Raw genomic sequence first — 144,179 nt, 5'->3', positions numbered from 1 at the left:
CATTATCATAATGTAACTCTACGTCATAATTCTTAGCGCCTTGGTACAAATATTTATACTACTCAAACGAGATTACAAAATAATGTGGGCGCGATGGCTGTCAAGTCGTCTATCTTTTCGCAACGGCGCCCTTGTATGGAATATTCGCATAATATGCTCTGCATTTATAAGAACAACTCCGCCCAAACATACTGTTATAAAGTAATATAGGTAGTTCTTAATACTTATTCTTTATAATCTGAAATTCTGAACACATCTGTGTCACTTGGGTATAAAGCTGGAAATACATGGTCACATCGCTTAGGTAGGTGGAGTTGGAGTGTGTGACAAATTAATTTCATTTGCATAATGCTGACTGTTAATTAGCTATTATAGGGTAGCATTCTAAACCTACTGTGTGGGTATTGCTAATTTTGCAATCGAGTCAATCAAGTCACTCATGCATACACGTGTTAAACATACCTACGAGAATTACGTCAATCGTCTATATTCGGGAAAATAATCAACGACGCGGGAACTACCAGTATTTTTATAATGGAGAGTTCTATAGGTAAACCTTCAGATCGTTTTAGTATAATAACAGAACACTATTAACATTATTTTACATTGTATAGGTAGGTACAGTCACCGGATTTAGCATTTTGGTTATATAATGAAACGTTTTTATTTTATGCTTGTATGAGAGATCATATCAATTCAATTATGCGACCGAGTATGTTAGAGGGGTATAATATGCAGCCTTTTGTCTAAAATAATAATCAACGTTTTTACTTCAAGAAAGGTAACTAACTTCCAAGGAACAAATTAGCTTTACTCAAATGTCATATGACCTGTAGTGACTACTAATATGACGAAATAACTAACTTCCAAAGAACAAATTAGCTTTACCCAAATGTCATATGACCTGAAGTGACTAATATTATGATAAAATAATTGTAAACATTTATTTGTATTCTCCATTTAAGCGATCCTAATTAAATTTGTTTTTGGGATAAATTTAAATATGTAATTCAATTGGCAAATATGGGACATAATAAAACTGCGTTGGTTATAAATCAATGACACCAATTATATATTTACTCGTTAGAAACACATCAAATATTCAACAAGGGAGTAAAATCATAAACATGGTTACTATTAAGTTACGTATAATGAAATAGTAAAATATGCTTATTTTTAATTACAATTTCATTAGTCAGTTTCATCAATTTATTCAGGTAGTTGTCATTAATTAATTTTCATAGTTAAATACGGGTAATTATTATTAAATAATCAGACATAAACAGGGTTGTAGAGTTGTTTATAACGAAACACTAAAACATTAACTTTTTAATTACATTTTCATTAATCCATTTCATAAATTAATTCAGACAATTTTCATTGAATAAATTTATAAATTAATTCAGGTATTTATTAAATAATCAGATCAAGGTACTTCAAATAATTTCATAAACTAATTCAGACAATTATTATTATTATATAATCAGATTAAGGTACTTATCTCTGTTCGTGGCGCTGGTAGAACTAAAAGTGACTGCTCGCCGACGAGCAGTCCCTTTTATAACCAGTCCAGGTAAACTTGCCAGACCGACCCGGTTTCTTTGTCTACCGACATTATTGCCATAAATTTAAATGTTTGAGAGAAACGTACCTTAAAATGTTACAATTATTAAACATTATAATGGCAAATCCAACACGGCCATACTGACAAGTACTTCGATCTCGAAGTACAAAAGTATTTACATAGTTATACATCTTAATATTACTCTTATATTAAGTAGCCACAAGCCTTGTCATGTAAGCCCCATCACCTGCTGCCCGTGAAGCCAGGCAAACATCAGACTTGTGACCGACCAGCATTTTTTTGTAGCTGTGGGCCCTGGCATGAAAGCTCCGTCACCTGTTGCGACATGACGTCGAGCAATCATCAGACACACAACCGACCAACAGTATTTTTGTAGCTATGGGCCCTGGCATGAAAGCTCCGTCACCTGTTGCGACATGACGTCGAGCAATCATCAGACACACAACCGACCAACAGTATTTTTGTAGCTGTGGGCCTTGGCATGAAAGCTCCGTCACCTGTTGCGACATGACGTCGAGCAATCATCAGACACACAACCGACCAACAGTATTTTTGTAGCTGTGGGCCCTGGCATGAAAGCTCCGTCACCTGTTGCGACATGACGTCGAGCAATCATCAGACACACAACCGACCAACAGTATTTTTGTAGCTGTGGGCCCTGGCATGAAAGCTCCGTCACCTGTTGCGACATGACGTCGAGCAATCATCAGACACACAACCGACCAACAGTATTTTTGTAGCTGTGGGCCCTGGCATGAAAGCTCCGTCACCTGTTGCGACATGACGTCGAGCAATCATCAGACACACAACCGACCAACAGTATTTTTGTAGCTATGTGCCCTGGCATGAAAGCTCCGTCACCTGCTGCACCATGACGTCAAGCAATCATCAGACACATAACCGACCAGCAGTATATATACAATTGACAACATTTCATATTTTTGAGTACTACTTTTTATTGTTTGGTTTGAAAGAACTCGATACTAAAAGATACACGTATTTTTTTTATTTTTCCAAAAACTGCTATTTTAATGAGAAAGTCCCTTATTACTACTTCGAGTAGAAAGAGCTTAAGAAGACACAGCTTTATGACTTCACATGTATGAACACTTAAGAAAACGACAAAATAATTTCCAAAAAAAAATGTTTTAACATTCAGCTTAAACAGTCCGGTATGTCTGACTGTCAAGTGTCACTGTCAAACTCAAGTGACTTCCTAACTGGAAGTTTCTTTTGTTATAGTGACAGCTCTAAATCAGCTAAGTCACTTCCCCATTAAACTATTTTTTAAGATTTTTTTGTTATCATAAAAATACGGGAAAAAAAAAATTATATTAATATTATATCTCGAAATGGTTTTCGACTTAGGGACACTGAAAATTTTGAAACGTTGTCAATTATACATAGTATATAATATATATTACACATTTTATTACATATGTATATATCCAACACGGCTAATCCGGACTTAAAGCAATCGGCAAAAAAGCTACCTTTTTTTCAGTTATTTATTGTAACCTTAAATTAATGTAACAGTATAGCAAGTACACAATAAATATAGCCAGTTTTTTTTTGCGGAATGCTTTAAGATAATCAGCACTTAATATGGCCATTTACCATTTTGTATACTATTTTACATTTTCTTTACAGATATAGCATCATCGATAGGTATATCTTTCATCAAGTTTTATCACAAAATGTTTTTATCTTTGTACTGTACTGTAAAAAGATACAATATCCTAGGACTTCAATTAATCGAGCTATATATTTATTTCTGATTACTTCACGATCAATCAACAAGTGTGAATATTATTATATCTTCCAAACAGCTCGGCCAGTCTGACCTAACGACATAATATTTTATGAAGGGCATGTCATGTAAGATGCAAATGCCGTACAAACTGAAAACTCATCTTCCCTTATTCTTAGCTTATTACATGGTAAATATCGCTTTATCAGCAACAGTTTTCAGTAAATAGTATACCTAATATATTTATTAAACATTACAGTATCACATATTAACTATGTAATGAGCTATCTTGAGAAGTAAAGCATAAACGTGACGAATAATCAGGAAAAGAAGCATATAGAATCGCCCACTTATTTATACAGTTATATTTTGAAAATGGTCCCTTTTCCCAAAGAATCTTATTTATTTGAATCTATTCACACTATTTTCCGTAGGTACTCTACTCAGCATGAAAGATGAATAAGTACCTACCTAGTGACCCTTTTTTTTGCAGAATCTTGTTCTGTGAGATTTGTATTATTGTTCATAATTTAATTTATTAATCTTATTTTTTTTTGCTTTCCTTTTTTTAATAATGACTTTCTTGTTGGGAGATAAACGAACCCGCTGATATGAAAACACTTTTTTTTTGTTAAATTTGACAGTCGCCAGGATCCCTATCAGGAACCACCCGGCAAATCACTTATTAAATTAGAAAAAAGGTTTTTTTTAACCGTTTTCATACATTATAAATTTGTCAATCATGTGAGAGACCCGTAGAAACAATAAAGTCAGTCTCAAGTAAATGACGACACATGTAACAATAAATAATGATAAGGAATTACAAAGGCAGCCTTTATTACTACGCTTACTGAGCCACTAAATTCATTCCCTGAATAACTCGATAACAGTAAGAGAAAAGACAATATTTTCTTACAGAAATTAATTGTAATTTACCTAAAGAACCGTCCCCTAATATTAACGGAAATCAATAAAAATTCTTTGTAGATAATAATCTACCCAAACTCGAAAACCAGCTCAGGCAAGCACAGAGTAAACTCTCTTTATAAAGCAAGTTGCGTAAGCCTTTATTTGCACTAGGTCCATTTATTTATCTACGTATATATTAATATGTATGTAAGTTCATTTATTGTATCTATATATGTTTATTTTATAATAGAATCAACTTGTATTTAATCATTAAAATCTCATACTGGCTTTATAATGGCGTCCACCAGACTATCTCTGTTTTGCCCAATGGTTGACTGATAGAAAATGACTTAAGGCGTTAAGTTCGCCATTTGTACTTGTTATTGTTAATTTATGCAATAAAGTTCAAATAAATAAATAAAACTTTATTCATTTTTGAGCCTAAGATATGCGATAACAGACACACAAACGTGAAAGTAGAATTAAAATCTCAGACACTTTCTTAATCGTTACTTCTCAACGAAAAGAGAAGACAAAATTGTAAACATACTCGCAATGATGATAAATAGATTTATCATTTATCAGATCAGTAATTTGTCCGAAGTAACAGCAACTTGGAAAAAGTTTCAATGTTAATTGAATTCAAACTAATAGGGATGTGTGTGTAACATTACTGTTGGGTACTAAAAGTAAATTTTATTGGTCCGCAATTGGTGAAATAATTTTGAAATACGTTAGTGCGGGATACAAACGTTTAAGCGTTTCTTAGAATAAGCACAGCATTTATAGTAGCAAGTTTTGAATCTATTTTTTTTTATTAATTAGGTAGGTAAGGAAAGTCTACCATATTTATTAAATAATTTGGTTTAAATTTCAATACCTCAAACTGTACCTACATGGTGGGCAGGAACAGGTTAAAATAAGCACAGCATTTTTAGCAGCAAGTTTTGTGTCTATTTTTTTTTATGATGTACGAGGTGCGGTCCAAAAGTTTCCGGCCTAACAAAGAAAGGGCTTACATATCTTTACAATTTTATTTTTATTTTTTAATATAGTCTTCCTCTGTCACAACGCACTTTTCAAATCTCTTTATAAGCTTCTCCATCACCTAATAAAAATAATAAAGATTTTTGTCCTCAAAATCGCCCTAAACCGCACGGGTCACTTCGTCAAACGAAGAATTTTTTTTTCTACTTCAGTCTACCTTAAGTTTTTAGAACAAATAATAATCACTTGGGGTCACGTCTCGAATATAAGGTAGGTGCCGAATATTTTTGAAGACACATTTCGTCATAGCAACCTTGTAAAATGAAGCAGCGTGAACGGGGAAATTGTCGCGGAGATGCCCTTGTGCCTCTGCTAAGTTTTTAAAGACTATTCTGCATAATCTGCTATCGTAATTGGCCAAAAAATATTGCGTAGCATCTGCTATTTACCGTAGTCTACCCTTCTTTTATGTAAATCGTTAGAATTTCGTGACAACCCTAGAATACCGTAGCCTTTATCTTTTTTCGTGCATTTTGTGACAGAGGTTGTTCTAGGCGCCTTTTCACCATGACGTTGTCACTCCATTAATTTTCTTTTGTACAGAGTATCGTCTTACATAACCATGGTTTCATCTACAGTAGCAATTGCATTCAAAAAACTCGCTACGCGGTGTCTATGCTGGTCTCAAGTTTCATAAACTCACGGTTTTTCACTCATCTCGCTGTAAGCACGATAAAAGTTTGGGCACTAACCTAGAACTAAACACCGTAAAAAAACCTACAGCCAACAGACACCTAAAGAAACTATACACCAAAAAGTGGAATAAATGACGAACACAATGATATCCATACTTTTTTTAAACTCTTCCGCCATATTTGTCGGGCCGGAGACATTTGGACCGCACCTCGTAGGTAAGTATGTAACTAAACTACTGTATTTAAATAAACCAATAACTTTCACTTTGAAGCCATGCCACTATCTGAAGAAAACACTAATATACTACTTTTAAATTTGACATTTTTGTAGGTAGGCAGGTTTAATTACTTACTAATTTGTTTGTTTTTGGTATAGTATAGTTAAATAAACAACGAAACCACCTAAAGTAAATCACATATCGATTGCCAATTTTTTTGTATCTCATTATAATGGCAATCCACTTAGGTCTCATTCTGGTCAAAGTGAAGAAAAATCATTATAAAATGTAAGCAAAAACAAATATTGGACAATTGAAAAGCGAGTATTAAAAAAAAAAAAAACTATTTTTGAAACGTACATATTTGCTTGAAAACATCGATCTTGAGTCACTTATTAGTATCAAATTTTTATTTATTAAGTGAAAACTGCCACTTTGCTAAATACATAAACAAAAAAAATATATTAGTGATTTTCAAATTAGTGTTTCTCAAGAGAAATAGCTAAAAATATTTTTTGGAAAATAAAATAAACGTTGGTCAATACAGAGATTTAGACCCTATATCAATACGAAAATCGAAATATTGTTTTGCAGTTATAGGATCACTCCGGATCAGTAATGTCGTAATACAATCTTTACAACAAGAACTTGTTTACCGAATTATGTCATTAACAAAATATAATTTATTCCCAAAGGAAGAAACTAAACCAGTATTGTTCTAAACCTGTATTGTTCAGTTCTGACTTTTATACCCTTTCTTCAGGATTTAACTGTTTTTTCTTTTAACACTTTCGCTACCAAGAACCCGACTGTCGGGTACACCGCTCGTAGAAGCGTAGCCGATTACATGGGTTTCCCCGTATGTAGCGAAAATGTCGTAGCGCCGCGTAGAGCCCGGTTTCGAAAGTGTTAAACAACATGATCTAATAAGAGGTAATTTATTTATTCAAGATGTCATAATCATAACACTAGCTCTTTCAATAACTAGCTCGATTAACTGCAGTTCCGTAATAAGTAAACACAATCAGTTTAAAACACAGTGGGTACAACAATATTTCTTCAAAGCAAGATTTTTTACATGATAATGCAGAGCCCTCAGGGCCTTACCGACTTTAATGATCATAACAACGCCAGTCCATTCAGGTTTTCAGAAGGTCCCGAAATCGGTGCACTATGCGTCGGCCGTGCAGCCCCATCATCGCTGTTAGTAGGACCAAATGTAGGAAGCACAATGTTGTGGTATCGGCAGCCCGAAGAAACTTCACTCCGAATGGTGGTATGAAAGTTGGTCAGCAGATTTCAATCCGTTATCTCTGAAATAATTCACAGTGTTAAAAGATGGCTAGGTAAAACGTATCTCCACTTCTGAATTTAGCATTTTGGTTATATAATGAAACGTTTTTATTTTATGCTTGTATGAGAGATCATATCAATTCAATTATGCGACCGAGTATGTTAGAGGGGTATAATATGCAGCCTTTTGTCTAAAATAATAATCAACGTTTTTACTTCAAGAAAGGTAACTAACTTCCAAGGAACAAATTAGCTTTACTCAAATGTCATATGACCTGTAGTGACTACTAATATGACGAAATAACTAACTTCCAAAGAACAAATTAGCTTTACCCAAATGTCATATGACCTGAAGTGACTAATATTATGATAAAATAATTGTAAACATTTATTTGTATTCTCCATTTAAGCGATCCTAATTAAATTTGTTTTTGGGATAAATTTAAATATGTAATTCAATTGGCAAATATGGGACATAATAAAACTGCGTTGGTTATAAATCAATGACACCAATTATATATTTACTCGTTAGAAACACATCAAATATTCAACAAGGGAGTAAAATCATAAACATGGTTACTATTAAGTTACGTATAATGAAATAGTAAAATATGCTTATTTTTAATTACAATTTCATTAGTCAGTTTCATCAATTTATTCAGGTAGTTGTCATTAATTAATTTTCATAGTTAAATACGGGTAATTATTATTAAATAATCAGACATAAACAGGGTTGTAGAGTTGTTTATAACGAAACACTAAAACATTAACTTTTTAATTACATTTTCATTAATCCATTTCATAAATTAATTCAGACAATTTTCATTGAATAAATTTATAAATTAATTCAGGTATTTATTAAATAATCAGATCAAGGTACTTCAAATAATTTCATAAACTAATTCAGACAATTATTATTATTATATAATCAGATTAAGGTACTTATCTCTGTTCGTGGCGCTGGTAGAACTAAAAGTGACTGCTCGCCGACGAGCAGTCCCTTTTATAACCAGTCCAGGTAAACTTGCCAGACCGACCCGGTTTCTTTGTCTACCGACATTATTGCCATAAATTTAAATGTTTGAGAGAAACGTACCTTAAAATGTTACAATTATTAAACATTATAATGGCAAATCCAACACCGGCATAAATAAGTGACGATTTCTGTACCGTGTCGCATGAAATCGTTTGACAATTTCGTATGACGTTTCAAACAAAACGTTAATGTGACAAAGGTATAGAAATTATCACATATCCGGTGACTGTACTCTACTCGCCGCCTCACATTAGCGTGTCCCGCGCGTCGGCGTCTAGATTTTCGTGGCTGCTACTCAACGTAACGTTAGTAACGTATGGGATTCACGGAGAAAAAAGTCTCGTCCATGATACCTGAATAGTGTAATCTGAACGAGAAAATCTAGTAAATTCTGGGACAATTGTTCACATAGTATAAATAACTAAACTAGTCTGTTTAAATGCGTTGAGCTTAGTGAACTAGTTATCTTGTAATTGCTACACATTAAAATAGCGTGTATTACTAGAATATTTAGTAATCATAACACGTGGACCGTACAAATAAATAATATTTTCTTGCAGAGCTTAATAAATGAAATGTGACCTTGACAATATATTCTTGTAAAGGTAATATATACATTACGTATCATAAAATAAAAATATTGTAAGGGTCACACAGTCAAATTGTGTGTATTACTAGATTATTCAGTATTTATAACAAATGGAGTGTCTAAATAAACAAAATAATGTAAACTCCACAAGAAATTCTTGTAAAGGTTATAAAACTTTAGTTAGGCCAATAATAGGTATCGTTAAGAATACAAGTCATCTGATATATATTACATTCTCTTCATTTATGTAAACTTCATTAAATGGTTAATAGAACAAGAAAGTTAGTTACAGCAACTGCATTTATGGTACTCTCTAATAAATATACAATTGCGTTAACGTGTTATATTTTTATCGGTACCTATGAATTTGTCTGTGCACTGTATAGACAACTAACATTTCTTGTAAATGTAAAAAAAGGTTTGTTGTCTATACAAGGTGGTTCAGTAGGATTAAAGGCCGAGCCACGCCAGATACGTGTACGTAGACGTGTGCGTGGCGTGCGCGCTGTAAAGTACGAATCTTCAAAAGAGATGATACACCGTTAGACACACACGGGAAACACGTCACACAAGCGGTGTAATCTCTAATGAGGATTCGTCATTTACACCGCGTACGCTACGTGCACGTCTACGTACACGTATCTGGCGTGGCTCAGCCTTTAATCCTACTGTACCACCTTGTATAGACAACAAACCTTTTCTTACATTTACAAGAAATGTTAGTTGTCTATACAGTGCACAGACAAATTCATAGGTACCTACCGATAAAAATGCAGGTTGCTAGGACCAGTTCCAAGAGACAGAAGCCTAGAGTTGAAACTGGGATCCGGAAACCTGGGTCACCCAGCATATGGAATGGATGCTATGAGCGGTGAAAATTGGTGAATCTGAAAGTAAATAAAATAATTATATAATTTGTTAAAAAATATATTTCAACGATCCTTAGTGCAAGACTTTATTCATATATTCGTCAGTGTTAATAGAACCGTCCTTCATTTCGTCCAAAATTTATATTTTGCAGAATTTTTCCACTTTTGTTCCACAGTATGGCATGGGTCACAGGAAACTTGCAACCATTGTAAATCATCTGAAAAAGACATTAAAATTTCTATGAATAAATTTTACAATAAGTAATATTCTACGTCCACTTCAGATATATATAAAGACTGTCCACGATAAAAAGTGGTCATATATAACATGGTAAATCTTTTGATACAATGAGAATTTATAAGCAGCATGTTTGTCAAATAATTTGTAGATATCAAACTACATTATAAAAATACAAACAAATTATAAACTTTAGGTGGCCTATGAATTTTAGCAGTATGTATCTCATGATAACAATATTTTTTTGTACAGTGTCTTCTTGCAGTCTTTAAGTACAACAGTTTTAATGACAAAAATATTTTTTTAATGTTTAATTATAATAGCCAAAATATACCCTATTACATACTGATTTTACGATAGTAATCATTTTTCTGATTGTAATCAGATTAAGAAAGTACTGAGATTTTCTAACTTTGCTGAATTCGACTTTTTGACACTTTTTGGCTCTCCATACAAAAACAACTGTCAGTGCTTGGAGTAGAAAGTCTTCCTGACTCCCAAAAGTCGAAATGAGTTTCAAAAAGTATTTTTTGTCTGCTAAGATGTCATTCTAATGTGTGTAAAACAGCTTATAAAAATATAAGTATTTATAAAATTGTGCCAGGAAGCGTGTGAAGTTTGTTAAAAAACACTGTACAAGAAATGAAATGCTTGATGGTATACATTCGGCGAAACCTCAGACACACTAAAGCATTATAAGGAATAGCTTTAATTATTATATAGTTTTATGTATACAGATTTATCAAAATATAATATTGCTTCAAAATGTGCATTCAGGAAGAAAGATTTATCATGTTATGTATGACCACTTTTTATCGTGGATAGTCCTTATTAGTTCAGTATTTAGATTTTGTCCACGTAATGTCGTATGAATTTGTATGCAATGTAAAATGAATACAACATTAAATGCCTTTCTACTAAGTTCTAATTATCTACTAAGTTCTACATGTACGGTACATGACTCACCTGCTTTTGCCAACTCTGCCATCTCCCATCCTTGCAAGAGTTTTTGCACCTCTTCATCCATTTCCTAAAATGGAAACTACCAAACGAATGGATAATACGTAGTGAGTACGTTTAACGATAAATAATATAACCTATTGCGATCCGCGTCCACGCGTGATCTCTCATGACACGTAAATGGCCGCCGACCACGCCGCGAGTGCTTTGACATTGCGTTTCGTTACACAAGCAAAACATTTATTTATGCGGACAATATTTTTGTTATAACAATTATTTTTCGGTGTATATTACGAAAATATCATTGTTATTTATTTACAAGAGGCGCAAAGTAAAATCAACTATACTGCTATAGCATTCACTAAGATATACAATGGTACTTAAACATGGCGTTTCGTTACAAAAACAAAACACAATATTAATACTAACTAAATAATTTTTCAACAGAACTATTTGTTCACCAGTATACATTACGAGAATATTATTGTCATTATTTACAAGAGCTGCAAAGTAATACCAACTTATAAAACAGTCATATCAACTATACTGCGATGGCATTCGCTACGATACAAATAATAGAGTTGACAGCGATGCGTACATATTTATACAAACTTAATATTTTTAAATATAACTCTTCGTTGAGTTTACATTACAAGAATATTCTTTTTATTTCTTTACGAGAACTACAAAGTAATGGCAACGTATAAAAAAGTTACAGGAAGTATACTGTGATAGTAACCGCTAAGATTAAGATTGTAAAGATAATTTTTATTTTTTTGGCATTACAAGAAGCTTCTTGTTAATAGAATTATCGTAACCTTTATTCTATCAGTTGTAAATAAAACTAGAGTTCTCGTATATGTAATTCAAACAGAACTGTTTAGTGCATATTAATGTTTGCTTAGTTCTATTGAATTCAAGATATAGTAAACGTAACAATACAGTTGTTTTTATTACGAGATTGTAGTATCAGTTACGATAAATCTATTTTACTAAACGTTCTGGTAGTATTGTTAAAATATTTTTTTTCCGTGCGATATCCATACTAATAATAAATGGGAAAGTGTGTGTGTCTCTTTGTTTGTCCGTCCTTCACGGCAAAACGGAGCGACGAATTGTCGTGATTTTTTAAGTGAAGATAGTTGAAGGGATGGAGAGTGACATAGGCTACTTTTTGTCTCTTTCTAACGCGAGCGAAGCCGCGGGCAAAAGCTAGTAAAAAGAACAATATTCACACCACAATCATCTCGTAATTCCAGCCGTCCAGACCGCGTCAAAATCTCTAATGGAGGCCATCACCGAAGTGTACGAGAGCGGCTGGTCGGGCCACGACCTGCTGTACGTGCAAGCTCAGAGCATGGAGATGCTCTGGCAGGACTTCTCGCACAAGCTGGGCGACCAGGTGCTCATCCCGCTCAACACCTACACCAATCAGTTCCCTGAAGTCAGGGTGAGTATTCCTTACTACAGACTACAGTCCAACTTTAACAGGATATCATCAAGTTTAAGTCAAAACAGCTCTGTACGTGCGAGCTCAGCAAAGGACAAATCTATACGTGTAAGCGCAGAGCATGGAGAATAAGGTGATGCACTGGAAATACTTTTCGCATAAGCTCATCTCGCTGCTGACTGCCTGGCCGGTGTTAATGTTCACCTACACCAAGCAGTTCCCTAGATTCAGGGTAGGTATACTTTGTTCCATCTAGTCCAGCCAGTTTAACTAGGTTATTTGAGGACAACTCTTGGTCCGAAGCCGAACACGATGTGATGTTACTAATCTTTAAAGATAACAACTGCCGCATCAAAAATGTCTTACTAACATTGGAGTACCATTTTTCTGATGAATATGCCGTAGTTTTTAAATGGTCACACTTCAGGCAACAATTTTGAGATGCATGCATTCCCAACTATAATATTTATATTTTATTTTCAGAAAAAAGTAGAGAAGCGTGGCCGCAAGCTGGTAGATTACGACAGCCAGCGACATAGCTTCCAGAATCTTCAAGCCAATGCTGCTAAGAGAAGGGACGATGTCAAGGTTTGTAACTCTTTTCTATTGGTAAAGGTTCTTTACCTAAAGACTAAATTAGGTACTTTCGTCTTTTTTTAAATATTTCGCGTTTTCTCGGTTGCATCTGAACCTACAAAAATTCGCAATCTCAACCCAAGAATTGACACACACCTACAAGCGTTTCTATTAGATACGGTAATAATTTCCTACCCAAAGAGGAAAAGCCTAATCGAGCATACAACCGGGTTTCCTTTCGATATATCCCTTCACTGAAAAGCGAATTTGTAAATATCAAATTGTATTTAGCTGTATTCTGCTCTTAATTTAAAAGTAGCAGGTGGCAATTTACCAGGATGGTATTGGTGCTACATTTTGCAACTGTCAAAACTGAAATTGGGCTTTATCTGTATGTATGGGTGTTGCTCTGTGGTCTATGACGGATGATTCTGTGTTTGGCATTAGACCTGCAGAGCACTATATATCGCTGGACATGGAGACGGTTAGCGGCTTTTAAGCTGAGTGTGTTGCTGCAGTGGCTATTTCCATTGAAAATTATATTTTTCCCCTCTAATTCCAGATCACAAAGGGCCGCGAACAACTAGAGGAGGCGAAGCGCACATACGAAGTCCTGAACTCTGAGCTGCACGACGAACTGCCGGCGCTATACGACTCACGGGTCCTGTTCTACGTCAACAACTTACAGACGCTCTTCAGCGCGGAGCAGCTCTTCCACAACGAGAGCTCTAAGGTATTTTGGAAACGATATATGAGGTTTCTTTTGGAACACGTATGAAATTAACCTCTGTGATCTCAGTACCCACGCTGTACTCAACATTCCTATTCAATGAACAATTTTTCTAGTACGAGGGCTTTAAGGTAACAACTTTAAGGTTTTGTTGTGCTTAAAGAAGAGAAAGAAACACATGAGGATGAATTTAGTAACGGCGGTACGAGTCGAGAGACTTTCTGGTCCTCGTTCACATCAACAATCTACAGACACTGTACATGTACAGTGAGGTGCAAAATTGCATGGAGAAATTATGCACTTTTGCAGCTCACTGTACTATTGGGTCCTTTTTCATATCATCATAATTATCATCAACAACTACTGACATTGTTCAGCGATGCGCGGCTCCTTTATAGTGAGAGCTCTAAAGGTAACAAGTTGAGGTTGATTTTAGATCGATGAACTATGTATTGGCAGGCACTGTTCTACATCAACAACTAACAGCGAACAGCTATTCTGAAAGCTGCATGTCGTCTTGATAAGGTACACTTTGTTCACTACTAGAGAACTAAATGTTGCCGTCCAAATCGTCCTTGACGACTGCGACTCTTTGAGTCCTCATCTTCGTCGTTCTGTTGAGCGAGAACGACATCGCTATCTACATGGCACTGAGATAGCTTACACATATAACCTTGTAAGGCGACTAATGTCCAATCTTACCATTCCAGGTGTTCGCCGAGCTAGAAGCGATAACCGACAAGCTCGCGAACGAGTGCCAGCGCGGCTCCTACACCAAGAAGTCGATCGCCAACAACATCTCGCCCATTTCCTCGCCCAAGACCAACACGCTCAACTCACACAACGGCAACGCTGCTTCACTCACTGATACCGTGCAAAGTGAGTACCGCTGTCAACTTTCAAAAACGATTACCAAGAAAAGGCCAACGATGACCAGTTAGAAAACTTTATTGTTAAAATTTTGAGTTAGTACTAGTTAGGCGATAGAAGTCTTTAAGAGCTTTTTCTTAGCTCCGATGATCAAAGATTGTTGCTGTCAGTACAGAGAGGTACTAGGGCGACAGAAGTCTATAAGAACTTCAGATTTTTTCAGAAGGCGAGAGCCATAACGCAAGTATTTTTTATCTTTTCTAATCGGTTAGAATATATAGGAATTTGCTATGTTTGCTCTGTCTTCTGAAGCTCCGATGACGTTATCGTCCAATGGAAAAATGTTACTTAACTAAGAGCTAATAGTACTATTTGTAAATTATGAAGGTCAAAGAAGTAATTGTACTACGATGAGAAAGTTGAACAGTTTTAGAATTTCATAAAAAACTTGTGATACATATCTTAGCCGAAGGATTGTATGATAAAGAGATGTACGTGTGTCGTGATGTCTAGAATTGCAATACTAAACCAGAATGGCTTTGGTCGTTTGACAATAATAACGAAGTTGTTTGATAGATCAATTTTTCCTCAACTAATATTGTGCTGTCATTTTTATCATTGAAAACTTCTTTGATGTTATTTCCTATCATTGATTGATTTAAATGTAATGTGAATGTTTAAACCTAATTTCTGTGGAGTAAAGAAGGCATTTGTTATATTATACGTACATATTAGTAATTACAAATTGCATTTATACACAAGTACATACCTATCTAAGTACATATAAATTTCAGACCAATGTTAAATTTGACATTTTATTTGTGATACTGAGTTTACCCGTGTGTATTTTATTCGTCACAAGTGTCACAACGTATTGGGATATTTTCATACGGTTTAAAATCATATGCAGCGCAACATTGTTGTCGCACTCAAGTCAAGAACAAATATGACAAATTCAGAGGATCTTTCACCGAACTATATAGATAGGCTCAACCCAGTATCCATAAACAGCCTTCTTTCCTCTACCGTGTGTTGCATGATTAACCTGTGTGTAGCGCCCCCCTCCCCCGCGCTCAATGGCGACTCTCCGCCGCCCGCGCCCGCGCGCCACGTGAGCGAGGAGCGCGACAAGTCCCCCGTCTCGCTCGCACCCGCTGAGCCCGCGTCGCCTTCCGCCGAGGCCCCGCCCACTAACGACAAGCCCACCAATAACAACGAGGACAAGAAGCTCGAGGACCTGTACGATATACCTGTCGGTGAGTATGCGCGCCTGATGCCCGATGGCGTACCCGTGCCGGTTGTTGGTCGCACAGGGGTTGGACCACGGTAGTTAAAATAAAAGCGCTAGAACAGTGGTTCTTGACTGTTTGTGGTTTTATGTTCCGCGGCCTACTAATAGTCTTAGGGCCGGTTGCATCAAACCGTCTGTCACCGTTGAAGCGTTCGTTAAATTTTATTGTATGGGAAGTTCCATAGACATCTGCTGCGTGACGATGATGTGTCTGTCAAATGTGGTTGATGCAACTGGCCCTGAGTCGACTACGAATATGTAAAGCTAAAGACCCTTTGAAGTCCTTAAATTTAAGTATTTGTGCTGGCAATCTGAAACAAACGTCCCATTATCGGGTACCATAAAGCCAAGATAAGCTTGTATTTCCATACGAAGCCTGCTAAAGCATATTTTTGGCAACCGATCGTGTACACATGTATTCCGGAACTTCCTTAGTATAAAAGATCACTATCGCAACGTTTAAGAACCATTGGTCTTTAAGTGAAGAGTTTATGGTGATTTATATTCACATTCATACTGACTATTACTGTAATTATGGAACGCTCGTTCAATTTAATTACTGGAACGGAAATGGTGATTGTATTATAACTTATAAGTTTAGTTTTTATCTTGTTGACATGGTACGATTTTAAATTCTTAAGTTTACAATCAAAAATGAATCATGATTTATTTCATAATTCTGATTGATACTTATTGTATATTATACTCATATCCCATTTATGTAATCTATAAAAACACCATAAAAAATGAATGTGTTTAATTAATGTACAAATATGATAAATTGGTATTTTTTGCCGCCACGGTTACCTGGCAAAGAACATAATTATCAAAATGTACAAATTTGATAACCTAGAACGTAACCAGCAATTATCCCTAAATGTCAAAAGTAGTTAGATGCATGCTTACTATTTCTTTCCTAATCCATTTGACAAATCATTTTCCAAATTTTACCTAAAAAATTAAAAACCACTTAAACTTTGGACTTAATTTTTCTTATTTTTTTTCATATCCTGTGTAAATTATTTCTTAAGCTAGTAACCTAGGCTAGTTTAGTAGAATTAGTATCGAACACCAACATTCTCAGGGTCGCCGGTACCTCCCGAGAAGTTGAATAATAACGGCGAGGAAAAGAAACAAGTAGACGTAGAACAGAGTGTGAAAGAAAAGGATAAAGAGAATGACAGTCCGAAGACGGACGAAGTCTACGACATACCTGTTGGTAAGTGTAAATATTGTATTCATTGCATTTAGCAGCGATATTTTTTGTAAGTTTCACTTTATCACCCATAGATGGCGCTGTACTATTCAAATTCATATACGCGTTAAAGTGATATACGTGTATCTTGGTACTTATTATCCCAGAGCTGTAAGAACCTCTTTTTGACACATGACAGCGTCCACAAAACGTAAACTCGCGCAACCTAATGAAATTTTAAATAAAATTCTGTAATAATATTTAAAAAAATCAAGTACTTAAAAACAATATTTCGCTTACTTTAAACATAATCTAACACATGTTACATTTTTGCGGATCTTCGTTAGTGAGTATTTTACGATATTAATTTATTACGCAGGATTTACTTATTATTTCATTTATTATTCATTTTTATTTTTAAACTAGTGCTGTGGCAGAATCTGTCATTTCGATTCAAATGACATTTCAGTAAGTTGACAAAAATCGTATATTTGTTTAAGCGCATCCTTGTACATAGGGCCTAATCGATTCAACCAATTCGAAATTAATCGTTAGATTTGACAAACGATACGTCTTAGCCACATCGCAACCTACTTCAAAACAAATGTGTCAAAAAATGTGAACTTACAGATCCGGGACAGTAATAATATATGAGTATATTTATTAATGAATTATTTTCATATTAATATTATTAATCATATTATGTATTATCGCTGGTAGGTGACGAAAATAAAACCTATGCGAGAGTTTGGTAATTGGGTGAATTATATTCTAAATATTCCTTATCAACAAAAACGGTTTGTCTAGATATGTTACAGACGTTACAATATCGCATAGGTTTTAAATATTGGTAACGGTGGGGGATCTTAAAGAAAACTATCATAATCCTATAAAATGGTAAGTTTTGTAGTAAAACACTGTAATTATGTATAATATATAAAATTCAAATTGGTTATTGGGTAACCACTGCAAGTAAATTGTAAATATTTTCTGTTAAACATATTTAATCAATTACAATAATTATATAACTATGTAATTACTATGTAATTGTATCTTTTATTATATTTATATATATTATTCTTCAGGGCAGGCAAGTACTATTCTTTTTGAAGTTATGGCATTATTTAACCACTATGTGTTATGCTTTGCTTTTAGTTGTGTAAATGTGTATTTTTGTGTACATATACTTATCTAGAAACATCAGAAACCCAAATGTTATTTGAGTATATTTCATCCAATATAAAAGTGCCATTTTCTTTTTGCCAAGTGGTCTTGGAGAAGAGCTGATGAACTATTCTTAATTTAGTATTAAGAATAGCTCATCAGCTCTTCTATCTCTAATATCTCTATCTAGAGTGATAGAGATGATGGACGATCGTAACGCTCGAGGAAAATACGTACAGTCCGTACCATAGAATATTGCAGCCAATTAACGTAGTCGAACCAATTTAACTGTACACCGACTTTGAAATAGCAAAATGCGGAAGTGCTACAATAAACGCGATAATTACATCGAAATATTGTTTATTAGTGACACCTTCACATCTTGTCATTAACACATTCAGTTACAGCGCGGGCTACACGCCATGACGGTAGCAAATGTGTATGTACGTAAGTAACTATGTAGCGTAAAGCGCAAGAAAACAGAGGACTCGCGCACTGAAGTTTCGTACGCCTATGTCGAAAAAATGATAGATAGATAAAAGATAGAATACTCTTTATTGGCACACCTTAGCAGAAGATACAGAAAAAATATACAGTGGAGACAAAACAAATGATGTTGAATTAATAACTTTGAAACTGTAAATTACAGTCCAATTTGGTAATAATATGACCTACCTATAGGGGACAAAGCATATGAAAGGTTAACAATAGCGTGCGGCAGCTAGATTGGTCCGACTATACTATTGAGTAACATTCTTATCACTTGTAATGTGTGGTTTCCTTGACCAGGGGCGACGCTGGCGGGGCTGCCGGCGGGCGTGCTGTACCGCGTGCGCGCCACCTACCGCTACACGCGCGAGGACAGCGACGAGCTCAGCTTCGACGTCGGCGACACCATTCGCGTCGTCGAGTACGACGACCCCGAGGAGCAGGTGCGTTCCACAATCTTACCAAGTTACCGACATTACTCCTAGTTCAGATTTTCAGGCTACGTTGGCCGTAGCCCGACGTGAGCTTCTCGGAACACTTTTACCAACGGTCCGTGTTTAAGCTCCAACTTTCCCGGCAGAACATCTCTCGTGTAACGATCGGGCATTCGGCCCTACGCGGAGTTCGGCCTTCGCAAGCCTCGGCGACTCGCTGGCGGGCCAATTCGAGTAGTCGCCCTTTTCGAATGCAAAGTCACAAATACTTGACATTCGACTAAATTACTAATATAGTCCGTACAAAGCTTTACTTCTGTACTTATCGATAACTTCCACTTATAATAAATCATGAATAAACTGTTGACTTCTCGCTTTCAGGAGGAAGGCTGGCTAATGGGCATCAAGGAAGGCACGAACGAGAAAGGCATGTTCCCAGCAAACTTCACGCGGCCCATATGAGGCGTTTTAACGTCGCCTGCAACCAAGTTAGGTTCTTGCGTATAGATTACCCTTTGACCGCCATTCACATGCGCCAAAAAGTTCAAGTTTAATAGTATGGAGTGTGGTAAGAAAAGGAGGGAAATCTGTCAAAGTAAAACTGTTGCAAAATTCCCTAGATAGCCTTATATTATAGTTACAAATACCTCCGATGGCGCTAGGGGAAGTAGGGGACCACGAAGAGAATGACGTGAATTTAGCCATTATTGACGGGGCGAAGTACGCTGTCAGCGATTAGAAATTTTCCCACCTTTGCAGCGACATCTATTGATAGTTTTAAATGTGCACGTCTCATGCATAAAGATGTTCCTCATTTTCTTTGTACAATCCATATTCAATAGGCTTGGCTCAAAGTCATTAAGTAGACCCTGGCTTGGCCTTACTTGCAATACGATACATCCTAATACTATATACCAATAATGTCGAAAATCTCAGTAATCTGAAAGTTCAGCTATCATTCATGTATCAGTAGTGGCACGTTAAAATTAAATTCGTCATGTGGCGGTCAAACGGTCTAAGTGTATTGCGCATTCTAATATTTATTGTTTCCTGTAAGAGATATGTTTTCACAATTAATTTTTCAAAAATAATACAGTGTAAACTCTATATAACGGCACTGAAGGGACTGTGCATATTATGGCGTTATAGAGAGTTGCCGTTAAGTGGAGAGAAGAAAAATCGGAATTAGAAAAAGAAAAAGTTTATTTCAGAATAGTGTTAGTAGTAATATACGTTAGTCATGGTCAAAAACGGCCTACACATGGAAGCAATCCCAATTTGTAAACAAAAGAACCAATTTTTTAGAAAGTTCGGGACGCTTGATGCCGACGTCGAGTTTATTGCCGGCTAGGATAACAAAGCGACAAAAGAACGTACACAGCTGCGCAGTTTTTACTAATTTTAGCAACTTAAAGGTACTTTTTATTACTTAATTGTTGCCGTTATTGCCGTTATTGAGAGTGGGTGTGATGCTATGTAGAGTGTATCATTGTATGGTAGACAAGCTAAACCAACCAAAGTCAATTGGTTTCGACGCTTTAGAGAGTGTGCCGTTAAATCGAGTGACGTTACATGGAGTTTACACTGTAATTTACTGCGATGGAATTGAAACTTCAGTCTTGAGTGTACTCACCCCATTTAAAATTTCCAAGTCTATCTACATTGATTTTACCTGAAGGAAAACTCGATAAATTCTATTAAGAAGTTAACTTTATTTAAACACATTTGAATGCCCATTACACTTTATATATCAATTTAGTTAAAGTTGTTAAATCTTTATAGATATCTATTATTTATTATGTTACAACGAATATTAAAATTGATTTTATTATCCCTTTTTATTGCAGCTTCTATAAGATTTTTTTGTATATAAATTTGATGTAGATCATGATTTTAGTCACTATCAGTATGGTGTAGGGTTAAAACATTTCAATTGTATTATTATGGACAATATTAATTTATTTTAGAGATCCTGTTTGACAATAATTGAAGCTCGAAATGATGAATTTGCTCATTTGTAAAGTAATGGATTCAAAGAAGTGACCTTAAATGTAATATATTCAACATTTTAACTTTTGAACGAACAAATAAATCTTACGCTTTTACTTACGATATAACCTATCCTATAATTTATTATTAAGGTGACATAGTACATCAATCAAAATTCCATAACATGCCCATTGTTTTTTTATTTAAATATATTTACATATTGTACATTTCCATCTACACATTGCATTTCTAAAGTGGCTTGATTGCATTTCAAATAAAACTGTTCGTTACGAAGTCTATAGTGTTAGTGGTCACACCGAAGAGCCCCGAGTCGAGTGAATGTAACTTCATGTAATCATATAAATTCAGTATAAGTGTTAATGTATATAAACCTAATTTAGATTTTTTGTTGACCCGTTTATTTTATTGTTAATAATTATAACATAGTTAGTAATTTATTCGAATATGTCATTTATATATAGACAGAGACTCCATAATGATTTCTAAGTAGGTTTTACTTTTTGTTAAAATTAACATTATTAGTGAACTGAGTACTAACTTGTATGTTAAGGAAGCTTTTCATTAACAGTGTTTAACGTTTTCCAATCAAAAGACTATAAAATCGAACTGTTATTCGCGGTTCGAATGCTGTCACATTCATTACTTGTACCACTACTCTGTCGATAAATCTACTTTCTTGGGTAGTGGTTTACGAGTAATAGTCTTTGAATTGGATATTAATTTAAGTAAAAGTGTTCTATATGTAACTTCCCAGACAGAAAGATATTAAAACACGTGTGTCAAAAACGGTGCTTTATATGCACTAATATTTAATTGTCTACGCCCCCGTTGGGGTATTTAAATATGAGTAAAATTATAGCAATAAAAGTTTTTGTACCAAATCATGCCTTGCAGACCCGTAGGTTTTTATAAATTTTAATCAAGATCAATATTTCTTATACAATTTTATTACAAATTGAATGGATGTTTGCAAACGTTTGTCTGTGTGGACAGGGCTATAAAGGAATATGGAAATTCGAAGTCTTCATTTTAGTGTCTGTTTTGCTCGAATAATGCAGCGAGAGAGACTATCGAATTTTGATGTTCGCGATAAACTAGCCAAGGCCAGATTGTGAAACGCCTTTATGAACCACAGTAAAAATAATTTAAAATAATCCACAGATTTTGAGAAACACTTTTTAGACATTAGTCTATTTTATTGTAATGTAGTCTGTGAAAGTGAGCGGCAAGCATAGAGTACAACCGGTACGACAATGCGAGTTGTGACGTCAGCAGTGCCATGCGAAAGGTCCATATAGGTGTTAATATAAGTTTGTTAGGACTTGTACAGTTTTTACAACTGCAAATAAAATGTTTCTCACACTTTTGTTTAATTATTTATGTGATGGTGATGTCGGCGGACGGCGGACGCATCCGACGGCGGCTATAGTCGGACAATTCAGGCACAGTATAATAAAGAGTACAATCGTTCAGTATGGCCACTCCCGCTCCCCTCTGAAAGCCCGCCCACCCCCTCTCGGTTACCTCACAGTTACCGCCTGTCAAAAACGTGAACAGAACAATATGCTGTACCTGCTACGCGGAAATGGTCTTAGAAAACCTTACCTCGACTTCAAATTAATGAATATTGGCGTTTACAGATTTTAAACAAATCATGTAAACGCCACTTTTTCCCTTGGGCCTTTTTTGTCATAATTTTTTTAATTACTAATCGATACCATTCCTATCCAGAATTAAAAGTTTGTATAAAACCGGCTTACCTAACGGTGCTGTTACACGGGCAACACAATTTCCAGCAATTCGCATACCATTGCCGCGTTTGCTCCATAGTTGGTGCGTATTGACTATTGAACAAACGCGGCAATTGTGTTGCCCGTGTAACAGCACCGTTAAACCCACAAACCCATGAAAACTTTTCCCGTACTCACGTCTCATTTTGCAAAGAGAAATAAGTAAGAACAGTGATCACTCCTATCACAGGCCGATAGTCCACTGTCATATGTTTTTCATATGGCCGCTGTACACACATGGCCAACAGTTCCACCAACCCCCTTGGCCATGTGTGTAGAGGGCTACTTGGCCGTAAGTTGGCAGTTGGCGCTTGCGCTTGCCGGCCAACCGATTCGTGTCGGTTTTTTGTCCACACATCAAAGGATCTTGGCGCCAATGGCCAACTGCGTTTACACGTTGGCGCTTCATTCAGTTGGTCGTCAGCCGTCAGAGAGGACAGTAGTGATATATTTACGAAAATAATAAGTTTATCTATGCCAATAATAGTGTAGATTTTAGGAAATAAAATAACCTTGCAAATGTTTAATGTATTTCCTAAAAAAGATAAATGTTCTTATCAGAATATTCAAAAAATTGTTAATATTGCAAATAATTTAATTTTACTACGGGGTTATTATTTTTTAATATTTTTTTTCTGACAACGTCTATGACCAAGAATTTCCTAGATTTTTTCATTACACGTCCATCTTTCATGAAGAGCCAATGCCAAGTGATTGGTTCGCCAATGTGTAAACAGCGGCTCTTATCTTGGCCAAGGGGTTTCACAAAGGGCTGGTGGAACCGTTGGCCATGTGTGTACAGGGGCCAATAGAAATATGATCATAGGCAACATGCCGTCCTTTTTCTTTCGTCCTACGTTGGAGTAAAAGGGAGGCATACAGACCTAAGATCCAAAGTGAAGAAAAAGGACGGCTTGTTGCCTATAATCATATTTCTATGATAAACATATGATAGTGGACTCGGTCTACGCGCCATGTTGCGGAATTTCATTAGAACTATTTTCTTCATACTATACTGAACTGTCACCGCATAATATATTAGGATTACAGCGCCCTCTTGATAATAGTCATATATTTTCTGGTCAGGTCACGCTTTACATATAGTATTCACATCAAAATTTACATGCTATCGTGTTTGTGAGAGCGAGAAAGAGTATGTTGTTCTCGCTCTCACGTGACAGATCTGTCAGTGTCAGTTTGCATACAATTTTTTTTTAAGATTATGAAAATTAAGACTCGTCTGTGGCCGGCCTAATAACTCGTTACTACGGGCAGCATGCACGAAAAAGATGACGTCATTGTCCCGTTTCGCAATATAGCTTAAGCGCCATCTATTGGCGCGCGTTGGAACTAAGCGGCTGATCGATGCGCTCGGTATGGTTGTAGCGTGTGGCCTGAGTAAAGCACCACAGCTGCGACAGATGGCGCGCCCGTGTTTATTATTTTTGAGTGTTTGTAATTTAAAAACATGAAAGATTGCATTAAAATAAGCATCTTTTATAGAATGAAGTTGTTTGAAAAACCTACTTATTTAGGAGTTAGAGCAGTACGAAGTTGCGAATTTTCCCATAGTATTTACTAAGGCTTAATAAATTTACGATGATTTTTTTTACCAATATAACCTATGTTAATATAATAATTTTACCTTCCAATAAAATTGTTATTATTTTGCCTGGTATATCCGAGGTCTTTATAGAGAGAGTACGTCGTAGACGTCGCATCGGACCGGTAGATGGCGCCATCGTTCGTTGTAAGTCGCTCCGGCGTCACACCGCCGCGATGTTGGTAGTCCCGTTTTTCCCCACCTGCAACACAAGGCCCCCCGCGCCCCGACCCGCCACCAGCCACCCTCATTGTTGAGGAGAAGTGCCGACGGTATATTAAGCCTACCAGGAAGGCATCACTCAGACCTCGGATATACCAGGCAAAATAATAACAATTTTATTGGAAGGTAAAATTATTATATTATTTGTGCCGTTTGTATATCCGAGGTCTTTATAGAGACCTGTTTATTATCTCCTGGTGGCGAGTCAGCTGGCGCGCAAGCCTTTGGTAGCCCTATTGGCATAGCATAGAAGAATAAGTGAATCAGTTGTTGAACCGATTTGACAGATGTATCAGTCGAAATAGCCTTCGATCCGCGAATATCTCGGTGCCAGAAACGCCTAAAGAGATTTTCGTGATGACGTTTAGCTTTAGTCAGCGAATAGTTAGAGAAATGACATTATTATACATCGCAGATCAAAACCAAAAAAGATGTAGGCGAGGCTGACTTGAACAAGATACAAAAACCTTAGATACACTATTATTATTAACAGACACGTTATTTTATCAGGTTATAAACCCAATTTCAAACACAAAGTGTGGAAATTAACTGTAAAAGTAGTGTAACTATCTGTACTGTAGCAGGGTAACGTAATTGATACTGCTTTTGTCAACCCTTCGTAAAAATTATCTAAATCAATATTATATAGCTTTGATATGACTATTTAAAGTCCAACGTCTTACGTCCATATCAAACACAGAAAAAGGTCATCACTCACGCGCCCAAGGGCTATTTGTTACAATACTGGTATTTTCGATCAGACTATTTCGCGTCAAGCGAGCGCGGTTGCAAGCGAGACTCCTGAACTCTGAACTCTTTTTAGTGAGGGCATTTGAGGATACCGATCGCTCGGTAAAACTAGCCTAGAAGATGAAAAGTACGAGCGCTGTCGATTGCTACTACACTGGACGGAGGTATCAGTCGATTTCTTCAAGTCAGTCATTGACTCTTAGGGTAATCCATTACCTAATCCAAAACCCGATGCGACGGATTTCTACTTCGTGCAATGAAGGTCGACAGAGTAGACTGAGAGGTGGAGACGTCCGTGTCGCATCGCTGGTGGTTGCTGAACACGTCGTGGTAGCAGGTCAAGGGGTGAATTAAAACACCGCCACACATGCGCGCTTTAAGAGCGTAGGCGGAGCGCAATAATGGCGGTGCACCGCACAAACGCTGGCGTTGCGCCCAGTGGGCGCTAGCGGGAACTAACGAGCGCTGATTGCGAGCGCAATGCGCGCGGGACGCGAGCGGAATGCACGCGCATTCAGCGCGCTGATAGCGTAGCGTTAGCGCTATGTGTGGCGGAGGCTTAATATGTACCGTTGTACGGCGTAATGCAGGGCTCTCGCAGACGAAGAGGTACGATGACGGGCGAAGCAGAAGGCGAGGTCACCGAAGGTCACTTACTTGGCTCCCAGGGGTGCATACTGACCTCGTACGACAGTCTGTTGGAGTCAGCAGTTACTGTCGTAGTTACTCGTAACAGAAGAGATGTAGTCCTGCCATCGTACAGCATAACATAACATACAACCGAACTGTTCATAGCATATAGTGCTATGCGAACCTTAATCCGGCTGCATGTCACTTCAGTCGCCGGCGCCACCGCCTGTTGAAGATTATTTTCCATCGGAAGAGCTTTACTTCGTACAATGTTCCGATTATTGAAGGTCTTATCGGGCTGCAGATGCAAGCAAAAACAGGGGCGATTGGCCTACAGCTATCGGCAGCTGTACGAGGTAATGCTGGAAACTGCAGCGGTGCAACCTTCCTCTGTAGACTACGAAAGTTGTGAAATTGATGAAATCAGGTTCTACGATCGAATCAAGCACTATATTAATTCAGTATAGTCGAGCCAGATGATAACTACTGAAGTCCTCCTGAGTTCCTGGCCCCTTTCGCTTTGAGCTGGAATCTCAAGTTCACTAAGGCGAAGCGGGTTTATTTTTCCCAATTTGTTTATTAGAGGCTCGGCGAATAAGTTAATCTCTCGAATGGACAGTGGGCGCCACAAGCCTCAAGGAAATCGTCGTGTACTTAGAACCCCCGCGGCCAGATTACCGATCGGTTTTGGTGTCCACCCGGTAAACAGACGCACGCTCAGGATGCAGGACACTGGCTCGAATTCAGATCTGGACATTCTGATTTTTTTTTTTTTAATTCCGCAAACCTTTACGATGTCTTTGACCTACACAATGAGCGATGTACAGGAATCACAGGGTCGTCTCGCGAGGCGCCTCTCCGATTAGATAGCTCGCGAACATCGTCAGGACACCCTCGCAGCAGTGCGGCTCCTCGTCCGGTTATTGACGTCTTACCTCGTTCAACTATGGGTGTCCAAACCACGTTAGGACGTAGCATCTTTAGAATTTATCTGTTCTCACTTCGGCGACGGAGGAGTCCTTGGTCAAAATAGAGTGTAAATACTGTCGTACTTCACGGGAACTGGAAAGAGAAGAGTGGATACCATAGTGTACGGGATGTCAGCTGATAGCGGCGCCCGGCGTCACATTGGAGGGTAGTATCAGCCTGGTCAGCAACAGAGTCTGCAACGATACCGTAGCAGACGGAGCCTGGATAGTCGTGGTCGTGGCACCATTGTATGGGAAGACAGTGTTCGCGGTGAGCGTGACATCTTAGGCGCGACGGGCGTTATCAGCGTGGCGGCTAGCAGCACCAAGGGCCCACATCAGCAATCTTACCAGCTTGTCACTGCAGCAGACGCTGTTATGTTCGGCGGTGAGATTGAGACGGCCGTCGTCAGCTCTAAAGGCGTCTCGATGCCCTGTCGCGTCACGCAGTATCGTGCTCGGTGGCCTTCTCGAGGTCGCCACCGTCAGCGCGGGAGGCACCGGCGCCAGCGTGGCAGTCAGCTACATCGGTGAACAGCATCGACAGAGTTCGCGGCGTCGTCACGGCAAACGCGGCAGGAAAATTAGCGACGCCTTCGCGGCAGCCGCAGTATTGCGCTCGGTGGCGCGATGAAGGTCGCCGCGTCTGCAATCTTACCTCGTGCGATCGAGGCGACATCAAGGCGCCAGCATCAGCGTGTCGGCCGACGACACCGGTGGAAAACTTCAAGTAGCTTAGCTTGCGGCGTTGTCACGGCAGACGCAGCAAAAAAATTGCGACGCCTGTGCAGCGGTTAACAGTATTACGCTCCGCATCACCACTGAAGCGCCAGCATAAGCGTGGCGCCCAGCAATACTGGTGGACAGCTTCAGCAGGATCGCGGCGTTGTCACGGCAGACGAACGCTCTGCATCACCATCGAGGCGCCAGCATAAGCGTGGCGGCCAGCGATACTGGTGGACAGCTTCAGCAGGCTCGCGGCGTTGTGGCGGGGGCAGAAGGTGGCCGCGCTGGTAGCCTGCGTATTGACGACTGATCACTAACGGCACGGCGCTCGCGTCGGGGCAGCAGCAGACATACTTACAGCGTCGCACGCGACGCCTATGCGGCGGCCACAAGTGCCACAACGTTGTTCGGCGGCACCGCAGAGATGGCCATCGTTAACGAGGAGGCAACTTCTACGCAACCTCGGCGGCGCCGACGCAGCGGACAACACTGCCGCGGTCAGCGGCGCTATCGCAGCGCTACAGTAAGTTTCGGCGCCGACACGTGGCTTGGGGTTGGGGCCTCCGCACCGAATCGGAAACCGAACATGTTCTTTCTAAAATAATATGAATCTGCTCACCCATTCGTCGGAGAAATTCAAACCTCCTTGGAGCGCGGTATTCCTCCACCGCGCCCTCCGCCGCCGCCGCCTCCGCAGCCCGCAGGTCGCGCAGCCCGCGGTCGCGAAGCACGTGGTCCCCGGAGCACGTGGTCCCCGGCGGAGCAACTTACCTACGTTACCGCTTATATTCTCGCGCGAAACTTTTAATACGCGGATAACACTTCCTACTTTAGTCTCGGAAATGCGAATAGTTTAAAAAGAAAACTGATTAACGGTAACGATTTTTGCAGCATGGAACTTTCTTACAAAAAACCGGCCAAGAGCGTGTCGGGCCACGCTCAGTGTAGGGTTCCGTAGTTTTCCGTATTTTTCTCAAAAACTACTGAACCTATCAAGTTCAAAACAATTTTCCTAGAAAGTCTTTATAAAGTTCTACTTTTATGATTTTTTTCATATTTTTTAAACTTATGGTTCAAAAGTTAGAGGGGGGGGGACGCACTTTTTTTTCCTTTAGGAGCGATTATTTCCGAAAATATTAATATTATCAAAAAACGATCTTAGTAAACCCTTATTCATTTTTAAATACCTATCCAACAATATATCACACGTTGGGGTTAGAATGAAAAAAAATATCAGCCCCCACTTTACATGTAGGGGGGGTACCCTAATAAAACATTTTTTCCATTTTTTATTTTTGCACTTTGTTGGCGTGATTGATATACATATTGGTACCAAATTTCAGCTTTCTAGTGCTAACGGTTACTGAGATTATCCGCGGACGGACGGACGGACGGACGGACGGACGGACAGACAGACATGGCGAAACTATAAGGGTTCCTAGTTGACTACGGAACCCTAAAAAGTGGGTAGAATCATAAAGCACCGCTCGTTCATTTCTATAGTGAGAACCCCGAAAGACGAATAATGATCGCTAGCGAGGCATAATATATCTCATTATTCAAGACGAACGAGCGTAAATTAAAAGGGAAGAAAGAATTGACGGATGAAATTGAAAAATTTCATAATTCCGAAACGTTATAAGCCACTTTTTTAAATAAAAACACGAATAACTCTGGTTTGACCAGAAATAACAAGGAAATAGAAACTAAAAGATTAATTTCGAGACACCATGCTGTAAAAATGTTCGAACGGAATACGCGACAACCGGTCACTTCGGCGTTCGACGAAACAATGAGGGTGGCTGGTGGCGGGTCGGGGCGCGGGGGGCCTTGTGTTGCAGGTGGGGAAAAACGGGACTACCAACATCGCGGCGGTGTGACGCCGGAGCGACTTACAACGAACGATGGCGCCATCTACCGGTCCGATGCGACGTCTACGACGTACTCTCTTTATAAAGACCTCGGATATACAAACGGCACAAATAATATTGATAAATCATATAGAACACTTTTAAATAAGGATGTTTTGTTATATAAACTTTTTCTTCTCCATTAATATTTACTGAGATATTAGGGTTCTAAGATTAGTAAATGGCACTAGCACTTTAATAAAATTAACGCGTGTCTCGCAAACGGTCTAGGATACAAAATGACGACTTTTATATAGGTCTATAGGTTAGGTTCGTTAGGTATGTCAAACGGCCGAAGGCTCCTATTCTGTGCAGTTTCTGTAATAAGCGGGGCTCCGTCGATATCGCTTTCTGTCTCTGGCGCCTTAGTAATGCTACGGGAAAATTTTGCAACTTTGCACCACTCTAACTCCTAAATTAGTAGGTTTAAAAAAAAACTTTAATTTATAAAAGATGCTTATTTTAATGCATTCTTTCTAATAAGAACAAAACACTATGCTAGAAAGAGTGCAGAGGAAGTTCTGTAGGCACATTTACAAACGACTGTACGGATATACCCATATATGTATCCATCTCTATTCGTAACAGGAATGGTTGGTCTTCAAACTCTAGAAACCAGACGGAAACTGCTGCATATTATGCATTACCGCCAACTGTTTCACCATAGAGTAGATGACGCATCCGTGCTTGAGAGAACGGGGCTGCAAGTGCCAAGAGCGAATGTGGTGGTTGGCATGCCGAGCGCGGTGCCGGCGCGGCGGCGGCGGCGCCTGTTCGCGGCGGCCGGCGCACCGCTCGAGCCCGAGCTGCTCTTAACCGCATCATGTTGGAGACAGACGATATTGACATATTTGCTGATAGTGTTGGTGTGTTTTACAGAAAACTCTTAAGGTTCATAGACTCTACACTCCTTAGGTGATTAATGTAATAACCATAGTTTAACTTTTAAGTGTGTTTGCTTTTATTTATGTCAATTTAACATGTACATAATTATATTACCACATAAGTGCTTTGGTGAAATACTGTTAACTTTTGTGTATTTTTAATAAATAAATAAATAAATAAAAAAACGTGAAAAAAGTCCCAGAGTCGGGCCCCTTTTGCTATACTCTGACCGCCCCTGTCTATACTACTGTAATGTTTGACGTTATCACGTTAAACTACCGTCCGTAAATCGACTTTACAGACAACCAATTTTTTTTTAAGATTATGAATTTTTAAGGCTCCCCACAGACAGTCTTAAAAATTCATAATCTTAAAAAAAACTTGTATGCAATCTGACAGTTCAGATCTGTCAGTGTCTTGTCAGTGTCAGTTTGAACTGTCAGATTGCATACAAGTTTTTTTTAAGATTATGAATTTTTAAGACTGTCTGTGGGGAGCCTAAGACTGTCTGAGGGAAGCCAATGGCCGCTGTACACATATGGCCAACGGTTCCACCAACCCCCTTGGCCAAGCGTGTAGAGGGCTACTTGGCCGTAAGTTGACAGTTGACGCTTGCGCTTGCCGGCCAACCGATTGGTGTCGGTTTTTTATCCACACATCAAAGGATCTTGGCGCCAATGGCCAACTGCGTTTACACGTTGGCGCTTCATTCAGTTGGTCGTCAGCCGTCAGAGAGGACAGTAGTGAAATATTTACGAAAATAATAAGTTTATCTATGCCAATAATAGTGTATATTTTAGGAAATAAAATAACCTTGCAAATGTTTAATGTATTTCCTAAAAAAGATAAATGTTCTTATCATTGTTAATATTTCAAATAATTTAATTTTACTACGGGGTTATTATTTTTTAATCAATTTTTTCTGACAACGTCTATGACCTAGAATTTCCTAGACTTTTCCATTCCACGTCCATCTTTCATGAAGAGCCAATGCCAAGTGATTGGTTCGCCAATGTGTAAACAGTGGCTCTTATCTTGGTCAAGGGGTTTCACAAAGGGTTGGTGGAACCGTTGGCCATATGTGTACAGCGGCCATAATATATAACCTCCTTCTTTATTTTCGATTAATAAGCTAATCTTTGGCTTGTGCTTATTTTATTTCACGCATATGCGTACTCTGACGAAATAGGAGTTACAGAGTATATCGAACTAGTAATTTTATTTTTAGAAAACTGGGAGTTTACCTTCATGTCTTGAATAGCTTTTGGTAGTTATAGAATAATCCTACCACTTTTTGGAGTCAATATGTCAACAACAATCTTTATGATTATTGGCGCTAGTAGTAACGTACTGTGAAGTAGGAGTAAATGAGATAGAATGTCATTTGCACATTTAAATGAACATATTTATAATTTTATAAGCCAATCATTGAATTCAAGAATTTTCTCGAAAAAGCACGTTTTGCGTTCATCTCCAATGTACCGAGGTTTTATTAAAGTGTTCCGCATATTTCACGTCATTTTTGAACTTCGACTGCGTCAGACTGGTGTCAAACGGTGTTCTACAGAACTGAGACAGTGTGTAGTGTGCTCGCTCGTGATTCGTTTTCTGGAAGTTTACACAGTGCAAGTAGCGTATCGTAATTATCTTTGTTAAAATCTACACTTGGAATTGTTAAATTAAGGTATGTTTACTCTCCGCAATATTTTTTGGTATTGGCTAGTTGGAACTTTTTCATCCGTCGTAATGTCGGACTATTTTCTTTTTTCACTGTACCTAATCAATATTCGTAACATAAAGTAGGGACCACGTTTTTGAAACATAGTTACAGTTTTGGCAATTTCATACTATTATGTAGACAAGGTATTTGATGAAGCAGTAATCATAATCTGAGCATTCTGAGCGATTTAACAATAGACGAATATACTTAGGAAAGGTAATTCTAGAATAGTATGCTTACATTACAGATTACTAGTGAATCCGTGTTCTAACGAGATTAAGTTGCACGCGTAATCAGCTGATTGCATAGGTATATAACATCAAAATTTGTGTGCATGCGTCAGCTATGACTTGGATTATGTGATATTTTTTCTTGCCTCCATCTATTATTTTCTCTAAGCTATCATTGAGTGTTTTCATACCTAGTTTAAACACTGATTTACCCTTGCTTGTATAATGCAAGTCCTCTGGGTTGTTACTAGGCTTGTGTCGTTCACGAACTATGAACTGTTAGGAATAAAATCCCATCAATGACCGAAATGAACTGAATCTTACCGTGGTCTGAGAATCGGTCTTTGCTCATTTAGTTCAGTATAGGATCGGCGAGCGCGAGCGGTTGGGATCGAGAACGAATGTGTGACTGCGCCGACCGAGAGCGAGAGCTACTTAGCAGAGCAACAAAAAAAGTCAAATTTTCATATTAAACTTCGGTTACTTACAACCTTTCGGCCCGGAATGTTACTATCTGTGGACTATTCGTATCATTTTGACACTATTCGGTCCCATTCGTTCTGATCTTTTCGACCGCAGTGGTCGCTGGTCTGGCTGAACCAAATGAGCAAAAGACCTAAAAGAGCGAACTAGTTCGTGGGAGCGATTGAACGAGATCGGAGCGCTCCGATCAACGAACGAAACGGCACAAGCCTAGTTGTTACAACACAGGTATGCATGTTGGTGATGTAGGTTTTCTTTATAATAACCTAGCAATATTGAAACTATTGAAAGCCATTAGTAGCTACCTTACAGAATTACTGTAAAACATGTCCTTCTACTTAGCATTATGACCTTTGCCAGGGACCACATTCCTTCTTTGTTTCTCCACTTATTTTTTTAACTACATATTTTATTATTTATAAAACAATTAGGACTTTAAGCAACCTGGTATGCATATTTATCACTGTATAGTAAAATCTATTTAACAAATTCGGTTTCAGATTAAAAAATGGTTAAGGAAACAACATTTTATGACATCTTGGGAGTGAAACCCAGTTGTACAACAGATGAGCTTAAGAAGGCATATAGAAAATTAGCACTCAAATACCATCCTGACAAGAATCCCAATGAAGGGGAGAGGTTCAAGCAGATCTCCCAGGCTTATGAGGTGCTCTCTAACCCAGACAAGAGGAGAATATATGACCAAGGTATGTGATCTAAGCAATCGGTTACGAGTTGTGTTGTCTCATTGGCATTTAAATAATTCAGACATTGGAATTATTTAAATTCTCAATAGTTTTTTCCCATTTTTAGTGTAATTTTTGATTCCTTTTTTTATGTAATATTTGTTTATTCTCATAAATTATGTGTGTATTTATTTAATTATTTGATTTCTGGTACCTTGTACATGTTGCTGCATTTGTTACCCTCATCTCTTTATCCTCTCATTCACTTAAAGGTTAACGAAGAAATCCCTCAAAGGGATAAGTTCGCCTTTGTACTGTTCTTTACTGTAATTGCCATGTTTTTTGTTATTCATTGTACAATAAAGAGTTTACTACTACTACTACTAATATTGTATATTGTGATTATTACTAGTTCTTTCACCTTTAGAACTAAATGGACACAACTTAATTGCAAGCAATTTGTTTACGCATTATATCACTTTCGTTCTAAAGGTGCAATCTACTTAATAGTTTATGGTTTACTTGTATTTTTTCCCTGAGAGACTTTCCACACAGGCTCAATCATATATTTTTATATCTTAGATAAAACTTATTACACTTATAACATTTAGATGTGTTTCCAAAAGTATTAGACACACTTATTTTGCATAATGTTAAGTCAAGTTACATATCATAATGTTTGGCATTCTTTATGAGGAAAGAGCCTACCTTTCAATCAGAATTTGACATGGCAAGGACCTGGAAGCATGTAGCAACATATTAACCCTTTCAAGTGAGCAATGTCTATGGACGTCGCCACATAATCATTAACTACACTTTAATTGTCATTGATTGCTTGAAAGCGTTAAGAAAATATCCTACCACAGCATAATTTTTCTTATAATAACTAACACTTGATTCATCAATGTCCAGGTGGCGAGCAAGCGCTTAAAGAGGGTGGTGGCGGCGGCGGCGGTTTCTCCTCGCCCATGGACCTGTTCGACATGTTCTTCGGCGGGGGCTTCAGCGGCGGCCGCGGCCGCGGCCGCGGGCGCGAGCGCAAGGGCAAGGACGTCATCCACCAGCTCTCCGTCACGCTGGAGGAGCTCTACCGGGTGCGGTTAGGAAGCTGGCGCTGCAGAAGAATGTTATCTGCGAGAAGTGCGAGGGCCGTGGTGGAAAGAAGGTAAGAATTAATCTACTAATACTACCTATGGATTGCACCTACACAGTGATAAGAGGATGGGTGAGGAAGTCATCCATTAGCTCTTTGTTATGGTGCACATCAAGCTATATTGGGATTAGGTTAGGAGGGAAGCTAGCATCTCGGAAGAATGTTATTTGTGAGAATTGCTTATCTTATGGAGGTATATTGTAGGCGAAATCTGATTAGTTGAAAAATTCTCTAGTTCTTAGCTTTGTTTTGTTATCTGTTCAAAAAACCTATATACATGTAACCATCATCCATTATCTAAAATTAAAGTTCCTATGGATCACTGAATTATGATCCTTATCAAAACGATGATAACTATTTTGATGGTTCATGCTTAATTGCTCATTTTGATAGTTGACTGTTTTGATGAATCATCCTGAATAATAGTATTTTGCTAAATAAAATAGACCACTAGTAAGATAAAGAGATCAAATTCAAGTACTTATTTTACTTGAAAAAAAAAAATTTTTGAATGGCCAGTATTAAAATGTTTCCAAATTCCAGGGTGCGGTCCAAACTTGCCCCACATGCCGAGGCTCTGGCATGCAGGTGCAAATCCAGCAGTTGGCCCCGGGCATGATCCAGCAGATCCAGACGGTGTGCAGCGAGTGCCGCGGCCAGCGCGAGATCATTGATCCCAAGGACCGCTGCAAGATGTGCCAGGTATCATGCTGATGTTTTGTAATAAAAATCACTATTACAGCCTTTATCTTGCAATGTACAGTTCATTGCACGGAAGCTGGCATGAATGGAATGAACAGAACTTTGATTGTTTGAGTGACACCTGCGTCGGTATACAATCATACGTAACTGTCAAGAAACACCATTTTATTGGTTTATCTGTCACACACATGTACATAATTTCATTCATTTGTTTGGTCCTTGCCAGCTCTTGAATTGACATGTATGTATGTAACTGTGTTTAAAAGAAACAAATTTTGTTTCAAAACACGTTTCGGTTTCTGATGACGCTGAAACTTTGCATACACATGAAAATTTTATGAGAATGCTATTATAGTAGACATTGGAACTCTGTGATGAAACAATGCTACGAAGTGTGTTTGGGTTTCTTAGGATTGTATGGATTACTTATTGGAATATCAGTGTCACAAATCAATCCTAATTTATATTGTAGCAAAAATTAAAAGTGTTCATTTTATCCTATAGGTACCTATAGATATTTTTTCAGACCTGCTTAATAACAGTAATATTTATAAAAAATATTTGAGTAGCTCCCAGCTCGTGAGTTTGTAGCCTACCATTGTTCTATTCCAATTACATCATAAAGGAACTAATTAGCTCGATTGGCATACACGGCAGATTTAGACTCACTTGGAGCAAAGCCAAATTTGTTGCTGCAGGTGGAAAAATACACTATATACTTATTGCCCTTAAAATAATCAATCACGAAGTTGAACTCCACTAAAAGATGACTCACATATGATAAAGTTGCAATCGCCACATACCTAGGCGTTTCCTTTCCGGATCTTATGCATGCAATCGTGAAAACAGATTTTACTCTCATCTAGGCTTAACACTTCCTTTAAACAATTATTTAATCAACAGATTTGTCTTGTATGCTGACCTCGCGCTCTTCGTAAATAATTATTATGTGCTCTCGGAATTCGGTATTTAATCATTCAACCCATCTGTCAGAGCATGTGGACATGAGAATTTCAGGGATAATAATAATAAATAAATAAATATTGGGGACACCTTTACACAGATAAACTAAGCAAAGCTTGTACTATGGGTGCTAAGCGACGATATACATACTTAAATAGATAAATACATGCTTATATACATAGAAAACATACATGACTCTAGAACAAATGTCTGTGCTCATCACACAAATAGATGCCCTTACCGGGATTCGAACCCAGGAACGCGGCGTAGCAGGCAGGGTCACTACCGACTGAGCCAGACCAGTCGTCAAATAGCTAATGGAGTTTGAAAAAAATTATGTATATATTTGCTATCACTGACACCATCAATATAAAACATTTAGACATACTAGGTTATTTAATATAAGGTATATATCATATTTAGACTAAAATAGATTCCTCCGACAGGGCCGCAAGACCGTGCGGGACCGCAAGATCCTCGAAGTGCACGTGGACAAGGGCATGACAGACGGACAGAAGATCGTGTTCAGCGGGGAAGGCGACCAGGAACCGGAGCTGGAGCCCGGCGACCTTATTATCGTTTTAGATGAAAAGGAACATGAAGTAAGTTGCCAGGCTTTCATTTATTAGAAATAAAATACTACTCTCTTTTTATTCACGACGGCACGGAAAAGGTATATGCGTTTAGGGTAAGAGATTGTGTTTGCTTGTTTACTGATTGTACACTGCTTTTTGGTCTTTAATCAACAAGGATACACTCTGATTGCTCATAATGTACCTATAATTTTGCCTTTTGATAAATAATTCATAATTTTATTTTACTATTTGACGACATAGTATTCACAGTAGGTCCTTTGTAGGATAGGCAGTTATGTCAGGACTCTACCCAGACTTCTCTAAATAAGTGTGTCCACACAAAGCTCAATTCTCTACAATGGAAAATGGCCCCATTTTATAGTAGACGTGTCGCGACGCTGATCGCTCTTTGAATTTAATCGTCCTACTTTGAATATAATAAATGTAATTTTCATTTGTATTCTCAAACCGTATAATTTTGACGTTCACACTCCGTTCAACCCGCGCAATAAAAGTACTCAACTTTAATTTTATTGTAGCCTTTTCTCAACAAGAATTTCTAATCACGAAAAATCTTTTTAGGTGTTCAAACGCTCCGGCAACGATCTCATCATCCGCCTCAACATCGAGCTGGTGGAGGCGCTGTGCGGCTTCCAGAAGGTCATCCGGACCCTGGACGACAGAGACATCGTGATCACCGTCATGCCCGGGGAGGTCACCAAGCATGGCGAGGTCAAATGCGTGCTGAACGAAGGTGAGTTGAGACATTTATTTTTCTTATAACTTTGAAAGAGTATTTCCTTTGTATTTTGTGAAGAAGGTGACATTAGATCTGGAAGATTTTTGATTTTCGAGATTTTGAGAGTTATAATGGTTGCGAATTTAAATTGTCACATTTCAGATTGAAGTCTTAATACATCAAAAATCAATATAAAACTTCAGGGTCGTCGGTTGTTTTGAGCTAGCATTTCAGTTTACAATGAGACGAGTTGAGATAGAAAATTCTGCAATGCAGGAATTGCAAAAGATGAACCAGGGAATAGAGACAATCAATGAATGCCTCCTATTGCCTCCTATTCACTACCAGACAAAAAATGGCGCATTACGTGAGAAACCGATCGTAATTTATAGCCGCCCTGTGAACCCAGCGACCTGACCTGAGCAAAGTTCTCGAGTGCCCACCAGGCGGGTTCTTGGTTGCGAAAGTGTTAATAATACCAAATCTTCGAATTTCAGGCATGCCAATGTACAAAAACCCGTTCGACAAGGGTCAGCTGATCATCCAGTTCCTAGTAAACTTCCCCAACAACATTCCCCCCGAAGTCATTCCCGCGCTAGAGAACTGCCTGCCACCCAGACCAGTCGTGAGTATACATCTCTTAACTAATTAAACTCTCTTAAACTAATTTTAGGTCATGTGTCTAGACTCTAGTAGTAAGTCACCAGCAATAACGTACCACAAAAAGAAGGTTGCATAAATAGCTTATGGCTCTAAAAGTAAGATTATGTAAGATATTTTTGTGTCCTTTTGTGCGATGTCATTGCCGGTGACTGTATTACATATCGTAATTGTCTTGAGTATGAATCTGATTTACGTATAAATTGCGGTTTAAAAATGCAAATCAATCTTATACCTGTAGATTTACAATGTATTACGTCATCTTTGTCATTCAGTACTTCAGCAGTTGATTAATAGTTAAGACGGCAAGGCTACGCCGTTCTAACATACGTTACAAATAAAGGTTATTTAGAATTGGATATTCTTCACAATTGCTCCATTGAAAACTGAAAAAAAATTGTTTACTATTACTATTTCTATGCAACTTCTAGAGTTCTTATATAAGTAATGAGTTGTATATCTTAATTAGCTCATTTAGGTTAGTGCCGTTTTTGTGATGAGGCCGAATTTGGAGGTCGTAGGCGTCATAGCTACGTAGACGCCCCCATACGATTAGACCCGATGGTTTATGATGATGTTATAACAAGACTAATATGACAACATCACATGTTGAGGGCAACACAACCTAGGGAAGCCAATTAATGCGTCTATCGATTAATTTGTAAATAACTTGGCCCTCAGATCAAGTCTATCTCCAATCATTACGAAATGTCTTTAATGAAAACAGTTTAACTTCTTAAGATACAGAAATTATGATTATCATTTATACAACATATTTTTGCTACACTTATAACTGTGTAGTTGGTAGTGGAAGACCTAGGCGAACTTTTCTTGATCAAATCGGGGAAATATTGCAAAAAGGCCAGGTCAGTACTCGAAACCGACGAGCGTGTATGAGAAACGTTATGAAAGTGAGTGAAGCGAAAGTGGTTTGTCAGGATCGTAGTAAATGGAAATCCGTGATCTCTGCCTACCCCTCTGGGAAACAGGCGTGATTGTATGTATGTATGTATGTATGTTATAACTGTTATTTTCCGTTCTATATATGTGTGTCATATTATTATTAATAAAGCAAGAAGGCCGCGACACCCACGCCCCTTGTTTATTATGAAAACATGCTGGAGCATTAGGAAAACAACAAAATACGTGGAACGTGCGCAAATTCTGTAGCACTAGAATGAACGTTCTGTTTACCTGACGCAATAGAGATTACGTTTAGGGTGACGAAAGTTCTGGAGTGATTTTATTTGTTTAGAAATACGTAATCACCTTTTTTGAATAGCTCACATCAGTTTTGTTAGTCGGTAGCGCTAGCGTCTTTTATAAATTTTAGATGCCTGTGTAATTGAAATTTTCGAAGCTAGATAACATTTTGTGCGCACTGCAGCGTATACATATAAAGCAGTGATAACTATACTAGGGATCACAAATTAAGTTTATTCAGGAATCCACTTTTAAATAAAATATAATGATCGTAGTTCGGCGAACCGCACGAAACATATGTCCCGAACAAATTACGGATGGTAACACACACATATGTCACAACATCTTCATTACTCAGGTTGATTGGAAGAGATCCCTATCAGAGATAAGTTCGCCTTTGTACTTAAAAAAAAAATTCAATAGAACATCATTAGGGCGTCGGTGTGGATTTGGATCGCGGTTCGCTATTTAGAACCAGACTAGCCAAAGTGACATAATTGTGTCGCTTAACTTCAAATTTGGGTAAATCCATAGCGCTTTAAGGTTGAATATATATAAAATGTAATTATGATTTGAAAGATAATCAGCCTTATAGGCAGATATTATCAATGGATTTACCCAAGTTTGAAGTTTAAGCGACACAATTTATCAGTGTCCTACGCCCGCCGGTTTACACAGTTTACCGAGACAAAACCGCCAGCCAAATTTAAAGCTATTTCCCTCGTCGCAGGTGGACATCCCCGAGCTGGCGGAGGAGTGCCACCTGGTGGAGCTGGACCCCGAGCAGGAGTCGCGGCGCCGGCGCGCGCACGCCGGGCCCGCCTACGACGAGGACGACGACCACCCCGGCATGAACCGCGTGCAGTGCGCCACCAGCTAGGCCGCATGCCTCGCCGTGGACAACCCACCCCACACATCCTTCTACCTAAACGAGATCACGTCGCCGGTCTGATCAAATACCATTGTTATAGATTCGCGCGTGTCATTTCATCTTATAGTGCTCCCGCACTGACTGCTTTGTTAGACATGTAAAAATGACACCCCGTATCGCGTGATACGGGGTGTCATTTTTGTAACAGACAATATTTAAGGAGGTTATTTTATAGCTGTTACGGAAGCCGAATCACTAAAAAAGTGTTCCTTAATTGTACCCAAGTTTTTCCTGAATTTAAGGACACCGAACGCATGGTACTGCATTAAGAATCAAAAACCGCCCGAATTGACGCGTTAGTGTTTTTGAGACGGAATGAAAGGGGTAAAGTCTATGTAGAATTTAACAATTTGCATTTGTTGTTTTATTCTTCTTTTACATAGCGAGCCCATCATGTCCATAAAATACTGCCTATTAGAATAATTACACCCTGTAGGTATGTGGTGATCCATGCGTGAAAATACGGATACTTTTATGGTGGAAAGCCACATTTAATATTGTTTGACAGGTACAGTCCGCTGTAGAGCAATGTACAACCATTGGTGTTTCTATGCAAGGAACATACCTACTTATTTTTACACCTGATAATACGAATTTTATTAGACTGTTCCTGTCACACAATATTATACAACAGCCAGTGTGGGCCGCAAAAACGCGTTAGTTAGTATTCAAATGTATTACGCGTCGATTGTAGACAATAAAATACCTTATGTTTAGACAATATCACTCACTCCAAAAACGTTCACTCTGTCCTAGTTCTATTAATTAATACTGCTGACAATTCCCAAACATCATCTTACACATACGTAAAGACCTAATAACGCATTTAGTACAATTTAAGAAGTAGTACCTAATGGTTTGTAAATTCTTTTACATGTATATTTGATTCCCAGTTTTTCATTTGACAGCTAAATAAAAAGAATAGTTATAATCATTATCATACAGTTTTAGTCAAGTAAGGACTTACCTTGCTAGAGTTAATTTCGTCACTTCGTCACGACTGTGTCTCGTTTACTTAAAAATAATGTTTGTGGGGTTTCAAACCTGCACTTTCTATACTAAAACTAAGCGTCGAGCGATAGTTACTTTACAATGAGACTCTGGCAACACTTTCGTGATAACCACAACATAGTGTATGCCACTTTCCAATACCCTGTAACAGATTGAGGCGTGCTTTATTTTCGTTTACAACATAATAAAGCAATGATTATATGTATATCTGTTACTGTAGCTAAGTTGTAATAGAGTGCTAATAAGAAAAAAACCTTCAGCTAGACAGTCTTTATTCGCAATTTGCTTCACCTATATATATATATGTAGAAGTGTCATGATTCCTGAATGAAATTTGACAATATTTGTATTCTAGTAAAACGAAAGTTTTGGTAACCCTAATTTAATTGTTTTAGCCCTCTATTATAACTGCCAGACTATTAGAAAATAATCAAATATTTTAACATCAAATTAGTTATTCTAATTACAAGAATGTAATTTTATTGAAGGTATAAGTTCCCAGCCTGGGCTCGTAGAAGAGGATAACTTGTAGTTATACGACCAACCTCGCCAATGGACCTTATCCTGTTGTATGTGGCATTCCACGCCTAAGGGATCCCTACCTTATGCTCTATATGCATTGGGACCTTTTAATAGAAAACTTTTATGATTATATTTATTGTAAGTATCGCATGTAACATTATTTCAACCCAATTATTACTGTCATTTTGTTTTTATCATTTGTCACTGGATAGATGACTTTTTTTATATATAAAGATAAATGATAAAAACGCGGTGACTAAGCAATAGTTGAATAAAGCTAAGTTCATTACATCGACGATACTATAGCTCTTGCTAGATGAATTACTATTTATATAATTTAGTAATAAAAGCATAATCAAGCGCGGGATTTTAGGTCCATTAGCTTTATGGTGATTGTATTAGTGTTAGTTTATGTAACTATGAAGAATCATCACTGTGATTTTTATTTCTTTTCTCTTTTTAGATAATTGTGTTCGTACAATTTTTATTTTAAGCTCCTAGCTGACTTGGTATTAACATACATAAATATTTATTTTATGTTTAGCACGAAAGCATAACACTGTCAACACTTTTATATCGTCAATTTAAATTATCTGTTTGACTAAGTCATAAGAACATGTATTGGATGTCTAATCTCAATTAAATAGCCAATTGATACACACCTGTAATACAAATATAAGAAAGTTTTTGTCTCAGAAACTGCTTTGATTTTTCCAACCTCGTAGAATATAGTTACCCGTATTCATATTAAATACCCATGCGGAAAAGTTTCCATAGGCTGGAATAATTAGCCTTCTGCAAGAGTATACCAATCCGGCCATTGGGCAAGATACTTGTACAGCCAGCTGTCACACTATATGCACATATAGTAGAGCGGCGAGAGGGTCTCGGGAAAAGTTGATGTGACTGGAGAGTATACTGCTGACAAGTGGTATCGTTGTGATCGGTACACTTTACTGAGTACGAAATAATGACTTGTCACTTTCTCAGACTGTGGGGGGGTTAACTATGACGTCACAAAGATCGCGGTCCCGGGTTTAATTTTTTTGCCAATTTGTCTAGAACCCCTTATCCAATTTTGAAAAATGAGGTGTCGATTGAAAGCGTATAACATGCTGATTAAGATTTATTATATGTGAAAAGTATAGTTTTGTTAGTTATTTTTTAATTAACAATAATGCAAAAAATACGTTTTTTTTTTACTCTCTTTTTTGATTTTTGTGACTCAAAAAGGCAATGAAAACGGCCACTTAGCTAAAAAATATGTTATATAAATCATTTAACTACATTATTAAGCTATCTGTTGCTTTTTGAATTTCTACGATCGGATAATAAATGAGCAAACTACAACCACATACCTGTAGGCGGGGAGTACCGCTTGACACGCGTTCCCATACATTCGGCGTCTACCAAATTACACCTCGCGCAAAATTCGTTTCAAGCAGATATACCTCTAATCTTATTCATCGTAACCTATCAATATTGATATCATTTGAAAGCACAATTAAAGTACTTTAAAAAACAATGTCAATCATTTTTTAAAATCAATAATCGCCAGTCTGTGGTGGTTACAAAGGAAAAAGTGGGTATGCAATTTGACTGGTTTCCTAGGTTTGATACCCTAGACGAGTTTAAAAGGGGAGGTAAAGGTGACATATGGGTTTTTCTCTGGCCTAAAAGCTACACAGAGGGTCAGGGAGAAAAAACTAAGGTTTAAGTTTAGTTTTAAGTTATTTTTTCCTTTATTTGTTGATTTTATTGTGTTAAATTTTTTTGTAATTTTATCAAGGATACACGTTGGTTTCTTTTGCTAAAAGTTGCCTTTTTTATGAGAAATGTTATGAATTTTATGGCTTTTTCCGATAGAGACTAAAATTAACTTTCAAATAAGGCCACATAGTCATACTTTTACTTATATAATATTAAGGGTATGACTATGTATCAGTAGGCCACATAGTCATACTTTTACTTATATAATATTAAGGGTATGACTATGTATCAGTATGACTATGTGGCCTTATTTGAAAGTTAATTTTAGTCTCTATCGGAAAATGCCATGAAATTCATAACATTTCTCATAAAAAAGGGAATTTTCAGCAAAAGAAACCAATGTGTATCCTTGATAAAATTACAAAAAAATTAAACACAATAAAATCAACAAATAAAAGAAAAAATAACTTAAAACTAAACTTAAACCCTAGTTTTTTTCTCCCCTGACCCTCTGTATAGCTTTTAGGCCAGAGAACAACCCATATGTCACCTTTACCTCCCTTTTAAACTCGTCTAGGGTATCAAACCTAGGAAACCAGTCAAATTGCATACCCACTTTTTTCCTTTGTAACCACCACAGACTGGCGATTATTGATTTTATGAAAATGATTGACATTGTTTCTTAAAGTACTTTAATTGGTCTTTCAAATGATACCAATATTGATAGGTTACGATGAATAAGATTAGAGGTATATCTGCTTGAAACGAATTTTGCGCGAGGTGTAATTTGGTAGACGCCGAATGTATGGGAACGCGTGTCAAGCGGTACTCCCCGCCTACAGGTATGTGGTTGTAGTTTGCTTATTTATTATCCGATCGTAGAAATTTAAAAAGCAACAGATAGCTTAATAATGTAGTTAAATGATTTATATAACATATTTTTTAGCTAAGTGACCGTTTTCATTGCCTTTTTGAGTCACAAAAATCAAAAAAGAGAGTAAAAAAAAAAGTATTTTTGCATTATTATTAATTAAAAAATAACTAACAAAACTATACTCTTCACATATAATAAATCTTAATCAGCATGTTATACGCTTTCAATCGACACCTCATTTTTCAAAATTGGATAAGGGGTTCTAGACAAATTGGCAAAAAATTGAAACCCGGGACCGCGATCTTTGTGACGTCATAGTTAACCCCCCCACAGTCTGAGAAAGTGACAAGTCATTATTTCGTACTCAGTAAAGTCTACCGATCACAACGATACCACTTGTCAGCAGTATACTCTCCAGTCACATCAACTTCAAAACTAGACGACTTTTTTCAATTCCGCCGCCTTACTAATATGCTGATATTGCTGATCTCTAATTCTTTGGACTAGTATATTTATCAATAGGTCTCTTCCTCCACAAGCCTTTTCAGATCTCTTGCACACCACCTCAAGACTACATAGTGATTGCGAAAGACCTCGCACCCGTATTAACCTTAAATAAAACGATTCAAAATTAAAATTTTGAAAAAACTCCTCACATAGTAGATCGATTTTCATCTAATGGGAACAGCCCCGACTAATTCAGCTATAAAAAAAAAACGGAATCATTTAGATTTTCGGTTCATATGTTCGAAAGCTAACGGACATACACTTTGAACTGATAACACCCTACAACAGGGTTAAAAACTAATGATATCGGTGACGGGATACCCCCATTTGCCAGAATTTCATTTGCCATAATTTTATTTGCCATCCTATTCAACAATCATAATATTGTTTCTCATAACATCTTATGCCATAATCATTGTTTACTATATTAATCTAGTGCCAGAAACTTTGTTTCCCATAAAGTCAGTTTCCATAATGTCATTTGTCAGAATCATCGAAATCCGTAATTACCACATTCCATAACATCATTTGTCATACAAATTAGCGTCCAGTAAAGTCAATTTCCATAATGTGCTTTGGCAGAATCGAAAACTACTATAATAGGTACTAGAAGGACTAGAGAATGAAACTGCTATCAGAAAGTAGGTTAGGTTAGGTTAGAACTGTGACCCCCTGGAAAATGAAACTGCTATCAGAAAGTAGGTTAGGTTAGGTTAGAACTGTGAACCTCTGGAAAAGGAAACTGCTTGAAAAGTAGGTTAGGTTAGGTTAGAACTGTGACCTCCCGGAAAATGAAAATACTATCAGACAGTAGGTTAGGTTAGGTTAGAACTGCGACCCCCTGGAAAATGAAACTGCTATCAGAAAGTAGGTTAGGTTAGGTTAGAACTGTGATCCCTGGAGAATGAAACTGCTGGAAAAGTAGGTTAGGTTAGGTTAGAACTGTGACCCCTGGAAAATGAAACTGCTATCAGAAAGTAAGTTAGGTTAGGTAATAATATGGGCAACAATTAATATGGCAATAATTGCTTATGGCGTTTGAATATTCTATGAAACCATATTATTGCACTTAATAATATGGCTAACAAATAGTATGGCATTGTATGATTATGGAAGGTAATATTCGGATAAACAACGAGTATGTCATATGATTTTTATGGTAAACAAATCATTCGGACAAATGAAATTCAGGCAAGTGAGATTCGGGCAAATGAATATTATGTTAAATGACTGTCGGGCAAACAATAGACAACCATTGGTGACTAGTCTAGTAGTCTATTATGATAGTATGGAGAGGAAACAAATATGAGGCAATGGGAAGAGAATACAAAAATCTTTATTTGTTAACTAACATTTTATTGTAATAACCTAATAATTTGTGTAATGACGAAGCCTGTACAGAAGAGCGTGCCCCTTGTCATTTCCAACTCCCATGTAACCACTGTTTGGCGAAAATCCAATACAATTCAAGATACCAATATCCTTTCCTTGGGTGGGATAGTTCTGGAAAATCTTATATGATGGAATGTGCACAAGTTTTGCTGCACTTGGGAGAACATTTGAGATGATACCCAATATCTCTGTACTTGCATTAAATTGGAGACCAGTTATCTTAGTGCACAAACTGCTAACAACGTGAAATGGCTCAGGATTGTATGTGGTTGATTCTTTCAGTTCTGATGTTTTATAGACATTCACTATGCCTTCTCCACTGCCCAGGGCTAACAGCCTCCCACATGGACTGGCCGTGATAATGGAACCATTCACACATCCTTGATCATAGAATTTCCTGTATGATCTAAATGTATACAAATCCCACATTGTTACCTCACCCTGAGCTCCATAACAATACAGCTGCTCACTACTATCTGAGAAACATATTGATACTATGTTCGAATTATTTTTCAAACGTCTGATCAACTCCTTAGATGTAGCAGACAAAATAAGTACCTCATCAAATCCACCACAAATGGCAATATACTTTCCATCTCTAGATAACTCAAAATTGTTTGCTTTGTTTACAATATTGGGCAGGTCAATCATCTCTGGCACAGCTTTTACTAGATCATAGTAGCAGTACTGTCTGTGTCGGCCTGATGATGTAATAAATGCATGAGTGCCACTGGGTGTGAATCTAGCAGTTTGGATTTCCCACTTTTTCAATGAAAAACTATGTAGTTTTTTATTTTCATGCCCTGATAAAGAGAGCAAAGATACAACCCCAGCAGATCCACCCACTAGTGTAACGCTTAACTTAGGATGAAACTCCACACAAGTTATGTTGCGGCCTTCATTTTTTGTGTCAGCATTTGCATCTTGAGCAGGCTTTATTTCCAAAATCTTCGCTTTTAGCCCTGTACCAGCTTGCAACTTCTTTCTGGACTCTAAATGTCCTACTCTGTTTGAAAATTCGTCCTCATCACCAGTTTTTGGTTTGATTTTAGCCCAACTTGGGGTGCCCATCATTGTTTCAAATTTTTGTTTTAGTTTATCAGCATACTGTGATTTGCCTTTGAACAGAGGATTAGAAGCTACCTGGTTCTGGTCATCATCATCAACCCAAGCCGGTTTCAGGTCCAACTCTGAGGATTCAACATCTTGCGATTTCAGTTTTTCTGACATATTTTTAGATTTGTGGAAGAGTAACTGCGACAACCTATAAATAAAATGATATATTATTTCTGCTAAGTTACAATGTTAAGGTACAATTTTTGGACAAAGAAAATGCTGCTGGTACTGGGTACTTTGGCTAGGAGCCTTAAGACCTCACCAATAATTACAACACCAAAATGATATTACATTGAATAGTGCTATTATAGTCCAAAATCACGTTTTTACACATTCAAAGTTTATACATATAAATAGGGTGTGCGTCTAAAATAGTAGCTTACAGATTTTGGACTGTAAAAGTATGTACAAATATACAGAAGAATGAAAGTACGAATGTGAAACTCGTAAAACTAGAGAGGATTTGGTCATTTTGAACGGAAACAGATGTTTTCACCAAAAAAAAGATACATATTACGGTCCTAGTAGTAACAACAAAATAGACGTAACCTATAAGACTGCGTGGTTTTTGTAACTTACTTTGCTTCTTCGGGGTCTTCATCGTTACTCCGAATTTTTTTCATTTGTGATTTGCCACGAGGTTTACTCCAGTTCCTCTTCATCTTACTTAATTTTATAATAAAGTAGAATTCTCAGACAACAAATCTATATGAGATAAACAGCACGCTGCATGCTTATAATTGACTGACACTGACAACTACGCTAGTTGACACTGACAGTGACACGTAAAGGTTAAGTTCTAAAATAATACTACAGGGCGTACGTACAAAACCAAAATGTCGTAAAATATTGTACAGCTACAGCTCTATTTATCGTCTCACATACTCCAACCAATTTAAGTTGCTCTTGATAAACCAAAATGTCTTACTTCACACATGCTTCACAAGTTAGAAATGTTACTTTTATTTAAATTTTAATATTACATTCAAATTCCTACAATTTGGAACGGTGAGTTTTCGCAACCTTCCATAGACAAGTTTGTTTTCGCAAGTACGCAACAGATGACGCTACTGAAACTGTCGATAAAGCAGTGAGTTATATGCAGACATTTTAGTTCTTAATGCGGCCGACAGATGACAATTTACATCAGTGTTGCATCTCTTTTACTCTACCAGTTAATTTTTAATGCAAGAAAGATGTAGAGTCAGGCAACAGATATTCCTAGTATAGAGCTAGAGTTTCTTCATTCGTTATTCGCCGTGCTTCATTTCAATGCATCGCCGTTTTGTGATGAAATCGTTTCCAAAATGTTTTTAGTGATCGAATATTAGTTACACGGTGTCAATTTGTGCAGTGTTACCGACCAAAACAAAGTTTATGGAAGCCATATAAGTTTGTTGCTCGATTATGAAGCGAACTCTTTTTATTGTGTGACCTTTTTACATCCTTGGATAGTGTGGCAATGTTTTACTAATGAATAAGATACAGTCGTAAAAAAGTGCTACCTATTTTATTATCTCTGCAGAGGAGTCTATTAAGTTTTACAATGGGGCCGATAGGGGCACCCCCATAAAAATATTAGGACCGTTCGTTTAGGCCATCATAAAAACATCACAGATACGCTTCATGACAATCGAATCGCAGCGTTCGGTCGAGGATGGTGCGGCGCCTCCGCGGTACGGAGAGGTCGCGGAGCGATGATCGGAGGCCCGAGAGCGATGCTCGGAGCGGCACCCGCTCCGGAGGGTCGCGTCCAGCGTTCAGCTAGTGAGCAGCCGGCTCGCGCGGAGTGTGATGTGCGTGCGGGATGGCCAGCAAGCCCGCGACTCCGGCGGCCGCGCGAGGCGTGCCCGGCGCGCCGCGCGTGCTGGTGTACGTGGCGGACTCGCGCCAGCTAGAGCCCGGCGCCGCGGCGCCCGCCGAGCCGCCGCTGTACCCGCACGACCTGCCCGTCGCGCTGCCCCGCAACGCGCTCTACAGGACGCAGAGCGACGCGGCGGACCGAAACCCGCCCAACACCATCTTCTACAAGCCCCTGAACAATGATGCCAAGCTGAACACTTATGGTTCCGGTGACAGTTTGGTCCAGAGAACTGATTTCTTTCCTGTCGCTCAGCAATTTCTGAAAGAAAGTTTAAAACTCGATGAGAACAAGTCAGTTGAGAGACAGAGTAATATAGTTGTGCGAAGAGACTGTAGTAATAGTTCAATTAATTCAGAAGTTTGTGGTGTAGAAAGTTACAATTCAAGAGTACCATTAGAATCAGGGGAGTTAGCAACATATCAAAACAGATGTCCCGTTCCTGGGGTTTCTGATAATGCTGTGCCGTTGCAACCGATTGTAGTTCAGCACAGTTTCAATCAGTTTACGGAGAGTGGCTCAGGGAATGTGAATAGTGAAGGAAGGAATAGTGACAGAGAATTAGTGGACAAAAGTTTTGTGAACTATCAGTTTTTAGAACAAAGTGTATCACACCAATCAATAGTAAATCAGAGTATAAGTATATTGAATCAGCAAGTGGGTGTGAGTCGAGTGAGTGAGGGTGAAGGCCCGCAATTGGTGCGGACACCGGATGGGCTGGTGTTGGCGGTGCTGCCTTCGACAGCTCCTCAGCCGGACTCCTCAGAACTTAGCAGTAGAACTGTGCAAAGTGAATCTTCTCAAACAATTATAGTGCCTTTAGGTTGGAGAAGGATAGTGAGTGGCACATCAGTCCTGTATATAAGGTGAGTTTGACATGTTGTTTGTATATATGGCTCAAGTTGCTTTGTCCTTATCCCTGATTTGCAATACAATTTTTTTGTAATGGGCCTTTAGCCTCGTGTCACAGAAAGTTTGATTAAAAGATGAAAAGAATATTGATACACTCACCTGCAATAGTATGTTACTCTTTGAAGGCGGTAAAAATGTCAGAAACTATCTTATTGTAGAGCAAATAGAGTATCATGTTACATATTTGTGAGGCCTTCGAATTGTAACAAATTATTGCTAGTGACTGATATTATTAAAAACACGAACTTGAATACAGAATCTTCTCCTTCTGGGTAAAAAAGTTGGTTGAAACTTGAATTTCATGAAATTAATATACATATATTTATTTTATATTTTAAATGAAGACTTCAAAGTCTTGCTAATCCAATAGTATTGAGATGATATACATTTTCTACACTTATTTTAACTTTATGGATCCTAAATATGCAATTTATCAGTAACTGTTTACCAAGTTATCATATAGGCAGCATAAAATATTGATCAACTTTGCAAAGTCCCTATTATTATGGGGTCTGTTTGATGTTGTCTTTTTTTGGACCAAAGAGAAAAATATTTTAAATCTAAAGAGTAAATCTGATTTTCTCAGGGGTGTTTATGATTATCGCACCTTTTGGTGACAACCGGTCTGGCCTAGTGTGTGGTGACCCTGCCTGTTTGAATCCCGGTAAGGGCATTTATTTGTGTGATGACTGATGAGAGTGATTGATGAGCACAGATATTTGTTCCTGAGTCATGGATGTTTTCTATGTATACAAATATTTACTGTGGGACTCAGTCAATCTGTGTAAGAATGTCTTATAATATTTATTTATATACCTATTTATTATTTATTTTATTTGGTATGGAACACCACAAACATGCTTTCATAGGTTCCGTGTAACTTGTAAGGGAAGCTAACTTAGCTTTTTCTTCATCACTGATGTTCTATACATTCACTGTAGGCCAACACTTCCCAATTCTTCAAGCATCCCATTTTGCTGCTTCTCTGCTCCAGGTGGTTCTGCAATTTTTTTGATGTCATTCTCCTATCTTAATTGTTGGAGGTCTCCAGGTTAGGTGTAGTAAACTAGCTGTTAACATTTAGTAAATAGAGCTAGGGCTACACATTAGGTTAGAACATAACATAAGACACTCCTATTATAGTTTACTTAATAGCAATTATCTTTTAATGAAGTGGATTATTGGATGTATTCAATCCACCCAACTAGTAGTAGGTTGTTATAACACGGATTTACCTAACTTTATGCCTAAACTTCTTAAACCATGAATAGAGCTAAAATCATTATTAAAATAGGCACGCATTTCATTGCGATTACAGCCCTTACTTACGAGCATTCTACCAATATAAATTGAACTTAATAAGACAACCATAAAGCGAATGTATAGTTGCAGAAACCTGTTTGCAACAACACAACCAATACGTTTAATCCAAGCCAATACGTTTATTGACGACTCACTACTTGACGAACACTTGCGATGATAAAACTAAAACAAAACCCATTCCTTGCAAAAATATGATGAGTTGTAAAGGCGCGCAGGTAGTTATGAGTAACAAAAATATTAATTTGAGAATGCTTCTAAGAAATTGAAATAATATTTACAAAGTAAAATTTTGCTGTGCAGCAACCAATTCCATCAAATATTACTTTTAGGGGACCCAATTTTTTTTATTATTTCAATTGGTGTAAGAGCGTTTTCATATTTTCCGATCCGATATCGGACGTGGGACCGATATCCTGTATATTATAGGCGTCATCTTTGACATCCTTCCTACCTGCCATATCGGATGAGATAATTAGAAAACGCTCTAAGAATTCCACATACTGTTTCAGGGTATCAGAAGCTGCAAAATAAGACTAGTCTATAGACATAGATATTGTGTAAATTAATTAACTACACCGAATCGCATCTTATTTGTTAAACACATTGTCAGATGTGCTATTATGATAGGTATCTTAAACTCAATGATTCCCCGATAAATAGCTAGTGTTAATGAAGTACGCGACGCGGGCCTCGGATCGAGCGCTACGTTAAATCAATCCCGCGCAAGTGGACAAACCAGTCGGGCAGCTGGGCGGACGTGGCCCGGCGCAAGTCAGAACCTCCCAACCTACCTCTTGCTTGAAAGTTTAATCTACCAAGCAAGGTTAATCTACCTATCATTACTTATTTCATTGACTTCGTGGAACATTAACTATGTTTATAATTCGAAGGTTAAATGTCTCTACATTTATATTATTTTATGCCGTTTCTACGGTCATAAGATGCGTCAAGTGTAGTTTCATATCTCCCTTAAAATCTCCTATTTGAATAAGGTACAGTTTAATCAGGATGTTTAGGTACTATCGTGAAATTTTACACTTGTCACATGCACACATCACAGCTGTCTGCAGCTGACTCTATGCACGATAAGGCCCATAATCTGTATCTTGTGTTGAATTCCCACGAGTGATGAGATGCCAACTGCATTTGACATACGATACAGATGCTATTCCGAGACAATCTTCTCTTTTGACCTTTCGTTTTCGAGGAAAACATATTAATCCTGTTTTCTGTTATTAATAAGACTTTAGTGACTGTTACGTATACTTTAGGGTTCCTAAATGTCCATTAGAGTCATGTCATGTGTCACTGTTAATAGATAAGTTTCCCGTTGAAACCAACCGCTACCGCTAACTCTTGCGCATTGTGCGCAAAGATCCAAGAGCAACTCCTTACGTCCGCCGGCAGTCGGCATCGTCCGGAGACCTGTCTCCCGGGAATATCTCTTGATGCCTGACGATGTGAGACGCGTTTAAGATAACGCAGCAGTCAATGGCCTGTACCGGGCCCGCAGATACCACTGATTAAAGAGTTTCGTCTTTAAATGTGTGTATCAGCCCTGGTAGTAACGAAAATCACCGGTGGCATCTGGATGTCTGGACATGATAGCAATTCAGATGTTGCAAACATGTTTGCATGAGTGTAACTTATGCTTAAGCATTTTTTTTTAAATGTAAAACAAAACATTATTCTATAGGTATGCGCAGCCTACGGTTATCAGCGAAAATGCAAAAGTAATGAAAGACAGACGCTGAGAGGAATTTTTTTATTTAGATTTGAAGTCCATTAACAGTGTTTGTGCTGGATTTATACGCTTGTTCGATTGTAGATACGATAAACAATTAAACATACCAAACTATGATATATATTGTAATATTAAATTGTATTCTTGAATAGTTTGCCTTTCTATTCGATTTAACATAAAACCACATCCAAGAGCTTTCTTCGTGTCATGCACGATTAGAAAAGAAAGTTACGTATTCATATTTCATAGGCACTATGGGTGTGCCGAGGGAGGCTCTATTGTGCCTGCCTGTGCTCATTACCTGCCTCTTATCTGTCATTGGCAGCACAATGCTAATGCAAACAATGCTGTAAAACTCTGCCTGCCCGGTAATGGTTCTCCTTTAACAAACCATTCAATATAATACTTCCTACTAACGTAACAAACGGGATACAAACGAATTAAATTGACGCCTTTGTGATAAAAAAGGGAGAGGTATAGGTATTAGATGTTCAAAAAATTGTAAAATAATCGGAGGAGCCTGCGTGTCTACCTTTCCAACCTTTAGAAGAACTAGAGAAGTTGTTGTGGTTTTAACGTTTTATTGAGGGGCAAAGGATCCCGAAAGGTCTCTCAATTCCCTAATCCCCAATTATCCTTTTAAATAAAGTAAGCCAGATAAAGGGTCTGTTTACAAATCAATCACTTCATATTAATTTGGGTAACAGATAATTCCTGATTTACCGATGAGTTAGGTTCTGTATTAAACGATTTCAAGAAATCTGTTACTGATGGTCTGGGCTTTTATGGACAGATGACGCAGAAGATTTAATGTTTATGTAACGAAAAATAACGCACACAATATGCTGTGTGTTTATAACGGGTAACACCAGGGACTCCTTTTCGAGTTTCTTAAAGAGCAGCTGACGAAGACACTGAGCATACGGCTTTAGCCTCGTTGATTTACTGCCATTGCAAGATAAAGCCGAAACGAGGTGACGTCAAAAATCTGTTTTCTCTCGGGCCATAAACTCTGTTGGATTTCTCTGGCCTCCTTTGTGATGTATTGCACAATGACTCCGGGATGGTCCGTGCATCTTCGATACTTTACCTACAGCGTATTGTTTCGACCGGCGGATGGGCGTCGTCGGCATTCTGATCCGATTTACAATTCGTTCCGACTTTCTTTACAATGTTAACAATAAGCCACATGCACAGTATCAAAGCGTTTTGTCATTTCCTTGCCACCCGGCGTGATTTGTTTCAGTACTAAATTCTCGAAACTTAAAATCAAAGAGAACAACGCCTACTTTTACTTGCCTGATAAATCTCTAAAATGTTTTAGCGAATGGCTTTTTAGTTGAAATATGAACTCTACCTGAGCCGGGCAGTCAGTAAAACTTTACAATGTCCCTAATTTGAGATTTATAGTCCCGCTCAGTGATGAATGGCTATTGTGAAATACGATATTGTGCCCAAGTAAAACAAAGAATGCGGTCCTCGCTTGGAATTCAAATTTTGTTTTTTATAAAATATACACACACGTTAATGATTGTTTGTTTTGATACTTAAATTTGAATCATACATATACGTACCTATTTGGAAAGTGTTTGTTGAAATGAACGCGTGCTATTATCAACTCTTAAAAATATATAATTGGGATTTAATGGCGTTCTCTCCCGAAAAGCGACATTTGGTAAAGTGGAGTGTGGAGTGGATAGAAGTGCTTCAGAGAGAGTTTTGAGATTTATATAAAAATTGATATGAAATTACACTACTTATAAATTTATTGTGCATTCTCCTTTGAAAGTATGTACTTAATACTTATACACTACGAATACCTAGTTTTGTAGAAATAATCCCTTACCTCTGCTTATAAAATACAATCTTTATAGGCTCGTTAACGCGCACCCAACGTACTTATTTACACTGTTGGTACCTATCCAGCGACACAATGGTTTTCTTGCCTACAATGATCGTCAATAGCTTTAAGATCATACGCGCGTTGACCTCCGCGGCTCGGACGCGGAAATAATTCGAATTACGTAAGCCAAGTCGAACATTTTTTATTGCTCCATTAAATGAGGCACGAAAGGTGGAGACTCGGAGAGCGTCTCAACACAACAAATAAACGAACTTCTCCGATGATACGGCTATTAGTCTTCCTACTGGTGATTGCCACTCGGATGGAAGCCGTTTGATCGTGACGAGTAATTAATTGTTCATTTATGTACTCGGTATCCATAAAAGAACATACGAGCTGCTAAATTATGTAGTCAGTTAAGTAACCTCATTCGGACTGTAAAAACAGACATGGTGGATACAGAAATTTGAAGATAGTATCTTCGATGTTTAAACCAAACATATTTTATTTAAAAAGCTACAGTATTCTTTGAGTCGACATGTATTTTATAATAGCTATGCCTATATAGTGGACAAATATTGCGACAATATGTTTTAACAACCCTTGATACCGGATGCGTTGCTCACATGTTCACCAGACGGTCGAAGAAACGTGTGCTCCCATTCTATCTGTTCCCACAGCCAGTAACCGAGGGGATCGAGTCAAGGTTAGCTATGCGAATCTAATAAAATACTTAACTCGACACAAAAACAAGACGTTGTTACACGTCTCAGTGTTCAATGTATTTACTCGTACTTGGTGAAGCGGCGTTGCGTGCGGCAGGTGTTTGCGGTCCTGAACTTATATTCGCATCGTACTGATACTCAGTTGTACAAACGAGTTTATTTATAGTTGCGCCGCACAAGGCAGATAAAATTAAAAGAAATTATCGGAGACAAATTACGATAGCGTTTAATGGGCAAAAGAGAAGATTATACTTAGCAGTTTTGTACGTTATAACATCGCATTTTTGAATCTTTTTCCGAGGTCTTATCAGATACCTACAGAATTACAGGTCATTTTCTTATTTGCGTGAATTATGGAATTAAATAGTTATATTATGATTTATGGCTATGATGACAGGTTGGGAAATATTTAAAGTAAAACTGTTTAAATAATACTTAGCTGTGAATGTTTTCACTTAATGTTTTCGTGTTTCTGTGTCATCACATCACAAAAACCGGCCCGACCACTCTTCTTAACAAAATGACTGTACCGAATCGGTCTCCGACAATTTCGACACAAAATTCAAACTCTTAAAGTCTTAAACGTTGTTGATTATTGAAACAACAAAAGCCTTGAAATGGCTAGGTTATTTTCATAATTCTCAACAAGCAGTAAGTAGCACGAGTATATCAGTGAAGGTAACGCGTGGCTGTTACGCGTCAGAGCGGCCATTCACCTGCCAATGTAATTTAACAAAAATGTACACCACTTATGTGTTTAAATACTTATTCCTTTTTTTTTAAAGGCAGCCTTTTTATGCTACTATAACAATACAAACGTTACTTGATAATGATAACCGATTGATGAAGGGAGCGTAATAGTTTTTAAGTGCATAAGCATTATGTTTAATAATTATCTTGTTATTTGGCAAGTTCAGTAGACTTCCCTATTTTTTAACCCTTTCGAGCTTTCTAAGTTACTTTTGACATACATATTGGAAGGATGATCACACTAATACAATTAATAAGTGTATTTAAATTTCATTCCAATGTAACGCACGTAATAGTTACCCAAAAAGGTTCCAATACTTCCAATCCACATTAAGTAAACCTTGTATGAAAAACAAAAGTTTCTTATTTCAATGATAATTTTTTTTAATACTATGTCGGTGGCAAACAAGCATACGGTCCGCCTGATGGAAAGCGGTCACCGTCACCTAATATAGACGCCTGCAACTCAAGGAGTGTCACGTGCGCGTTGGCAACCCATTAGAAACGTGTACACTCATTTTTGCTGTGTTAAGTATACAGCAAAAAACAAATGACAATTTCATATATGGATTGGAACATTTTTGCGAAACTATTACGTCCGTTTCTAAAAGCTGTTTCCACGGAAATCGTTTAATACTTAAGGAATATTCTTATACTGACATTATACCGGCATAAATTAGACTGAAAATACACATTAAAGTTAATGTTAAGCTTATTGCGGTACGGTACGCAATATTAATAACATGAAACGTGAACTGACTCCGTTTGAATTGACTTAATTACTAGCTTTTGACACAGGTAAGACATGAAGATCGAAACCCGTTCGTATTACCGAAGTGGTCCGACGAGAATCGAGAACCGAACAATGTCATTTATTCAATACAACTTTCGTGAACAATAAGGTTCAGCAAAGTCGTGTTGTGACAGTAGAAGTTTAAGCAAAATACTGACGCGCATTTTGGCACCTTTTGAAGAGTTCCAAAATTAGACGTCCCTTATCGAGCGACCCCGACCCATATCAGCTTTACTCCCCTCGCATGAATAAATAAAAGCTCAATTTGTAGCTCACTCGTTTACGGACGCATTGATATAAATGCCTCCGGCCTAAAATGGACTCTCATGCTTAACCCGCAACTTGAAAGAGCGGCATAAAGAAGTCCCATTATAGCCTTTTAAGAGCTCTTTTGTGCTGGTCGTCAACAGGTTATGAAAAATCAATCACCCGCTTTGAGTGGCCAGTCCTGTACAATTTATTCAATTATGTGATAATTATTTAGCTTCCATATAATACGCTAGTCTTATTTTGTTAACTTAAGTGCCTTTACTACATAGATGTTGTTTGAAAGTTCTGGGACCTGTTTTTATGCACGTGTTTCGTTAAAAATTATAAACTTGTATTAGAACGATTGTGACAGTGTCACTTGGTAATCTAGTAAGCGAGATACATTCACATGTCATGTTACAAATCTTTGACTGATTTTTATTGGACTATTTTTATAGAATACAGTGATTGTTTACAATCAGGCAAGGCGGTAAGGGCATTTATTTGTGTGATGAACGCAGATATTTGTTCCTGAGTCATGGATGTTCTATGTATATAAGTTTTTGTATATTATTTATATCGTTGTCTGAGTACCTGCAACACAAGCCTTCTTGAGCTTACCGTGGGACTCAGTCAATCTGTGTAAGAATGTCCTATAATATTTATTTATTATTTATTTATTTATCAGGCCATTTCCAGTTGCCACCGACGTAATATTAAAATATATGCCTGTTTAATGTTTATTTATCAATTAATCTATTTGTCTAGTTGTCTGTGTGGTGACGGGTTAAGAATTTCACCACCCCCTTTCTTCCCATGGGTGTCGTAGAAGGCGACTATGGGCTATGGGTCAAATTGTGGCGTAGGCGAGAGGCTGGCAACCTGTCACTGCAATGCCACAGTTTCGTTTTCTTTCAACCCCTTATTTGCCAAGAGTGGCACTGAAGCTTTAGTAGTTTCATGTGTTCTGCCTACCCCTTTATGGGATACAGGCGTGATTGTATGTATGTATGTATATAATCTATTTGTTTGTTTGTTCAAGTTCCACCAAGGCTTTGTGTCTTTCAGAAATGAATAAGTATTATGTATGTGCCGTGTACACCTTTGCAAAGTTGTCATAATACTATCAAGCATTATAAAAATATGAATTTATACGACTAGTCGAACAGGATCGAAAGTAAACAAATATCCATATCCTCGAGCGTCAACACGTTTTAGCTTATATGTTTACACACACGGGGTGCATAATGACGTAAAACATGTACGACAGCCGGGAAGTGCTCGAATATCGTGTATCGGGTGGTGTTGTGATCGCTTAGTGAATGTTCAGGTAGTTTAGTATGTACTGTCTAAGAGCTGTGATTCTGTGAACCTCACGAACATCTTTGAGTTTTGGAATTAAATCTAAATCGGTCGGGAGAATCAGGTGGGGTCTAAAAATCTCGTATCATATTATTTCATTCGGTCAATAAAGTGAAGTTTGATTTCGTACAAATTGAGCATGCAACGAAATAGCATGCGGTTTTTGATACATTGTGGCCAGCCGGCGTAGCCGAATGGCAATCGTCGGCGCCAGACGCCGGCATAAATACAGTCTGGCTCTGTCGCGCCAATACGCAAGAGCGATAGAGATAGAGCTACGAAACATATGTACATAGCTGGGCACCGTTAATCAAATAGTTAACTTCGTTAATCGTTAATCCGTTACTTAAAAAGTTAACTTCGTTAATCGTTAAAGCGATACATGTCGGTAGATTTAACGGAAGTTAAAGTTAATCGATAATTCGTTAACACGTCATAAAAATAGGACTTCACTGTAGGTATTATGTATTTGTATTTACTTAGTATCTACCAAAAACCATTAAAACCTGTGACGCCAATCGGTAAAAAACCGAAATGTAATAATTACGGTCTCTTCGGGCTTTTACCGCTATTGGTTGGCTAAATCCTAGGTTTTACTTCGGATTGGTAATTATTGGGTCATTCATGCGGTCGCGATCGTGGTGCGTCGGTTCTTCAGATTGAGATTTGAGACGACAATTCGATGCTGTGGGCCACGATAACTTGGTAGAGTAATCTAAGGCCCGCCGGACTCGATGCGTCGGTTGCGCGATTGGTCTGTCATGCCTGATGATTGCACTCTATTCCCAGGTTAGTGATCGATCTAGCACGTCTAATAAGATTTAGAAGATCTCGAATAAGTGATCCAAAGTCGCCAATTGGTCTTTAGACTGTTTATAACCGACGGATCTGCTTTTACCGATAAATACTAGGTTTTGCCGTACGAGTACTACGGGCTTTTACAGTAGCAGTCAGGACGTGGTATTCGCGACGCAGCGAGCCGCTTGGGGTGCTGGATTAACGATTAACGGACTCGATGAAATTTAACGGAAGTTAACGAATCCGTTAACATTTTTTAAAGTTAACTTAAAAGTTAATCCGTTAACCGAAATGTTAACTTCGTTAATTAACGATTAACGGATTAACGAGTTAATGCCCAGCTATGCATATGTATATTATCGTGAGCGTTTGTGCATTTGGCTACGTACCAGTGGCGGCTGGTGAAAATTTCTGCTAGGCAACATTGAGCAAAAAGAAACCTTTCTTTACATTAGGTACTTTATTAGTAATCAATTTTAGGCAAGCCGGTGGGAATCGGCTTATATGAATCAGCCGCTGCTGCTACGTACCCAGTTATAAGGTCTCTAAGGACTTTGAATGTTAACGTTGAAATTGTGTCGTAGGTCTTACGTCGCACTCGGTAAACTAACAAAAAATATACTGCCAGAGAGTTCATTAGAGCCAGTATATCTGCATTCGCGTCGAGGTCAATTTGAACTGGTCTAAAGACTCTCGCCCTCGCTCGGGATACAAACGGGAATATATCTGTGTTTACCTCGCGAGCTCATTCGGTATTATAAAATATAAATAATATTATAAAAGGGATCGATGTTGACGCGAGCCTTCGTCAAAGTCGCGGCGTTTGGGGGTTTACACCTCCTACTGTGTAACTAAATTATGTTCATTTGCTCACAAATAATGTTACAGTCAAGGGGTTGAACTTTTTGTTATTTGATTTCAATTTATGTCAAAATTAGTGTGCTGGGCTGCTGGTACTATAAAGGGAAGTCATTATAATGCCGAGGCGGGCGGATTTACCTAATTGATTTTTAATCTAACTCGAACTGGGAAAACTTCCAATTGTTATGGCAGATAGACATGAGTGCTACCTGATCTGATACAATGCACTCAATGTTGTTTCTTGGTTTAAAAGATTGCAACGGTGTTGTGATAGCATGTTAATATAGGTAAACTACGGTACGGTACTGTACAATATCGTGTGTCCATAATCATTTAATAAACTCCATATTGTTCACAATGGCGTCGTGTCTCATCTCGTTACGATAGTGTTGTCTTACCATAAACGAGTAGTAAAATATGTACAAGTGTTCTGAATTCTGGATACGATGATAAATTGGTCACAAGAACAGCAGGAGAATAATTTAACAAAATAAGGCCTTGCTTTGAATAAGTTTGCGGAGTTCGGCCTAGTTAGATGACGGCTCCAAGTTCCAAGGCACTTGTATTCGCATTTGACATAAAGTGACTCATTTCGAGGGAAACCCTTACGTGACTCAACTTGTTATCGGGTCGCGCAGGGTTACCAGTCGTCAGGAGATATGGACATGTTGGCGTTTATATTTTGTTCTTAAACTTCTCAATTAATTAATAAATGTATTTTTGAAAATTCAAATTACTGCTTAGTTAAACGGCGTCATGGTTTAAATTCTTTAAAATATCTTGCCGGTTTGAGTGCGATGGTATGTCAGAAATTTTGTTAAAATTTTAAGTATTTTGCAAGGCCTTGCAAGCTTATGCCCGATGGAATGTCCAGAATCCACTTGGAGGAAGAAAGTTACGAATTCCGCTAACAACTGTTATTGTGTCTGGTAACCCTAACCAGGCCTCACTTATTCTCCGTGAACATAAACGACGTAAGCCCAGTCGAACTCAACGTGCGGAAGACTCTTAAGTAGCTGTAGCCCAGTTGATATCCTTAACGTTGTGGTTGTCATATTTGTGAATGAACGTAATTGAAACATAATAATAGCTTTCGTGTGTTGCGGTTGACTTCACTAAAGGCGTATGATGTGTAATTGTCTTGTTAGGGATAGGGAATATACGATAAACTGTTTACGTTTACTTATATTTTATTAATACGATCGAGTCTCACGAAAGCTTTATAGCTAAATAATTTAAATCGTTGGTATTTACATTTTTCATGTTTGTTTTCTTAATACGTGCTGTAATCACGCAAGTGCCGTAACTTAAGATTTTTTTAAAGCTATTAGCCAATTTATCAGCAAAACTTAACGACAGCGCATGGCGTGCACATTACATGTCAAGGATAATTAGGTTTAAATACCTACATCAAATAAGATAGGGTTAATTAATGGTTAGGTTATGTTAGTAAAGTAAGATTTTCTTCATGGCGTAATACATTTAATACGGCAATCGCTCCGTCGCGTTAATATACTTTCATTGCTTCCTATTGTTTTTTTCTACGCGCCTATCCTTTAGTAAGTAATACTTCCAAACCAAATAATAATGAGGCTGGGGTACTTTAATTTTGATGTACCTAATAAACTAGAAACAAAATCAATGTTCCATTTCTAAATTTAATGTAAGTAACCAGTAAAATCTGTTTTCGAATAGAGGTATCCTTTAGTAAGTAATACTTCCAAATAATAATGAGTGGGGTACTTTAATTTTGATGTACCTAATAAACTAGAAACAAAATCAATGTTCCATTTCTAAATTTAATGTAAGTAACCAGTAAAATCTGTTTTCGAATAGAGGTATCCTTTAGTAAGTAATACTTCCAAATAATAATGAGTGGGGTACTTTAATTTTGATGTACCTAATAAACTAGAAACAAAATCAATGTTCCATTTCTAAATTTAATGTAAGTAACCAGTAATAGTATTTTATGCAACTGGTGGTTAAAAGAGGTCAAAAAAGGCGAGTGGCGTGGGTAACAATTTGAGGCGGAGCCGAAAATTGTTAATAAAGACGCCACGAGCATTTTTTGACTCAGTTAAACACCGTTGCATACAATACTTTTTCTACGACCAAGCACTTACTTTGAAAGAAAATTATAAATTCAATAAATACCTACTTTCAGTCATCTTAGTTATCTAGTGGACCACCTACCATTTCGAATATGCAGTTTGAGTGCAAACATGAAAATAAAACTGTCTATGGTACATGGTTCTTTGAAGCCTGGCCACTAAGACGAATCGAGCCGAGTTGAATCGAGTTCTCATACATTTGAATGCGATTCGACGCGTCGCCAATGATCGCAGCAGAAAACGAACGAGTCTCGACTCTGCGAATGCCAGGCTTTATCTGACATTCTAAGGTTGGCAACAATGTACCTATTTCATACAATATTTGAATTTTCTACGATGAAGTGATTGGTTTGTTAAGTTGGTAGCAATGTATTTACTGAACTGTAACAGCTATATCGTGCTACTGCTACTAAATGTTTTCAGGGTATAGACTAGATAGACTTGTCCTGACATCTTTTATGTAGGGTTTTAAAGTACTATGCACGACCTTGTAAGTCACGAATAACAGTACGGGAGTAGAAAAAATCTGTTTTCGAATAGAGGTAAAACATTAAACATTTCAAAGATTCATAGGTGCTAAATCGTTAAACCCTGTCTACCGAACAGAGTTGCCTACATTTGAAGTAGATTAAACATGTAGTGCATGGTCTCACGATTCGGTGGCCGCCAGCCAAAAGCCACCCCACACTATCCAATTCGAGCGGGCCATTGTGTCCGCTGGAATGTCTATTGTGAAATATCGCTAGCGTGCTTTTTAAATCATCGTATTTATTTATTGTATAAAATTTTCTGAAATCATCGCTGTGTTCATATTTAGTTGTACTGCACTCTGGTTTAATTCCTTAGTGACCGGCCACACCAGAGCGTCGCGTGTCTCGGGGCGCGCAACGGGCGTCCGCGCCACGCCGCTTCAGTGTAATTCAAAAAACGCCTCCTCAGTACATTTTGTATAGGAAAGACGTAAGACGCGCCCCAGGTGGCGTGGCGGCGGCGGGGCGCGCGCCGCGCCGCTTGGCGGCGCGCCTTACGTCCTTCCTATACAAAATGTACTGAGGAGACGCTTTTTGAATTACACTCAGGTGGCGTGGCGCGGACGCCCTTTGCGCGCCCCGAGACACGCGACGCATAAGTGGGAACGCTGCCTTAAGACGCTACGGGAGCGAAAATGCTAAAATGGAAAGGAGTCCCCCTTTCAATTTGGGAATTTCAGTTAAATATACTAGTGTTATTAACTAGATTTATCGAAAAAAAAATGCCCATTAAGAACAACTCAGTTAAAAGATATTGCGAAAAAATCTTTAAAATCGAGGTTCTGCTCTCGACTGTTTCCTCCTTCAAAACTTATTTAAAGGGAACGAAATTTGAGAATCTGAATAACAATGAAATAATCTGTGTCGGACCGTTTAGATTTTTTGCCTAATTGTTATCGATCTTGAGTATCACACCTTTTTTTGAGCCATATTGAAAAAGGCCGTTTTTAGAAATTTTTGATTGGCTCTAGCGTCTTTTACAATAAAAATAGCAAAAAAATCAAAACGGTCCGACACAGATAAAAATAATAATAATCTGTGTTGAAAAAATCATTGCTCTATCTTCAAAAACCAGGGAGGAAATAGACGAGAGCGTTTGTATGGAGAATTGACCTGTATCATATCGTCTTAAGTAAGCGATTGTCCGCTTTACACCTTCGTATTCGTATATTTCTTCTCGGCTTACTCCAATTTAAGCTTGACTTGGACTGTTTGAACAGTGTTTACTACAGAACTAGTAGAGTATGGTTTAATGTATTCCTATTCCGTGGTGTTTACCCAGCAAGGTGCGCTCAAACAGACAGTTGTATTTCAAGGACGCTGTTGTTTGCATGTCGATAGTGGAAATTTGAATTTGTAAAAATATAAAAATACTGAGAAAACGTTATCCTAATCAATTCGTATACATATCAATATGTATTATGTATTTAAGCATATCACAAGGTTCTGATCATGAAGGAGGCAGGGACCGGAACCGCTTACCATAACCGGGGTTTTTCATAGGCTTATTTTAGAAGTTGTTTTAAAAACCCCAACCATAATGGTAACCTTTTGTAAGGGTGACTGTTTGATAGGGTAAGCCTATCTGATACAGTTAACTTAAATAACCTCTAACGAAAACCAAAATCAGTCTTAAAGGTTACCCTATCATTTTAGTTATTAAACCGTTTAAGCAACTTTAATCTCTGCGCACATTGAAATTCAACTTATTATTGAATAACCATAGCGAGTACAAGCTCATACGTATCGTCTCTAAACAAGTTTATGTCGATTCAAATAACGTAGTTTTATGTCGATTCAAACAATATTGGACTTTAAAACCTTACACTAAAATTTAAAACATAATTGACCTGAATTATCATAGTGTGTTTTGGCATTGAATGCATTCGTAGCGCGCGCCGAGTCGTTCTATTGTTTATCTATCTTACCTGTGCGTTTCCGAACAATTCTAGTTTTAGCTTTTTAAAGATCAACCTCTTGTTTGACCGTCGGACCATCTCAGCAAAGACGCTCATACTCGAGAGCAAATTTTAGTAAAGAACTAACTACAAAAAATATTGTGAAAGAACAAAGCAAATAATTATATCGATATCTTACGATTAGATAATTGAAAACATCTTCTCAATTGGGCTTTGTTAAAAATGTCAAAATAGCTATTTATGCAACAAGTGCGGAAAGTAGGTGATTTCTGATGAGTGTCATATAAGCCATACGAGTCGGAATTTCGGAAATCATCTTTGCGCACATGTTTCAAAGTTTTCAAACAATGCTTTACTTTGCATTGTGCGAGTAAATAAAAAAACATAATAAGACAAAATACTTTAGTAATTATTAAAATTAAAAGTTATGTTAGTACAATTTTCGAATTTGAAAGACATTGGTTTTATGGGACTTATAATAGTAAAGTTCAAAATAAAATAAAAAAATTGAAAATTAAAAAGCACTAGTGCGGAAAAGTATTACTTTCCACACGATTTTTATGGGACTGATAGTGAAGTTAAATAACTTCACTATCAGTCCCAGTCATCAGTTAAGTTAAAGTTAAAAGCAAAATAAAAAAAAATGTTTAAAGCACCAGTGAATATTGTGGAAAAGTACCTACTTCTTTCCGCACAATTTTGCTTCATAGAAAACGCACTTTTCGAGCACATACATTCTAATAGCTATTTTTATGGGACTAATAGTGAAGTTCAAAATTTAAAGAAAAATGAAAAGTAAAAAGCACTAGTGCGGAAAAGTACTTTCCGCACGATTTTGGTTCATAGAAAACGCACTTTTCGAGCACATACAGTGCTATTTTTATGGGACTGATAGAGAAGTAAAAAATTAAAAAAAAAGTAAAAAGCACTAGTACGGAAAAGTACTACTTTCCGCACGATTTTTCTGGGATAGACAGTGAAGTTCAAAATTTAAAAAAAAATTAAAAGTAAAAAGCACTAGTAACTAGTGCGGAAAAGTAGGTACTACTATCCGTACAATTTTGCTTCATAGAATACGCACTTTTCGAGCACATACATTGTAATAGCTATTTTTATGGGACTGATAGTGAAGTCCTAAATAAAATAAAAAATTAAAAGTAAAAAGTACCAGTGCCGAAAAGTACTCTACTTTCCGCACGATCTTACTTTATAGGAAACGCACTTTTGTAATAGCTATTTTTATGGGACTGATAGTGAAGTTCAAAATTAAAAGTAAAAAACACTAGTGAGGAAAAGTATTACTTTCCGCACGATTTTCCGGGAACGGATAGTGAAGTTCAAAATGTAAAAAAAAGAAAAGTAAAAAGCACTAGTGTGGAAAAGTATTACTTTCCGCACGATTTTGTTTCATAGGAAACGCACTTCTCGAGCACACATACATTATAATAGCTATTTTTATGAGACTCATAGCGAAGTTCATAATTAAAAAAAAAATAAAGTAAAAAGCACTAGTTTGAAAAAGTACTACTTTCCACACGATTTTTCTGGGACGTATAGTGAAGTTCAAAATTTAAAAACATTTGAAAAGTAAAAAGCGCTAGTGCGGAAAAGTACTACTTTCCGCACAATGTTGCTACATAGAAATCGCATATTTTTTAAACATATGGTTCAAAAGTTAGAGGGGGGGGACGCATTTTTTTCCTTTAGGAGCGATTATTTCCAAAAATATTAATATTATCAAAAAACGATCTTAGTAAACCATTATTAATTTTTAAATACCTATCCAAAAATATATCATACGTTGGGGTTGGAATAAAAAAAAATTCAGCCCCCACTTTACATGTAGGGGGGGTACCCCAATAAAACATTTTTTTCCATTTTTTATTTTTGAACTTTGTTGGCGTGATTAATATACATATTGGTACCAAATTTCAGCTGTCTAGTGCTAACGGTTACTGAGATTATCCGTGGACGGACGGACGGACGGACGGACGGACGGACGGACGGACGGACGGACGGACGGACGGACGGACGGACGGACGGACGGACGGACGGACAGACAGACAGACAGACATGGCGAAACTATAAGGGTTCCTAGTTGACTACGGAACCCTAAAAGTAGGTACAAAACCTTGCTTGCTGTAAAAACCTACTTCATTTTATTCCCTTATAATATACTGATGAGTACGAGTAGGTCAATAATTGTACTATCAAATACAGAAACTAAATGACGTACATGTCAAATGGTAATAACTACGCAAATTCGAGTGCATGCGTCTGAGACAAGCTCTATCTATAGCAAACCAGTTTAAATGTAGAAAGACAACAAGGAACGGATAAAGCTTACCATAACTCAATGAAAACAGGTTTTAAAAACCCTATCGCGATAGGGTTTCGGAGTTAACTTAGTTAGTAGTTATGGTAACCTCATAGTAACAGATTCAATAAGCTTACCGTTTTAAAAGGTTACCTTTAAAAAAGCTTACCGTTTTATTTAGTAAGAAAATTGATTGGGTAAGCAAATTGATGAAGTTAAGCCTAAAAAGGGGTTTTCCGGTCCCTGGAAGGAGGAAGATCTTGATCTTACGAGATGCAAACATTGATTTTACGGGATAATATAGTTAAAGATAGATTTGTAATACAATATCCGGATGAGAACATTAAATATTAACCTAGCTTCAATAATCCTTACAAAACATTGCGTGTTATAAACGGAGTCGAAGCTACAAGTGACGGTCTGTTTACGACCCAGTTTCTGCAGGTCAGCGCGGGACGAATCTCCGTCGTTAACACTTCGAACGCGCGTTAACGCTCTTCTTTAGACAGTTATTTCGAGTGCCACTGTTTCTGTTTATTTTGCTCTAAACTTATTTTATAGCTACTTGAACTTATACGCTTGTGGTTACGCGTGCGTTGGTTGCAAAACGAGGTCCGAGGGTCTACCGAAATTTTTATATTCGTTTTTTTTTACTTTTGGCCATTGTGTCCATTAAATAATAAGAATTAAAGAAGCCATAACCTTTTTAGGGTTCCGTAGTCAACTAGGAACCCTTATAGTTTCGCCATGTCTGTCTGTCTGTCCGTCCGTCCGTCCGTCCGTCCGTCCGCGGATAATCTCAGTAACCTTTAGCACTAGACAGCTGAAATTTGGAACCAATATGTATATCAATCACGCCAACAAAGTGCAAAAATAAAAAAACCGCCCAAGAGCGTGTCGGGCCACGCTCAGTGTAGGGTTCCGTAGTTTTCCGTATTTTTCTCAAAAACGACTGAACCTATCAAGTTCAAAACAATTTTCCTAGAAAGTCTTTATAAAGGTCTACTTTTGTGATTTTTTTCATATTTTTTAAACATATGGTTCAAAAGTTAGAGGGGGGGGACGCACTTTTTTTTCCTTTAGGAGCGATTATTTCCGAAAATATTAATATTATCAAAAAACGATCTTAGTAAACCCTTATTCATTTTTAAATACCTATCCAACAATATATCACACGTTGGGGTTGGAATGAAAAAAAATATCAGCCCCCACTTTGCATGTAGGGGGGGTACCCTAATAAAACATTTTTTTCCAATTTTTATTTTTGCACTTTGTTGGCGTGATTGATATACATATTGGTACCAAATTTCAGCTTTCTAGTGCTTACGGTTACTGAGATTATCCGCGGACGGACGGACGGACGGACGGACGGACGGACGGACGGACGGACGGACGGACGGACGGACGGACGGACAGACAGACATGGCGAAACTATAAGGGTTCCTAGTTGACTACGGAACCCTAAAAATGGAAAAAATGTTTTATTAGGGTACCCCCCCTACATGTAAAGTGGGGGCTGATATTTTTTTTCATTCCAACCCCAACGTGTGATATATTGTTGGATAGGTAATTAAAAATGAATAAGGGTTTACTAAGATCGTTTTTAGGGTTCCGTAGCCAAAATGGCAAAAACGGAACCCTTATAGTTTCGTCATGTCCGTCTGTCCGTCTGTCCGTCTGTCCGTCTGTCCGTCTGTCACAGCCGATTTACTCGGAAACTATAAGTACTACAGTGATGAAATTTGATGGGAATATGTGTTGTATGAACCGCTACAAAATTATGACACTAAATAGTAAAAAAAAAAAGAATTGGGGGTGGGGCCCCCATACATGTAACTGAGGGATGAAAATTTTTTTTTCGATGTACATACCCGTGTGGGGTATCAATGGAAAGGTCTTTTAAAATGATATAAAGTTTTCTAAAAAACATTTTTCTTAAAGTGAACGGTTTTTGAGATATCAGCTCTCAAAGTCGTAAAAAGTATGTCCCCCCCCCTCTATTTTTATAACTACGGGGTATAAAATTCTAAAAAAAATAGAGGTGATGCATGCTAATTAACTCTTTCAACGATTTTTGGTTTGATCAAAGTATCTCTTATAGTTTTTGAGATAGGTTGATTTAACTGTAATTTTGGCAGGTGTATAAATTGACATAATAAGTTTATTATATTTGCTGCTACGGAACCCTTTGTGCGCGAGCCCGACTCGCACTTGGCCGGTTTTTGATAATATTAATATTTTCGGAAATAATCGCTCCTAAAGGAAAAAAAGTGCGTCCCCCCCCCCTCTAACTTTTGAACCATAAGTTTAAAAAATATGAAAAAAATCACAAAAGTAGAACTTTATAAAGACTTTCTAGGAAAATTGTTTTGAACTTGATAGGTTCAGTAGTTTCTGAGAAAAATAAGGAAAACTATACGGAACCCTACACTGAGCGTGGCCCGACACGCTCTTGGCCGGTTTTTTATAGACTTGTATATGTTTTATAAAATATTCGTGTGATTTATCGATGGCTATTATTGCAGATGAAGACATCATTAAAGAAGATTATGTAGTTGCAGTTGCAAATTCACATTACACGCAAATCCTCTTAGGTAAACCTTCATCAAAGGTTATTAAATTACCTACTTCTAGAGGTCACAAATAAAGCTCAAGCTCAAGACATTTTATCCTGAGGTTTTCGCCTTCGTTTTTGCTTTAAAAATATAATATCGATATCAGAATAATATTTGTTTGTATCTGAAAGCTTGTTCAGATTAGATAGACGATCCTGGAATACCTATTCGGATTAGCCTTATAGCATTCACATTGGCGACACAAACTGGCATAGAGCCAGCTTTTATATTAAGTGCCATGAGTCTGTACTGTACCCAACCTAAACTTCTATGGTAAGGCATTACCACCTGCTTTCCTGTTTTGTGATATTATACATGTTAACATACTACCTGCAACAAGGAATGCCTGTAATTTGTATAAATTCTATGTCTTCCTGTAATTAAATAGATATGACTCACTTATGCTGCATAGCTAAAAAAAATCATTACATTACTTTAATGTAGGCTTTCTACACAATGTTTAACGCTATATGATTGGACAGGCATATCAGCAGAACCGAATTAATATTTTACATGCCATTTGCAATGCATGAAATGGGTAGAAATAGGTAAGCTTCACATTTTCATCAGAAAACAATTAATGAAAGTATTTTGCCATTTTTCCTACAACAGGTTAAATAAATAACCATCCAGCTTAATTAAAAGATCTCGTTGCGTTATGCAATTGGTAATTAATTGGTACTCTCATTTTTACGAAACGAGGGCAGTTTTCTATCGTTCGCCAGTAACGCCAATTTGCCACGTGACGTTACTAGCCACTCACTTGTTATTTTTCAGTTCTTTTACCATAATTAGGTAAATCGATATCAAGGTAACATTTAATAAAGATGACCGGTAGCTACCGAGCTACGTATACGTTACCAAAAGGAAATGAGTAGCTCAGTCATACCAAGATAAGTAAGATAAGGCCCCATTTAGACGGTGCGAGAACTCGCATACGAGTTTTATTACATTGCGGTATTTGATGGCTGTGCAAAATTAATCTAACCTCAACAGCCCGCAATGTAACTAAAATCGCATGCGAGTTCGCACGCCGTCTAAATCAGGCCTAAGTTGTAAGCAATTTGCACAGCCCTGCCGGTAGTACCGGTGCATGTTATTAAACGTCAAATCTCTATGAAAGTTATGACCTTGCTCAGGCGTCTGTAAAATCTCTGTCACCTTAGCTTGCTATGAATTTAAAATAATGTTTATCTCTGTTATATTTCTAAACACTAGGTATTAAATAGCCAGTTTAGATATCGTAATGAATGCAAATGATCTGTATCTAACAAGTCCAGTCTGACGAGGATAATGCTGTAATGTATTAGTCATATTTGTCAAGGCCGCGATGGGGACTGTTCTCTCATAATCTTGCCATTTAATATTTTCTTAGAACTCGACATTCATATTAAACGTTATTTTATTTTTACATTTTTACAAGAATAGTAAACTAGTCATCACTTTATCAGTCACATCAGTACATATTAATATGTAGAATAAGTAGAATTACAGTTGCATGCATTTTTAAGGTGACTTGCACGGGTAGCATGGTCGCGCGATAGACGATAAAATATCAGGCCGTCCCTATCGCACTATTAGTAAGTGCGATAGGAACGGCCATATGTTTTATCATTTATCGCGCGACCATAATTGCCTGCTTGAGGTTCTTACTAGCTGATCATAGTAGACGGACGTGCGTGCGTGGTATCGCAGATATCATCTATTGTTTATTTGTTATTTTAAAGGAAAAAATAATTGATGATTTCTATCAATAATAACATCACTCATTTCGAGAAGAAATTGCATGTTTGTGCCAATAAAGTTTCCTACATCGTATTATATGGAATATAATATAATTTCTTCAGTTAAGTGACTATAATACAAGCTAGATTATTTTTTGTACGTAATTCAGTAAATTACGTCGCATATCATTGGCAGACGTTAATGTCAACGCAGTCTGTTATGTATTATAAAATTTGTCTTGCGCTTGCGTGCGAAAAAGACGCAAATTAAACGGATACTTCCTGTTAAATTCAATTTACTATCAGTAAATATTCCTGTCTGCAATTAACGTTTATGTTTTCGGTAATAAATAAGCAGTAGTTAGCGGAATCAGTAAACAACAGGATCGTTGAGCGGGCAAGGTGCGAAAGGGTTGGCGTGTTGAGTAATTATTGTAGGCAGCTGCTATGCATACGCGCACGCTCCCCCAAACGTGCATGCGATTGCTAAATACCCCAATCAAAATTGGACCTCAATAATAATACTTGCCCACTAGTCGTTTTCGGTACTGATATAAAAGCAGAGCAGAAATTATTCGCGAGAAAAGAAACATCCGGAAGTATGTATTTCTTGCGGATACTTATACCTAAGGCTTTGTACGTAGCATAGAGATGAGTGGAGAAAACCAAAAGGTTGTTACGGCTATGAAGATGTGTTCAAGGATGGACAAATTGGACATATTTTCAGGAAAGATTATCTCACTTATTTAACTCGGGTCGGTCACCGGTGGACTTGGTAGCTTTTTCTTTCGTATATGGTATCGATTTCAGTTCACTTTCTTATTAACTTTATTTACAAATGGCTTCGTAGCTTCGTATAATTAAAGGAAATTTAAAAGGATCGTCCAGAGAGTCTGTGGCACCGGCGTGTGCGGTAGTGAACACATACCTACTCGTTCAATCGTCGTCATTCATCGGGGTAAAGCGCATGTCAATGCACATAGTGCACTCGATGCACGACCGCGAACACCCTGTGCAGCGGTCGAAACCGAGACTACGAACAAAAAAGGCTGGTAAACAAAATCTTTTTGCGGTTGCGGCTTACCTTTACCGAGCGACCAGACCGTGAACAATCGTGAATTATCATGTGGAGCGCTTACAGACATACACATAATAGACTTGTCATGGGGGGCAACACGAGCTACTGCTCACAGAGCGCAAAAGGCCGAGTCGAATGTTGCAGTTTATTTTTAATCACGTCAATCGCAGTAACCAGGGACCGGACAACCCCTTCCGCGCTACAAGCCTTTCATTGGGAATCCCTAACGTAAGGACGACCCAATCGAGAGACTCTCCCTTTCGAACTGCAAGCCCATTCATTTGACTAGCCCTTACAAAAAACTAACCAAAACAATAAAGCTAGCCCTGTGCATTGGCTTAGCGCTATCCGATACGGCTTGCAAGCCTTTAATAAGGGTTACCCTTATTTTAAGCGCTATTTATAAGGCTTTCCCTTTTGTTAAAGCGTAGTCGAGCCTTGCGTAAAAGAGACAGGATTATGAATCTAAGCTATTGTAAGAACAGGAAGGAAAATGCGCTGTTGCCACTCCGCACTATGCGCCCCATTTTTAATTTTGTAACGAAACATGTTTTCGTTGGATAAAAGTAGAACACGGCTAGAAATTATTTTTAATGAACTGGGAGACAAGGAAGTGATGGATCGCCTGATGGTAAATGATCATCGCCGCCCATAGATCAGTATGTACGTTCGTACGTATGAATGTATGTAGGTATGTATGAATGTATGTAGGTATGTATGTATGAATATAATTATGTATTGGGTTGGTAAGAAAGTAATGAGCGATCGATTGAATTCCAAATAAAATTTTTGAGAGAGTTCTAGAATCTTCTATGGTCGAAAGTATATAAAGGGCGAGTCGCACAGTTTCTCGTCAGTCATTCACTAGCTGTCGCCGAGCTAATATAAGGAAGAAAATGGACGAATTAAAACTGCATGTAAGGCATTGCTTACTATATGAATTTCAGTCTGGCCATTCAGCCGCCGAAGCAGTGCGTAATATATGTCAGCGTGTTGCTCCTGAAGTTGTGTCTGAGGCCACGGCGAAAAGATGGTTCCAGCGGTTTCGTAGTGGCGACTTTTCATTATCAGATTAACCTAAGTCTGGTCGACCGGTGAAGATTGATGTAGCCAAATTAAAAACCTTAATTGAAGGAGATCCGAGGCTAACGAGTCGTACTCTTGCTACCGAGTTAGGCTGCTCTCATGTCACCATAGAAACACATTTACACGAGTTGGGAAAAAACTACAAATACAGTGTTTGGATACCGCACGAACTTGATAGAGATCAACTAAACCGCCGTGCCGATATCTGCATACAACTTCTGTCTTTTCGCCGCACATTCAACTGGTTGGACCATCTTATCACTGGAGATGAAAAATGGGTCTTATATATATATCACACACGCAAACGTCAGTGGCTAGCTCCAAACGAAAAAGGAATAAGGACTGTATCGATAAGTATAAGGACAAAACAAACCTCGTCTAAATGTTGACATGTGCATAATTTTATATTATTATGTTCCGAGAGTATGATCTGAAGGTATTGGAAAGCACTATTTGATATAAGAAGGTCTAATTTTTATTTTATTTTAGAGACTTTATGGTACTTTCATTAAGGTCTAGCAAATAAATTTCGGACAACCCCTATCTGGCTTAATTTGAGAATATTTCATTGACTGTTTGTACGATTTCAACAAACAAAGGTTAATATGTTGCCAAAATATATTCTTTAAGAGTCCTCTTCATGGTTTTTCAATTGGGTACTTTCAGAATAAATGCGGTGAATTTATATAATTAAAAAAAACGCTATTTTGAGCAACGTTCCGGATTGTCGTAAATTTTTGATGCAAGCAGGATGAGAGAAACAGATAAAAAAATTAGCCATAGGCCAAAGTCTAACTGACATTCACGGTGTTTGAACAGTGCCTAAACCAAATCGATATAAACAGTGTATGATAGTTAAATTCGACATCAAAGTCGGAGTTAGAGGAAGCACCATGCCACATTCTCTAAATGGCCGCCATACACAGATCCTGAACTTTATTTCTTAAAAATAACTATGGCTAGACTATGTCTAGATATTCTGCTTTGTGGATCATATGTCGTTGAGGTTCACACAGTACAATTTTTTTTCGCAATCGTATCGTTTTTTACGCACTTTGTGAATTTTCTAGTAGCATTTGTCCGGAATCGTAATTGTTACTCGGGAGGATTAAGTCAATACTGTCTAAACCACTTGCTTTACGTCGAGTTTCTAGGATAAAATGTGAACCTCATTATGTGCCTTATTAAGCCTATGTCATGTTTTAAGAAAAAAATATAATAGCAAATAAATACGGCTACTCAAAGTTGTCCTCATACTTAACGATAATTGCAAAAGTGTAAATATGTATGTATGCATGTAAATATACAGTGTTGGCCGAAAATCAATACAATTAACCATTAACATTACACATTGAAAACGTTAATTGCCAACATAAAAACAAGCCGTTTTCGTCATCCAACTCGCCTTGATGAGTTAATTGGGTGAGCAGTTCCTAAGATAGAGCTGATGCCGTGAACCCTGGCTTTTCCCAGGGGAACGCGGGTTTGGTTTAACATAGGCAAGCGCTGTTTTCGTCATCGGACTTGTTTTGATGAGTACTTGAGTGAGCAGTAACCAAGGTAGAGCTGATGCTGAACCCTGGCTATTCCTAGGGGAACGCGGGTTTGGAGTAACATAGGCAAGCGCTGTTTTCGTCATCGGACTTGTCTTGATGAGTACTTGTGTGAGCAGTAACCAAGGTAGAGCTGATGCTGAACCCTGGCTACTCCTAAGGGAACTCGGGTTTCGTGCAACATAGGCAAACGCTGTTTTCTTCATCGGACTTGTATTGATGAGTACTTGAGTGAGCAGTAACCAAGGTAGAGCTGATGCTGAACCCTGGCTTTTCCCAGGGGAACGCGGGTTTGGAGTAACATAGGCAAGCGCTGTTTTCTTCACCGGACTTGTCTTGGTGAGTACTTGAGTGAGCAGTAACCAAGGTAGAGCTGATGCTGAACCCTGGCTTTTCCCAGGGGAACGCGGGTTTGGAATAACATAGGCAAGCGCTGTTTTCTTCACCGGACTTGTCTTGGTGAGTACTTGTGTGAGCAGTAACCAAGGTAGAGCTGATGCTGAACCCTGGCTATTCCTAGGGGAACGCGGGTTTGGAGTAACATAGGCAAGCGCTGTTTTCGTCATCGGACTTGTCTTGATGAGTACTTGAGTGAGCAGTAACCAAGGTAGAGCTGATGCTGAACCCTGGCTATTCCTAAGGGAACTCGGGTTTCGTGCAACATAGGCAAACGCTGTTTTCGTCATCGGACTTGTCTTGATGAGTACTTGAGTGAGCAGTAACCAAGGTAGAGCTGATGCTGAACCCTGGCTTTCCCCAGGGGAACGCGGGTTCGGTGTAACATAGGCAAGCGCTGTTTTCGTCATCGGACTTGTTTTGATGAGTACTTGAGTGAGCAGTAACCAGGGTAGAGCTGATGCTGAACCCTGGCTATTCCTAGGGGAACTCGGGTTTCGTGCAACATAGGCAAACGCTGTTTTCGTCATCGGATTTGTCTTGATGAGTACTTGAGTGAGCAGTAACCAAGGTAGAGCTGATGCTGAACCCTGGCTATTCCTAGGGAACTCGGGTTTCGTGCAACATAGGTAAACGCTGTTTTTGTCAGCGGACTTGTCTTGATGAGTACTGGTAAAGCTGATATTGAACTCTGGCTGTACCTAGGGGAACTTAGGTTTGGTGCAACATAGACAAACCCGGTTTCCGTTATAGGCCCTGCCTTTATGAGGACTTGGGTGCGCAGTACCCAAGCCACTGCTGTAGCTGAGACCTGGTGGTACCTAGGGGAACTCAGGTTCGGTGCAATATAAATAAACGCTGTTTTCTGTTCATAGTATGTTTCGTGTGAAATATCTTAGACTCGTCTTTATGACTGGTACTTGGTTGAGTTGAGTAGTACCATAGAATCTGTCAAACTATTTCTGTTGATTGTTGTGAATTCTATGAAGATCGTTTGAAACAGAAATACTTTTCTGGTGGCAATCAAGCATACAGCCCGTCTGATAGTAAATAGTTACCGCAGTCTATGGACGCTTGGAACTCCAGTATTCTCTTTATTCCCTGTGTTACTATTAGTGAAATCGACTGTACTTAATTTTGATATTCAAATGGATATACATACGTATTTTTTTAGACATAAATAAAGTGTTTTATGTATGGCAAATTAATAAATTTGTTCTAACTACTTGATGTTAATATTCACTTCTGGTAGGATTTTTGTTCAGTTAATATTATATTTTATGCCTAACTTGACATTGCATGAAATATTTCTATATTATAATGCACCGAAACCAGAGTTGCCCTAGATACCGCCAGGGCTCAGCTACAACGCTGTCTTGGCTATTGCGCACCCAAGTCCTCGTCAAGACAAGTCCGATGACGCAAACAGAGTTTGCCTATGTTACACCAAACCCGAGTTCCCCTAGGTACAGCCAGGTTTCAGCATCAGCTCTATCTTGGGTACAGCTCACCCAAATACTCATTAAGACAAGTCCAATGACGAAAACAGCGTTTGCCTGTGTTACACTAAACCCGAGTTCCCCTAGGTGCAAACAGGGTTCAGCATCAGCTACACTTCGGGTACTGCTCACTCAAGTACTCATCAAGACAAGTCCGATGACGAAAACAGCGTTTGCCTGTGTTACACTAAACCCGAGTTCCCCTAGGTGCAGCCAGAGTTCAGCAACAGCTGGACTTTGGGTACTGCTTGCTCGAGTACTCATCAAGACAAGTCCGATGACGAAAACAGCGGTTGCCTGGGTTACACTAAACCCGAGTTCCCCTAGGTGCAGCCAGGGTTCAGCATCAGCTGGATTTCGGGTACTGCTCACTCGAGTACTCATCAAGACAAGTCCGATGACGAAACAGCGTTTGCCTGTGTTACACTAAACCCGAGTTCCCTAGGTGCAGCCAGGGTTCAGCATCAGCTGGACTTTGGGTATTGCTCACTCGAGTAGTCATCAAGACAAGTCCGATGACGAAAACAGCGTTTGCCTGTGTTACACTAAACCCGAGTTCCCATAGGTGCAGCCAGGGTTCAGCATCAGCTGGAATTTGGGTACTGCTCACTCGAGTACTCATCAAGACAAGTCCGATGACGAAAACAGCGTTTGCCTGTGTTACACTAAACCCGAGTTCCCCTAGATGCAGCCAGGGTTCAGCATCAGCTGGACTTCGGGTACTGCTCACTCGCTCATCAAGACAAGTCCGATGACGAAAACAGCGTTTGCCTGTGTTACACTAAACCCGAGTTCCCCTAGATGCAGCCAGGGTTCAGCATCAGCTGGACTTCGGGTACTGCTCACTCGAGTACTCATCAAGACAAGTCCGATGACGAAAACAGCGTTTGCCTGTGTTTCACTAAACCCGAGTTCCCCTAGGTGCAGCCAAGGTTCAGCATCAGCTGGAATTCGGGTACTGCTCACTCGAGTACTCATCAAGACAAGTCCGTGTCGAAACCAGCGTTTGCCTGTGTTACACTAAACCCGAGTTCCCCTAGGTGCAGCCAGGGTTCAGCATCATCTAGACTTCGGGTACTCATCAAGACAAGTCCGATAAAAAAAACCGGCCAAGAGCGTGTCGGGCCACGCTCAGTGTAGGGTTCCGAAGTTTTCCATATGTTTCTCAAAAACTACTGAACCTATCAAGTTCAAAACAATTTTCCTAGAAAGTCTTTACAAAGTTCTACTTTTGTGATTTTTTTCATATTTTTTAAACTTGTGGTTCAAAAGTTAGAGGGGGTGGGGGGCGCACTTTTTTTCCTTTAGGAGCGATTATTTCCGAAAATATTAATATTATCAAAAAGCAATCTTAGTAAACCCTTTATTCATTCTTAAATACCTATCCAACAATATATCACACGTTGGGGTTGGAATGAAAAATATTATCAGCCCCCATTTTACATGTAGGGGGGTACCCTAATAATTTTTTTTTCCATTTTTTAGGGTTCCGTACCTCAAAGAGGAAAAACGGAACCCTTATAGGATCACTCGCGTGTCTGTCTGTCCCTCTGTCACAGCCGATTTCTCCGAAAGTACTGGACCGATTTACTTGAAATTTGGCACACATATGTAAACCTGTGGCCCAAAGACGGACATGTAATTTAATTAAATGAAATTTAATCACAGGGGCCACTTTTGGGGGGTAACATTGAAAATTAAAAATCAAAGTTATTAAAACTATATTGTGTTACATATCAAATGAAAGAGCATTTTATAAGCATTTGAAGTATATTTTTTTTTTTTTTTTTATTTTGGTAATTTAGAAGTAATTTAAGAAAATACGCAAAAAATGACCATTCCCCCCCCCCTTATCTCCGAAATTACTTAGCGTAAAATTTTCAAAAAAATACACAAGATAGCCCTCTACCTGTAGATTACAGGAAAACCTATTAGAAATCTACAGTCAAGCGTAAGTCGGACTTAAGAGAAAAAAACTCAGATTACGAATTTCACTCACTGCCGCTGCAAGTAGTTACTAAACGTCTTAAAATGTTGTAATCGCGTTGGACAGGTATAAAGAAATTAATTTCGGTTTCGTTTGTTATAGAAATTGTTAAAAAAAAAAAAAACATTTTCCAAAATGACTTAAGTTCCTACTAAAAAAGAGGCGCTTAAGACCGTTTAGAACTTCACTGACCATAATATTGCCCACATAGGTCCAAAAAAAAGGTGTATATATACGAAAACAAAAAAATTGTGCCATCGACAACCAAAATCAGAAGTCCATTTTGCTCTATCTCTTATCGTTTCCGAAATATACGCGAAATCTAAGTACGAAATTTAATGTACGTTGCCATTACATTTCGTCAGGCGCTCATGACCTGTTTGTATGGAAATGTCGAAATCCGACTCGCACTTGATCAATTTTCATAGAAAGTTGTGTTTTATTATAGTTTTGAAGGAAGTTTCTTGTTTTTAACCACCAACGCAAAAACGACGGAGTGTTTTATAATAATTTAAGGTTTGACGCTTGACATGTCTGTCTGTGGCATCATAGCTCCCGAACGAATCAATCGATTTTGACTTAGTTTTTAATGTTTAAGGTGAATTCGACGACAGTTTTTTTTGTACCACGTAGGTGGGAAACAGGCATACGGTCTGCCTGATGGAAAGCGGTCACTGTAACCTATGGACGCCTGCCACTAAAGGAGTGGCACATGTGCGTTGCCGACTCATTAGAAACTTGTACAAACCTGTAGGTACTTAGAAGGGGCCTGGGTGCCGACGACTCAAAGGACAATCTATTGTCCTAATTAGTTCCGTAGGTCCTTCCTCGTTGAGCTCTGGCTGCCTCACTCACCGGCAGGAACAATGAGTAACGCTCTGTCTTGCGTGAGCGACGGGCGACGCGACGCGACGCGACGCGATGCGACGGCGATGGCTCAAGGTCATCGCGTATCCATCGCGCGAAACTTCGGCACTAGCATTTGGTGATTAGAATCAGAAGATTCGCCGTTTTTCACAATGTGCAAATGGTCTAGCGGGTTTGACTTCTAGGTGGAATCGTTTGCGCCATGAGTGTCGTGAGTTCGAATCTCGGCTCACGCAATCTTTTTGCATTTTTATTTACTTTTTTTCTTTTATGTTCTACTAGCTTTTGCCCGCGGCTTCTCTTGAAAGACGGACAAACAAACAGACATACACACACTTTCCAGTTTAATCAGTATGGATTATTTGATTTTATTTACCTGCTTATTTCTTTCTATAAGATTCTACTTTCTTATTTTTTTTTAAGAACTCCGGGTTTTATACTAACAAGGAAAGTTTTAAGTAGCACACAATAATACTGCATTTTGTTTTTATTAACTTAATGTTTATTTTAATCCATACTAATATTATAAACGGGAAAGTGTGTGTGTGTCTATTTATTTGTCCGTCCTTCACGGCAAAACTGAGCGACGAATTAACGTATACTATTTACTTATAACGAATGCTATTTACTTAATGTTGAAATGAAAAAATGTCATACAGTGTAACCCAGTGTTTTTTAATGCTGCCATCTAGTGTCGACTGGCATAACCACTACACTAAGAGCCCTTATTCCTTAGAGCGTTCATCAATTTCGTGAAATAGCCATTGATAGATGGCGTTGGCGCTCGTCGTTGGCGTCGGTTGCATAGATTTCATCGAGGGAACCGGCCCCTTCCCCTTCTCTTTGTGGGGAGTAGTCACGTGCGATTTCATGACTATTGGAATAAATCGGATCAGTTTGACCCAAGGAACAATTTTGCCAAGCAGCATCGCCACAGGCAAAAGTGCTAAGTCGCTGGGCCTTACTTATCCTACTGGTCACCAAACACAAATATGGCAAAGGTAAAATGAGCATAGTTTGAAAATTATAAGTTCTAGCTATATACTTCCAAAGACAGTATTGTAGAGAATTTTATAGAGAATATACTTCTCTTAGACGTTATTGTTGTAGCTTTTACGGTTTTCATGGAAATATAAAAAAACTGAAAACAGGGATACAAAAGTGGGGAGGAGGGGAAACATTGACACCTCGGCGTGTTTCTACTTCATTTTTTTCTTATAATCCTATAAGCTATATACATGCCAAGTTTCATGTTTTCTGCCAGACGGGACTATAGATGGCATCTTTCAATTAAATATTCGAAATTATAACTAGACTGAAATTGTAATAATCTTAATTTAATTGCTGTTAAATAATTTTATTGATGAACGTGTAATATTTATAATATTATTAATAAAATGTCTATGTCTATGTCTATGTCATCCACGACTACAGATCACGGCTTAAAATGGGACCAGCAAGTAGATAAACTGTGTGATAGTCTGGGCAGTGCGTGCTTTGCCTTAGGTCGAGTTGCAAAGTCTGTGGCTCCAGAAGTAGCCTGGACATCCTATTTCGCCACTGTCCATTCATTAATACAGTACGGTGTGGAGCTCTGGGGACGTTGCGCGTTGTGCTGAATGGAAGAGGGTCTTTCGCTTTAAGAAACGAGCTATCAGGATCGTTACTCAGGTACCTGTAGACACCCCGGCCAAAGAACTCTTTAAAAAATAAGAATCCTGAGACTGCCTGCAATAGTTATCATGCGGGTAGCCATTTATGTAAAAGAGAACTTGGAAGCATACAAAACCAGGGGTGGCTGACTCCGCGATTCTATCGCCGCGCTACAAGTACATGTCAGCGGCCGCGAGTTCGCGGCCCATTCATTGGCGACGACCTTCGCACGGCGAAATAAAATGCAATGTTGGCTGCTCGCGTACGGTCCGTTTGTTAATGAAGGTAATAATTTAGAATGGCGGTATTTTGTGAACATCAAAGGAGTGAGCCTTCTGTACTTGTATATATTCTGTGACAACACTAACAATATGTGTTCCAAGTACAACACTCTAAATGCCGGAAAGTTAGTAGGTATCGACCGTATATTGGCGAAATCCAACAAGTTAACACATGTGATGGACCCTGCCGTCTATAATAAATTGCCGCAATATGTGGTTGAAGTACCTAGAGTGTCGAACTTTAAGTATTGCTTAAAAAATTGGCTGGTCGAGCACCCGTTCTACACTTATGACCAGGGACCGCAACTTTGGTGCCGATGACAGACGTATGACGTCAAGCTAAATACAGAGTGTTGTTATCTAGATTATATACACTTAATCAAATAACAACTTATTAGCCTCTTTAGTTTACTGATATTCAAACTTGAGTTAAGAGTTTTTCCACGTACTGGCCACGTATAAAAACATAACTGTCTTTGTCATGTTAAAACCGAGATTGTGGGAAATGACAACCAATTTCTGTTTAACTATTTTTCATTGGTAAAATATAACCGAAATATTATTGTTTGGCTATGGAACCGTATTTGCAGAAATTTCCTTTTCTGATTTTACAAAATGAAAAAATATACTGCTCCTGCTGTGACCAATATTTAAGAGGAAAAGCAAGTAATATAGAGAAACATTTGAAAACCAAAAAAGCATATAGAACGAGAAGAAGGAAAAATAAAACAACCTTTTGTTAATATGTTGTTTTATTTAAGTACACGAAGAATAATATTTTTTGTTACAATTACATTACTGTAAAAAAAGCCAATAAAAATAATATTTGCATCGTTTTTTAATGTTAACATTATTTTTTTATGCAAATACCAAGCAGTTCTCAATATCTCATCATTAAGAATTGAGGTATTGCAATGTTATTAAAAGAACATCCTATATCGGACTAAACGTCATAATGACGTCACCGGCACCAAAGTTGCGGTCCCTGCTTATGACAATTTTTTTATTACCTAATTAGAAAAATATTTTTGTTAATTTTTTATGTGAATATTGCCTAACTTTTTGTAATTTCAATCTTCTGTCTATTTATTTTCTAAGTATTATTGTTGTATGAATAATATTTTTTTAAATCAAATCTTGACGTGTAAAATGGCGTTACAAATAAATGAGTATGAGTAGTATTAGATTATTTTGACCATTAAAAGTTTGTACGGAACCCTCGGTGAGTGAGTCCGACTCGCACTTGGCCGGTTTTGGTAATATTAATATTTTCGGAAATAATCGCTCCTAAAGGAAAAAAAAGTGCGTCCCCCCACTCTAACTTTTGAACCATATGTTTAAAAAATATGAAAAAAATCACAAAAGTAGAACTTTATAAAGACTTTCTAGGAAAATGGTTTTGAACTTGATAGGTTTAGTAGTTTTTGAGAAAAATACGGAAAACTACGGAACCCTACACTGAGCGTGGCCCGACACGCTCTTGGCCGGTTTTTATTTTTACACTCTGTTGGCGTGATTGATATACATATTGGGACCAAATTTCAGCTTTCTAGTGCTAACGGTTACTGAGATTATCCGCGGACGGACGGACGGACGGACAGACAGACATGGCGAAACTCTAAGGGTTGTAAGTTGACTACGGAACCCTAAAAAGCAGCGTTTGCCTGTGTTACACCTGAGCAAAGAAGGAGCCTATCATAACTATAAGTATTTGGTATTGAAAATTGAACCTTATTTTATCTACAGCCGTTTCCATCAAACAGAAACGCGCAAATATCACACACAGTGCCGCCGTAGGTAACCGATCGTATGTTATTTCGTTCGGAGTAATGTGTGCTTTATGAGCGAGGTACAGGATTTAAACTCGCACGATATGCTATAAGGGAAAGCAAATAAAACCCAATGTAAGGCTTACCCTTATGGCGTTAGGCTGAGCCGATGATAAGGGTTTTGTAAGGGTATTGGGCTATTTTAGGTAAGCGCTTTCGTTAGGGCTTTAAAAGCAAAATGAAAGGGTATCGCGTCAAAAGGGTAGGGTAAGTTAAGCCTAACGAAATACCCATACAAAACCCCGTATAAGGGATAGCGGGCCGGTCCCTGGCAGTAACTTTTGTTCTGTTTATGGGCAAATACGCGGTAATCGCTAGGTCTAGCAAGGGTGCAGGACTGTCGCGGTAAAGGCCGATATATATGTTCTATCTAGCTGGAATAGTTTATTATGATTAATAACAGTAATATGAACCTTAATTGATCATCTACCAAGAAACTAAACATTAAATAAATGTCATATACATACAAAGAAAAAGTGACCAAGGCCTCCAAGTGTTCCGAGCTGGCATCGAACCAGAAAAAAAATAAGTAATTTAATTTGTTCTTAGAGTACCAAGAAACTGTTTATACTAAGCTCTTTTATTTTTACCATGGTGCACCGAAATTGCTAATAGGAAATTTACGAAATAATTAATTTAAAATAAGTACTATACTTAACGTCCAGTTTGATCCATTGAAATCGTACATTCAGCCTTGCATCAAATGAGGTAGTTCTAATTTTTTATACATATTGTTAGGGATGAAATAGTGATATCAAATCCGAGTTTTCTACCTCGAAAGCCCACCGGGTCATTATTAAATACTTGAAAAACCATGACTTTTTTTGGTTTTTCTCATATTTCATCATCAAAAACTTTCTTAAGGGCTGAAGTCAATATGAACAATTTTAAGAATAATAAATTACCAATAAAATAATATAAAAAGTATCTTTGTGGCCCCAGTAGTTTCTGAGATACGCTTAGTTAAAGTTTTCACAATTTCATAAAAACACAGTGTATAGTCATATACTGAGGGAGAGTTAATGTTATGTCCTTAAACTACTTAATAGGACACGGGCATGTCCTTAAACTACGACAATCAATGTTAGTAGGTCCCGCAAGGGGCCATCTGGTCTGCTACCACCCTCCCGCCGAAATCCAGGCACCAAAATAGCCTTGCTGCGTTTCATCTATGTACGGTGCCAGTGCCTTTGGATGATGATTGGGTATCAGGTATGTTGCTTACAGCTAGTCATTTTGGATCCTAAAGTTTACCGGACCCAGTAGCTCACGCTGGAAGGTAGCGAGATCCAAGGCACGGTCTTGTCGGTGGCCGACCGCAGGAAGTTGGGGGCTAAAGCAGTAAGTGTAAACACCAACGGCACTTCCTCTTATTGAAAGTGCACCTCACCAACGTGCATATAATGCGATCTGTTTCTCCACCATCTTGAAATCGAAAAGCTCATCAAAACATCATCCTCCTGGCTCTGCAATGTATCCAAAGCGGTGAGTTGGTATTTAGCTGAGCCGTCCCGCAGGTGGCTGCAATACTACGTATATGATCGGAGTTGAGCTTTGTAGAGCATGGAGAGTGGATCGACATGGATTTCACCAGACAGTGGCCGGATCCCAGTGGAGCTGAGACTGAAACCGAGTGCCTGTTTGGATCACTTGTTAGCAGAAGGTCACTTTCCTGGTTTCCGCTGTACGTCGGTAGACACAGGCATACGATCGCTTTCTCAGAGCCCAAGTAAATAATTATCCTCAAAGCGGACCCCTCACCACCCCGGACCCGGTCACCTCAAAGAAACAGAGGCGTTGTAGAAAATGCCGTCGCGGATGTACACATAGGTCCCAGCATCTGCTCTGAATTTGTCCTCCAGTGAGTAGCCTGGGTAGTTGATGTACGCCGCGTCCGCTGGGTTGTTAATTTGCGTATTCGTCAAAAAGAATATGTGCGGCTTTTCGATTTCAGGATGGTGGAGAACCGGATCGATATAGTGCACGTTGGTGAGGTGCACTTTCAATGAGAGGAAGTGCCGTTGGTGTTTACACTTACTCGTATTCTTTTTCTTTTTAGTTTCATGTTGTTGAAGGGTACGGGGTGGGTGAAAACTGGTTGTCAAGGTGTTGCGTTTACTACTTGGATCACTTGAACTAATCAGGACAATGAGGAGCTCACTTAGAGATTGCCTCCTCCTCCCATCCAGTCGCCATATCTGGCACGGTGGAGCTATTCGCGGATTTTTCACTAGGTGGCGGGGCAGCCTTTTGCATGTGGCTGCCGTACAACTGGACCTCAACTTCCTGCGGTCGGCCACCGAAAAGACCGTGCCTCGGATCTCACTGCCTTCCAGCGTGAGCTACGAGGTCCGGTAAACTTTAGGATCCAAAATGACTAGCTGTAAGCAACATAACTGATACCCAATCATCGTCCAAAGGCACTGGCACTGTACATAGATGAAACGCAGCAAGGCTGGTTGGTGCCTGGACTTCGGCGGGAGGGTGGTAGCAGACCAGATGGCCCCTTGCGGGACCTACTAACATTGGTTGTCGTAGTTTAAGGACATGCCCGTGTCCTATTAAGTAGTTTAAGGACATAACATTAACTCACCCTCCAGTATATGACTATACATTGTGTTTTTGTGAAATTGTGAAAACTTTAACTAAGCGTATCTCAGACACTACTGGGGCCACAAAGATCCTTTTTATATTATTTTATTGGTAATTTATTATTCTTAAAATTGTTCATAATGACTTTAGCCTTTAAGAAAGTTTTTGATGGTGAAATATGAGAAAAACCAAAAAAAGTCATGGCTTTTCAATTATTTAATAATGACCCGGTGGGCTTTCGAGGTGGAAAAATCGGATTTGACATCACTATTTTATCCTTAACAATATGTATAAAAAATTAGAACTACCTCATTTGATGCAAACCAACCCCCCCTGAAACATACGATTTCAATGGATCAGTTATGATAAGTAATAAACTAATTCTTTATAATGTATGTATTACCATTTTCATCGGATAAATGGGTGTACCTAATGTAATAAGTTCTTGTTAGGTCTTTCGATTTATAATGTGTTTATTGTACGTAAAAAAACCGGCCAAGAGCGTGTCGGGCCACGCTCAGTGTAGGGTTCCGTAGTTTTCCGTATTTTTCTCAAAAACTACTGAACCTATCAAGTTCAAAACAATTTTCCTAGAAAGTCTTTATAAAGTTCTACTTTTGTGATTTTTTTTCATATTTTTTTAAACATATGGTTCAAAAGTTAGAGGGGGGGGGGACGCACTTTTTTCCTTTAGGAGCGATTATTTCCGAAAATATTAATATCATCAAAAAACGATCTTAGTAAACCCTTATTTATTTTTAAATACCTATCCAACAATATATTACATGGGTTTGGAATGAAAAAAAATATCAGCCCCCAGTTTACATGTAGGGGGGGTACCCTAATAAAACATTTTTTTCCATTTTTTATTTTTGCACTTTGTTGGCGTGATTGATATACACATTGGTACCAAATTTCAGCTTTCTAGTGCTAACGGTTACTGAGATTATCCGCGGACGGACGGACGGACGGACAGACAGACATGGCGAAACTATAAGGGCGTTTTTAGGGTTCCTAGTTGACTACGGAACCCTAAAAACGGCTATTTTGCGAACTTATCTTTGTTTCAGAGTCAAATTCTCCATCAGATCGTTACAATCAGACTTTTTGATAGTGTTGTTATTCGGAAGCTTGAATCTGGATGATCTGCTGGTATAGATGTCTGTGCGTCTTTTGAAAGAGGCTGTTTGTTAAACTTAGACGTATAATAATGCCTGCAATGCTATGTCATCGTAAACGGATTGTGTTGTTTGCAAATTGTGCTTAATAGCCCATTAGGGGCGCCGTTGATGTTATTCGTATCTCGCTTAAACGAATGCAGCAAATATCTAGTACCTACTGAAATACATAGTTCAATGAAAATTATGATCACATATTTAAGTCAATGTAGTGAATATAGCGCTATTGATGTGTATTTGACAGCTCACCGTTCTATTTATCGCTAATTAAATAAATAAATAAATATTATAGGACATTCTTACACAGATTGACTGAGCCCCACGGTAAGCTCAAGAAGGCTTGTGTTATGGGTACTCAGACAACGATATTATACATAGAAAACATCCATGACTCGGGAACAAATATCTGTGCTCATCACACAAATAAATGCCCTTACCGGGATTCGAACCCGGGACCGCGGCGCAGCAGGCAGGGTCACTACCGACTGCGCCAGACCGGTCGTCAATTGAAATATAAAAATACCTATTCGTTGAGCAAAAACGTTAACAAAATTTGCGGAGCGTTTACCCGCTCTAAACACAAAATTAGATAAAATAGACCGTCATTGTTAGTACGTAACAGGGCGAGGTAATGGGTTCTTGAAATTAAATATCGATTGACCGGAGAGCCAGTTGGCCGCATGATTAGTCCGCAGAATCGGCGCTCACGCTTGACTAGGTGCTTTTGCATCGTTCGCTTTTCAGCAAATAATGCCTCCGATCGTTTACACGAATCACTGCCCATCAGCTCCCCCGTGCTGTACCCGTGTGTTCTCATTGATCGCGCGAGCGTGAATATATTAATATGTAGGACCTTGAGAATTTAACTTGGAGATTGCGTTATATCGATTAATCAGCATTTTGGCTAGTGCCTGTGATTCGAAACGATTGGAAAAGCAACATATGCTGTCTCCTTCATAAATCAACCATCATAAAGCGTAGCTCGTGAACCTTAACAAAACGACTCGTTATTGAAGATATGGAGATCAAACTTGTACCCGAGACGAGAGTCGAGCGCTTGGTACGTCATGGAATACAGCAGTTCGGTTTAAAAACGCTCAGTTATGTACTGGTTCACTTAACACGTTTTTATTGAAGTTTATTATTATTAGTAATTTAGTAGGTATTTGTGATTGATGTGTGTTATGAAATATTATTTCATTAATCCGTAACTAAGTTCGCGTTTATTGCAATAATTTCCTTATCTATTGTTTGCGTTTTTATGGTATCTCAAGTAGCTCGTTATAGTACACCTATACAGATACACCATATAGGTACTCTATAGATGCAGTCCCACGATCATTATAAAAGCAAAACTATTTAATTTTATTTCTTAGCAATTAGGAGATTCAGATTATCTTCAATATGCTCGTGACCTCGTGTTTGTAAGGGAGCAGAAAACCAACATAACAGTGTATTCGAATTTTTTGCCTAACATTATTTTCGATAAGTGTACTTAATAATTATTATTCTAAACGTGCCTAGGGGCGGTGTGTTTGTACCTACCTACATACATACATTAAGCGCTTCGTGGAGCGTGGAGTATGAAGCTGTCTTGTCTAAGTGTAAGTTTTCTAGATAATTAAATGCAGAAACTAGGCCTGGGGGTCCTAGCGCGCACAAGTTATTTTCAGAAATCGCGAAGCCGACGTCAAATCGACGTCACTGGTAACCGAACAGCTCACTAAGTATCAGCAGATACAGCGAGGCCATGCGCCAGCATCCTTGGTAAAAAGCCTCAAGGGCGCAGTTTAGATTAAAGCTAGCCATTAAGTTGTATGTTTAGTCGTACCTTCAATATGTTCCTTTTTTGATGAAATATTTTTTGTTTCAGCCCCAGCGGCACGGCTTTGAGCACGCTGCCGCAACTGAGGGAGTACCTGCAGACGGCCGGCACTTGCAAGTGCGGGCTGCCTTGCCCTTTACGACCGGAGACCACCTTCAGTTTCGACTCTAAGGTATGTAGCTTTTTTCTAGATTGTTTTTCTGCAAGTTTTCTGAAGCTTGAACATTTGAATGTTATCATTACTAAATTATCAGAAATGATATAGGTAGGAAAGTTATAGTTTAAACTTAGCTATAAATCATCCTCATAATCATCTTATACGTCGTGGAATTATCTCTAGCTCTGAAACGCTTACTGGTAATTCAAAAACGCTTAATTACTTGCTATATCTATGGTAACTCCAGCCGACACACAATTCAAGTTATCGGAATGCAAGCGCCTGCCTCAGTACAACTTTTTGCGAGGTGGAAATGATTCCATTTAAGCTCTGTGGCGCTGGCGTCTGCTTTTTGCAACGATCACTACAAATTCAAAACGTCGTTTATATAAATTTATGAGCGTTTATTGCACGTTGTACAAAAAGTGGAACCGTTCTCGAGATAATGTTTTATCTGGCTGGAATGGCTGTCGCTGCAAGGCGTCTTCAACGGGAGGGAGGTAATTAAGTTTACACTCGTTGTAACGTTTTCACACGGCATTTAAAACATAATCTCTGCATTTATCAAACTTCCAAGCAATGCCGTGTAGCTTCGACAGTTATAATGCGTATAAACGTATTAGACTCTCAGATTTCCTTTAAAATATACAAAATTAAATCGCATATTGAACTATGATAGAAGAAAGGAATGTTCCAAATTGAAAATTGCTTACAGTCATCCTCAGAATGGAGTCAACCAAGTAACCGCAAACATCTGCACAATGCATTACAAAATTTTGATTGTGTAAAAGTTTTACAGTTCTTTTTTTAAATTTTCGTAAAAATAAATATTGGCCAGGTTGACCAATTTTATCGAGTGAAGGGTGGAGCGGAAAGATCAGATATAAATTAAAACTTGATAATTAGCATTTCAGTATCACCTTGACACAACAATCGGTAATAAAAGTTGCTTACACCCTATCTCGCCTTGTACTGAAGGTTTATGTCCAATACTAGCATAATTAAATGTCATAAATGTCTCCTCATTGGCAGTAAGTAATAAAACAAAACAAACATACATTTATTACTGGTTTTTAAAAGTATTGCTGCATTTATTATAATTATTAGTCAGTAGAACGAGTAGTTAACAGTTTTTTGCGTACACATGTTTCAGACAAGGTTGCAGTATTTAATGTATAATTATATTAATTATTTGTTTCACTTGGCTTAATACATTGATTTCGGTATGATAAGTACCTATCTTGTGGCTATAATTTATTGAACACCGTGATGTCGACCGATTGTATTTAATTTATAGTGTAGATGTATTCCACATACGTACATATTTTGAATATCATTCGTTACACTTAAAACCCCAAAAATCCGTATATTAGGGTCCCCCCACATCTAGCGTCTCGCGAGCGTCGCGTCGGGCCAACTGTATGGGCAAAGCCTAACGCCGCGTCGACGTGGCGTCGACGCGACGTCTTTTTCCATACAGTTGCCCCGACGCGACGCTCGCGAGACGCTAGATGTGGGGGGACCCTTACAATACAATGTCAGACGAACTGATTGAGATAAGCCTCAAATGCCTCTATCAAGTAATGTTATGTACCAGTACAGTTAGTAATTCGTCCAATGATTAGTTACGCATGTTTATGCCGTTACGTGTGTTGAAATTTAATTGCTTATTTAAATATTCCGTGTCCTTGGCACTAGTAACAATGTAAAGAAACAATACACAACTGCGAAGAAGCCGAGCCGTGATTACGACAAGCGATTTCATTTTTGTAGCTTCAATTTACTTTGCACTACAAAAGCTACAATTCAAATTCAAGTCTCGATTCAAATCACAGCGCTGAGTAGCTAGGTCTATGGAACCCCATCCATCGCCGACAGCACGAAAAGATACGAGAGGGTCGATTCGTTTGAATGTGAAATCGAGATCTCGCAGAGTGCATCTCAAGACGAATGCTCCGGACAAAGAGGAATCGATGCGAGCGCGGAGGCGGGGCGGGGGGAAAGTGCAGCGACCTCCCCCCTCTGGGCTGTGCAATTTGTACATTTCAAGTGCACACAAAGGCGAGGCGAGGAGGTCGCAGCAAGCTTTGACAGAATTAACTTGTCCGTCGCACGAATGTGAAGGCCCACCTTTATTGGATCGCGCGGACAAACGAGAAGGAATTTTAGATGCATGCAATTTCGAGCCGGAGCGTTAGACACTTCACGCTTCGCTGCACTTTAATTCACTGAGTGTTGGACGTCAATCCTCATTCCGCAACGTGTAGAAAAGCACTGTTCGCTGTTTGGTTCATGGAGGGAAATAGCTGCAACTGTTCGCACTTTGTTTTACATGTGTGCTAACCTAATGAAGGGAGATTGCATGAACCCAATGCGCCATACATCTACCAATAGTTGATAAATCATTGTCTCTCTTAATCTTTTCAGTTTAATTGAATATACATAATTTACAATCTTCAGAATAAACCTCTCGTAAAACTTTGTTGTCCGCGTTAACACTTTTTCTCCTAGCTCTACATTAGAGCCATCGTTTAATAAAGTGTGTCATAAACTCAATTGTCTGTGTCGTGTTTGCAAAACGTAATGCTTAACCGTGAATCTAATAGGTTTATGTTAATCATTTCAAGATAGGAAAACAGATAGGTAATTGCGGCGGCTGTAATAGCCGTCTATTCTAATGTACTTTTGTATTATACATGAGAACACAATTTTATCAGCAATAGATCTATCTACGAGCGCTTAATACACATAGACAATCTAATATTTATGTAGCCTCGGTCCGCAGACCGCGGCCGATCACACAACACTCGAACACTTCATTACTGGATCACGCATGCATATGTATTCGGTACAACCAATTTATGAGGCTGGCTTGAATGCCATTTGATATTAATACAGACAAGACTAATAAAGACTGATAGTTGCCATAGAGACATAGAGAGTCTAAACGCATTAGCGAGTCGATTGGGCTGGTACAGACGGACTGCAGCTTAAAGAACATTTACATATATGGGTAATTTGGATACTGCACGCTGACTGCACAATTTCTATGTAAATAGCTTTCGGATTGCTGTTTGTCCGTGTTGAACCTGTTGTTACGATATATCGTCACTACTTTTAAAATAACTTTTATCTTCGTCTGTCAATGAAAAGAAAATTGTAGTAAGTATGTATGGAATGCATATAGACTTACTGCGTTTTAACTTTGAGGAACAGCGTGAGATACGAGATTTTTAGGGTTCCGTAGTCAACTAGGAACCCTTATAGTTTCGCCATGTCTGTCTGTCCGTCCGTCCGTCCGTCCGTCCGTCCGTCCGTCCGCGGATAATCTCAGTAACCGTAAGCACTAGAAAGCTGAAATTTGGTACCAATATGTATATCAATCAGGCCAACAAAGTGCAAAAATAAAAAATGGAAAAAAATGTTTTATTAGGGTACCCCCCCTACATGTAAAGTGGGGGCTGATATTTTTTTTCATTCCAACCTCAACGTGTGATATATTGTTGGATAGGTATTTAAAAATGAATAAGGGTTTACTAAGATCGTTTTTTGATAATATTAATATTTTCGGAAATAATCGCTCCTAAAGGAAAAAAAAGTGCGTCCCCCCCCCTCTAACTTTTGAACCATATGTTTAAAAAATATGAAAAAAATCACAAAAGTAGAACTTTATAAAGACTTTCTAGGAAAATTGTTTTGAACTTGATAGGTTCAGTAGTTTTTGAGAAAACTACGGAAAACTACGGAACCCTACACTGAGCGTGGCCCGACACGCTCTTGGCCGGTTTTTTAAAAGTAGTGACGATATTCCAATGGTGTCATTATCATTTTTTTTTTCACCTTATAGCTAAGTTTTATGTTATGCGTGTGGCTAACAGCTAACGCTTTGACGTTATTGCTTAGACGACAAAGACGGCTCGATGTGAGTTGTTCGTCGACGAACAGTCTATATAACATATTTGTCTTTGATATTACGAACTCTAAATCCGGATTAGTGACGCAACTTTTGAATTGAATGAGACACATCTAGTTCAATTGGGACAAGCGATTTGATTGCTGCTTATGGTGGTCCCGTTTATCGACATGAGTGCATCCGTTACTTTCTGCTTGGCTAGCGCAAGTTATTTTATTTAGCTGTAATAAACATTTATCTATTGTATGTATATTTACAAGAAGCGACAAGTACATATGTCCGTTGCATTCTATAGTCGAGCTCATAAATATGTGTAAATTTTTTCACCTTATTGAAAAGAGTTAAGGTAAAAATATTTTCACATATTTATGAACTCGACTGTACGTAATCTTATGAATCTTAGGAATCACATTGCAATCGCAGTTTTGCATAATTCAGAAGCAGTAGGATCAAACACTCCGAATCGGAATTGAACAATGAAAATTGCTATTTAATGCAAAGTATATTTTCCTCTTTTTAACCGACTTCAAAAAAGGAGGAGGTTCTCAATTCGACTGAATGTTTTTTTTATTTTTTTATTTTTTTGTATGTATGTTCCTCGATATCTCCGAGAATTGTGGACCGATTTTCAAAATTTTTTTTTGATCGAACGGGTATAACCCCGAGATGGTCCCATTGGCACCAAGTCAAGGTCTGATGATGGGATCCTGGAGAAATCGAGGGAACTCTTCAAATGTTATAGGCACATGTAATGTTTTTAGTGTATTTTTCAAAGGTAAACCAGTATTTACGCCTGATGGTAATAATTTTATGTGGCTGAGCTGATGATGGAAGGTCAACTCCTCAATGGTTAGGAGTTAAAGGATAATTCTTTCACTACTGTACATGTATTCGGACTGATACGTATAATATCAATAGGAACCACTAAAAATCAACAAATAAATAAACTTTTTAACAAAAAATAAAACCGCCTTCAAAAATAAGCGCGTTACAAAACACGGAGAAACTAAAAAGCAAAAAATAATAAACCTTTGAATTCAGATTTCTTATCGTATTGCAATAATCTAAACATCCAAATTATAAACAAATCAATTATTTTTGGAGTCGGTGCCAGCCTGCGTATGGTTGGGTGGGGCAAACAGGCAATAGCAAGGCGACGAACAGGTCTGGTACCGACTGCAAAAATAATTGATTTGTTTATAATTTGGATGTTTAGATTATTGCAATACGATAAGAAATCTGAATTCAAAGGTTTATTATTTTTTGCTTTTTAGTTTCTCCGTGTTTTGTAACGCGCTTATTTTTGAAGGCGGTTTTATTTTTTTCCGCTTTTGATCAAATGTGAGACGACAATGAGAGAGATGAATTGCACAGGTGGAATACCACCCTTAGTGGCAGAAAAGTAAAGCTACTTTACAAACAGAAATTATTCACACACCGAGCTGGTAATCCGCTTACATATGCTGTAGCGCGGTGCAGTGCACTCATGTCTCTCCAGGCTTGCATTCTTAATGTACGAGTATGTTTTAAATGTAACTTATATATTCTATCATATTATTTTTCTCCTGATGCACTAAAGTAACTTAAAACTAACAACTTGGTATTAAAAAAGAAAGTCTTTTTTCTAATAGCAGACACTTAAAGCTCTAACATATGGATAAAGAGATTCTTTTACTCTACATTTAAAGAGCAGAGTTTGTATCGCAAGCACCAAGCCTTTGGTACAGCAGGTCAAGCACATGATTGGAGTGAGGTTATTTCGCCGTGACATACTATTCGTCATGTCACGGCGAAATAATTATTAAAAAAAAAAGTGTGATCTATGTCGCGGCGAGATATTGTCGCGCCAATCATGTGCTATCCCTGCTGCTCGTTTATTTTACGTGCATGTCATCCTTCTTTTATTCTATGAAGAGTTGAGCTTGTATCGCGAGCACCAAGCCTTTGGAACAGCTATCGGTATCACAGCGAAGCGCACACCCACTCCACATACTTGACAAGGCTCGTTTTGTAGCGATTATCTTGTTACATGCGTTTACACGATGGTTCGTTGTTCCCCATAGAGCACTTCACGTTACATTCTAGCGTTTCTTTCATTTAACTCGATTCCTTTTCTCTTTTTAAAAGTGTTGTTTGCCATGTTTCAATGACATAAATAAACAATGAGATAAAAATTTGACGTTTTCACCTATAATGTTCATTTGATTATTTTTATATGATTGTTTATTTATAGCCATATTATAGTACTGATTATTCGTCTACATGATGCCTATGCTTCTACTCGTATAAATATATATTAAGAATTGTCTACATAATTTTTTTATTTTTTTTATTTATTATAAATGGGCTTACTCTTGACCACAGACTAGCCAAAGGCAAAGACGTGGCCTACGATGGAGTGAGCTCGCCCAGAAGATGATTCTCGCTAGATTTTGATGGGTAACGACATCGTTTTCATCGATTCCTTCCAGTAATTGTCAAAATAATAACAATTTACGACGTCAGAGTCTGAATACATCAGTTCGTAAATTGCTATTTATATTATCTATTTCTTAGTTAATGCAATAATATATCCCGTCTATAAATAGGTAAAGTTAGCCAACGAGTGATAAATATAGCTAGCGTTATAAAGGTACGGTTCCAATTATACAACCACGTGTGATGCTCCGCTGAGCCTGGCTATAATAATAACTCGCAGGCGCTTTGTATTATTATTGGTTTCATTATTTAACTTGCCTTTCTATATTTATCGTAGTCGTTGCTTGCTAGAATCATTGTGAGCATTTGTTTTGGGTTGGATTTACCGTTTACGCTTTTGTCACCATGTGAAAATATGTATACCAATCAGCTGTTGACATCTATCTCATTAATCTCATTATACAATAGTATGAGATGACAGATGGGATTGAGACTCAAAACTGATGACATTGGTAATGAAAACGAGCGAAGATTATATGACAAGAGTGAGTAAAGTTATTGTTCGCGCCGTAACGACTCGTGGAGCACGGCTGCATGCGCCCGCGGGCTCGATACTATCACATCCTCGCCTACATTCTTCTAGCTTACCAATCACCACTTTACCGTTTACCCAAGAGTCCCAATACCAGTGGAAGTGCACACGTAGTTTACCAATGGCGGTCTGCAATCTTGAGGCCATGTTACACTGTTGCTCTTTACGAGCGGCGCTCGCGCAGGGAATGTGAAAATATCACAACACCGCTGCTGCTGTGACGTTTATGGACCATTACCCGCTTACGGACGACCATCCAGATTACTCGCCACTACAACTCAGCTATCTAGGAAACTGTCTTCATGACGTCATACAACCCTTGTAGGTAAACACTAGCTCGGAAATACCATCACCAATATCAACTATCTATACTAATATTATAAATGGGAAAGTGTGTGTGTCTGTTTGTTTGTCCGTCTTTCACGGCAAAACGGAGCGACGAATTGACGTGATTTTTTAAATGGAGATAGTTGAAGGGATGGAGAGTGACATAGGCTACTTTTTGTCTCTTTCTAACGTGAGCGAAGCCGCGGGCAAAGCTAGTAATAAATAAATAAACAATTGCTGGTGTGTAACTGGATTTCACAAAGCGGTAACCCAAACAAATACTTTCTAATATTCAATTACACTGTATTGTATGGATCTGAATGCTGGGCGACAAAGGTGGAGGATGAAAGGAGAGTGCACGTAGCGGAAATGAGAATGTTGAGATGGATGTGTGGAGTGACCAGAATGGATCCGATCAGGAGTGAGTATATTACGGGAAGTTTGAAAGTTGCGCCTATAACGGAAAAGATGACGAGTGGCAGGTTGACGTGGTACGGCCATGTAATGAGGAGGGATGAATGTCATATAGGCAAAAGAATGTTGGAGATGAAGGTTGATGGATGGAGAGGGAGGGGTAAACCCAAACAACGCTGGATGGATTGTGTGAAAGAGGATATGAGGAAGAAAGATGTGAGTGTTGAGATGACGAAAGATAGAGGAGAATGGAAGAGGAAGACGTGTTGTACCGACCCCACATAACGTGGGATAAGGGTAGGAGGAAGAAGATTCAATTACACTCAACACGCTTTGTTAGTTACTATTGTAATTGTTCATATTATATTTCCTGTCCTACAATCCTCAATAGTATTTATTCGATCGTATATACCTCTACATTTACTGTAAATGCATGCAGGATAAATCATGTACCAACGGAAGGTTAATACATACACGATTCCCAATTAATCGGACTTCACAGTAGCCTCGGGTTGTGCAGTCTGCCCGAGAACAAAGACCCGTTCCGCGTGGCAACAAGTGACATTTAAGCGATCGATCGAGGTCGTGATCCTCGTATTCGAAGCTGTCGCTGATTGAAAGTTGCGATGTACAGCTCGGTTTGGGCATCATTTATTTGAGTCGCGGCACAGCGTAGGGGCAATGGCAGTGACATATCTTCGGTCGTTTAAGGATTTTCCCGACACATTCGGTTATCCTAAACACGTCCTTATTAATCCAGGTTGATTCGTAGCTGCGCTTTTGTAGCTTTTGCACCTGCCTTTTTTTAAGATTAAAAATGTAAAATTGTAAATACAGTCAATAATCTTTTCAGCTTCAAGTCAGCTTCATAATATTGTATCAGTTGACATTCTTATTGAGTTAGGTACAACCAACCAGGTTAAAGATTTCTCCTCGAGGCTTTTCTAATGGTGACATATCAAAATGCCAACCGCAGCGCAAGGAGAAAGTTGCAAATTACCCTGCTTATTTACCTAACCTTTAACGTTAGGAATGGTACAATGCTCTATAATCTATATCTAAAAGGAAAGTACTTCGTTAATAAGCCACAGGGGCGCCATTGAACTTTAAATATACTATCAGTGGGACGGAAAGTTAGACCGCTAGAGAGAAGCGTCACCAAGAATTTATTTTTGAAGAAGAAGGCTTCTCTTTGTATTTTGTCTACAATAACTAAAGGAGTTTTATTAAATTATTACTTAAGCAAGGGAAGAAACGATAAATGTGTTGTAAAATTGTGTTGATGCCAAGTTTATGACGATAATTATGAGGAAAAAATACACATTACCGGCAGTCATAAATTTCATAATATAACCATTAGACACGGACACTTGGACAGGAACATAATAGAAAAAAACCCGCAAGGAAACCATAAGTATAATTTTTACACAAAATGAGTCGCAGAGGTCGAATCTAAACTAAACTCATAATTGTTTTTTCTTGTCAGGGGGCCGATTTTTGAGTCTCATGGCGTTCGAATTCAGAAAATTGTCACTGAAAATTATTATTTTGGCAATTCACCGTTTTCAACCGGTATTTTAGTGACAGTGAGACTCAAAAATCGGCCCTCAGGTCGAAACTTCGGAGGGCCATCTGTACTGAAAAACGTTGTACGATGTATCGCACGTCGTTGTACGTGCGAAGAGGAAATTCGTAACTCGTTTCGAACTTCCTTTTTTACGCACTTGTATCGGGAATTTGCCACGGCTCATGGGAGCCTGGGGTCCTGAGTAAAAAAAGTCATAATAGAGACACTTTAATTTACATTGAAGTGTAGTTTATTAATACAATCTAACTAGGATATTGTAAGTCGAGTAGTAAATGTGTCGGTTTCTAAACGCGACTTTCCCACCGCCCGCCGGTGAAAGTGCGCGCGGAGGGCCGCACGTAACATTCCGATAGGGAACATAACGCTTTCAAATTGTTATTAATCGTTATACGTTTTACGATTACTCGGATTTGTCTCGCGAGTGTTCTGAAACATAGCACCATTTAAGGTAAGGTCCAAACTGTCATAGACATCTGTGTAGCGAAGAAAGTGTTGTGTGAGTTCCTTGGAATAGCCGGCACCTATGTACCTCACCGAAGAGGAGACGAAACTGGGAAGAAGAGCCTGGAGGACATAATGAAGATCCTCAAAGACTTCAACGACCGGATTCCGGAGTTTGTGGCGACGGATATCTCCAACATTTCGTCGTACAATCCGGACAACGTCGACGTCAGATGCTTGTTTAAGGAAATCGTGGCCCTAAGAACAAGTTTAGCCGAAATGAATACGAAGTTTGAAGCTAGCCTAATTACTATTTCTGAGTTACGTGAAGAAATAAATGTTTGCGAATTGCCCCAACTCAGACAGCGGCTTCAAATTTCAAGTCTGATAATCGACCTGCTGACAAGTCGGTTTGTTTGCCTGTTGCCGGCGCAGTAAAATGTGTCGCACGCGCCGATCCGCCGCCCGCGCGCCCCCCGCACGTCCGGCCGCCACATGTCCCAACGAACTCGCGTCAGCGTGCATATGCTGACGTTGTCGGTGAGTCCGTCGCAACGAACCGGGTAAATGCACCTGTAAAGGTATCACGGGCTCCTATTGTGGAAAAGTCTGCCCCGCACCAATGTGGATGAGGAGGGATTCACATTGGTGCAAAAGAAGAGCAAGGCGCGCAGGGCGCCTCGTAAGACTATGTGTGGCAATGCGGAACCAGTGAATTCAGGTCTACGGATTGCTACGCCGAGTAGGGCGCTCTACGTGTCGCGCTTGCACTACTCCGCCGGGGCTGATGAGGTGGTGGAGTACGTTCGCCAGAAGACTGGCTACACGCTGAGAGTGTTCCAGCTACAGTCGCGCCACTACGTGCACTTCAGTTCGTTTGTGTTGCGAGTGCCGCGGCCGCTGCAGGACACCATCGCGAGTGCAGACTTCTGGCCGAAGGGCGTGCTGTTTCGGTGGTTCCGGGGCAACCTGCCGAACCCTACGCCGTGTCAGACGACGCAACGGAGCCACGCTGTTACGTCGTCGCCTAAATAGAATATTGTTTTTTTTTTTGTCTGATTTTTACTGTTTTATGTGCTATACCTATTGTTTTTATTTTTTAGTTTCACAGTGCTTTGGTTTTACTGTTATGCTGTATAAATAAATAAATAAATAAATAATAAAATCACTTTTTATTGAGAATATTGCGATACCCGTTTTTAGGGTTCCGTACCAAAAAGGTACAAAAGGAACCCTTATGGCGCCGTTCTGCCCATCTGTATGTCTGTCCGTCTGTCACATTACTAAATATCTCGAGAACTACTTATGATATCAATTTGAAATTTGGAATAGTTTTTAATGTAATTTGACAGACAACAAAGAGGGTGTTATGAGGTATTTACTATAAACATTCACCATCGATTCATAAAAAAGGTTCCATTATGATTAATGAATATTATCGAAACAGAAACATCGCCAATGAGCGTGTAAACTAATTGAAGTCCATTAAATTAGCTTATTTTATAATTACTTATATTTTATTTGTATAATTTGGTATGTTAATGGTGGAAACATGCACATAACCATATTAAACTATAATAGCGCTTTAAATTTTAGTAAAAGTAATAGTACATCTGCCGCACGCATAAATAATAGTTTCGGCTAGTGAAGAGGGGTTAGTTAGTACCCACATACACTATCAGTGAGTCAACACGTGCATATGGCACGGCACAGTGTATGTATTCACCGGCGCTCGCGACACGCTCTGCCGCTCCGATGGCGATGGCGATACCGAGATAGCCAACCGAGCTCGCTTTGTCTACAATCTACAAGCTTTGTTTATTGACCATTGTGAGCCCTGAGATCAGCTCCCGATGTGGAATGGAGTCGTATACCATCCTCGAAGGGACAATAGCTACAACGCAGCTAACGCTCCGTACATCCTTAGTGCCTTTTTCTTTTAAACGGCAGTAAAATGCACAATCAGTTGTAGGTGTTGTCCGACGCTCTGAACTCGCTTATTCACTTTGACAGTACAATATTATGCTGTTAGCACGCATTGTGTTTTCAATGTTTTCATTCGCCCTCTTTGCTTACTATTCTTACCAGTATATGGTTTATGGGGCGATTGAACTCGTATGTGGGTTTGCTATTGTATATCAATCATGCTATTGACACTTTGACGGCTGACTAGCCAACTCGTTAGAATTTACTATGCATATGCTATCTCAGTAGTTCGATTAGTTAGCATTGTTGACGGTGAAGTGTTAATAAATCCCTATTAACAAATAAGCATCGTGACAACATTTTTTAACCTGTTTGATTTCCGTTTGAAAATAAGTTATTAATAGTTAAATAATTTATTTACACTGTTACGCAAAAAATATCCATTAAATATCCCCATTTCATGGTTCTTTTTACGCATAACGCATCAACAACTCGAAGTTAAACCGCGGAATGACGCGGAAGGTTATCCCAAATAATCCAAATCTAACCACACGTATGGGGATTTCACATCCCCTCATCTTCCTCCCTTAACCAGGTCAAGGCCGTCGATATTCAATAGCTCAAATAGCAGTACAAGTTACAACCCTCACCCCTGTATGATGATACTATTACCGGTTTCGAGTGGGGTAAACATAAACACGACCGGCGCTTTAGCCAAAACAACACCTATTTATTTTATTGGATTGGTTACTGTTGACCAATTGATCGGTCAGGTCACACGCGACTAAATTTGGAGAAGTCGGATAAGTGATATATTTGCTGATAAATGGAAACAGTGATACCTGTAGGTAATCGTTAACAAGCTTAAAAACAATTATTAGGACTAATGTTCTTTTGACCTTTATTGAACAGCAAAGACATTTATGATTTCAGGCATTAAGCAAATATTAACCAGAATAACTTCTCTATTGTGAGCTTAGATTACAAGATGGCTCGGCGCGGACGACACTATCTTATTCATTTGTCGTCAGTGTCGTCACTCATCGCGGACCTTGCGCGCGTGCTCGCACGACCCGAATACGGTGACCTCTTCTGGGGACGTCACGGCCACTACGTACCGAACTATATCCTAATCAATTTGTTGATTTTCCTTACATAATGAAAGGAAATGAGATGCTTTGTTGTGTGTATAAATAGACTTTAAAAAGTGTTTTTATTTCAGTTATTTCATCAAATAAGATTAATCATATTAGCGAAATAATTACCATCTACTTATATACTACTTATATAGTAATTTGTAATATCAAACAAGGTTACCGTCTTGTAAATACTTAAATTAAAAGCGATGATTCCATTGTGCGGTTAAATTGCGAGATGGCGGGGCGGACGGCGCTAATTTCATTCATTAGTCGTCAATCGCGGACCTTGCGAGGTTTCTGGCCCGACCCAAATACGGCGATATCAGGGAGACGACACGGCATTGATTATTCAACGATATTATCTTATAATTAATTTTAATAGGCAATAGAGGAAATGTTAGTTTTATTGCCTGATTATCAGTAGTTTCCTATTATAAATTTTTAGCAGTAAGGATTTATCGATATCAATCTACCCCGAAACGGCAGAAAATTGGCTGGCGCGGAAAATCGACCGGCAACGCACTTCCAACCTTTCTGGTGTTTCAGGTGTCCATGGGTCGCGGTGATCTCTTACAATTTGGCGACCTGGCTGATTTGCCTCCTAACTCATGAAAAATTACTATTGCTTACGTATGCTAGTTTTGGTTAACTCAAATGCTCTATAAGAACCTCTGTGGAATAGCCAATTTATTCTTGATTTAGAAATTGATTCCACTAATAAAAGGCCTTAAAATGTAGGCCATATAATTTTAATTTCGTAGGGACATATCACATGAAATGACGTGGCCCTTACAAAATAGTCAAATTAACAAGGATGATGGGATGACGCGGTGCGGACGGCGCTAATCTCATTTGTCGTCACTCAACGGGACCTTGCGGGACTGGTACCGACCCGAATACGGCGGCCTCGGGCAGGGACCTCACGGCCACACAGACGTTATAACATTTATTAGCCTATTTCTATATGGTTCGGTTAAATATTTGTAAGAAATATGAAATGGTCTGTCCGCAAAAACTCATCGATTTGATCGTTTTGCTTTAATGTGGAAAGTCTCAGACACTGAACAGATTCTGAAATGTGGTGTGGTGTGTGGTAATACCTTTTTTTCATCACGCATCAGGACCACGACTCCAAAGGACCCAAATTCACCCAGTTTATTACGACTCTAGGTATATGTGGCTATTTCCATGCTTAAGGCCTGATTTAGACGGCGTGCGAACTCGCATGCGATTTTAGTTACATTGTGGGCTGTTGAGGTTACATACACAGATGTCATATATACCATAGATCAAGCAAACGTATCTACTTAGCGTGTCAAATGAACTCAGTGAAATCCACTGAGTTGTCCGTCTTTACTCGCAGCTTGCAGCTTTCGGGCGTCAATTTTTGTAAGTTGAAGTCAACCAAAACATAAAAAATGCCTCGTTACGTGATATTCAATTGCAACAACACAAAAATTATGAACAATCAAGAGCCTGAGACATATTTAAAATTACAGGCAAGAATCAACTTCAGTACAAAATTTGACACGCTCGGCCCCTATACAAATATATGAATTTGTTTCTTCTATCTAAATTAAGTTCTGTGGTTACATACAATTTTGCACAGCTATCAATTACCGCAATGTAATAAAACTCGTATGCGAGTTCTTGTACCGTCTAAATGGGCCCTAAGGCTGGTTGCCGTCACCGTAGTAACATGCTAATTTAAATTTAGTTCGTCGGTATATGATGTTTTATAGTTGTCTAATGGTTAGGTTACGTCAATAGCCGATTGTGACATGCCTTTTTTGACCTTACCATCATCATTTAGTAGACAGACGTCAATTGGCAGCAATCATCTATTGTGTAGGTAGATAGTATTTATTAAATATTGACTTTTAGATAGTTATGACAATAAAGATCAGAATTCAGAAGTGACAAACTCAGCAATCCCACTTCTGATATTTTACTGACATAGTAATTAAGACTCCAAAATAGATTCTCCGCGATATTTATGAATACATACAGACATTACAGACTTATATTGTCCGGGATATAGACCGTGATTACCGTTTTGAGTTTTCCGTGATCATGGTGCATGCAACTGCGTCGAAATATCGGGAGCTCGACAAAAACCAAAAAGGTAATCACGATCTATATCCCGGTCAATATAAGTCTAATGAAAATAACCGTGAATCATTCAAAATTCTAATACATACAGATCGTCACAGTAACTATAGTTCCGTTCTTATGAGTTATGAACATAATTATGACCAATGTCAACTAACAGCTCACCGTTCGGGTTGCCAACTTACAAAATCTTCAATCTTCTCTTCAATCTTTGGGTAAAATTATGATATCTTTAACACTACCTTTCAAAAATTATAATAATAATTTGTGAAATTATGAGTTTTTTAACACTTATGACGGAAAGAAGTAACAGTCTAATAAACAAGACGTCAAAAGTATTAGGTTCTTGTATGACCGGTATTATATACCTGCCTGCTCACATTTTCTCCTTTACGCAATTGACATGCTCAAATTACGTACAAATCGAATATTCTAGGACACCTGAATGTAATTAGCAGCGACACTGCCAGATAAACTTTAGAGCGATGCACTCGGGCTGAGGGGGGAGAGACAGGTTGTTCAGATTCAGATACAGGCAAGTTTGGCAGCCGTAAATCTGCCCATCAATTTCGCAAACTCTCATCTCTCCTCCTCATTAGATCTCTCCCCCATTGATAACAAGGTTGCTTTTCTGATTACGCGGTGATTTAAGATGCGAGGTTTAGAAGGTAAACAATGGAAATTTTCCCGTTAATTAGTGGCTCGCTCCCGACGATACGCCGACAAATTACCGGGTGACAGTCAGCCGCCGCACACAAATAAAACGACCGCACTGTTAGCCTGTACGGACCGCGTTGCTCTTAGGTAGCATATCCATTTGGAACAACTTTGCCAAATGTGTTATTTATTACCAGGTGTATCTATTGTTTATACGCTCCATCAACAAACAATGTAAATTACTATTTTAAACAACAGGAAACCGATCTTCATTGCTGTTGCGTTAAATTAACCACTGCCGATTTAATAATGAACACTCATTGGATTGGATTACTTTTTTATTTTTTCAAGAGATTGTGTTTTGGTTGAAGTGAAGTGGCTCCAAAGTTGCCCGTCGTTTAATTTTATTTCGGCTTAATCAAGTTACATTAAATTAGGCCCCAAAAAGCCCGCGCTTAGCTTTCGACCCTAAGAATAACGGAATCTAATTGGGCATAGCTATCTCAAAACGGAAGCTCTAATAAAATAATAATGCAACCGTAATAAGTCCAAAATGAAGTTCTCATAATGTACCTACTCGTTAGCCTTGTGTACGGCAGTCGTTTTTTACTGCGAACACTTGTTTATCCTCCGCTCAAGGTCGTAGCTCAGTCTACAGACGGTAGACGATGTCATATGGAATCACTTGTGCACATGATGCATGCGGAGTATTAATTAGACCTCGGTCATTAGTTGACACGTGACACGTCGGGTATAGCCGTTGTATCCATCTCGTGGATTGGTTTCATATTGAAATGAATGGCTTTGTATTGTGTAGGCTTATCGGTATGCCCAGGCATTCCCATTTAGCCGGGTTCGCCATTAGCCCCACTGCCCCCGCTTTGACAAGGCATTGTTATGGATGTCCGTGCCAATTGGGCTTGCCGCAGGCTGTGTTCGATCCGGATTTGGATGTGTTACATGTATTTTACTTCAAAGGATTTAACTGTAACAATATTCATTGTTGAGGAAACATGATGATAACACCCTTTTGCGCGCTAAATCTTTATTTGTTTATGCAGTATGTATTTTCTTTGAGGCGTGATTTCTTAAGTGAAACTGGAAGTTTGAAATATAACAATGACATTTTATTTAAGTATTAGTATTTTAAAAAAGTAGATGAATTTGCAATAGTAAATAGAAAAAGTTCTGAACAACATTTGTTATAAATGAGACAGACAGTGATTGAAATCTATGACAGCATGATCTAAGTAAGACATGTTTTGTAAAGACGATTTATTGAGTAACGTCGGTCGAACGCGATGAACCCTGACATGCCGCCTTAACTGTTCATCGGGAATGTTAAACACACGCTTGCCACTTTTGAAGTGTCGTCGTAAATCACCCACCGGCCCCGGCCGCGTCAACTCCGCAGTTACTTAAGACCCGTAAGCGGCAATTTCCTCGTTTTGTACAAATCTTTACATGCAGCTGTGTCAGCGGGCGAGCAGGGAGCAATTTGCGTGTGCAGCCGTGCACAGTGGGCGTCCGCCTATAATGAATTGCGGACGTGTTCACAGATCGTGCACAACAGCTTCACAATACCCATCCTCAACTCCTATCTCAACAACCCTTTGGTTACGAACATCAGCTCTACCTTCCTGTGTACAAGGCTGCGTCTCCCATACCGAATTGAGCGAGATTGGAGTACGTGAAAGTAACATCTAACGGTACAGTAATGCCTGCAAACCAGGCTGAGCTTGTTGCATAGTTGCATTATGCACTGCGCTTAATCGCTCCCAGCCCACTCATAAATTAATAGTTGACACGCAATGCCCTATGCATTAGTGTGACTGCAGCACCTAAACACAATGGCTTAGTTGAAGATGCTACTGGCTGATTTGTTCGCAATGCGTTTTCATGATTTATTACTATTACGTCATTTGGCGAATTGTATATTTCTAAAGTGGCTTTGTCAGTCATTTAGGATTTGTGTTCGAAAGTGGATTTATTAGGTTTATAATTTTCGACCCTAATAAGACTTAGACATAACAATAGTTGGAGTTGTTGCGTGACATTTAAATCTTAATCAATTGTATTGTACAAATGTACACATCATCTTTGATACAATCATGCATGAAAATGTGGAGACGAGAAATGAATTTTAATAGTCCACAGAGTCCACTCCATATCAACTTATTCTCGATCATGAATAAGCAATTAAAACCAATCGGCCGGAAATATCGAACACTAAATTGCCTGCAAAACGCCAATCCACATGACGAAAACTTTCAATACCCGGTGATTGCAGTAAATATGCGCGGCGCGTTAACATGAAACCAGGAAACGACTCGATGACGGGCGTTGCTCATAACGCGATACTGACTAGCTGAATGCCAGTCTATCCGATAAAAGCGACGTAACTTGCAAGCCTGTACCGCGCACATATGCCCTTTTTAAAGTTGGAATAATACATTGGCTGCAGCGATTAGCTACGCTCTGGAATATGCACATGGTGTGTTTCGATTGTGCAAGTTAATCTGCATCCACACGGATGTTTTAAAAGGGGAAATGATTATGGGTTTGTGAGAGGTACTATCACTCACTTACTCGTACTTAGACAAGCCCACTGTGTTCAACTTCGATCATTATTTCAATATTCGGATTCGTCGTCCAGTATTTTGAACACGATAGTTCAATGAGCATGTTTAAAAAACCTGTCAATTGACTCGTGTCGTTCGTCGTTCATTTATCTTTGTATTTCTAGTCACTGATAGCGTATTTCCGGTTATATAAACGAGAATATACAACGTTGCCAAGCAACCATGGAAAATTCTCATTAATCATTCCCCGAGAGAATTTCCAATCGGGGTTGACGAGCGAGCTGAATGTGTTGGCTTTTCAATTTTCATATTACAGCTCTCTAATCTCTTAATCTATGGTTTCCTTTCCTAGTTCAACAAAGATAGGTATCTACTAAAAATTTGGTAACGACTCATGTTTTTTTTCTTAAAAGGCTTTATTGTGACTCTAAACCATTGAATTAAGACTATTGTTATAGGAATGGTTCTATGTAAAGATTTCCAGTCTATTTCATTTGTAGTCAATTATGGTCCACCTAAATGTAATTAATAGTTCTGTAAAAGGATGAAAAGGTCTCTGGGCTGAAAGTTCGATAGTCATCGGTAAATTTTTATCAAAGTGAAACGTTTAACTTACGATTTGTCCGCAGGTTGTAAGCAAGCCATATCAAGCGGCGTCGGGCGCGGAGCTGACCAAGCTGTGCAACCACAAGCGGAAACTGCTGGCAACGCTGCAGGCAAGAGCACAGTCGCCCTCCACGCCGCCGCCTATTGTGGACCAGAAGAAAGGTAAACCATTTTGCCTTGAGCCCATAAGGCCCTCTTGCACCAACCAATAACTCATACAGGGTTAGTCGGCTGTCATTTGTCAAATTCCATACAAAATGGTGGGTTAACATTCCATTTTCGTTGGTGCAAGTGGACCTAATGGACACTTTTAGCTGCTGGATAAAGGCCTCTTACCCCAACTCCCGATTTTCCTAGTTTTGTCAGTTGTGGACCAAGGCGTCTGAATCGTTTCTCCATCTCTGTCGGGGTCTGCCCCGTTCACGCTTCACTGTCATCATCCACTTGATCACTTTGTTACCCGGCTCAGCCCCATTGAAGCCTAGTGGTACTTTAATGCGGTATGTTATTTTAATTTTAAAAACCCAGAGTAATTACTTGGTAATGCTTGTAATTTTTACAAAACCATTTATAAGGGTCTGTTATAGATGTATTAATATGAAACGCTCCTACTTGTCCATTTCATTTTTTACTTTTGCAAAAGGTCAACCTGACAGTAATATCTAATGATATATAGATAAGTTACGTGACATTACTTTACAACCCATAAATTTATGCGATCATTATGTTTACCCTCACCCTGTCTGTCCGTTAATACCGTTGGTTCAACTTTAATCTATCGCTGTAATTAATTTTACTTAAGTCTCATTGATACCTTCAAGTCGAACTAATCGCTCAGAGGGAGCTTCGCCGAGTAAACAAATTACTTTGCGAAACTCAATCTGCGATTTGACGGGCAAACAAGGAGAAATGAGAGAACAATAAACAAATTATTATTCATGTCATAAGGAAGGAGCGTGGGATGAGAAGAAAATTGTTGTCGAAATAACAGAGGGTGAATTGTGTTTCCTATAAGTATGTAGGCATTGGCAGAGTGGGTTTGTTTCGAGTGGTCTATCTTCAAACAAATGATACATACGTGGGCCGTTAGAAAAGTAACGTGTATGCTACTTACTAGCTCTTGAGCCCCGCCAGACTGGATTACTATAGATAGCCTACTATTGGAGTTGGAAATAGAAGGAATACAATAATGTGGTGTCTAAAATTCGCCTCTGACAAAATAATCTCGTAAGCTCGAGAAGCGAGACGAACATGAGCTAGAAAGTGATAATAAGATGTTTAGAATTTTAGATGTCCTGGCCCAGCCAGTGCCTGGTCTGCCCGCAGCATCAAACTATGGTTCAAGACGATGGTCCTATATTCTAGACCAGTTGTTCCTTAACTGAGGTTAATTAAATAAAAATACTTACCCTCGTTTGAATTATTATTATTTATTTATCGTATGGCATTATATTTACATGCATGTCACTGCATTATACAATTAAAAATTAAACCTAGAAGTCTTAAAATAGTCTACGGCTTTCCCATTTAAGGTTTTGAGCTCTTCGACGTTGCCATTGAATTTGGTGTTAGGGCATTCCAGCACCATATGGCGGATTGTTTGCTTTGGTATGCCACATTCGCATGCTGCTGACTCGCACCATCCCCATTTATTCCTACGCCAGTTTGAATTAATCTTAAATTACACATTTATTCTTGGTTATTGGGACGATAAAACACTTTAAATTCTCGCGATTTGTACACATTTTTAAAGTTATTCGTCGAACTCGATGTCGGGTCGAACCACAGAATATATAAAAGTACAGGCAAAAATAACATTATTATTTATTGCATTGTTATTTTATCGCGTTTGACCCATGAGTGACTTAAAAATTGGGAGGATGAACTTACTGACTAGGTTTCCTAATTAGTAATAGGTTAGAAACCACTGTCGTAGCCAATGAGATAGTTTACTGGCTCTGTTCCTTTACTATGGCATCGGTATTCATACTATTCATGCCCGACCAACTCGCGTATTCTTAGCCTTATTTCATTTCCGCCATCCGACTTTGTCGCTTTTATTCCTTGCATCGGAAAATAAATAGTGTAGGACTGTAGGATAGAGTCTGTTCGTGAAAGCTTTTGAAATATAAAAATAAAAAAATAAAAATATATTTCCTATACTTACCTAGAGGAACTTGGACTTAGATAAACGGATGCGATAAATAGCTTGAACATTTTATATGTTTTGCCATAAAACACCTTTTCTATTCTACGTAACATTAAAGGTAAGCTGTGAACACCGTGGTTTTTGCTTTTGATTCTTGGACTCGTGGCTATCCGTTTCTCTAAGAAAATCAAATGTCCGTACAAACGTTAAACCACCTATTACGGGTATTCTTCTAAGAACCCATGTCGCTATTAAGGCGTTTATCCCGGTAAATGCGTATTGCAGAACGTTTAACTTCAATGCGTACAAAAGTGTGCAAAAAAGTGTAAAAGTCACAGAATGACCCGTAAACAATTACGACTTTATTGACTGTGCCGTTTTCTCGTCGTTTTGTTTAGGTTTTTCTTTTTACGCTGGCGTTAATCGGATTCGGAGTCATAACACGTAGTACGGTTGACCTATGAAAGCAATTTAAAACACAATAAAGTTACTTTATTGTGAAAATGAGATTAGTTTTAAGCTATAAGAAGTCCTTTGTCTTCAATATGCGTTGAATTACTTAAATTTATTCAAAATTCAAAGTTAAGTCAGATATAAGTGCCTTTTAGCTTAATTAAAAAGTCTGCTCATCAATCCTTTTATTTCGTGTTCATATTTTAATGGTGGTGAGTCGGGTAAAGATTCATCTAACAGAAGCTTCGCCGGGAGCATTATTATCCGATTAGCGGCGAGCCCGGCGTTCCGGACGCAATCTCCGCGCGGCTCTCTTCATCCAATTACACCAGTGTGAACTGGCTGGATTAGTCGCCCGGCTGCCGGCACGGTGAGGCACCGGATCCGAGCCGGAAACCACTGCCCACTTCACTGGGATTCATCTAACAGAAACTTCGGCTGGAGTATTAATTGTCTAATTAACACATGGGTTTCTGGTCATATTCTTCGCACGGCTCTTTATCCAATTACACTATGTAGTGTGCATTGGCTAGATTGGTCGCCCGGCTGTGGTACGGTGAGGCACCGGATCCGAGCCGGAAACCGCTGCCTATACTTCACTGGGATTCATCTAACAGAAACTTCGCCGAGTACATTGATGTCTTATTAACTATACGCGCAGATTGCTGGTCGTATTCTTCGCACGGCTCTTTATTCAATTACACTAGTGTCCACTCGGACTGGGCGTCCAATTGTGGTACGGTGAGACACCGGATCCGAGTCGGAAACCGCTGCCTACTTCACTAAAATTTATCAAAAGCTTCGCCAGGACCATTATTATCCCATTTGCGACTTGTGCGGCTGGATGAGCGCAATCTGGTAGAAGTCGTTCACACTATTGCACCAGTGTACGCGGCATGATGATGATGCGAAGGCCCGATTTGAACTGGGAAACCGCTATCCACCTCAGTCACATTCATTAACAGAATATCGACGCAATTGCCATGCTGCTCTATTCATTCAGCTAATCATCACACGTTATAGTGTGACACCTGAGACACGATTACTGATTACCATTGGATTAGCGGACCAGTCTGCCGAGTTGTTACAGCTCCGAGCGACACCTAACATGCGATACGAATACCAGACCGCGTCTGAAAAATCTATGCAACAACCGGTCTCATGCTGTTCTGAACTTGGCTTGATCGGCATTTCGGAACAGTTTTGGCATTCTGCCACAAACATAATAATTAGATAATTGCACTTCTTTTAAATCTATAATCAAAAGTAATTTGGATACACTACTCCCTTATCCAATTACGCGAGACGCGTGTAAACCGAACGGGATTAGCGGAAACCGTCTCGGAGTGCGATCTCTGGCAAATTACTAGTTTTACTTAAGCTGCAGTAATTAACAACATCCTGTACTGTTGAGATCGTTAACTGCATACGCAAAAACTGTTTGGCTGCAGTATATGGAGTGTCCTATAATTAAAATTTTAACCTCCTATATATGGAAGGCAATTTTAATTATTAGTGGCGGTCTCAATATATATTTACGTAAGTATATTTATTTTAGAAAAATAAATAAAATAAATTTATAATGAATATCACTTTGCCTCCGGTTGGTGTACCCCATATAAATTATATAATGCTGTGTCCTGGCCTGGCAGACAAGCATGGTCGCTCAATAAATGATAAAACATCAGGCCGTCCCTATCGAACTTACAAATAGTGTGATAGGGACGGCCTGATGTACCATGCCTGCCTGCCTGGTACCCTCGTACGAGTACATAAAGTTTGAACTTTTACAAGAATAAAAGAAAGTCCTAAATTCAAAAGCACAAAAAATTGTCAGGGATCCTTGAGGTTAAATATGACAATCCTGGTTTGGGACACCATTGGAATGACATAAATATCAATGTTCTAACATTAAACAGGATTTTTCAAAATCATTATCATATTACACAGACCATGTTTTGGGCAAAATATTAGAACAAATTATCTTCATAGAAAATATTTTAGTTTGTATTTATTAGTAGTCACACTACGATTTAAGTTAATTAACTGAAATAAATGTCATATCCCAACCCAACTCCCAACACCACAATCCAGCTTTGAACACTTGGAGGCCTTGGTCACTTTTCCTTTGTATATGACATTTATTTGAGTTAATATAATGTTTATTTTCAATTGTACCTATTGATTTATTGACAGTATCCTGTATAATGGGTTAGTTTAAACAGCTGTACCGCATCGCTATCCGCAGACCGCGATCTCGCTCGTCTGTAGTTCTTTATTGCTTCCTACAGTCGATATCTAACAAGATATCCGTTCGCGCACCAGGAGTTTTTGCACCCGATCGTGCGATTTTAATGGCATGGCGTACGCACGACTGTGCGACTAAATTAAGTGCAGGGACTTGCTTCCGTTTGCTTATTTGTCGATAGGTACATTAGGTACAGCCAGCATTAAAAGTAACCGAACAGGTCAGACGACGTGTCAATTCTGAACAAAAAAGATATGTCTAAAATGTCTCAAAAATGTACAGTAATTGAAAGAAATAATTGAACGCGAAACTTTTCATTATATGCGCTTGATAAAGTATTCGTGGCAGATACTTTTGACGCATTTAACGCATTATTATTATTATTATGAGCCTATTGTGTCCCACTGCTGGGCAAAGGCCTCCCCCCTCTTTTTCCATTCCTCTCGGTTTTGTGCGACAACTGACCAGTCTCTCAAAAAGGAGTCTAAGTTATCCCGCCATCGCCGACGAGGTCTGCCGGATCCTCGATTTGACTCGAGGGGCTACGCATATAACATTTAAAAATATTTTGCCCAATTAAACCGAGACATTTATGATTTTGTTGTTTTTGTCATTCATCGGCATTAGTCACAACTGCCCATTTTAATTAAAATAATTAAAAAAAAATTGTCAACCGTCTGCAGCGTTAGCACATGACTGCCGCGAGAGTATGTCCTTATGTCATTAATGCAGTTAAAAGAAGTGTGATCTATCTCGCGCCGACATACTCTCGCGGCATTCATGTGCTAGACCTACTGAGAGTACTGAGCTTTCGACTTGCCATGAGCAGAATACTATGCACTGCGAATAATGCTCGTCAAAGTTCTTTAATTATATTATTGCACTGACGTTTGTACTCACATAAACCCAAAGGCTAGAGAAAAGTTTACAAGCCACGCCGCTCTCTATTTCTAAGGCACTAAAGCAACACTGAAAAGTGGTTGCTCGGGGTAGTTGTTTCTTGTAACAAAGAGGGTAGAACGATCTCTTTGTTGTTAAGTGGCAGCCGGCGGGCGCGGGCGCGGCGCGGGCGGGCGGGGGTGCATTTAGTGCATGAATAGCGGGTAACTGCACTTCGTCACTGCGGGAGGAACAACCTGCCCACACTCCCCCGCCAGGCGCTAACGCCTCAAACATTTATTTAACTTATACTGCTTAAACACAAGATTACAATAATCATATCTACATCGTTTGGTCTAAGCGTGCCGACAAGCTGCTATTTAGTAAAAATATGTCAACGCAATATCATTTTGGTACAACATACATACAATCACGCCTGTATCCCATAAAGGGGTAGGCAGAACACATGAAACTAATAAAGCTTCAGTGCCACTCTTGGCAAATAAGGGGTCGAAAGTAAACGAAACTGTAACATTGCAGTGACAGGTTGCCAGCCTCTCGTCTACGCCACAATTTAACCCATCATCATTCATCATTTTCATCATCATTTTGGTATTCGTTAAATACTCGTAGATATAATTTTTTTGGGATGACGATTTTGTAAGATTAATGTTGGTTGACACACCTATTTTTACAATAACCAGGATTATATGGTTAGCTACCAATCATAATGACCAATCCAAAAACTAAAACAAAATAATAGCTTAATTCCAAATGAATAACTTTCTATTGAATTATGAGATATAAACAATATTAAAAACACAACAGATATCACATATTCAACCAATCAGTAAACCAATTTGTTCAATAAGTAATCCAAATAAAATATCCCTCATATTTGCAAAAATAAAACCCGATTCGTATAATTACACTCGTTGTTAACCCCTGCCTACGAATTCCTATAAGCGGTCCCACGGTTGCCGTTCGGGCGCCACTCATTAAGACCCCGTTTTATCCCCCTCGCTTGCCCACCTTAATGTTGTTTTCGAGCTTTTAAACAACTGATTACAGATGATTAAACAACGACATTTCATTAATTACACTTATTCAAATATTTTCTCATAATTGCGTTTTAAAATAAATAAAAATCGTAACGAAGAACGTTAAGAAGATAATGTTTGTGAACGGGCATTAGTGGTCTCGGAACGGCCGAGTGGTAAATCGGGAAGTCTACACGGCGAGCCGCAGAATTGCGTAATTACCGTAAAGGAAGTCGGCCGTTTAGAGCAAACAAAAACGCTGGCGACTCGATCGGTGGCAACAAAGGGACGTAATTTGAAACAATCGGCGGTGGTGCAGAGCCGCCTGGCGTGGGCGCGCACCCTCCGACTATTGATCTGACGACTCGCGCCACCCCAGCGCCCCACGTCTCGCCCGACGGGCCCACTCCCGCACGCCGCCCACAACCCGTATTTTAATTGCAAATCTGCCAGATAATGTGCAAATAGATAACGGTATTATATTCGGCTCGCTAACTAATTATGAAGCGCTATCGAATTACAAGCACGATATACTTACTTTCAAGTGATCTAGCTTGAGCGCGAGCTAACGGTGTATTGTATTAACGACGTGTTAGCTATCTTTATGCTCGCTATGAAACATAATACGGTATCTTCAAACTTAATCTTAATACAAAGGAGATTGAACGTTTCCACGCGGAGTTACACGGGCCATCCTTGGGTTCGTTTAATACACAAATGGGTCGATGATCGGATGCTCTCTCCTCTTCCGATTTGTTGTGAAACCGCTTATTTTCCATTTCCCTCGTCCAGAATCTGGGGCGTTCGCAGTTTCCTTCGGAAATGGATCTCGATAAGGGTATATTCTAATAGAATTTGTTATCTTTCTCAATTGAGACGATTTAATAACTTAAGCTTTTCCTTTTCAATTATGAGATTTCCATTTTTATGATAGCGTAGGATACGATTTGATTTGTTTAATGTTTTAGTGTCCTTCTTTCAACATTTATAAGTACATTGTAGTCTATGTAATCTTTTATAAGTATGTAAATGTTTTACGAGTGGTCGGGGCTATTTCTTTTCAATTACCGAGCCGTCTGGAGAGCAGGACAAAGTCACGAGGTCGGTCCCTCTCAATAACGTCATTGCGACAACTCTTTGTGCCCGCAACCCGTGGCCCGCTCATTTCGCATTTAGGCCATCCTCGTACGAGCGGCCGTTGATCTCATTATTTATTGACAGCGGTGTTTATTGATGACGCTGTGTTTATTGTATTGTGTGCTGATAGTGTCATGATTGTTATTAATAGTATTGTACAAGCGAGGGTAGAAATAGGACAATAAGTAAATACTTTGTGCTGTTTTACTAGCGGGCGCTTTTATTACGACTAAGGGTTATTATAGACAAAGACATATTAGGTTGTATTTTTTTTTCAAGATTGTAGTAAATTATTATTTTTTGGAACCAAGCAGTTTTATGAGGTTCACATTGAAATCGTGGCACAGGGTTGAAATAAAACTTTATTTAAAAAAAGTTTATAAATAGTTAAAAGAACCATTTTTTTATTGGCTGCTGCTGCTGGGCCTAAGCATTGTATTCATTAATAGCATATACAATTACACAGTCAAACAAATTTATTTGTTGATAGAGACGAAAATAATGGCAGGAAATATGGTACTGCGTTTGTCTTATTTAAAGTTATTATTGCTCATGCTGAGCTCATGAGTTACTCACCTACTAGATATTTTTAAGTGTTTTTTAAATGTTACAATAAAAACATACTCAATAATAATTTTGCTTGTGTTACAGCAGTGGGTACGGATTTGAACGCCCTCAAGAAGAAGATGAAGAAGCGAGCGTTCCCGAACATGAGCGTGTCACAGCTCACGGTGCAGCGCGAGCGACCCCAAGCGGACTTCAAGGTACGCACCACATTTGTTATTCATGTTTGTGGCTTTCTATGCTTCGAAGGTTATTTTATCAGAATTTATGATAAAATTTCAGGTAGAATGAACCTTAATATTGCATCCAAAGCATTAAGGGCCTTTTAGGCATGGAAACTCACATATTTATGATAGAGATATTTAATTCATCTGCTTACATTCACAATTGGCAAGTGGCGCTGAGCGCTGTTGTGATGTTTCGTTTTAGAGTAGGTTTCAAAAGGCGTGTGCAGGTTGTTTTGTTCCCAAAGAGAAACTTTTTAAAACTAGATATAGTTTTAGTTAATTTATAACGATAGGAAGGAGTAAGTATATCAATATTGACTCTAGCCAGCATATAGTTAATGCATCGTATTTCTAGTAGCATCTGATTAATTAATTTGACTCAGAATTTTATAGGCTCTCAATTTTTTATTCTGCTATGCGTAAGGCATATTTCACGCGGTTTCAGTGCGTTGATAATAGGTCACCTACGAATATTGGCGGACGAGAGTCAAGAATGTAGCGAAACTTCAATTGACTGTCTCGTAGTTTCAGTTCGCTTATCTCACTCTTAGATGAACGCGCCCTCCATTCCCTATGCATAGTTCATTCATTCCGGCTCGATGGCTGCCTATTCTGTTATGCATAAGGCATTTCTCGCGACCTTAAGGACTGTTCAATTTACTAAGCGGACACTTAAAAAAAGCATTTTTTTCTGCATAGTTTAACATCTTATTTAGCTGAATGTTATTAAAACGACAACAAACGTAATAGATGTAGCAAAATAAGATACACTCTTAAATCAACAGGAACAGATTGCCTGTTAAACAAGTACTTTTTTCCCGAATTTATCAATTTTTATGGTTTTCTCCTCATCTAGCACATACTCTCCTACGACGTCATTGTGGGACTGGGGTCCCGGTAATGTACTACAGTCAAATTTGACGTACGTTTTTTCGTTCATTAAAATGCAACGAGATTTATTCTTTAGCGACACTTTATACAATTTTCCGCACCATTTTTTGGATCGCAATTTGTTATCTGCACTTCTCTTCTGCATTTTCTGCTTCTTATATGTCTTTATATTATTTATTTTTTTATATTTTGAACAGTACCTACGCGAATGCCCACTTTTTTACAATTTGGTGAACCGATAGATAATTTTACGATTTTAACAACTGCCTAACTTTATCCTCGACTTGAGGATTTGCCGGACCGCTTCTACGCCTAGATTTAGGTAAATCCTCAAGCTTATGATGCTCTTCAAATTTTGTAACGATTTGGAACACCGCTGATTTTGAAAAATTGTACATATTTGCGATTTTTTGCAGAGAACACTTTCCAGTACACCATTTGTGCAAGATTGCTTTGCGATCGTTCAAAGTAATACGCTGCATCGTGAAATATAATTAACTATGGAAGAATAACTATGTAGCGATCGACGTTGATAGCTTCTCTAATGTCGTCACCGTCAACTGTTTATCAATTGTTTTTAAATTACAAATTTTAAAGATGTTTTAGTGTGTCCGCTTAGTAAATTGAACAGTCCTTAGTTCACTGATCACGGGAAAAGTCGCCGACGAACAGTTGAAGAGGTAGGTACAGTCAACCAATTTGAATCCTATGTCACTGTAGAACCCTTTCACAGTAAACGTCGAAGTGACTTCTTTGGCAAATACAGCACGGTGGTAATGAGACAGGGTTCTAGAGTGGTCTAGGATTCAAATTGGTTGACTGTAAGTACATACATAATATCAACCGAAAGTTCATGAGCGTTTCGTAGTTTCTGATGCTTTCGTTTCCATTGGATTTCGACGTGTACTCCATTTCCTATGCCCGCCAGATTATGTTATGCATATGGCATGTTCGCGTTCCTAACTCGGCGATCACATGTGTAACTAGGTAACTACATATGTTGCTAATGAAAATTAAATTAAAATAACACATTACCAAGTTACAATCGGTTGTCTTCTTTGATGACTTCTTGGCTTTACGCTAATATACGTACTAGGTACTTCAAATGGTTGGACATCAGCAAAAATAGCCTCAAGATCATAGTTTTCTCTCTGTATCGTATAGCGTATGTCGTTGCAGAAAGCGCCCTCCCGGAGATCAAAGTGTGCACCACATTAAGTATTCATAGCAGCAATAAGTGCCGGCCCGCTGCCAGCCTTTACTGTCTATTATGAATATTTCGCGATCCCATTTCCGTTCAGACCTTGGCAATGATTTTATAAGATTATGGTCTTGTTTTGTATTTGTTGGTACTGTACTTGACTTTACAATGTTACACTTTGTAAAGAGAAAGGTATTCGAGTAGAATCGATGATTCATTTGGAAGCATTCGCACAGCTGTTTAGTTTTTGTTTTACTAGATATCGTTAAATTGTATTCAATGACCATTACTATGCTAATGGGAAATAATTAACATCATATGAATCTAGAGATTACTTTGTTTCTTGTTCTTGAACGTATCGTAAACATTCTCAATATTACCTATTTTTTTATACCACGTCGGTGGCAAACAGGTACTGCTTGGATACACATACAGCTGTTCAACGGTGTATTACAATTTCTTATATTCTTAAGTGATATGCAAGTTTACTGTAACTAAACATTTTAATGTGGTTTTTGAACATATAACACAGAAACAGGGCTGTACACGATAAAATCCGGCCATACATAATATGGCAAATCTTTTAATAGAAAGTTAATTTTCAAGCAGGACCGTTTCCATATAATTTGCGGATATCAACCTACAAATTAAAGATATAAACATACCATAACGTTAGTTGGTCTATGAATTTTAGCAGTGTATATCTCATGGTACCAATATTTTTTTGTGCACTGTCTTCTGGCAGTCTTTACAAAACTTTCCTGTTAAAAAGATTTTTTAATGTTTAATTATATTAGCCAAAATATAATTAAACATTAAAAAAATGATATACTGATTCCACAATAGTAAACATTTTTCTGATTGTAATCAGGTTAAGAAAGTTCTGAAGTTTTCTAACTTTGCTGATTTCGACTTTTTGACACTTTTTGGCTCTCCAGACATAAACAACTTTCAGTGCTTGGAGTAGAAAGTCTTCCTGACTCCCAAATGTCGAAATGAGTTACAATAACAATTTTTTTGGTAAGATGACATTCTAATGCGTGTAAAACGGCTTTTAAAAATATAACTACAATTGTGAAAAGTGGGATAGGAAGCCTGTGAATATTGTCAAAAAACGCTGGACAAAAAATGAAATGTACTATGGACTATATTCGGCGAAAACTCACACTTACTCGTGCATTACAACGAATAGCTACTATTATTATATAGTTTAAGATATACTGGTTAATAAAAATACAAAAATTACTTTAAAATGTGGATTCGGGAAAAAATATTCCATGTCATGCATGGCCGGATTTTATCGTGTACAGTCTTTACTTAGTACATCGCTCTTATCCAATACTCGGTTCATTTTAGATCCACTCGGTGTACAGTGAGCCAAAAAAGTGGTTTATCACTTTTCGACCTTATGTGTTTAACATGGAGTCGAAAAGTGGTAAACCACTTTCTTGGCTGACCGTTCCTTATCCTCGTATTCCGTCGTTCCTCTTAAAATGTGTGTCCGCTAGTATCGTATTTTAGTTCATCGTTTCGTTTTTATTTGATTATGATTACATGGTATATTCCTCTAAAATTGTCGAAGGAGCCTGTTCGTGTCAACTTGGGTAGTTGGGCTCCTTACACTGTATCAATAAGTTTAATATAATAATATGCAATTTTTGGTTTCAGGCTCACGAGAACGAGCAGAACCGCACGCTGTCGCCCGGGCTGGCGGGGACGCGCGCCGCCGCGCCCGCGCCCGCGCCGCCCTACCCGCACGACGACAAGCACGAGCACGTGCAGCGGCCCTCGCACTACCTCACCGTCAACAGCGGCTGGATCACGCAGCACCAGGACACGCAGGACCTCGCCAAACAGAACACGCCGTCCGCCATGCAGAGCCCGCTCAACGTCGGCATGCCCGTGCTGGGAACCAACGGCCAGATCATCGGCGTCAACACCGGCTACTCCAAACATCCCAACTTCAAGAACGCCGCCAACGTTATGCAGCCGACCGAGGAGCGGAAGGAGGAGAAGAAGGAGCCCCATCTCCCGCAGCCGAAGCCGCCGGCGAAGGAGGACGAGTCGCAGATATTCTGCGGGCTCAACCAGCCCCTGACGCCCGAGGTCATGCAGAAGATCAACGAGCAGCAGCAGCTCTTCATCCAGCAGAACCAAAAACAAATAGAGATGGCCATGAAGGGTTACAGGTCGCAGCTGGCGGAGTCTGCGACCAAGAACATGCTCCAGGGGCAGAACCAGTACGTGCCACAGGGGCAGCTGGTGATACAGAACGGGGCCGTAGTCAAGACTAACCCGGCGAAGACGCCGCCCTGGCAGGTCAAGAGAACTGACGCCGCGCCCAACCCCATGTCGAGTCCTAGCCCTAAACCTCCCAAGTTAGACAATATTGACTACGACGACCCACCTTTGACCATATCAGACGACGCCGCCGTTAAGAATAACTTTGTCAACAATGATGCTATGAATCCGGCCATGTGCTCTCGCGTCCCTCCGCTGCCCCAGCACTACAATATGATAAGTCAGCAGTGGCCTACCGCCGAAATAAACAAGAAAAAGTTGAAGAACAATAAGGGTTCCAAAAAGAAGAACGGTGCCGCCGAAACCAAGATAATGACGTTCAACAACGGCATGCGGCTGGTCCAGGAGTCTAAAGGAAAATCTTGCGAGGACATGTCCGGCAACAGCGTTCCGTCCTTCATGGACGACCCCAACGGCTACCTGGCGCAGCAGACGGTGCTCCTCAACAACACGATATCCAGACAGGTCGGCATCAACTCCTCCTTTGACGGCGGCCAGTACGAAAATACGAACAACTGCTACGCCAACAACCAGCCGGATAAATCGTTCAAGACGTCAAATAAACCGTGCGACATGAACGTCTACAGAGGAAGCATGGCGCCCAACGCGTCGCCCTCCCCCAACAACACCCCCGACAGCAGCGTGCTCTCCGACAAGAGCCAGGACTCGCAGTGCTGCAAGGGATGCAACGCGTTCAAGGGGAACGGCGCCGACTTCCCCGACAACCAGATGAGAGCGAAATACATGAAGCACAACATGTACAAGATGGAGATAGACGGCAACCGCGGCGACGCCGGCCTCGCCGCCAGCCCCGGCCGCTTCGACGACAACCCGGTCTCGTCCACGTTCCTCGAGCGCAGCCCCTCGCACGACGCGCAGCCCATCCAGGCCGGCACCGTCAGCACCAGCAACGGCTCCCCCGCCGACAGGCTGCCCGTGCCCGAGCCCTCGCCCACCTCCTCCAACAGCTCCCGCAACACCGACACTCCGCACAGCGGCGGCTCGCAGTTCGCTCCCGGCTGCTCCTTCCCCGTGCAGAGCCCGGCCTACTCCGCCGGCGACCCCGCCTACCACTACCACGACCCCGGCCCGCCCGCCTCGCAATCCATCACCGGCACTCAGATGATGCATTTCATATCGAACCACAACGTTAATAAAAACCTCATGGAGGTGGACAACATATCGATGGTCGGCGTCAAGCCCGGGCTGAAACTCCCGCAGGAAATATTCAGGGTCGAGTCTAGGAAGAGGGTGGAGAATTCTATGCCGGGCTACTGCCCTCCCCCGCATTTGGGCGGCGGGCCCGCCCACTCGCTCGTCCAGTCGTGCTACGTGCAAACTTTCGTCACGACCATGGCGAGCGGCTTCTCGGTCACGAGGGACACGGTGACCTCGGTGCTCGCCGGCAAGGCCAACACCGTCACCACCTCCATCAACGCGTCCCAGATAAACTTTATCCGGCCGCCGCCCCCGCCGAGCGTCAACCTGGCCACCTCCTACGCGATACCGAACAACCAGCCGGACCCGTTCATAAATTCGGTGAATCTACCGACCAGCTACCCGTTGCACATAGCGGGCACGACGGCGCAAAACATGATATCGAAGTCGCCCCTGGAGATGGTCCAGAACGTCATCGGCGGCGGGCCCGCGAAACCGGAAACCGGCGGCTCGACGACCCCCGTACAGGCGAGCAGGAGACCGTGCCCGCCGACGACGCCCGGCCAGATCTTGATATCGTCCACCGGCCAGATCATCGTCTCGAATAATCAAATGCCGCCGCCGCCGCCGAAGAGCACGACGGTGGCCTCGCCCGCCTCCGCGGTGCCGGCGGTCAACCAGGTGGTCGTCAACACGCTGCCCGCGCCCTTCGTGCTGCAGCCGCCCGTGGTGGCCGTGGACGCGCAGGTGCTGCAGCCCGGCGCCGTGCTGCCGCTCGTGGCGCCCGGCGACGGCCACAAGCCCGCTCCCGGCTTCGTGCCGGCCGTCGCCATGCTGTCCCCGGAGACCCTCAAGAAGAGAAGTAAGAAAAAGAAGACCGGCGCGAGCGTGACGAACGTCCTGCAGATAACGGCGCCCCAACCGAACCCGAACAACATCATGGTGCATCACACCTCGCCGCAGCAGAGCTCCAGCCCGCAGTTCTCCCCCGAGGGTTCCAGCTGTCGCCCAACAACAACATCTCGCCGGCGCCCATGCTGCAGGCGCTGACGATCGTGCCCGGCAAGTCGGGCACCCCCGCTCACATAGTGATGAACGGTCAGGGCAACTCGAGCAACTTTGGATCGCAACAAATAATAGCCAACACGTCCCCGTCGCAGCAGATCAACTTACTCCAGCCGGTGAACCTGATAAACAACGCGAGCAACGTGATGCCCAACTTCCCCGCGTTCCAACAGTTCATAGTGCCAAATATCGGCGGGATGGTGATGACCGCGGACGGGACGATCATACAGGACAACTCCAACGGGATGCCGATGCAGCTCCAGTTGCAGACCGTTAACGGGCAAAACGTTCTGACCCCGGTGCAGAACCCTGGCGTTTTCGCCGCCGGCGCGAACGGCGGGGTCGTCATTAGGGCGCAGAACCAGCAGGGAAAGATCATACAGTCGCAGCACAGCCCCGGCGCCCAGTTCCTCTCGCCCAACAGCCAGGTCATGATGAACAGCCCCAACTTCAACGGGCAGCTGAGCCCGCTCCTCGCCAACCTGAGCCCGACGAGCGTCGCCTTCAACGCGCCGCAGGTCCGGCCCGGCCAGCAGGAGTTCATCCAGACCAACCAGATGGGGCAGACGCTGATGGTGCCGCTGTCGCCGAAGCGCTCGCTCGCGCCGACCAACCGCGCCAACACGTTCGTCCAGCAGAACACGACCATAGTCCAGCAGCAGACGACGCTCGTGTCCAACTCGCAGGCGCACTCGTCGATCGCGCTCGGCGCCGGCTCGCGGCTCGGCATCGACCCGAACGTGCTGCTCGCCACGAAGCAGATCCAGAAGCGCACGTTCGAGCCGCCGCCGTCGCCCGACAAGGAGGCCTCGTTCTGTGCGTTCCCGCGCTCGGGCCCGGGCGCGTTCGCGGCGGCGGACGGGCCGGAGCGCGCGCACTCGGTGTCGACGCAGACGCTGGGCGCGCGCAAGTCGCCGGGCGGCTCGCCGCCGGACACCACCACGCACTCGCCCGCCGACCCCGCGCGCTCGCCGCGCCCCGGCCCGCGCCCGCACCACCTGCCGCCCGACACCACCACCGCCGAGCCCGACGACGCGCACGACCACGCCGACCCCGCCGCCTCGGTGAGTGCGCGCACACCGCACATATACTACTCTATCTCCTCTCCATACCTACCGACTGTGACGCCAACGATAAACTAACAGCTACAAGCTGACAGAGTCATTAGCGATGAAAAAAGCCGGAAAATTCCCGTTTTTTTCCATTTCCTTTGGTTTTTTTCAGAAATTTATGGAAAAAAACCGCGAATGTTTCGGCTCTTATTTTTCAAAAAAAAACATGAAATATGAAAGAAATTTGTCATTGTTTGGACGGACACATACCAGACATAGAAATCGGTTATTGCCCGAACGATTTTATAAATTAATCTTTATTCGGGCGAATTTGCACCTACAAACGGGCTACACCGACGACATGGAAGCAGAAATGACTGAAATACAGACGGTCAACCAAATCTTGGCACTAAAAATGGCGCGAGATTCGAATTTTCTATGGGAATTAATCCTTCGCCCTTACATTTTCAATATTTTTTTAAGTGTCGTCGATGATTCCGCCAACTTCAAGGTTTAAGAAGGCACGCGTTTTATAAAGACAATTCGCCGGTGAGCCCTATATTTTTAAAAATTAACCGCCTTTTTTACTGCCAAGGTCAGTTGACCGTCAGTACATGATGAGAGTGAGAGTGATTAATAGAACACTAATTTTAATAATGTATTTCAGCAATTCCCGTCAACTTTGTACAAAAATTAAGGAAAAAGTTAAATTTGTTTTTATTAATTCCTATTTTGTTACCAAGATTTTGTTGATGAATTGAGATTTTATTAAGTTTTATTTCGTCATTAAGGTTCTCTAGTATCTATATTTTCTTAATTATAACAATTATCCTGTATATATCTTACGAAAGTCGAATTATATTACTAAATGTTGGTAACAAAATAGGTTAACGGGAACAAAGTTGACGGGAATTGCTAATTTGTTTTTTTCTTAAAAAACCCGAAAAATACCGAAAAAAATGAAAAATTCATAAACTTCGGGAAAAATCATTTGATTTTTTCCGGTTTTTTCAACGCTAAGAGTCATACAGGTGCGAAACTACGTTTCGATCTTTTCCACTTTTAATTTAATGCGTATTTCACGCGCGAAACCTTGAAAGCGAGTTTGCAATTATTTATGCCCTGATTCCACGACTTGTCCCCCGATGAATATTTTATTTCGCTTTGAATGACAAAAAGCCCGAATAACTATTCACCAAAATAATATATGGACGAGTTTTTCCTGCTTCCATCATCATTCCACTCTCGAAAAAGTGCTCCAGGTCACATCCTGCATCACCTCACGAAACTGTTGCGTTTAAAGACAATTTTTGATAACTAGCAAGCAACCAAGTGTTGGAACAACATTCCTCCACCTTCTTCGTCTTATTTTTTGAATAATTACAGAAATATTTTTTTCAAAAAATACCTTTTGAGAACGTACTTACTAAGTACTGCTTATTAATTATTTATCGATATTTAAGTATATTTACGTAATCTGGTCCAGGCAGAGCGGAGTTTGACCCATGGGTTTGTGGTTGCAGGCGATGGTGCAGTGCGTGTCGAGCAGCGAGCAGGACATGGCGGAGTCCCGCGAGCACGTGTGGCCCGCCGTGCGGCCCGACTTCAGCCCCGACACCGATGCACAAAGTAAGACCTGTCTTCTTCTCATTTGTCGCACATACGGGTATTTCACTAAAGAAGCTGACCCAAATTATCTATAATTATGCATTTCTTTAAGTAGTTCTATTGTGTCAATCCAAATATGCTATTTTAATTTATTTATTTTTATTTTTAACCCCCGACGCAAAAACGACGGGGTGTTATAAGTCGGACGTGTCTGTTTGTTGGTCTGTCTGTCTGTGTGTGTGTGTGTCTGTCTGTGGCATCGTAGTATTGTTTGAATGTTGAGTTTGTCGGGAGTGTTCTTAGCCATGTTTCATGAAAATCGGTCCACTTGTCGCGGTTGGGGGTTTTTTCAAAATTTTAATTTTGGGGTTAAGTTATTACTTATTTACATCGACTAATGGCCAGCTTTTTTAGTGAAATACCCCTTTGTGTCGTATCCTCATGGCTAAGGCACTAAGTGCGTTGTCACATTATCCGATCCGATATCGGACGTAAGACTGATCCTATACATTACAGGCGCTATCTTTGATTTGTGCCTTTGACATCCGATATCGGATCAGATAATGTGAAAACGCACTTAGGTTTAGCGAAACGTTGCTGCTTCGGCGCTCGGAAACAGTTAAATGTACAAGTCGATTTACAACAGCTGGTAAATGGATTCGTTACATTAGTACATTAGTATGTACTAATGTATCGAATGAGTGAATGAAAATGTGCACGCGTGTGACGGACAAAATAGTGGCTCTTGTCACTGTCACTCATAAAATCAAAATTTTGTTCAGTCCATTGATGCCAGTTCTATATGAAAAGTTACGTGGTTACTTTTATGAAATTTGTTTGATCATTTACATAATTTAAAATTTTTGATATTTAATATAAGTAACGAAAGAACATATTTAATTTCGGGAACGCGTTGAGGTACTTGAGGTATCGAGTTGAAAACAATTTGATTTGATTTTATTTTCCATTTGCCGACAAGTCGCAAAATTCCGAAAAAAATATTTATAAAAATATATCTCTCTATCTCTATCTGTCTATATAAAAATGTCAGAAATGTCAGCAATAAATAAAATCTAAATTAAATACCTATCCTATATGCACTCGGTGGTGGCCACCTACACATATAACTGAGTGTGTATGTGGCTGTTACCAAGGCACTTAGCTTTTTGTCCAGTACATAAATGTTAACTATTAAATAATTTAATTAGAATAAGTTTTTAAAAATGTATTTGCTCACTGTATGGACCTTGGTCTGAAATAAAGATATATATATTAGGGATGTCACGAATGTCGCATGTGTCACATTCGCATTCGCAATGCGAATTTTCAGAATGCGAATGTGCGAATGCGAATGCGAATGCGAATATCGCTGATTTCATAAAAAACCAAAATAAAAACCAAGCAATCACCAACAACCCGCTAGGTAAAAAATTTGAAATGCTTACTATTGGTCAAAATGCCGAGTACGAACTTCACGCCGTACGAATTTGACCTATCTGCGCATGCGCGAGTCGACAGTTGACAACGTTTCAAAATTTTCAATGTCCCTAAATCGAAAACCATTTCGATATATACGCTTGTAGATCACATAAATCATTTTTTAAAAAAAAATTTCCGCATTTTTAGTATAAAAAATCTTAAAAATAGTTTAAAGGGGAAGTGACGTCAAATAGCTGATTTAGAGCTGCCACTATATCAAAAAAATCTTCCAGTTGGGATGTCACTTGAGTTTGACAGTGAAACTTATCACAGTTCGTAGCAAAGATATTAAAAAAATCATGGCTTAGTCTATGATTCGTAGTCATTCACTAGTGGTTGACAGTGACACTTGACAGTCAGACATACCGGACTGTTTAAGCTGACTGTTAAAACTTTTTTTTTAGGAATGATTTTGTCGTTTTTAGGGTTCCGTAGTCAACTAGGAACCCTTATAGTTTCGCCATGTCTGTCTGTCCGTCCGTCCGTCCGTCCGTCCGTCCGTCCGTCCGTCCGTCCGTCCGTCCGTCCGTCCGTCCGTCCGTCCGTCCGTCCGCGGATAATCTCAGTAACCGTAAGCACTAGAAAGCTGAAATTTGGTACCAATATGTATATCAATCACGCCAACAAAGTGCAAAAATAAAAAATGGAAAAAAATGTTTTATTAGGGTACCCCCCCTACATGTAAAGTGGGGGCTGATATTTTTTTTCATTCCAACCCCAACGTGTGATATATCGTTGGATAGGTATTTAAAAATGAATAAGAGTTTACTAAGATCATTTTTTGATAATATTAATATTTTCGGAAATAATCACTCCTAAAAGAAAAAAAAGTGCGTCCCCCCCCTCTAACTTTTGAACCATATGTTTAAAAAATATGAAAAAAATCACAAAAGTAGAACTTTATAAAGACTTTCTAGGAAAATTGTTTTGAACTTGATAGGTTCAGTAGTTTTTGAGAAAAATACGAAAAACTACGGAACCCTACACTGAGCGTGGCCCGACACGCTCTTGGCCGGTTTTCTTAGGTGTATGAAACAACACATGTGACGTCACGAAGCTGTGTCTTGACGTTTGTAACTTACGCTCTTTCTGCTCGAAGCAGTAATAAAAAGGGAATTTCTCATTAAAATAGCAGTTGTTGGAAAAATAAAAAAAATACGTGTATCTTTTAGTATTGAGTTCTTTCAAACCAAACAATAAAAAGTAGTACTAAAAAATATGAAATGTTGTCAATTGGAGCGGCCGGCGCGGGCGAGGAACAAGCTGCGACTTGCACACATTCGCATTCGCAAAACATTCGCATCGTTTGAAGCGAATGCGAATGTCAAAGCAAATGTTTAAAAGAATGCGAATGCGAATGCAAATATTCGTAACATCCCTAATATACATATATTTTTTAATATACATTTCTATCCCTACTTTGCAAAGTCCTACTGTAATACGTTAATAAACACCTTTTTTGACATCGAACATTATTCCATCTTCGTGTCGTTTCTTCTTGGAAACGTGTTTAAAAATTACATGACAATCACACGCAGATGTTGCATTTCCAGGTGTAATGTCAAACTTGCCGCTCATGCGCCAGAACCGCAACCACAACCCCGTGGAGTCGACCGAGATGCATTACAACCAGAACGCGGCGCCGCCCGCCAACCAGCACGGGCTCATGCCCGCCACCACCAACTACTACGAGCGCACGCACACATACAAGAGGAAGAACGACTTCGGCGACGGCTCCTCCTACCGCACCGACAAGATGATGCGCACCACCTACAACATGCTCCACGCGCTACCCAAGGAGGAGTACGACCTGCGCCTGCCCTCCCCCGACAAGCAGGCCCGCCACTTCCCCCCCTCCGGAACCAGCTCCGAACCCTCCGCCATACAGAAAGTATTTGACAGACACAATCTAGGTCCCGGAAATGGTAAGTGGCACTACCAGTTCTATGTATAACCTTTCTCGCTACGCTTTCGATCCTTGGCTAATTCAACTATACGATCTGATTCTTTGATATTCTATTCATCAGCTTGAGTGTCGGCAACACGTGACTTATTCATATGAGTTCTTAAAGCCCTTTTTCGCAAATATTTAAGCTACCAACAATTCGCATTTTAATTACAATTTTTCATTTATTACGTACCAAATATTTCATCACTTTTCAGTCTTCACTTGCTGTGTCTGCACTGTAAATGAATTGAAAACTAATAATCACACTTTTGTATGTAAAAAGGGCTTTTATATTAACTTGTTAACAATTTGAGACAAAATCCGTTGCCACAGTTTACTAATTTATCCAGAACCATTTCACGCTTTGGTCACAGCTAACAAAATTCCAAATTGATCATTATGTTGTGTCTTGTATTGGTTTTGGATTGACTGACGCCTACGTACCCGAAATTTGAGGACACCACGTGTATATTAGACGTTTGTTGATGATACATACTGACGTGTATTGGTATATTTCAGCTTCTACATAATGCGATACTGTATTGGTCATTGGTTTTCTTTTGGTTGGGTTAATACAAGATACAGCTGTTAATAGAGGGTGTACTGGAAACTAATCCGACATGAGCGACGTGCGGCGTCCACCGTTCCCACCCGGCTTTCTGTCGCTTTCCATTGCACCACACTCGAACAAGTAACAAAATTGGCTCACAGATTGGGATCCCATTACTAACGCATCATTGTAAAGCCATCATCATTTCATCTGTTCATCATTGTAAGTAAAGCACAATTTTCATATTACTGTTCTTCTTTGGTGTGGGAATATGTAAATTACGAATCTGCTTCACCTATTGTACACTTTGTTTACTTCTGGTTTGTGATTGATAGATGGGTTTAGACCAAATTTTTCTGTATTGTAGAAATATCCTTATTTTCAGAATTATTATTATTATTGGTTTATGTTGTTTCGGTTCAGGTGGAAATAATAAAAAATATCATCAATGATTCACTTCACAAACTAGATGTAACTTATTTGTAAGTTTGCACTTGTGATTTAATGAAGTGTAAGTGTTACAAAGTCGGATTTTTAAGTGGAATGTTTATTTCAATTTGTATTATATCTTAATGATATGTAAGAATGCAGTTTCCAAATGTAAGTAAATTCAATAATCTCCAGAGTTTTTTTTTCTCATGAGTAGCATCTAATTAATTTTAGAAATTTAAAGTATCAAACACGTCACTGTCGAGTTCTGAATAATCGTACGTAACAGGCACTAAGAATCCGATTTTTCTCTGCACAAAACTACCTATATGTCACTTCAAATGTATCTAACGATTGAAATTTTTGTTCTAAAATACTCTCGTATCTATCGTATCGAATCTTGTAAAGTTAGCACTCTCGCTCGAGTCTAATGTCTATACTTAATGTAATCCTGTCGACGTGCGATATCCGCGTCGTACTCTTCTCGCATGTAATAATCAGTGCACTCATGTATCGGTGTCGGGCGAAGAGGACCGGCGAACGCGGGCTAAACTGTGACAATATCGGTAGATAACAAGAGCGGGGAGGAATCCGACGCCGAAGCGGAGAGATCCGGGTCCGGAGAGTCTGCGGGCGCACGCGCGGAGGGCGCGCGCACGTTCAGCGCGGGCGAGCTGGTGTGGGGCCCGGTGGCGGGCTACGCGTCGTGGCCGGGCAAGCTGCGCCGGCGCTGCGCGGACGGGCGCTGGCGCGTGCAGTGGTTCGGCGCCGAGCGGCCGCGCCCCGCCGCGCTGCTGCCCGCGCGCAGCCTGCTCACGCTGTCCGAGGGGCTCGAGGCGCACCACGCGGCGCGCACCAAGCACCGGAAGTGAGTCGCCACCGCCGGCTGAACCCTTTCACCGGAGACGACGCGTCCGGTGTGCGGCTCGAATTTGTAAACCTATGTTTGACGACGCGCGATTCGATAATTCGGGCCGTGACTCGCGTGACCCGCCGCCTCTCTGTGTCGTCGACGTTGAAAGGGTTGAGCGGTGTCGACGACGAAAGATAAACCTTAATTCTGTTTTATTGTGTCCCGATATTGGTATTTCGCTGCTTATTTGACACGTCGTTTGCGCGCGTTGTAAATTCTGTGTGAAACTACTCTCTTCACTTAATATTTCAAAATTATTACGTGATTATGATGAACCACGGTATGTACAGATGTAGTGCGAAAAGATTTGCCTTCGTATCGTTATGGAAACGTACGAACGTGTCATGCTATTTCAGTCAGTCTCGGTACAAGATGTACTGACATTGACTGAACTAGCATGACTAATACGAACCTTTCCGGAAAAATACGAAGCGAACCCTTTTCGCACTACATCTGTAGCATACAAAATCAAGCATAATTACTATTAACACTCAATCGTGCACGTAATACGACTATAAGAAAAAAATTGTAGCGGAATACTAATATCGACCGTTTGAAATCTAATAAGTTAGTTTTGAATTTAACTGTGTGATTTCTATGAATGTAAAATTAACCCAACCCAAAAGATTTCGCGACTCTAACGTGCCGAATATGCCACTCGAGTTCACGCTAATGTATAAAATCCACGTCTATATTAAATTGTCATTTTTTTTATATCGAAACAGGAGTAGAAAACTAAACACGCTGCTGGAGAACGCGATCCAGGAGGCGATGGCCGAGCTGGACAAGAAGAGCGAGTGCGCGGAGCAGGCCTCGGGCCCCGCGCGCCGGCGCCGCGCCCCGCGGCTCGCCGACGGCCGTCTGCGCAGCGCGCGATGACGGACCGAATATTGTTTGTGCGGGCACAGTTTGACCGAGCGGACGAAAGATGCCGCCGCCTATTCGATTTGTCAATAGTTATTTGTTTTACTAGGGGGCAAAGTAGTTGTTTAACCGCACGTATCGAGGCACGAAGGTTAAACAAACTGCCACCGAGTGAAACACAAAATTTTTCACCACACCGACACGAACAAAATACTGACTATAAAATATCAAAATAAATGAAATCTATCAATTTATTTAATATTTATGATTCAAAATCATAATTTATAGGTAAAATCTAGCAGCCAGATTAAGACATCGAGTTAAAATTCGTATGAAATTACTTTGCCCCCTTGTGGATAAAATGCAATTTTGCTATCTGTTTTCGAATAGCAAAGAAAGCCTTTACCAGTTGGTGTGGTGAAAATTAAATTATTCACGGTTTGAAACGACACGCCCCGGCAGGCTATCGGTACGATCTATTCCGTTGTCGTATACGCTTAGTTTTATGTCAGCGTTCAAACGCATCGATTTCGAATTGACGTAACGTAAGAGGTATGATAAAAGGCGATAGATTGTCCCGGTTTGATTGTAGACCTTTATTGTCCCACGGGTGTTGAACCGAAAAAGACACGCCGTGGGGTTCGAACTACCGTTTAGGCTTCCCGATATGTAATAGATTTGTATGTCTACAATTTAATATATACTCCTTAATACATCACATAGTCAATGTCATCAATGTGTAGGAATAGTTAGTAAAATTATGTTGTGATTGTACAAACGGTATCTGTACGATATTTGTTTTCGACGTGTCTAGAGTGTTATTACTGACCAGAGATTATCTACCATTCCGTACCTTTATTGATAAATATTGTATATATCCTTTTAATCTCTTTGTTGAAATACTTTTATTTGAGAGTATAGTATGTTGGATTGAACTAAATTTGGACAGTATGAAAGAGTTCCTGGCGTGAAAATTATCTATATTTTGGTATTTACTTAACGATTACCTATATATGAAAGTGATTTATTAAAATAAAACGTAGGTACTTGTAGAGCGGCAGTGGTTGAGAACCACGGCCGCTAGGGTAAGCCACTAGTTCGTCTAGTATCTTCGATATCAACAATAATAATACTATGAAGTACACCCTGTCATCGATGTATTGTACAAGTTTAGTGAACTGTAAATTAATAAGAAAGTAAATCGCTATATACCGTGTAAATTTTTATGTGTGTTGTTAGAAAATAATAAGTGAAACATGATTTCTAGTCAAAATATTGAGCATATTAAATGTAGATTTTATAGACGAGGTAATTGACAATAACACTGGCCTGCGTTTGTTGACGCGATCAACATTGTTTCGGTTACATAATGAGTAAGTACATACATAATTATCATTTACGATTTGTTTGCGTTACTTACCTTACCTTTGTTGAGCTCGAGTGATAGTTATTGAGAGCAGTGTCATTTATTTTGTACACGCCACATTTTACAAATGTACACGTAACACAACCTTCGTTTGTGGTACCATGCCTCAATGTTCAATTTGAACAAACCTTTTACACGTTTCCATGACCATGTATTCCTATTCCTACTTTGGTGTTTTAATGGCCACCAATATAGGGGTATTTTGATATCCAAATGACTACATACAATTGTACGTGTTAATTTTGCTACCATACATCTATTATAAATGATCACTTTATTAAGTTTCCTTTACAAGCTCTTGATGATCTCTATCATGTAATTATTATTTATAACTATGGTCTGAAATTAGGTCTTGATTTTCTAATTATTTCTGTTAAGTAGTTGAGAAAGAAAAAGTCACATGAAACTATATTACAATTAGTTGAAGTAAACCATCTATAGCTTATAGTCAAGATTCCTTTGGCAGCTGCGAGCTGATCGCCCGCGCAGACTGCCCGTACCGTGCCGTACCCACGATGGCATCACAACGTTCACATATCCTTACCTAACCTTGTCATCCTCCTCAGTTAACCTAAAATAAGATATCACTGTAAGTGTCGCTTAATTTATAAGTATTTGTTTTGTGGTGCAAGGGAGATTATGTTAAAACATTTCTAAAATGCTTTTTAAACACATTCAAGTAATATAATAAAAGATTTTAAAAACTCTAGGTAGAATTAATGTTAACTATAGGTAGGTCATGTCGTACCATGGATCCACTGGATAGGTAATTTGTTATGGATAGTCATTGTTAGATTATTATCAATGTGCAAAATTACTTTGTGATTTCTAAACATGTCCGATAAAATTATATATCAAGGAATTATCTCATAGCTTACTTACTGTTTTTATAATATCGTATTTTAACCTTAGAGATTCCACTTAAATTTGAAATAAGAAATGTGAGTTCAGATGCCGACATGTATTTAATGTTGAAAGGGAAATGTTTATTATATTGATAGTCGGCGCCTCCCGCGAGATGGTATTGTGTACATAATCTTACTGTAGTTATGTATAGTATTTTATTTCAATGAAATTAATGTTTTATAGACTAATATACAACATAAGATTATTTATTTGTTTTGCTGTGTACATATTTTTTTCAATAAAATGTACCTGTTTTATTTAATTTGATCTTTGATTTACTCCATCTCCGTCTTTTATAAGGGCATTTTCAGAATTTTGGACCCCCCAATTAGCGAAAGTTGTTAACAAAAATTAACTCACTGTCAGTTTTGTGACGGTAATTAAGCATGAAATTTCAACAAAAATATGATCGATGGAATCAGGCGTTACTTTGCGGAAATCCATGTTAATCGTAAACTAGAACTTTTCTTTGCTAATCCGCGAATAGATAACGTGCAAGTCAATCAGTGCTAACCTGTTATAATTACTTGCGTATTTTTTACATGCAATTAATTTTCCCACCCTCCCACCGCAAAAATAAAAATAAATACGCAACTGACTCAGTTGCGGGACTTCGGACCGTCAACATCAGCTCCTGAGGATGCCTCGTAGAGAGGCGAAACACGTGTCGAGTTTTGTATTTTTGGTGGTGGGTTGTTATATTTATTTGCGTATTTATTTTTATTTTTGCGGTGGGAGGGTGGGAAAATTAATTGCATGTAAAAAATACGCAAGTAATTATAACAGGTTAGCACTGATTGACTTGCACGTTATCTATTCGCGGATTAGCAAAGAAAAGTTATAGTTTACGATTAACAGAAATATGGTTTTTGTGTTAATCACATGAACTTTAAGCGATAATCTACATTTAGAATGTGAAAAAAGTAAATTTTTAGACAGATTTTTATGCTTAATTGTCACAAAACTGACAGTGTGTTAATTTTTGTTAACAACTTTTGCTAATTGGGGAGACCCAAATTCTGAAAATGCCCATAATCCAAAAGATAGTACAAAATTCTAGACGTGATCGAGAACTATACATTGAATCTTAAGCGTAGCGAGACATGTAAATAGGTACCTAACAACTACAATAGGTAGATACAGTCATATAACTTTGAAAAGCCTACAAAATGAGGGCAGCACCAGTCGTGCACGTAATTATAGGCGTTCTGACCGCATAACCATACACATAAGCATAACCTCTATCGCTCCGAAGAACAGCGCTTAGCGTTTTTACTGTAAGCGACGTAGTGTGGCGCTAGTGACGATTATTATAAACGATACGAGGCGCTGGGCGTCCAAAGAGACGTAGGTAAAGCTTTTCAGTGTCAGCCATAGATGGCACATTTAACCATTTCTTCATCTACGTTTACCTCTCGGCCTCTGGTGACTAGTTTAAAAAATTCAGAGACAAACGATTATGCTCGCATTTTCATAATATAGGTGTTTTGGAATGTTTTCTATAAAACATTCCACACAACACTTATTTACAATACTAGAAGTGTGTTACGTTCATGTACGTCGGTGGCAAAAATGATCCGCCTGATAGTAAGCAGTTTCCGTAGGGTGCCTGCAATGTTGAGACAAATTTATTATGTCGCCCTCAGGGATGAAAAACTTAATCTTTAGGTACTAATCTAACGAAATTATTATTATACCTGTGGCTATCTCCGATGTCGCTAGTGGGGGCAATAAAAGCGACGCCAACGCACGACGTGAAAATATGAACTTTCATGGCACGGCGATAATATCTTCACACTATTTGGCAGCTGCCAACTGTCAAATAAGAAATATGTCTCACTAGGGGCGGGGCGGCGCCCACGTCATGCACCAAGCGAAATAGCGAATATGTATATATCCACGTATGTATTGTGTACTTCTTGCAAAAAACAGTGACAATATAGTCTTTTGTGTACACAATTATAAGAACCACTGAAATAGAAAATCAAAAGTTGAATTTTCTAGGACAAATATTTTTTTCATAATTACACTGTTTTTCAAGGATTGATAATATACATGCTCATGTGGAGACTGGCCATGAAAGTGTGATGTTGATGATGTTACAATAAATATTTAATAATAAATATTATATAGGACATTCTTACACAGATTGACTGAGCCCCACGGTAAGCTCAAGAAGGCTTGTGCTGTGGGTACTCGGATAACGATATACATTATATACAAATACTTATGTGGAAAACGTCCATGACTCAGGAACAAATATCTGTGCTCATCACACAAATAAATGCCCTTACCGGGATTCGAACCCAGGACCGCGGCTCAGCAGGCAGGGTCACTACCGACTGAGCCAAACCGGTCGTTGAAATGTTATGATCCTTTAATCCTTCATTAGGGATATAGGGCTCACAGAAGAAACTTCCTCTTTTCACGATCCTCTGCGGCTACTTCAAACTCGTTCCAACATTTATCTATCACTGGTGCACTATCTATGCACCAATGTTCAGAGGATGTCGTTATTTAGGTACCGATTCAAGTCAATAAATAAGCGAAGTAATGTGCTTGTTTTGATGGGCCCACTTCCCGAACCGACTCGAAAGCCGATTTAGTGCGGCGTGGCAAGCGTTGGTTGACCCGGCTGTATTGTTGCCACCAAGTTTAAGATAACAATATGCCCAATGGAGGGCTAAAGGTATGTAAAGATAGATTTACTTTTATGCTTTAGTGCATAAAATGGATCTACCCAAGAGCTGGCCGCACCGCAGCTCAGGGTCGTACTTAGGCTGCAGTAATTAGTCGGAACTACAGTACAGATAGAGCAATGGGAGGTTAAGGTACGGCATTAGTCCATAATGCGGTCTAGCCTAACCTAGCTATTACGGTGCCATAGCTGCTACCTTCCCCCAATAGTCAGAGCAAAGCAGAAGTTCAGTTAAGAATCTGTAATAAAGGCTGTTTTGGTCAAAGTAATCCTACGTATAGCCATGGCTGCCTTAAGTAGCTTTGGTCCACTTTGGTCTTATGTAAGTTAAAATAGTAAGAACACAGTGGAAAGCAAAACTGTGTATTTATCCCACCCAGTACAAAGATACTATGGTGTATCTTTGTAAAGTGGCTGCCAGTAAACAAATTCCGGTTGGCAAGTTTAAACATCTCAGCCGTTGCGGGCCCTATGGGCCGTGAAGTTATTGCCTCGTACTGCACTCGCTTGCGCAGCGGGAGCGAGTCGAGGGCTCTGGGAAACCAGTATCATCCCGATTCATTGCCAGCAACACATACCTTGTGTTCACCCTCGTACATATGTCTGTCTGTAGGGCCCTAGTTTTTTAATAGACCTACCTAGATACTTACACGGTCAACGAAATTTACAGATCAGTTTGGAGCGTAACAGAAAGTCACACCTCGGACAATGGCGATCAAATATATGAAAGAGGCGCTTTCTACGCACAGTTTAAGCTCGTGTAGGTGAACGCGTACCATGCTTGTATGAGTGAGATGGTCGCGATTTTGACAGGCGGTAACTGTGAGGTAACCGAGAGCGGGTGGGCAGCACTTTTAGGGTGGAGCGGGAGTGCCGATACTGTACGGTATTGTGACAAAGTGGTCTAGATTTTTTTGGTAATTGTGAGGATATAGCCAACTGGTTCGGTAAGATTCTGGGTTCACGTTAAGCTGGTTCACCCAACCCATCAAGAACTCTAACACTCACCGGGAATGCCTTCCCGACTTATTGACTACGGTGGAGCGATTCGATATTAAAATGTATCGTTGGTTGAGAATGAATCCATATTTTCCGAATAATTACCACTCTCTTTGTGTAATTTATTTTTATTTATAAGTTTTTGTATCGTCTGCATTTCCATCCTGTTATTATAATTTTCCCGAGATAGCTGGTAAAGTTCATGATTTTTTTTGTTCTTCGTTTTTTCTAATCCCTTCAAGTGTATTCTCTTCTCTTGTTCGAAATTGTTAAATAGATCTGCTCACTTTGTTATTATCTCGTCTACCTGGCCATTGAAATAATCGCGAGCCTTTTCAAACGAACTTAACCCTAACACACCCATTAGTCATCAATTATAGCCATCCTTCCTGGCAGGAATACATGGTAAAAACGTCATCGCAAGCCGACTGTCAGCTAGCTGCTTCGGGGTCATCCATAAATGACGTCAGACGAATTTCATGATTTTCCGATATTTCCTTCCTTCCTTCCTTGTTACATCATTGAGTATAACTGCGTAAACTTGATCGATCTTGTTCGCACGGATGTGGCGATAGAATGGGAATGCTATCGAGTTTATACATTCTCTAACGTAAATGTCTCGTGGTACGGGCGGAAATACATCTAAACAATTTTCGGTTACAAATGAGCGTCGCAAAGTATTCAACTCCTCGGTTGGAACGTGTCATATTTGTTTGTCCCCCCCTAAACATGTAACGTATCTCATGGACGACCCCTTAATGCCACAGTATTACTTTATTCATGCCGGGATTCGGCATGTTGTCGGACGCTTTTGATGCCCCGCAAGTTTGCACGACAAACAAACATTACAAACAACTAGTGTCCTAGAGCCTGCCTGCAATATGTCCGGATTAAACAGTAATGTCGCTGCTAGCGTGCTTCGTAAAACTCGGATATTGCGACGGCGTCGCGGTTTCTACAAATAGCTTAATAGGAAGGCATACAACGTTATGTTCGGGTGAATATTAGATGGTGTGACAGTGCGAAAAGAGAAGAGCCGTGGATTGTAAGTGCGTTTTTACATTATCCCATCCGATATCGGAATTAGGACCAATATCCCATACATTAGAGGCGCCATCTTGGATTTTTTCCATTGAAATTCTTCCGACATCCGATATCGGATCGGATAATATAAAAACGGACTAATGGAAGCTATAGATTCCAGGTATTACTCTTCTCTCTCCGCACACACTTTCGGACCTTTATAATATGTATCGAACTCAGAGAATTTAAGAATGGAGAGACGACCCTCTCTGTCATTTTCTGTACAAAACACTGATTCTTGGGAGCTGTCCGATTTTTGCAGGAGAGGGGCTGGTGGAAAGTAGGTATAGCTGCTGGGCCTGCTTGTTCTTAACATACATAAAATAGCCAATAAGAATGACCAATGGTCATATGTTTTCGGCAGATGCGTTATCTCTCAATGGCGACTCCGCCACCAAATGGTCTTAGGTGCCGAATGTCAAAGGCGTGGCAGCTGAGTTTCGTAGTTGACCTCATCACGGGACGTACGCTGGTTGTAATTGGGTTGCCAGTGGACAAAGCCAAGTTCGGCCAAGCGGGTCAATAACCAGTTGATAAATTTCGCTCTTTCATTCCTGATTGCTCTAAATATGGAGATTAGAAATATAAGGAGCGAAAGCTTTAAGTATCAGAAGTGCACATATAAAAGAAAAGATAGGTGGCGCTGCAATCGCAGGTGCATAAGGGTTTGACAATCTCTTTGCCTTCTCGGTAGTGACCCCGCCTACGGAGCAAGAGGTCCCGGGTTCAAATCCTGATGAGACCTTTTTTTTCTACTAATATTTTTCTTGAATTATTTTATTTTTTTAATGTCCAAAAATATTTTGTTTTGTTACAACTTTTCGAAATTTCATCCGCAAGACTTACAACATTACCGAAGACCGAAGAATCCTAAGATCCAAATATACCGATAGACATTCGATCTTTCTATAAGTAGATCAAAGGATAGGCGAGGATATAGTCGGTATTTAATTACTTATTGCTGGAAAGGTCTCAGCTGCCTATTAGTTTAGTGTGGCTTCTGTGTTCTCATTAACAACTTTCAATAGGAGGCTCATTGCGGGCGACCGCCGGTAATACTCATAAAGGCTCGTTATTTCTGTCAATATTGAGCCCTCAATTTAAGTACGCCCGCTTTTCCATACGAATGAAGCGTAGTCCTTTTATTATGGAATATATTTTTAAATTATTTTGTGTAAACTTGAACTTTTGTGGTTAAAATGCAATTTTTTCATAATTTTTTGAAGAATCAAGAGAGCCTTTACCAATTCATTTTATTATATTTTACCAAGATAATACGACATATTTATTATTATTATATTACGCAATAACGTTCTTAAAACCAGGTTCGTATGAGGCTAAGGAAGACGGTTAGATTACAAGTTTCGTTTGCTACGGGCGTTCGTAGCGGGCGTAGCTCCATAAGCGTAGCGCTCACGTAGCACAACAAAGTGACACTTTTTGCAATTTGCGTTTGTCAAATATCGAAATGAACACGTGACGTTCATATGCGCATTGTAATATGCCTACTTGAAAAATAAATTTTTCATTTTCATTTCATTTTCATTTTCAACAAATAACAAATACTTGCAAATACCTAGGTACACCTAAAAATAAAATAAATATGTATACCTAGGCCACGATATGGCATCAACATAATTAAACTTAATGTTTTGTGTGCTAAGCATGGTTGCATACGACGTCAATTGATTCTTATTCTGACACTGGAATGCTTATACTGCAAGCGCCTATTCAAATTAGCCATAGCGCGTCCTGAATGCGAAGTGATGAATCGATCGACATATTGGCGTTATTAATTAATGTGGTCATGCATGCTAATGGATGCCAGCGAATGACGTGCCATGGAGGTTTGTGTCTGTAATTTTCTAATTTAGGATTACAAGTCCTTAGTATTCAGTGACCCTGCTTGCTAAGCCATTATGGTCCTGGGTCTGAATCTCAGGAAAAATAATGGTATGAATTAAATCTTTCATGTTTGTATTTCTCCTCGTGGTATTTTATTGTAACGATGTGTTTTTACTATTGAATAAAAAGCTGCACCAAACATCACGAAATTTTGAAAACGAAATGTTACAATTTATCTACCAAAATACCCGCCAAAGCCCAACGCTAAAACCCACGCATGCACACAGGCTTTCGAAATGGATTTAAATGATTTGCTATGCACTTCGTACCGAGTGGAACGTTAACAACGCTCGTTACGTGTACTGTTCCACGCATAATGATCCCGTCTGGCAGAATAGAACCACAGAAAATGCGATTCCCATTAATCTACGAGAGGTCGGGCCCGCCGCACCGATCGCAAATGTATGGTCATTGAAATGAAGACGTATGGAACGAACATATCACTCGGACGTTTTATTTCGTTTACCGACTGACCTGTCCGGTCGGATTACGCGAAACGTTCTTTTCATTTAACTTAAGCTGCGTTCCGAGCAGGCCGATTCTAAAGTTCTTTCCTTGGAGCATTACTCTTGTCAGTGTAATTGGATAAATGGCTCGGAAAGTAGGGTGAAGGATTGTGAAGTCTTAGGTCAGAGTAATCTACATAGCGGGTAAATATACCACTCCTGTTTTTATCTCTCTTGAAAGTAACTCAAGAAAAAGTTAAAGTTAACCAAGTTATAAGGTGTGTAATTAAACACCTAATTGCACACTTACAGCATTTAACTATTTAGTTGTAGATAAATAATTTTTAAGAAAAAAAAACCGTCGCCTTTCGGGTTCTGGTGAAAGCTACTTGCGAATGTTGGTTTATGTAGAAATGTGTAAGTATTTTTTAAAACTGCTTTTAATGCTTTAATTATTAGATGGCAACACAAATGAATATACGTATAACGTTAAGGTTTGAGGAGTTTCCTCAATTCCTCATGAATCCGATTATATTATAAGAAATCGAAGCTTGACAAACTTTGACTTCAAAACATATGCTTAACAAACATAACTAAATAAATGTCACTGTTCTGAACTTAAATGCATGCTTTTCTTACAAAAATACCAAAGTCACTATGAGTGTGCCGTTCAGGTTTGAGGAGTTTGGTTCTGGCCATCATCAGCAGTTCCACTGCACCAAATGTCACTGTTCTGGACGAAAGTGCATACTGTTCTTATAAAAATACCAAAGTCACTATAAGCGTGCCGTTCAGATTTGAGGAGTTCGGTTCTGACCATCATCAGAAATTCCACTGCACCAAATGTCACTGTTCTGGACGAAAGTGCATGCTGTTCTTATAAAAATGGCAAAGTCACTATAAGCGTGCCGTTCAGATTTGAGGAGTTTGGTTCTGGCCATCATCAGCAGTTCCACTGTACCAAATGTCACTGTTCTGGACGAAAGTGCATGCTGTTCTTATAAAAATACCAAAGTCACTATAAGCGTGCCGTTCAGATTTGAGGAGTTCGGTTCTGACCATCATCAGAAATTCCACTGCACCAAATGTCACTGTTCTGGACGAAAGTGCATGCTGTTCGTATAAAAATACCAAAGTCACTATAAGCGTGACGTTCAGATTTGAAGAGTTCCGTTCTGGCCATCATCAGCAGTTCCACTGCACCAAATGTCACTGTTCCGTACCTAAATGCATGCTGTTCCTTTAAAAACACAAAAATCACCATATGTATGCCTTTCAGATTTGAGGAGTTCCCTCGATTTCTCCAGGATCCCATCATCAGAACTGGGTTCTGAGAAAAATGGGACCAATCTGTATGCATATACATTCAATCAAAAAAAAAATTTTCAAAATCGGTCCAGGAACGACGGAGATATCGAGGAACAAACA

General features: G+C 39.3%; 4 protein-coding genes across 4 annotated transcripts; 3 read left to right on the top strand and 1 right to left on the bottom strand.

Annotated features, from left to right (window-relative positions):
* Nucleotides 1-7,317: 7,317 nt before the first annotated feature.
* On the top strand, nucleotides 7,318-20,416 carry LOC125224662 (myc box-dependent-interacting protein 1). Its single transcript, XM_048128090.1, has 9 exons — nucleotides 7,318-7,420; nucleotides 12,353-12,579; nucleotides 13,063-13,167; nucleotides 13,718-13,888; nucleotides 14,596-14,764; nucleotides 15,811-16,011; nucleotides 17,131-17,265; nucleotides 19,195-19,337; nucleotides 19,710-20,416. The coding sequence occupies exons 1-9, from the start codon at nucleotides 7,318-7,320 to the stop codon at nucleotides 19,788-19,790; spliced, it is 1,335 nt and encodes a 444-aa protein (XP_047984047.1). The 3' UTR covers nucleotides 19,791-20,416.
* An 11,882-nt stretch (nucleotides 20,417-32,298) lies between these two features.
* On the top strand, nucleotides 32,299-43,099 carry LOC125224672 (dnaJ homolog subfamily A member 1-like). The gene is given in 9 exon segments (XM_048128099.1): nucleotides 32,299-32,506; nucleotides 33,756-33,962; nucleotides 34,854-35,030; nucleotides 35,033-35,106; nucleotides 35,638-35,796; nucleotides 37,206-37,361; nucleotides 37,917-38,088; nucleotides 38,571-38,698; nucleotides 40,667-43,099. Coding segments are annotated over 8 exon segments (1,215 nt in total). The 5' UTR covers nucleotides 32,299-32,506; nucleotides 33,756-33,763; the 3' UTR covers nucleotides 40,817-43,099.
* A 3,716-nt stretch (nucleotides 43,100-46,815) lies between these two features.
* On the bottom strand, nucleotides 46,816-48,747 carry LOC125224637 (U3 small nucleolar RNA-associated protein 18 homolog). Its single transcript, XM_048128062.1, has 2 exons — nucleotides 48,579-48,747; nucleotides 46,816-48,147 (listed from the first exon to the last, which is right to left on the bottom strand). The coding sequence occupies exons 1-2, from the start codon at nucleotides 48,659-48,661 to the stop codon at nucleotides 46,860-46,862; spliced, it is 1,371 nt and encodes a 456-aa protein (XP_047984019.1). The 5' UTR covers nucleotides 48,662-48,747; the 3' UTR covers nucleotides 46,816-46,859.
* A 427-nt stretch (nucleotides 48,748-49,174) lies between these two features.
* LOC125242636 lies at nucleotides 49,175-124,430 on the top strand. Its single transcript, XM_048151464.1, has 5 exons — nucleotides 49,175-50,726; nucleotides 90,309-90,432; nucleotides 109,156-109,294; nucleotides 117,690-117,802; nucleotides 121,590-124,430. Exons 1-5 carry the CDS (start codon nucleotides 49,807-49,809, stop codon nucleotides 124,428-124,430), a joined length of 4,137 nt encoding a protein of 1,378 aa, XP_048007421.1. The 5' UTR covers nucleotides 49,175-49,806.
* The last annotated feature ends 19,749 nt before the right edge of the window (nucleotides 124,431-144,179 follow it).

This window comes from Leguminivora glycinivorella, chromosome 3, assembly GCF_023078275.1.
Source record: "Leguminivora glycinivorella isolate SPB_JAAS2020 chromosome 3, LegGlyc_1.1, whole genome shotgun sequence".
Lineage (NCBI taxonomy): Eukaryota > Metazoa > Arthropoda > Insecta > Lepidoptera > Tortricidae > Leguminivora > Leguminivora glycinivorella.
This window is presented reverse-complemented; position numbering and strand designations above follow the sequence as displayed.

Excerpts from the sequence above, each read along its gene's own strand:
- LOC125224662 (XM_048128090.1), top strand. The coding sequence starts at position 7,318 with ATGCGTCGGCCGTGCAGCCCCATCATCGCTGTTAGTAGGACCAAATGT. Across the intron at positions 12,580-13,062 it reads ATCAGTTCCCTGAAGTCAGG|AAAAAAGTAGAGAAGCGTGG; the intron begins GTGAGTATTCCT and ends TTTTATTTTCAG. Across the intron at positions 14,765-15,810 it reads ACTCACTGATACCGTGCAAA|CGCCCCCCTCCCCCGCGCTC; the intron begins GTGAGTACCGCT and ends ACCTGTGTGTAG.
- LOC125224637 (XM_048128062.1), bottom strand. The coding sequence starts at position 48,661 with ATGAAGAGGAACTGGAGTAAACCTCGTGGCAAATCACAAATGAAAAAA. Across the intron at positions 48,148-48,578 it reads GAAGACCCCGAAGAAGCAAA|GTTGTCGCAGTTACTCTTCC; the intron begins GTAAGTTACAAA and ends TTTTATTTATAG.
- LOC125242636 (XM_048151464.1), top strand. The coding sequence starts at position 49,807 with ATGGCCAGCAAGCCCGCGACTCCGGCGGCCGCGCGAGGCGTGCCCGGC. Across the intron at positions 109,295-117,689 it reads TATTGTGGACCAGAAGAAAG|CAGTGGGTACGGATTTGAAC; the intron begins GTAAACCATTTT and ends CTTGTGTTACAG. Across the intron at positions 117,803-121,589 it reads GACCCCAAGCGGACTTCAAG|GCTCACGAGAACGAGCAGAA; the intron begins GTACGCACCACA and ends TTTTGGTTTCAG.